The sequence below is a fragment of the Nerophis lumbriciformis genome, linkage group LG13, assembly GCF_033978685.3.
Source record: "Nerophis lumbriciformis linkage group LG13, RoL_Nlum_v2.1, whole genome shotgun sequence".
In the NCBI taxonomy this organism is placed as follows: Eukaryota; Metazoa; Chordata; class Actinopteri; order Syngnathiformes; family Syngnathidae; genus Nerophis; species Nerophis lumbriciformis.
In genome coordinates, this window is record NC_084560.2 from 7,577,671 (window position 1) to 7,707,920 (window position 130,250).

The window sequence follows — 130,250 nt, forward strand, 5'->3', positions numbered from 1 at the left end:
CATAATAGTGTGAGAGTCCAGTCCATAGTGGATCTAACATAATAGTGTGAGAGTCCAGTCCATAGTGGATCTAACATAATAGTGTGAGAGGCCAGTCCATAGTGGATCTAACATAATAGTGTGAGAGTCCAGTCCATAGTGGATCCAACATAATAGTGAGAGTCCAGTCCATAGTGGATCCAACATAATAGTGTGAGAGTCCAGTCCATAGTGGATCTAACATAATAGTGAAAGTCCAGTCCATAGTTGATCTAACATAATAGTGTGAGAGTCTAGTCCATAGTGGATCTAACATAATAGTGAGAGTCCAGTCCATAGTGGATCTAACAATAATAGTGTGAGAGTCCAGTCCATAGTGGATCTAACATAATAGTGAGAGTCCAGTCCATAGTGGATCTAACATAATAGTGAGAGGCCAGTCCATAGTGGATCCAACATAATAGTGAGAGTCCAGTCCATAGTGGATCAAACATAATAGTGAGAGTCCAGTCCATAGTGGATTTAACATAATAGTGTGAGAGTCCAGTTCATAGCGGATCTAACATAATAGTGAGAGTCCAGTCTGTAGTGGATCTAACATAATAGTCCATAGTGGATCTAACATAATAGTGTGAGAGTATAGTCCATAGTGGATCTAACATAATAGTGAGAGTCCAGTCCAAAGTGGATCTAACATAATAGTGAGAGTCCAGTCCATAGTGGATCTAACATAATAGTGAGAGAGTCCAGTCCATAGTGGATCTAACATAATAGTGAGAGAGTCCAGTCCATAGTGGATCTAACATAATAGTGTGAGAGTCCAGTCCATAGTGGATCTAACATAATAGTGAGAGTCCAGTCCATAGTGGATCTAACATAATAGTGTGAGAGTCCAGTCCATAGTGGATCTAACATAATAGTGTGACAGTCCAGTCCATAGTGGATCTAACATAATAGTGAGAGTTCAGTCCATAGTAGATCTAACATAATATTGTGAGAGTCCAGTCCATAGTGGATCTAACATAATAGTGTGAGAGTCCAGTCCATAGTGGATCTAACATAATAGTGTGAGAGTCCAGTCCATAGTGGATCTAACATAATAGTGAGAGTCCAGTCCAAAGTGGATCTAACATAATAGTGAGAGTCCAGTCCATAGTGGATCTAACACAATAGTGTGAGAGTCCAGTCCATAGTGGATCTAACATAATAGTGTGAGAGTCCAGTCCATAGTGGATCTAACATAATAGTGAGAGTCCAGTCCAAAGTGGATCTAACATAATAGTGAGAGTCCAGTCCATAGTGGATCTAACATAATAGTGAGAGTCCAGTCCATAGTGGATCTAACATAATAGTGTGAGAGTCCAGTTCATAGTGGATCTAACATAATAGTGTGAGAGTCCAGTCTATAGTGGATCTAACATAATAGTGTGAGAGTCCAGTCCATAGTGGATCTAACATAATAGTGTGACAGTCTAGTCCATAGTGGATCTAACATAATAGTGAGAGTCCAGTCCAAAGTGGATCTAACATAATAGTGAGAGTCCAGTCCATAGTGGATCTAACATAATAGTGTGAGAGTCCAGTCCATAGTGGATCTAACATAATAGTGAGGGTCCCGTCCATAGTGGATCTAACATAATAGTGAGAGTCCAGTCCATAGTGGATCTAACATAATAGTGTGAGAGTAAAGTCCATAGCGGATTTAACATAATAGTGTGAGAGTCCAGTTCATAGTGGATCTAACATAATAGTGAGAGTCCAGTCTGTAGTGGATCCAACATAATAGTGAGAGTCCAGTCCATAGTGGATCTAACATAAAAGTGAGAGTCCAGTCCATAGTGGATCTAACATAATAGTGAGAGTCCAGTCCATAGTGGATCTAACATAATAGTGTGAGAGTCCAGTCCATAGTGGATCTAACATAATAGTGTGAGAGTCCAGTCCATAGTGGATCTAACATAATAGTGTGAGAGTCCAGTCCATAGTGGATCTAACATAATAGTGTGAGAGGCCAGTCCATAGTGGATCTAACATAATAGTGTGAGAGTCCAGTCCATAGTGGATCCAACATAATAGTGAGAGTCCAGTCCATAGTGGATCTAACATAATAGTGTGAGAGTCCAGTCCATAGTGGATCTAACATAATAGTGAAAGTCCAGTCCATAGTTGATCTAACATAATAGTGTGAGAGTCTAGTCCATAGTGGATCTAACATAATAGTGAGAGTCCAGTCCATAGTGGATCTAACAATAATAGTGTGAGAGTCCAGTCCATAGTGGATCTAACATAATAGTGAGAGTCCAGTCCATAGTGGATCTAACATAATAGTGAGAGTCCAGTCCATAGTGGATCTAACATAATAGTGAGAGTCCAGTCCATAGTGAATTTAACATAATAGTGTGAGAGTCCAGTTCATAGCGGATCTAACATAATAGTGAGAGTCCAGTCTGTAGTGGATCTAACATAATAGTCCATAGTGGATCTAACATAATAGTGTGAGAGTCTAGTCCATAGTGGATCTAACATAATAGTGAGAGTCCAGTCCAAAGTGGATCTAACATAATAGTGAGAGTCCAGTCCATAGTGGATCTAACATAATAGTGAGAGAGTCCAGTCCATAGTGGATCTAACATAATAGTGAGAGAGTCCAGTCCATAGTGGATCTAACATAATAGTGTGAGAGTCCAGTCCATAGTGGATCTAACATAATAGTGAGAGTCCAGTCCATAGTGGATCTAACATAATAGTGTGAGAGTCCAGTCCATAGTGGATCTAACATAATAGTGTGACAGTCCAGTCCATAGTGGATCTAACATAATAGTGAGAGTTCAGTCCATAGTGGATCTAACATAATAGTGAGAGTCCAGTCCATAGTGGATCAAACATAATAGTGAGAGTCCAGTCCATAGTGAATTTAACATAATAGTGTGAGAGTCCAGTTCATAGCGGATCTAACATAATAGTGAGAGTCCAGTCTGTAGTGGATCTAACATAATAGTCCATAGTGGATCTAACATAATAGTGTGAGAGTCTAGTCCATAGTGGATCTAACATAATAGTGAGAGTCCAGTCCAAAGTGGATCTAACATAATAGTGAGAGTCCAGTCCATAGTGGATCTAACATAATAGTGAGAGAGTCCAGTCCATAGTGGATCTAACATAATAGTGAGAGAGTCCAGTCCATAGTGGATCTAACATAATAGTGTGAGAGTCCAGTCCATAGTGGATCTAACATAATAGTGAGAGTCCAGTCCATAGTGGATCTAACATAATAGTGTGAGAGTCCAGTCCATAGTGGATCTAACATAATAGTGTGACAGTCCAGTCCATAGTGGATCTAACATAATAGTGAGAGTTCAGTCCATAGTAGATCTAACATAATATTGTGAGAGTCCAGTCCATAGTGGATCTAACATAATAGTGTGAGAGTCCAGTCCATAGTGGATCTAACATAATAGTGTGAGAGTCCAGTCCATAGTGGATCTAACATAATAGTGAGAGTCCAGTCCAAAGTGGATCTAACATAATAGTGAGAGTCCAGTCCATAGTGGATCTAACATAATAGTGTGAGAGTCCAGTCCATAGTGGATCTAACATAATAGTGTGAGAGTCCAGTCCATAGTGGATCTAACATAATAGTGAGAGTCCAGTCCAAAGTGGATCTAACATAATAGTGAGAGTCCAGTCCATAGTGGCTCTAACATAATAGTGTAAGAGTCCAGTCCATAGTGGATCTAGTTAAATAGTGTGAGAGTCCAGTACATAGTGGATCTAACATAATAGTGTGAGAGTCCAGTCCATAGAGGATCTAACATAATAGTGAGAGTCTAGTCCAAAGTGGATCTAACATAATAGTGAGAGTCCAGTCCATAGTGGATCTAACATAATAGTGTGAGAGTCCAGTCCATAGTGGATCTAACATAATAGTGAGTGTCCAGTCCATAGTGGATCTAACATAATAGTGTGAGAGTCCAGTCCATAGTGGATCTAACATAATAGTGAGGGTCCAGTCCATAGTGGATCTAACATAATAGTGAGAGTCCAGTCCATAGTGGATCTAACATAATAGTGAGAGTCCAGTCCATAGTGGATCTAACATAATAGTGTGACAGTCCAGTCCATAGTGGATCTAACATAATAGTGAGAGTCCAGTCCATGGTGGATCTAACATAATAGTGAGAGTCCAGTCCATAGTGGATCTAACATAATAGTGTGAGAGTCCAGTCCATAGTGGATCTAACATAATAGTGTGACAGTCCAGTCCATAGTGGATCTAACATAATAGTGAGAGTTCAGTCCATAGTAGATCTAACATAATATTGTGAGAGTCCAGTCCATAGTGGATCTAACATAATAGTGTGAGAGTCCAGTCCATAGTGGATCTAACATAATAGTGTGAGAGTCCAGTCCATAGTGGATCTAACATAATAGTGAGAGTCCAGTCCAAAGTGGATCTAACATAATAGTGAGAGTCCAGTCCATAGTGGATCTAACATAATAGTGTGAGAGTCCAGTCCATAGTGGATCTAACATAATAGTGTGAGAGTCCAGTCCATAGTGGATCTAACATAATAGTGAGAGTCCAGTCCAAAGTGGATCTAACATAATAGTGAGAGTCCAGTCCATAGTGGATCTAACATAATAGTGAGAGTCCAGTCCATAGTGGATCTAACATAATAGTGTGAGAGTCCAGTTCATAGTGGATCTAACATAATATTGTGAGAGTCCAGTCTATAGTGGATCTAACATAATAGTGTGAGAGTCCAGTCCATAGTGGATCTAACATAATAGTGAGAGTCCAGTCCATAGTGGATCTAACATAATAGTGAGAGTCCAGTCCATAGTAGATCTAACATAATAGTGTGAGAGTCCAGTCCATAGTGGATCTAACATAATAGTGTGAGATAGTCCAGTCCATAGTGGATCTAACATAATAGTGTGAGAGTCCAGTCCATAGTGGATCTAACATAATAGTGTGAGAGTCCAGTCCATAGTGGATCTAACATAATAGTGTGAGAGTCCAGTCCATAGTGGATCTAACATAATAGTGAGAGAGTCCAGTCCATAGTGGATCTAACATAATAGTGTGAGAGTCCAGTCCATAGAGGATCTAACATAATAGTGAGAGTCTAGTCCAAAGTGGATCTAACATAATAGTGAGAGTCCAGTCCATAGTGGATCTAACATAATAGTGTGAGAGTCCAGTCCATAGTAGATCCAACATAATAGTGAGAGTCCAGTCCATAGTGGATCTAACATAATAGTGAGAGTCCAGTCCATAGTGGATCTAACATAATAGTGTGACAGTCCAGTCCATAGTGGATCTAACATAATAGTGAGAGTCCAGTCCATGGTGGATCTAACATAATAGTGAGAGTCCAGTCCATAGTGGATCTAACATAATAGTGTGAGAGTCCAGTCCATAGTGGATCTAACATAATAGTGAGTGTCCAGTCCATAGTGGATCTAACATAATAGTGTGAGAGTCCAGTCCATAGTGGATCTAACATAATAGTGAGGGTCCAGTCCATAGTGGATCTAACATAATAGTGAGAGTCCAGTCCATAGTGGATCTAACATAATAGTGAGAGTCCAGTCCATAGTGGATCTAACATAATAGTGTGACAGTCCAGTCCATAGTGGATCTAACATAATAGTGAGAGTCCAGTCCATGGTGGATCTAACATAATAGTGAGAGTCCAGTCCATAGTGGATCTAACATAATAGTGTGAGAGTCCAGTCCATAGTGGATCTAACATAATAGTGTGACAGTCCAGTCCATAGTGGATCTAACATAATAGTGAGAGTTCAGTCCATAGTAGATCTAACATAATATTGTGAGAGTCCAGTCCATAGTGGATCTAACATAATAGTGTGAGAGTCCAGTCCATAGTGGATCTAACATAATAGTGTGAGAGTCCAGTCCATAGTGGATCTAACATAATAGTGAGAGTCCAGTCCAAAGTGGATCTAACATAATAGTGAGAGTCAAGTCCATAGTGGATCTAACATAATAGTGTGAGAGTCCAGTCCATAGTGGATCTAACATAATAGTGTGAGAGTCCAGTCCATAGTGGATCTAACATAATAGTGAGAGTCCAGTCCAAAGTGGATCTAACATAATAGTGAGAGTCCAGTCCATAGTGGATCTAACATAATAGTGTGACAGTCCAGTCCATAGTGGATCTAACATAATAGTGAGAGTCCAGTCCATGGTGGATCTAACATAATAGTGAGAGTCCAGTCCATAGTGGATCTAACATAATAGTGTGAGAGTCCAGTCCATAGTGGATCTAACATAATAGTGTGACAGTCCAGTCCATAGTGGATCTAACATAATAGTGAGAGTTCAGTCCATAGTAGATCTAACATAATATTGTGAGAGTCCAGTCCATAGTGGATCTAACATAATAGTGTGAGAGTCCAGTCCATAGTGGATCTAACATAATAGTGTGAGAGTCCAGTCCATAGTGGATCTAACATAATAGTGAGAGTCCAGTCCAAAGTGGATCTAACATAATAGTGAGAGTCCAGTCCATAGTGGATCTAACATAATAGTGTGAGAGTCCAGTCCATAGTGGATCTAACATAATAGTGTGAGAGCCCAGTCCATAGTGGATCTAACATAATAGTGAGAGTCCAGTCCAAAGTGGATCTAACATAATAGTGAGAGTCCAGTCCATAGTGGATCTAACATAATAGTGAGAGTCCAGTCCATAGTGGATCTAACATAATAGTGTGAGAGTCCAGTTCATAGTGGATCTAACATAATATTGTGAGAGTCCAGTCTATAGTGGATCTAACATAATAGTGTGAGAGTCCAGTCCATAGTGGATCTAACATAATAGTGAGAGTCCAGTCCATAGTGGATCTAACATAATAGTGAGAGTCCAGTCCATAGTAGATCTAACATAATAGTGTGAGAGTCCAGTCCATAGTGGATCTAACATAATAGTGTGAGATAGTCCAGTCCATAGTGGATCTAACATAATAGTGTGAGAGTCCAGTCCATAGTGGATCTAACATAATAGTGTGAGAGTCCAGTCCATAGTGGATCTAACATAATAGTGTGAGAGTCCAGTCCATAGTGGATCTAACATAATAGTGAGAGAGTCCAGTCCATAGTGGATCTAACATAATAGTGTGAGAGTCCAGTCCATAGAGGATCTAACATAATAGTGAGAGTCTAGTCCAAAGTGGATCTAACATAATAGTGAGAGTCCAGTCCATAGTGGATCTAACATAATAGTGTGAGAGTCCAGTCCATAGTAGATCCAACATAATAGTGAGAGTCCAGTCCATAGTGGATCTAACATAATAGTGTGAGAGTCCAGTCCATAGTGGATCTAACATAATAGTGAGGGTCCCGTCCATAGTGGATCTAACATAATAGTGAGAGTCCAGTCCATAGTGGATCTAACATAATAGTGTGAGAGTAAAGTCCATAGCGGATTTAACATAATAGTGTGAGAGTCCAGTTCATAGTGGATCTAACATAATAGTGAGAGTCCAGTCTGTAGTGGATCCAACATAATAGTGAGAGTCCAGTCCATAGTGGATCTAACATAAAAGTGAGAGTCCAGTCCATAGTGGATCTAACATAATAGTGAGAGTCCAGTCCATAGTGGATCTAACATAATAGTGTGAGAGTCCAGTCCATAGTGGATCTAACATAATAGTGTGAGAGTCCAGTCCATAGTGGATCTAACATAATAGTGTGAGAGTCCAGTCCATAGTGGATCTAACATAATAGTGTGAGAGGCCAGTCCATAGTGGATCTAACATAATAGTGTGAGAGTCCAGTCCATAGTGGATCCAACATAATAGTGAGAGTCCAGTCCATAGTGGATCTAACATAATAGTGTGAGAGTCCAGTCCATAGTGGATCTAACATAATAGTGAAAGTCCAGTCCATAGTTGATCTAACATAATAGTGTGAGAGTCTAGTCCATAGTGGATCTAACATAATAGTGAGAGTCCAGTCCATAGTGGATCTAACAATAATAGTGTGAGAGTCCAGTCCATAGTGGATCTAACATAATAGTGAGAGTCCAGTCCATAGTGGATCTAACATAATAGTGAGAGGCCAGTCCATAGTGGATCCAACATAATAGTGAGAGTCCAGTCCATAGTGGATCAAACATAATAGTGAGAGTCCAGTCCATAGTGGATTTAACATAATAGTGTGAGAGTCCAGTTCATAGCGGATCTAACATAATAGTGAGAGTCCAGTCTGTAGTGGATCTAACATAATAGTCCATAGTGGATCTAACATAATAGTGTGAGAGTCCAGTCCATAGTGGATCTAACATAATAGTGAGAGTCCAGTCCAAAGTGGATCTAACATAATAGTGAGAGTCCAGTCCATAGTGGATCTAACATAATAGTGAGAGAGTCCAGTCCATAGTGGATCTAACATAATAGTGAGAGAGTCCAGTCCATAGTGGATCTAACATAATAGTGTGAGAGTCCAGTCCATAGTGGATCTAACATAATAGTGAGAGTCCAGTCCATAGTGGATCTAACATAATAGTGAGAGTCCAGTCCATAGTAGATCTAACATAATAGTGTGAGAGTCCAGTCCATAGTGGATCTAACATAATAGTGTGAGATAGTCCAGTCCATAGTGGATCTAACATAATAGTGTGAGAGTCCAGTCCATAGTGGATCTAACATAATAGTGTGAGAGTCCAGTCCATAGTGGATCTAACATAATAGTGTGAGAGTCCAGTCCATAGTGGATCTAACATAATAGTGTGAGAGTCCAGTCCATAGTGGATCTTACATAATAGTGAGAGAGTCCAGTCCATAGTGGATCTAACATAATAGTGTGAGAGTCCAGTCCATAGAGGATCTAACATAATAGTGAGAGTCTAGTCCAAAGTGGATCTAACATAATAGTGAGAGTCCAGTCCATAGTGGATCTAACATAATAGTGTGAGAGTCCAGTCCATAGTAGATCTAACATAATAGTGAGAGTCCAGTCCATAGTGGATCTAACATAATAGTGTGAGAGTCCAGTCCATAGTGGATCTAACATAATAGTGAGGGTCCCGTCCATAGTGGATCTAACATAATAGTGAGAGTCCAGTCCATAGTGGATTTAACATAATAGTGTGAGAGTAAAGTCCATAGCGGATTTAACATAATAGTGTGAGAGTCCAGTTCATAGTGGATCTAACATAATAGTGAGAGTCCAGTCTGTAGTGGATCCAACATAATAGTGAGAGTCCAGTCCATAGTGGATCTAACATAAAAGTGAGAGTCCAGTCCATAGTGGATCTAACATAATAGTGAGAGTCCAGTCCATAGTAGATCTAACATAATAGTGTGAGAGTCCAGTCCATAGTGGATCTAACATAATAGTGTGAGAGTCCAGTCCATAGTGGATCTAACATAATAGTGTGAGAGTCCAGTCCATAGTGGATCTAACATAATAGTGTGAGAGGCCAGTCCATAGTGGATCTAACATAATAGTGTGAGAGTCCAGTCCATAGTGGATCCAACATAATAGTGAGAGTCCAGTCCATAGTGGATCTAACATAATAGTGAAAGTCCAGTCCATAGTTGATCTAACATAATAGTGTGAGAGTCTAGTCCATAGTGGATCTAACATAATAGTGAGAGTCCAGTCCATAGTGGATCTAACAATAATAGTGTGAGAGTCCAGTCCATAGTGGATCTAACATAATAGTGAGAGTCCAGTCCATAGTGGATCTAACATAATAGTGAGAGGCCAGTCCATAGTGGATCTAACATAATAGTGAGAGTCCAGTCCATAGTGGATCAAACATAATAGTGAGAGTCCAGTCCATAGTGGATTTAACATAATAGTGTGAGAGTCCAGTTCATAGTGGATCTAACATAATAGTGAGAGTCCAGTCCATAGTGGATCTAACAATAATAGTGTGAGAGTCCAGTCCATAGTGGATCTAACATAATAGTGAGAGTCCAGTCCATAGTGGATCTAACATAATAGTGAGAGTCCAGTCCATAGTGGATCTAACATAATAGTGAGAGTCCAGTCCATAGTGGATCTAACATAATAGTGAGGGTCCAGTCCAAAGTGGATCTAACATAATAGTGAGAGTCCAGTCCATAGTGGATCTAGTTAAATAGTGTGAGAGTCCAGTCCATAGTGGATCTAACATAATAGTGTGAGAGTCCAGTCCATAGTGGATCTAACAATAGTGTGAGAGTCCAGTCCATAGTGGATCTAACATAATAGTGAGAGTCCAGTCCATAGTGGATCTAACATAATAGTGAGAGTCCAGTCCATAGTGGATCTAACATAATAGTGAGAGTCCAGTCCATAGTGGATCAAACATAATAGTGAGAGTCCAGTCCATAGTGGATTTAACATAATAGTGTGAGAGTCCAGTCCATAGTGGATCTAACATAATAGTGAAAGTCCAGTCCATAGTTGATCTAACATAATAGTGTGAGAGTCTAGTCCATAGTGGATCTAACATAATAGTGAGAGTCCAGTCCATAGTGGATCTAACATAATAGTGAGAGTCGAGTCCATAGTGGATCTAACTTAATAGTGTGAGTCCAGTCCATAGTGGATCTAACATAATAGTGAGAGTCCAGTCCATAGTGGATCTAACATAATAGTGTGAGAGTCCAGTCCATAGTGGATCTAACATAATAGTGAGAGTCCAGTCCATAGTGGATCTAACATAATAGTGTGAGAGTCCAGTCCATAGTGGATCTAACATAATAGTGAGGGTCCAGTCCATAGTGGATCTAACATAATAGTGAGAGTCCAGTCCATAGTGGATCTAACATAATAGTGTGAGAGTAAAGTCCATAGCGGATTTAACATAATAGTGTGAGAGTCCAGTTCATAGTGGATCTAACATAATAGTGAGAGTCCAGTCTGTAGTGGATCCAACATAATAGTGAGAGTCCAGTCCATAGTGGATCTAACATAATAGTGAGAGTCCAGTCCATAGTGGATCTAACATAATAGTGAGAGTCCAGTCCATAGTGGATCTAACATAATAGTGTGAGAGTCCAGTCCATAGTGGATCTAACATAATAGTGTGAGAGTCCAGTCCATAGTGGATCTAACATAATAGTGTGAGAGTCCAGTCCATAGTGGATCTAACATAATAGTGTGAGAGTCCAGTCCATAGTGGATCTAACATAATAGTGTGAGAGTCCAGTCCATAGTGGATCCAACATAATAGTGAGAGTCCAGTCCATAGTGGATCTAACATAATAGTGTGAGAGTCCAGTCCATAGTGGATCTAACATAATAGTGAAAGTTCAGTCCATAGTTGATCTAACATAATAGTGTGAGAGTCTAGTCCATAGTGGATCTAACATAATAGTGAGAGTCCAGTCCATAGTGGATCTAACAATAATAGTGTGAGAGTCCAGTCCATAGTGGATCTAACATAATAGTGAGAGTCCAGTCCATAGTGGATCCAACATAATAGTGAGAGTCCAGTCCATAGTGGATCTAACATAATAGTGAGAGTCCAGTCCATAGTGGATCAAACATTATAGTGAGAGTCCAGTCCATAGTGGATTTAACATAATAGTGTGAGAGTCCAGTTCATAGTGGATCTAACATAATAGTGAGAGTCCAGTCTGTAGTGGATCTAACATAATAGTCCATAGTGGATCTAACATAATAGTGTGAGAGTCCAGTCCATAGTGGATTTACCATAATAGCGTGAGAGTCCAGTTCATAGCGGATCTAACATAATAGTGAGAGTTCAGTCTGTAGTGGATCTAACATAATAGTGAGAGTCCAGTCCATAGTGGATCTAACAATAGTGTCAGAGTCCAGTCCATAGTGGATTTAAAGGCTAGAGTATACAAATGAGTTTTAAGATGGGACTTAAATGCTTCTACTGAGGTAGCATCTATAACTGTTACCTGTAGAACATTCCATAGTACTGGAGCCCCAATAGAAAACGCTCTATAGCTCGTAGACTTTTGTTTGGGCTCTGGGAATCACTAATAAGCCAGAGTTCTTTGAACGCAGCTTTCTTGCCGGGACATATGGTACAATACAATCGGCAAGATGGAGCTAGACTGTGTAGTATTTTATACGTTAGTAGTAAAACCTTAAAGTCACATCTTAAGTGTGGTGAGCCAGTGCAGGTGAGCCAGTATAGGCGTAATATGATCAAACTTTCTTAGTCTTTATATGGTCCGGAAAATAAGGTAGTCCCTCTAAAGTGGTCTACACAGGAGTTGCACTGCATTCTTCCTCATTACTTCTCTTGTCTTAAGGCCTTTTAAGATGACAGCCAGTCAACCACGGACATGTTCTTCAAGTGTTTTTATGGAGGTTTCCTGTGCATGGCATCCTATTTGTCTTATTGTAAAGCAAGCTACCAAGAAAGCCGGACTTGACAGCTTCATGGAGACCTGTAAATAAACCCCAGGGTGAAGTCCCCCCACCCAACAAGTATTTGACATTTAAGCGGCGAACAGAGAGATCGCAATCTGCCAGAGATGAAGAAGACCGGCATTTTGGGAGCTGCTCCGGTTCCCTGCGACGGACGCTTAACCTTTGCCATCGGAGTTGGGGGGGTTGAATATGCTGATGAAATTAGTGGCGTGCTACGTGTTTGTGCGGCAGCGCCCAGCAGATGGTCGTGTGCACCAGGTACGCTTGATATTCATCAGGAGAGCAGACCCTGGCCAGGATGCGCCTCGGTCCCAGCTCACCCCGAACACCATCAATAAACATGCTGGAGGCTGACAACAAGCCATTGTTGGGGGAAAACAGGCCAACCAACATTTTAGCTGTACGTTTAAAGCCCTAACTTACATTAAACTCTACATTTAAAGCCCTAACTTACATTAAACTCTACATTTAAAGCCCTAACTTACATTAAACTCTACATTTAAAGCCCTAACTTACATTTTATCTCTGCATTTAAAGCTAATTAACATTTTAACTCTACATTTAAAGCTTACCAACAATATAACTCTACTTTTAAAGCTAACCAGCATTTTAACTCTACATTTAAATTCCTAACCAACATGTTAACTCTACATTTAAAGCCCTAACCAACATTTTACATATACATTTAAAGCCTTAACCAAAATTTGAACTCTACATTTAAAGCTAACCAACAGTTTAACTACATTTAAGCCCTACCCAACATTTTAACTCTACATTTACAGCCCTAACCAACATTTTAACTTTACATTTAAATCATTAACCAACATTTGAACTCTACATTTAAAGCAAACCAACATGTTAACTCTACATTTAAAGCCTTAACCAACAGTTTAACTCTACATTTAAAGCTAGCCAACATGTTAACTATACATTTAAAGCCCTAACCAACATGTTAACTCTACATTTAAAGCCTTAACCAAAATTTTAACTCTACATTTAAAGCCTTAACCAAAATTTGAACTCTACATTTAAAGCCCTACCCAACATTTTAACTCTACATGTAAAGTCCTAACCAACATTTTAACTCTACATTTAAAGCTAACCAACATGTTAACTCTAGATTTAAAGCCCTAACCAACATTTTAACTCTACATTTAAAGTCTTAACCAACATTTTAACTCTATATTTACAGCGCTAACCAACATGTTAACTCTACAATTAAAGCCCTAACCAAAATTATAACTCTACCTTTAAAGCTAACCAACATTTAAACTCTAAATTTAAAGCTAACCATGTTAACTCTACATTTAAAGCCCTAACCAACATTTGAACTCTACATTTAAAGCCTTAACCAAAATTTGAACTCTACATTTAAAGCCCTAACCAACATTTGAACTCTACATTTAGAGCTAACCAACAGTTTAACTACATTTAAACCCTACCCAACATTTTAACTCTACATGTAAAGTCCTACCCAACATTTTAACTCTACATTTAAAGCTAACCAACATGTTAACTCTACATTCAAAGCCCTAACCAACATTTTAACTCTACATTTAAAGTCTTAACCAACATTTTAACTCTATATTTACAGCGCTAACCAACATGTTAACTCTACAATTAAAGCCCTAACCAAAATTGTAACTCTACCTTTAAAGCTAACCAACATTTAAACTCTAAATTTAAAGCTAACCATGTTAACTCTACATTTAAAGCCCTAACCAACATTTTAACTCTACATTTAAAGCCTTAACCAAAATTTGAACTCTACATTTAAAGCCTTAACCAAAATTTGAACTCTACATTTAAAGCCCTAACCAACATTTGAACTCTACATTTAGAGCTAACCAACAGTTTAACTACATTTAAACCCTACCCAACATTTTAACTCTACATGTAAAGTCCTACCCAACATTTTAACTCTACATTTAAAGCTAACCAACATGTTAACTCTACATTCAAAGCCCTAACCAACATTTTAACTCTACATTTAAAGTCCTAACCAACATTTTAACTCTACATTTACAGCGCTAACCAGCATGTTAACTCTACAATTAAAGCCCTAACCAAAATTGTAACTCTACATTTAAAGCAAACCAACATTTAAACTCTAAATTTAAAGCTAACCAACATTTTAACTCTACATTTACAGCCCAAACTAACATTTTAACTCTACATTGAAAGCCCTAACCAACATTTTAACTCTACATTTAGAGTTAAAATGTTGAGTTTATGTGAGTCTTTTGTTTATTTCTCACTACGTTTGAGTGCATCTTTTGTTTATTTTCCACTACATTTGAGTGCGTCTTTTGTTTATTTCCCACTCCGTTTGATTGAGTCTTTTATTTCCCACTCCGTTTGAGTGTGTCTTTTGTTTATTTCTCACTACGTTTGAGTGTGTCTTTGGTTTATTTCCCACTCCATTTGAGTGCGTCTTTTGTTTATTTTCCATTCCGTTTGAGTGTGTTTTTTGTTTATTTCCCACTCTGGTTGACTGTGTCTTTTGTTTATTTCTCACTCCATTGGAGTGCTTCTTTTGTTTATTTCCCACTACGTTTGAGTGCATCTTTTGTTTATTTCTCACTCCGTTTGAGTGTGTCTTTTGTTCATTTCCCACTCCATATGAGTGTTTTTTGTTTATTTCTCACTCCGTTTGAGTGCGTCTTTTGTTTATTTCCCACTACGTTTGAGTGCAACTTGTGTTTATTTCCCTCTCCATTTGAGTGCGTCTTTTATTTATTTCTCACTCCATTTGAGTGCGTCTTTTGTTTATTTCCCACTCCGTTTGAGTGCAACTTGTGTTTATTTCCCTCTACGTTTGAGTGCGTCTTTTATTTATTTCTCACTCCGTTTGAGTGCGTCTTTTGTTTATTTCCCACTACGTTTCAGTGCAACATGTGTTTATTTCCCTCTCCCTTTGAGTGTGTCTTTTGTTTATTTCCCACTCCGTTTGAGTGCAACTTGTGTTTATTTCCCACTTCGTTTGAGTGTGTCTTTTGTTTATTTCCCACTCCGTTTGAGTGCAACTTGTGTTTATTTCCCTCTCCATTTGAGTGTGTCTTTTATTTATTTCTCACTCCGTTTGAGTGCGTCTTTTGTTTATTTCCCACTCCGTTTGAGTGCAACTTGTGTTTATTTTCCTCTACGTTTGAGTGCGTCTTTTATTTATTTCTCACTCTGTTTGAGTGCGTCTTTTGTTTATTTCCACTCCGTTTGAGTGCAACTTGTGGTTATTTCCCACTCCGTTTGAGTGTGTCTTTTGTTTATTTACCACTCTGTTTGTTTGTGTCTTTTGTTTATTTCTCACTCCATTTGAGTGTCTTTTGTTTATTTCTCACTCCGTTTGATTGTGTCTTTGGTTTATTTCTCACTCCATTTGAGTGTGTCTTATATTTATTTCTCACTCCGTTTGAGTGCGTCTTTTGTTTATTTCCACTCCGTTTGATTGTGTCTTTTGTTTATTTACCACTCCGTTTGTTTGTGTCTTTTGTTTATTTCTCACTCCATTTGAGTGTCTTTTGTTTATTTCTCACTCCGTTTGATTGTGTCTTTGGTTTATTTCTCACTCCATTTGAGTGTGTCTTATATTTATTTCTCACTCCGTTTGAGTGTGTCTTTTGTTTATTTCCACTCCGTTTGAGTGCAACTTGTGTTTATTTCCCACTCCGTTTGAGTGTGTCTTTTGTTTATTTACCACTCCGTTTGTTTGTGTCTTTTGTTTATTTCTCACTCATTTGAGTGTCTTTTGTTTATTTCTCACTTCGTTTGAGTGTGTCTTTTGTTTATTTCTCACTCCGTTTGAGTGCATCTTTTGTTTATTTCTCACTACGTTTGAGTGCGTCTTTTGTTTAATATTCCACTCCATTTGAGTGTCTTTTGTTTATTTCTCACTCCGTTTGAGTGTGTCTTTTGTTTATTTCTCACTCCGTTTGAGTGCGTCTTTTGTTTATTTCTCACTACGTTTGAGTGCGTCTTTTGTTTATTTCCCACTCCGTTTGAGTGCGTCTTTTGTTTATTTCCCACTCCGTTTGAGTGCGTCTTTTGTTTATTTCCCACTCCATTTGAGTGGTCTTTTGTTTTTTTCTCACTCCATTTGAGTGTGTCTTTTGTTTATTTCCAACTCCATTTGAGTGTGTCTTTCGTGTATTTCTCACTCCGTTTGAGTGTCTTTTGTTTATTTCTTACTCCGTTTGAGTGTCTTTTGTTTATTTCTCACAACATAAATGTAGGTGCGGCTTATATATGTAAAATATTTATTTCTTCTAAAATGTGGAGAGTGCGGCTTATATACTCTACAGTCTGGAATATGTTGTAAGGGAGTGGAAAATAAAGAAAAGAAGCACTCAAACAAAGTGTGTTTGTTTTTCACTCCTGGTGAGCGTTTTTTTATTTATGTAAATGTTATTAATTTTTTCTTACGAGTCCATCTCATTTTTGAGTTGAATTCCGACTTAAGTCGTTCCTAACAACAACATTGTGTGCGATCTGATAATTAGCATATATGTTGCATATTCATTCAGACAATTGCTAATTATATCCTAATTATGTTTTGGTCCGCTTGCTTTGTGGCAGCTAATCCTGGAGCATTGCGACACACTGGACTTCCCAATATTCCCTGGAAGATGTTCCACATGATGGACATCCCAATATTCCCTGGAAGATGTTCCACATGATGCTTTTTGTCTTGTGGGGGATTTCCTTTTCACAGAAAAAGCTAAACAGTCCAGGGTCGGCTCATTAAAAGCAGGTCGCATTTAAATGAGGGAGCAATTCAGTGCACTCCAGGGCTTTGTTTAGCACACATGGCACTGCTGTAAGAAGTCATTTAATTCAAACACACACACACACACACAAACACACACACACACACACACACACACACACACACACACACACACACACACACACACAATGATACATCAAGATGAAGCTCGACCGTCTCATTTTCATCCAGCTCCCTTGTTCCCATTTCACACACACACACACACACACACACACACACACACACACACACACACACACACACACACACACACACACACACACACACACACACACACACACAGCGTCCACCTGGTACACTGTGTGTACGGATATGATACCGGTGAGAATGTGTGACCATGCTGTGTTCCCAACACATTCATGGACAAGTGAGTGGACTTAAGTGAGTTAAGCAGGTAAAGGTAAGCAGGTAACGGTAGGTAGGTGAAGGTAAGAAGGTAAAGGTAAGCAGGTAAAGGTAGGTAGGTAAAGATAAGAAAGTAAATGTAAGCAGGTAGAGGTAAGCAGGTAAAGGTAGGTAGGTAGGTAAAGGTAAGAAAGTAAATGTAAGCAGGTAAAGGCATGCAGGTAAAGGTAAGCAGGTAGAGATAAGCAGGTAAAGGTAAGAAGGTAAAAGTAGGCAGGTAAAGGTAAGCAGGTAGAGGAAAGCAGGTACAGGTTGGCAGGTACAGGCAAGCAGATAGAGGTAAGCAGGTAAAGGCATGCAGGTAAAGGTAAGCAGGTAGAGGTAAGCAGGTAAATGTATGCGGGTAGAGCTAAGCAGGTAAAGGTAGCTAGGTAAAGGTAAGAAAGTAAATGTAAGCAGGTAGAGATAAGCAGGTAAAGGTAAGCAGGTAAAGGTAAGCAGGTAGAGGTAAGCAGGTAGAGGAAAGCAGGTAAAGGAAAGCAGGTAAAGGTATGCAGGTAGAGGTAAGCAGGTTAAGGTATGCAGGTAGAGGTAAGCCGGTAGAGGTATGCAGGTAGAGGTATGAAGGTAGCGGTAAGCAGGTTGAGGTTTGCAGGTAGAGGTAAAAAGGTAGAGGTAAAAAGGTAGAGGTATGCAGGTCGAAGTATAAAGGTAGAGGTATAAAGGTAGAGGTATGCAGGTAGAGGTATGCAGGTGAATGTATAAAGGTAGAGGTAATCAGGTAGAGGTAAGCAGGTAAAGGTATGCAGGTAGAGGTAAGCTGGTAATGGCAAGCAGGGAGAGGTAAGCAGGTGGAGTTAAACCGGTAAAGGTAAGCAGGGAGAGGTAAGCAGGTGGCGTTAAATTGGTAAAGGTATGCAGGTAGAGGTAAGCAGGTAAAGGTAAGCAGATAGAAGTAAGCAGGTAGAGGTAAGCAGGGAGAGGTAAGCAGGTGGAGTTAAACCGGTAAAAGTATGCAGGTAGAGGTAAGCAGGTAAAGGTAAGCAGATAGAAGTAAGCAGGTAGAGCAGTGTTTCCCCCAGAAAATGTGTTAGTTAAGGTGGTGACTCTCCAGGGGGAGGGGACCGGGGAAGGGGGTGGGTGGGTGTAAGGATCGGTGTAACTCGGCCTGTCGTCATCACGTCTCCACCTCGTCGCTGCCACCACAGCCTGGGGGGGGCAATAGACTACCGACTGTGGTGAAGTAGGCCGGCTTCATCGCATGAAGAAACCTACAACTTTTGGTTGTGTTTTCCGCTACATTTGCTGAATGGCGATATACGATATATATCTCAATATTTTTTCGGTAAAGTAAAAACAAAACAGTCCTAGTTACCTGAGATATGAAGTACGTCATTATTATGACTTAATAATTTACTAAGTCAAAATAATGACAAAATAATGGCTTTCTAGGTCAAAATAATGACTTAAAAAGTCAAATTAATAACTTACTGTAAGTGAGCGTTTGCAATAAGCGTTTGAAAAAAAGAGTTAAAAGTGGGTCCACGTGCTGACATATGTTCAACTCATCATGCTTCATTTATTACAGCATTTGGGAAGCCTGTAGTTATTATTATTATGTAAATGTTATTTTTTTATCAACATGTGATAGCAGGGACCCTGCCATTCAAAACTAGGCTGCTGCATTACTAATGATTAATGTAACTATAGCTGAAAAAATAGTATAATAGCAATAGGAGAGACTATTCATCCCTGAACACCATGGAGTTCATGTCGGCTTAATGATGCACTTACATTATTATATCAACTATCAGAGACAGAAACTCTTCATTTAACATAATGTCCTTTTTTGCTGCTTCAACACAGAAAAAGGTCAAGTGAAATAACTTAGTTGTTAACTGTAGGTCGATAATGTCTGTCTTTCTCTCAGACAGACAGGGCTTTGCTGTCTGTAAAGACTTTAGTTTAGGCGGTGGCTTCGTTTTTAAGGCGGCCGCCTTAACTACGAAGCACTGCGGGAAACCTTGTAGAGGTATGCAGGGAAAGGTAAGCAGGTAGAGGTAAGCAGGTAAAGGTAAGCAGGTAGAGGTAAACAGGTAAAAGTAAGCAGGTAAAGGTAAACAGGTAAAAATAAACAGGTAAAGGTAAACAGGTAAAAGTAAACAGGTAAAGGTAAGCAGGTAAAGGTATGCAGGTAGAAGTAAGTAGGTAGAGGTTTGCACGTGGAGTTAAGCAGGTAAAGGTATGCAAGTAGAGGTAAGCAGGGAGAGGTAAGTAGATGGAGTTAAACTGGTAAATGTAAGCAGGTAGAGGTATGCAGGTAGAGGTATGCAGGTAAAGGTAAGCAGGTAGAGGTAACAAGATAAAGGTAAGCAGTAAAGGAAAGCAGGTAGAGGTAAGCAGGTAAATGTAAGCAGGTAAAGATAAGCAGGTAAAGGTAAGCAGGTAGAGGTAAGCAGATAGAAGTAAGCAGGTAAAGGTAAGCAGGTGGAGTTAAACCGGTAAAGGTAAGCGGGTAGAGATATGCAGGTAGAGGTAAGCAGGTAGAGGTATGCAGGTAGAGGTATGCAGGTAGAGGTAAGCAGGTAGAGGTAAGCAGGTAAAGGTAAGCAGGTAATGGTAAGCAGGTAGAGGTAAGCAGGTAAAGGTCAGCAGGTAGAGGTCAGCAGGTAAAGGTAAGCAGGTAAAGGTAAGCAGGTAAAGATAAGCAGGTAGAGGAAAGCAGGTAAATGTAAGCAGGTAAAGATAAGCAGGTAAAGGTAAGCAGGTAGAGGTAAGCAGGTATAGGTAAGCAGATAGAAATAAGCAGCTAAAGGTAAGCAGATAGAGTTAAGCAGGTAGAGGTAAGCAAGTAGAGGTAAGCAGTGAGAGTTAAGCAGGTAGAGGTAAGCAGGTAGAGGTAAGCAGGTAAAGATAAGCAGGTAGAGGAAAGCAGGTAAATGTAAGCAGGTAAAGGTAAGCAGGTAGAGGCCAGCAGGTAAAGATAAGCAGGTGGAGTTAAACCGGTAAAGGTAAGCAGGTAGAGGTATGCAGGTAGAGGTAAGCAGGTAGAGGTAAGCAGGTGGAGGTATGCAGGTAGAGGTAAGCAGGTAAAGGTAAGCAGGTTGAGGTCAGCAGGTAAAGGTAAGCAGGTAGAGGTAAGCAGGTAAAGGTAAGCAGGTGGAGGTAAGCAGGTGGAGGTAAACAGGTAAAGGTATGCAAGTAAAGGTGTGTGTGCTGATCAAGAAGATGCTGCGGACCTTCTTACTCTAGGCTGTAAGAAATGTGCTACAATATTAGTGTTTCCTATGAATGCTGTGTTTCTCTGGGGTTTTAGATTGGTGTGTGTGTGTGTGTGTGTGTGTGTGTGTGTGTGTGTGTGTGTGTGTGTGTGTGTGTGTGTGTGTGTGTGTGTGTGTGTGTGTGTGTGTGTGTGTGTGTGTGTGTGTGTGTACTTCAGTAAATAGAATATAATTTCCCTTTGAATAAATGTTTTGTCTTCAAGTTGTGTCGTCCTTCATTACTCCAAACTTCTAATTTGTTATAGAAAAAGAAAGTTTGTCCAGAAAATAAAAAGGAAAGTAGTTTAAAGAAGCAGTTTGAGTGAAAGGCGGCCATGAAAGAGAGTGTTTGATTGGAATGTGTGGCCAAACGTTGCATGTGATGATCAATAAATCAGCAATCACCTTTTTACACACACTTTGTCATCTTGTAACTGACTCACACACTCATATTCTGTACTACACCGCCTCTAAAAAGTACACCCCCAACCCCCCCTGTCGTCGTCACGTCATGACGTTGCTGGTTTTACGAGCAGAGGAGCATGTTCGGCAGCGCACACACACAGAGTACTTACAAGCAGACACGGTGTGTAGACAGAAAAGGGAGAACGGACGCATTTTGGTGCAAAAAGTAAAGATGAAGGTGAATTTATAACACTTAAACACCCTCAGGAAGAGGTCGGCAGTGTTTTAGCTACTTCTAAAATCACAAATAAAAAACGTTTCTTACAAGTAGCATTATCACTGGAGGACGAGGAATAGCTAAACATGCTTCACTACACACCGTAGGAGGATACAATAGCTCACCGGCGTCACAATGTAAACAAATGCCATGGATGGATCTACACCTGACATCCACTGTAAAGATACCAAGGACAAGAGTGTATCTCGTCGATACTACTATGATTACATCGATATTTTTTAGCATCACAAAATCTTTTTTTGTTTATTTTTAAATTTATGTTATGTTTATAAATTCAGGAAATATGTCCCTGGACACATGAGGACTTTGAATATGACCAATGTATGATCCTGTAACTACTTGGTATCGGGTCGATACCTAAATGTGTGGTATCATCCAAAACTAATCAAAGAAGAGAAAAATAAGTGATTATTACATTTTAACAGAAGTGTAGATAGAACACGTTAAAACAGAAAATAAGCAGATGTTAACAGTAAATAAGCAAGTAGATTACTAATCCATTTTTACAGTTTGTCCCTCATAATGTGTACTAAATAATAGGTGTATAAATGACACGATATGTTACTGCATACGTCAGCAGACTAATTAGGAGTCTTTGTTTGTTTACTTACTACTAAAAGACAAGTTGTCTAGTACGTTCACTATTTTATTTAAGGACTAAATGACAATAATAAAATATGTTTCATGTACCTTAAGATTTTTTTGTTCAAATAAAGACAATAATGACATTTTCTGTGGTCCCCTCTATTTAAAAAAGATCAAAAAGTATCAAAATACATGTTGGTACTGGTACCAAAATATTGGTATCGGGATAACACTAATATATATATATGTATGTGTGGGGGAAAAAATCACAAGACTATTTCATCTCTACAGGCCTGTTTCATGAGGGGGGGTACCCTCAATCATCAGGAGATTTTAATGGGAGCATTCGCATACCATGGTTTATATAGGGCACAGAGTGGGTGGGTACAGGCTGGCGTAGGGGCGTGGTGATTGGCTCATGTGTTACCTAGGAGGTGTTTCCGTCTATGGCGGCATGCTGTTACAATTTCGCTGCGCTTGTTGAGGGATGACAGGTCTGGACGGTAAATAATAAACAGTTTCTCTTTCAAGCATAGGTTGCATCTTTTATTACCACTATTGTAAGGTGTGCTGGATGCAAGAATTTGCCATGTTATTGAATATTCAACATTATTGTCTTTGAGGTCCCAAATGTGTTTGCTGAGTTCTGTGGTATTCCGCAGGTTTTGGTTCCTGAAAGAAGCCTTGTGATTGTTCCATCTGGTTTTGAACTCTCCCTCGGTTTATCCTACATATGTGTCGGATGTGTTAATGTCCTTGCGTATTACCTTAGATTGGTAGACAACTGATGTTTGTAAGTTGTCTACCAATCTAAGAAGCCTTGTGATTGTTCCATCTGGTTTTGAATTCTCCCTCGGTTAATCCTACATATGTGTCGGATGTGTTAATGTCCTTGCGTATTACCTTAGATTGGTAGACAACTGATGTTTGTAAGTTGTCTACCAATCTAAGGTAATACGCAAGGACATTAACACATCCGACACATATGTAGGATTAACCGAGGGAGAATTCAAAACCAGATGGAACAATCACAAGGCTTCTTTTAGGAACAAAAACCTGCGAAATACCACAGAACTCAGCAAACACATTTGGGACCTCAAAGACAATAATGTTGAATATTCAATAACATGGCAAATTCTTGCATCCAGCACACCTTACAATAGTGGTAATAAAAGATGCAACCTATGCTTGAAAGAGAAACTGTTTATTATTTACCGTCCAGACCTGTCATCCCTCAACAAGCGCAGCGAAATTGTAACAGCATGCCGCCATAGACGGAAACACCTCCTAGGTAACACATGAGCCAATCACCACGCCCCTACGCCAGCCTGTACCCACCCACTCTGTGCCCTATATAATCCATGGTATGTGAATGCTCCCATTAAAATCTCCTGATGATTGAGGGTACCCCCCCCTCATGAAACAGGCCTGTAGAGATGAAATAGTCTTGTGATTTTTTCCCACACATACATATATTGCGCTCTACTACGGTATCGAGCACTATTTTTTGTTTTTGGATAACCTTATTAAGACATATATATATATATATATATATATATATATATATATATATATATATATATATATATATATATATATATATATATATATATACTGTATATACTAAATATATATATATATATATATATACTGTATATACTAAATATATATATATATATATATATATACTGTATATACTATATATATATATATATATATATATATATATATATATATATATATTTATATATATATATATATATATATATATATATATATATATATATATATATTTATATATATATTTATATATATATATATATATATATATATATATATATATATATATATATATATATATATATATATATATATATATATATATATATATGTTGGGTTATGTCGTCTTAAGACCGGCTTTTATTCTTTGGCTTTTAACACTACGTGAGTTGTGTGGTCCTCTGTTGTCCTCTGTGTTTTTAAATGTTTATTTCTATTTACTGTTTTAATTGGTTTTACCCTTTAAAATCATTTGTAATCATATTTATTTTATATTGTTATGTTTTGTTTTTTTCTTGTTTTTTTTTGTTTGTTTTTATATATTGGTTTTATATGTATTTATTTATTGTTTTCATTCAGTCATAGGTGGAGCTAAGGACAATATTTGAATATTGTTTTTAATATTGTTGTGTAGCACTTTGGAAACATTTTGTTGTTTAAATTTGCTGTAGGAATAAAGTGGATTGGATTGGGTTATATATATATATATATATATATATATATATATATATATATATATATATATATATATATATATATATATATATATATGTATATATTTATATATATTTATATATATATATATATATATATATATATATGTATATATTTATATATATTTATATATATATATATATATATATATATATATATATATATATATATATATATATATATATATATATATATATATATATATATATATGTTGGGTTATATATATATTTGTGTATGTATATATATATATATATATATATATATATATATATATATATATATGTATATATATATATATATATATATATATATATATGTATATATATATATATATATATATATATATATATATATATATATATATATATATATATATATATATATATATATATATATATATATATATATATTTATATATATATAGATATATATCATACCAATTTAGAGGGGCACCATTTAAAATGTTGGATCCCTGATGTAAATGAACAATGGGTTAACATTACAATATTTAATATTTAACATCATTGTGTCCTACAAGAGTTACATGTTATAATTACAAATTAGAACCAAGGTAAAAAAAAAAAAAAAAAAAAAAAAAGTATTATATTTATATGTGTGCTCGCTTGCATCATTTTAATTTACAGTATAAATCAAAATGTATTGGATCAACTTGATCTCCATCCAACAATGCACATTATAATCAAATAGCACATAATCCTGCTTAGAAACTAGGCAGTAATTGGGTATGTAATTATTATTTTTACTATAAATATCTCATTAGTCACTGTAATGAACTTCAATATATTGTACCACCTTGTGAAGTGCAATACAAATAACATCTATTGTTATTTTTTTTTATTGTATACCACCGTTTTTATACATGTTGTCCAATCTTGTGTAGTGGAGTGGAGCGTGGACAGAAAAGATGATACCTGTGAGAAGGTGCGAGCCAGCTCTGTTCCCACTGGATTAGTCTCCCTGTCAACGTGTGTTTGCAGAAAAGGTAACACACCATGTACACAATCACGTGACTGCATGAACCCAAACATCACACCACCCATTCCATCCATCCATCCATCCATCTATCCATCCATCCATGTTTGTTGGAACGCTACTTATGATGTGGTTTTTTGTCAAGTTCAACGTAGGAAGTCACTTTTTACTCATGAGGTTAAGGCCCGCCTTACGTTGCTTCTGATTGGTTGATACCGCGTGCTGCCTTCCGTGGTTGGCTGGATTTCAAAGTATATAAGTGTGAGGAAATGTCGAAATGTGCTGACAAATGTTTTGTTTGACAACTTGATACCAAACAGAGGAAGGCAACATCACACAGCAAACACACACACGCATACTGGTTATCATTTGGAATGGGGACCAAGTGTTTGATCATGACTTGTGAGCACCACCCTTTCTACAGGTTGTGGAGGCATAAAAAGGTAAAAAGGTGTAAAATGTCCACTGCCCAGTTAGCTCATACACGTCTTTAAATCTCTGGATTGATGAAGTAATGTGCTGATCATTCTTACTGGGGACCCTGGGGAAAAAGACCTAATATGGTTCATGGGGACCACATTTAAACAATTGTGCATAATTCACACAAATTTGTACGAGTTAGGGTTAAATCTAACCCTACATGTTTTATGGGCCAACGCTTAAAAAATGACTAAGCCATCTTTAGAATGGATCTGACTATCATTTAAAAAGGTTTGTTTTTTTGTCCCCATACCATCATAAGTCCCCTAAAGGTGACTGTGTAAACCAGACCTGGGTACATTAAGGCCCGAGGGCCACATGCGGCCCGTTAAGCTATTCAATCTGGCCCGCCGGACATTCCCAAATAATTATTTAGATGTTTAAGATGTAAAGTGTATTTCAAATATGTTGTCAATATTCAGTGTTTTATCGTTCGTAGTTAATATTGTAAATCCCACATTCTCTATTTTCATGTACATTCTGGGTCTCTCATTCAGTAAAAAAAATAAAATTCCATTCCCTTTTTTCAGGCGGTCTGTCATAACGTTTTTAGCATTCAATCAGACATTAATAATAATAATAATAATAATAATAATATATTTTATTTGTAAAAAGCACTTTACATTGAGCAAACAACCTCAAAGTGCTACAGTGTATTAAAAAATAAACAATTAAAAGATAATAAAAATAAATAAAAATAAAAACTAGAATAGCCTAATAGCTAGAACTAGTATGCATATATCTAAAAGAAGGGTTTTTAAGCCTTTTTTAAAAATATCCACAGTCTGTGGTACCCTCAGGGGGTCAGGGAGAGCGTTCCACAGACTGGGAGCGGCGGAGCAGAAAGCCCCTCACATTATTGTGAGTTTTTGTATTAGTGTTCCTAAAAATAGATATACTGGCCCCCAAACACATTTATTTCTCTAAATTTGGCCCCCTGAGTCAAAAAAATTGCCCAGGCCTGGTGTAAACAGAGCAATGTCTCCATTAAGTAAGCACACACACACACACTTACACACACACACACATACACACACTCCGACTGCTACTACGAGGGAATAATGAACTAGGCTACACACTAAAAACTGCTGGGTTATTTTGACAACCCAATTTATGACTTGGAAGTGTTGGGTTATATTTTGAAGTTATTTTTATGAAGATATATTCATATATATATATATATATATATATATATATATATATATATATATATATATTAGGGCTGCAACTAACAACTAATTTCATAATTGATTAATCTGTCGAGTATTACTTCGATTAATTGATTAATAATCGGATAAAAGAGACAAACTATATTTTTATCCTTTCCAGTATTTTATTGGAAAAAAAAACAGCATACTGGCACAATACTTATTTTGATTATTGTTTCTCAGCTGTTTGTAAATGTTGCAGTTTATTAAAAAAAAAAAAAATATGTATATATATATATATATATATATATATATATATATATATATATATATATATATATATATATATATGTATGTGTGGGAAAAAAATCACAAGACTATTTCATCTCTACAGGCCTGTTTCATGAGGGGGGGTACCCTCAATCATCAGGAGATTTTAATGGGAGCATTCGCATACCATGGTTTATATAGGGCACAGAGTGGGTGGGTACAGGCTGGCCTAGGGGCGTGGTGATTGGCTCATGTGTTACCTAGGAGGTGTTTCCGTCTATGGCGGCATGTTGTTACAATTTCTCTGCGCTTGTTGAGGGATGACAGGTCTGGACGGTAAATAATAAACAGTTTCTCTTTCAAGCATAGGTTGCATCTTTTATTACCACTATTGTAAGGTGTGCTGGATGCAAGAATTCTTGCAGGCCTGTAGAGATGAAATAGTCTTGTGATTTTCTTCCCACACAGACATATATTGTGCTCTACTACGGTATCGAGCACTATTTTTTGGATAACCTTATTAAGACATATATATATGTCTTAATAAGGTTATCCAAAAAATAGTGCTCGATACCATAGTAGAGCGCAATATATGTCTGTGTGGGAAAAAAATCACAAGACTATTTCATCCAGCACACACTATTGTAAGGTGTGCACACCTTACAATAGTGGTAATAAAAGATGCAACCTATGCTTGAAAGAGAAACTGTTTATTATTTACCGTCCAGACCTGTCATCCCTCAACAAGCGCAGCGAAATTGTAACAACATGCCGCCATAGACGGAAACACCTCCTAGGTAACACATGAGCCAATCACCACGCCCCTAGGCCAGCCTGTACCCACCCACTCTGTGCCCTATATAAACCATGGTATGCGAATGCTCCCATTAAAATCTCCTGATGATTGAGGGTACCCCCCCTCATGAAACAGGCCTGTAGAGATGAAATAGTCTTGTGATTTTTTTCCCACACATACATATATTGCGCTCTACTACTGTATCGAGCACTATTTTTTGGATAACCTTATTAAGACATATATATATATATATATATATATATATATATATATATATACACACATATACACAAGGGAATGAAGTGTAACTAATCCGGAATACGTGTAGTGTGCAACTATGTGTGGAAATCAACTGTAGAGTGTTACCAGTAGTGTTGAGCTAGAGGTGGAAGTCCAAGAGGGGCATGCTTGCCAACCTTGAGACCTCCAAATTCGGGAGATTGGGGTGGGGGGTGGGGAGGTTGAGGTGGGCGGGGTTGGTGGTAGCGGGGGTGTATATTGTAGCCCGGAAGAGTTAGTGCTGCAAGGGGTTCTGGGTATTTGTTCTGTTGTGTTACGGTGCGGATGTTCTCCCGAAATGTGTTTGTCATTCTTGTTTGCTGTGGGTTCACAATGTGGCGCATATTTGTAACAGTGTTAAAGTTGTTTATACGGCCACCCTCAGTGTGACCTGTATGGCTGTTGATCAAGTATGTCTTGCAGTCACTTACGTGTGTCTGCAGAAGCCGCATACAACATGTGACTGGGCCGACACTCTGTTTGTATGGTGAAAAAGCGGAAGCGCCGACAGGTTGTAGAGGATGCTAAAGGTAGTGCCATCATGGCACGCCCTTCATATTATATTCTGGGTGAAAATCGGGAGAGATTCGGAAGAATGATTGCCCCGGGAGGTTTTCGGGAGGGGCACTGAAATTCAGGAGTCTCCCGGTAAAATCGGGAGGGTTGGCAAGTATGAAGAGGGGCAAGGCTGGCTCGGCGGTCCGTGAGCAGGCAGGAAGTCGGGGGCAATAGAGAGGCGTCAAAGTCCGTGTCCAGGCGGGAGGTCGAGATCCAAGAGGCAGCCAGAGAACCAGAGGGGAACACAGGGTGACGAGACACACGGCTCGTAACGTGGGAACGGAGGAATGCTGCTGGAAGACGACGAGGGGGATACGAGACCCACCAACACGGAGGTGGAGAAACACACAGAGAAAGAGTATGCATATAGCTTGGAGAATTTTGGCATACTGTTCAGGAACAGGTCGCTACGTTCTGGCACAGGATAGGCAGGAGAGCTCATCCGCGACAGGTGTGTAGATTGCTGATTGGCGATTGAATGCAGCCGCTTGCCGCAGCCGGAGTGGCGCCCGCCGGCGCACTCTTGGAGGTGCGCCCAGCACAGATGAATGCGCACTGGGGTGCACTCAGGCCGTGACAAATTCCTGGGTTCTCAAAACTGTGAACCATTTTGGGGTTGTTTTTCAATGAGTAACGCATTTTTGGGGTAAAAGGCTTTTTTTTAATTAAAATGGTACTTTGTAGGGCGCAACAGACTGGATTCACCTGACCGGGTGGCGGGGCTCTCCCTTAGAGATAGGGTGAGAAGCTCTGCCATCCGGGGTGGAGCTCAAAGTAAAGCCGCTGCTCCTCCACATGGAGAGGAGCCAGATGAGGTGGTTCGGGCATTTGGGGGGAGACCGGATGCAATGGACGTCCAGTTGGTCTGACAAAATATTGTGAAAGTCCAGTCCATAGTGGATCTAACATAATATTGTGAGAGTCCAGTCCATAGTGGATCTAACATAATATTGTGAGAGTCCAGTCCATAGTGGATCTAACATAATAGTGAGAGCCCAATCCATAGTGGATCTAACATAATAGTGTGAGAGTCCAGTCCACAGTGGATCTAACATAATAGTGAGAGTCCAGTCCATAGTGGATCTAACATAATAGTGTGAGAGTCCAGTCCATAGTGGATCTAACATAATAGTGAGAGTCCAATCCATAGTGGATCTAACATAATAGTGTGAGAGTCCAGTCCACAGTGGATCTAACATAATAGTGAGAGTCCAGTCCATAGTGGATCTAACATAATAGTGTGAGAGTCCAGTCCATAGTGGATCTAACATAATAGTGAGAGTCCAGTCCATAGTGGTTCTAACATAATAGTGTGATAGTCCAGTCCATAGTGGATCTAACATAATATTGTGAGAGTCCACTCCATAGTGGATCTAACATAATAGTGAGAGTCCAGTCCATAGTGGATCTAACATAATAGTGAGAGTCCAGTCCATAGTGGATCTAACATAATAGTGTGAGAGTCCAGTCCATAGTGGATCTAACATAATAGTGAGAGTCCAATCCATAGTGGATCTAACATAATAGTGTGAGAGTCCAGTCCACAGTGGATATAGCATAATATTGAGAGTCCAGTCCATAGTGGATCTAACATAATAGTGTGAGAGTCCAGTCCATAGTGGATCCAACATAATAGTGAGAGTCCAGTCCATAGTGGATCTAACATAATATTGTGAGAGTCCAGTCCATAGTGGATCTAACATAATAGTGAGAGTCCAGTCCATAGTGGATCTAACATAATATTGTGAGAGTCCAGTCCATAGTGGATCTAACATAATAGTGAGACTCTAGGCCATAGTGGGGCCAGCAGAAGACCATCCCGAGCGGAGACGGGTTAGCAGTCCCAAACGATGCACAGGCGAACGGTCCACCCCGGGTCCCAACTCTGGACAGCCAGCACTTCATCCATGGCCATCGGACCTGTGTCCCACCCCCTCCACAAGGGAGAGGGGGGCAGAGGGTAATCCGTGCGTTGGCATCTTTCATGCGGTGGAGCCACTGGAGGGGTTTGTGGTCCAAGCAGAGACTGAATGAGCGCCCCAGGAGGTGGTACCGGAGGGCCTCGACCGCCCACCGAATGGCGAGGCGCTCCCTCTCCACGGCACAACTACACACCAAATGGGCAAGGCCCACCTGGGCCATCCACGCACCTGTCGCTGACTTCGAGACCGGTCCTGGCACACCCTGTTCCGCTGCAGGCCCGCAGGCCACGCCCCCTCCACAGTGTGCTTTTGAATCGACCTGGCATGGAAAAACTAGCAAAGATTCAGAGGAAGAGACCGGGCGGCAGAATTCAATGAGCATGTATCGGACTTTTCTGTCTCCCTGGACGGATTCTCGCTCATCTGGTCGGACTTTGACCGAGAGCTAGTGGGCAGCCTAGGACAGAGTTGGCTCACTCGGTTATTTTGTTGGGTCTGTTCTGTGCACGATATGTATTAATTAATGTTCTGTTTTTTTTTTTATTGTGTTTTACTTTTGTAGCTGTACGTAGACATGGCGCCGCTGAACTGGCAGATGTTTGTATCTGTTCTGTGCTCTTGCACGTCCTTTGTGTTCCTAATTAAAAGTCTCCCTCTTGTATTCATGCGTTTTACCCTGTTTCTGTGTCGTTTCTGTCCACTGTGGGATGAATCAAGTCTGAAAAAAAAAAAGTCCATCCTCTCCTCCGAGACGTCTTGAAGGCCAGCAGGAGAGAAAAAAGCAGCAAACAAGTGAAAGAGATGATTGATTTTTCACATGTTTGCTGCTCATAGACAGATTCTAGGGAAACATAATCCTGTTAGAAAGTCCATTTTGTGCTATCAGGGACCTGTTAGAGGATTTGCATATGCAAATGATTTAAAAGAAGCTCCATGCAGAGGAATTAATTACTCTGATTTGAAATATGTGTGTGTTTTTCTTTCTGTATTTAACTACTAAGTCTTTCTTATATTTTTCTTTGTGCATTTTGCAGAACCAAGACAGAAATAAGGCAGAAGAATTCATCTCATCCTGCAGGGAAATACTTTGTGTTTTGGCCAAAATATGCATCCAAGTGTAAAAATATACAGCAGACTGCAAAAAACCATGAGGCTCTGAAGTCTGCAGCCAGAAAAGTTGACCTGCGACCTGAGTGGGAGCGGTTGGCTGAAATAAAATGACGACTTGGACGTATTTCAAGTATCCGTCTGATACTGTATCTATTTTTATGTATGTAATTATAATAAGAGTAATGTAACATGAGAGGCGCTTACTTTGGTGAAGTACATGTTTCGACTCAAATGAGGTGTTTTCATGCAGTATGTAAAGGAGCAGAGTAATGATGATATCAGATATCAGCTAAAAAAAACAGTATCGGATGATATCGGCTTGCATCTAAAAATACTTTACATGAGCTTCAGACAGTCTAAAAGTCACAATGTTTCTTCTATTTTACTCAAATTATTTACAAAAGGTAAATACTAGGAGTGAATAGCTGCACAACAGCTAGGCACAAAATAGCACACAAGCTATGAGGGTTGTCCCGATACCAATATTTAGCGGTATCAAAATGTATTTCGATACTTTTCTAAATAAAGGGGATCACAAAAAATTTAATTATTGTATTTATTTAAACAAAACATCTTAGTGTACATGAAAAATATGTTTATTATTGTAATTTAGTCCTTAAATAAAATAGTGAACATACGAGACAACTTGTCTTTTAGTAGTAAGTAAACAAACAAAGACTCCTGCAGTAACATATTGTGTCATTTACACCTATTATTTTGTACACATTATGAGGGACAAACTGTACAAATTCATTATTAATCTATATGTTCATTTACTGTTAATATCTGCTTGTGTTCAGTTCTAACATGTTCTATCTCAGTGACGTGCAGTGAGGTTTGAGGTTGACCCACAAGTGGTGTTTACAAAGGTGCAGTATGATGCTAAGTTAAGTCACTGACCCACAAGTCATGTTTACAAACATGACAGTGGCACCGGCTCAAAATCACAAAAACACACATAGTATGATTCTAGAATAAAAATTGTCAACACACTTAGTACACAATTAACAGCACCACAGACAACTTTTTGACTTGGGGGCCGTATTGGGTAAAAACAATTTGGCCAGGCTATATATATATATTTATATATATATATATATATATATATATATATATATATATATATATATATATATATGTATGTGTGGGAAAAAATCACAAGACTACTTCATCTCTACAGGCCTGTTTCATGAGGGGGTACCCTCAATCGTCAGGAGATTTTAATGGGAGCATTCGCATCCCATGGTTTATATAGGGCACAGAGTGGGTGGGTACAGGCTGGCCTAGGGGCGTGGTGATTGGCTCATGTGTTACCTAGGAGGTGTTTCCGTCTATGGCGGCATGTTGTTACAATTTCGCTGCGCTTGTTGAGGGATGACAGGTCTGGACGGTAAATAATAAACAGTTTCTCTTTCAAGCATAGGTTGCATCTTTTATTACCACTATTGCAAGGTGTGCTGGATGCAAGAATTTGCCATGTTATTGAATATTCAACATTATTGTCTTTGAGGTCCCAAATGTGTTTGCTGAGTTCTGTGGTATTTCGCAGGTTTTGGTTCCTGAAAGAAGCCTTGTGATTGTTCCATCTGGTTTTGAATTCTCCCTCGGTTAATCCTACATATGTGTCGGATGTGTTAATGTCCTTGCGTATTACCTTAGATTGGTAGACAACTGATGTTTGTAAGCACCCCCCGTTGAGGGGGCAATCAGGTTTCTTTCGACAATTACATCCTTTGTTGGTTTTGGAGTCGCTCTGTCTGAGGGCCGACGGCTCATTTGCAATTGTTTTGTTGTGGTTTGAGATGATTTGTCGTATATTGTTCATGCAGCTGTAGCTCAATTTAATGTTGTTCTTGTTGAATACTTTTCTTAGGATGTTGTCTTTGGGAAAGTGTTTGTCAATCAGATTGAGGAATTTGTGTCCAATGTTCGTTGAGACGTTTTTGCTGTATGGGGGGTTGTACCAGATGATGTCGTTCCGTTTTCTGTTCTTTTTTGGCTGGTTTCCTGGCGTGGGTTCATAGGTGAGGGTGAAATTGTATCCGCTTTCATCAAGGGCTTTTTGGTACGGGGGGGTTGCTTGGTCAAATTCAGCTTTGCTAGATGACAGCATCGAAATACCACAGAACTCAGCAAACACATTTGGGACCTCAAAGACAATAATGTTGAATATTCAATAACATGGCAAATTCTTGCATCCAGCACACCTTACAATAGTGGTAATAAAAGATGCAACCTATGCTTGAAAGAGAAACTGTTTATTATTTACCGTCCAGACCTGTCATCCCTCAACAAGCGCAGCGAAATTGTAACAACATGCCGCCATAGACGGAAACACCTCCTAGGTAACACATGAACCAATCACCACGCCCCTAGGCCAGCCTGTACCCACCCACTCTGTGCCCTATATAAACCATGGTATGCGAATGCTCCCATTAAAATCTCCTGACGATTGAGGGTACCCCCCCTCATGAAACAGGCCTGTAGAGATGAAATAGTCTTGTGATTTTTTTCCCACACATACATATATATATATATATATATATATATATATATATATATATATATATATATATACACATACATACATATATATATATATATATATATATATATATTTATATATTTATATATATTCCTCGCGCACTAACTGACCGAAAGAGCATGCACGAGTGCAATGTTGTCATGTTATAGATGGGAAAATGCATTTTTAGACAATATTAATATGCCTGAGCGGCTAGGAAACCCCGAGAGTAACAAGCGGTGAAAAATGGATTAGAAAAGACAGATTAAAAAAAATAATAGTAATTAAAAATAACAAATATTAATCCAGCCCGCGGCCCGTAGTTTGGGGACTCCTGCACTAGACAATACATATATCTTACCTTTACTTGTAAGTGAAGTCCATTCACCTTTCCTTCTGGACCAACATCTCTATGACTTTGTTGTGGAAGTTCTCCTTTTTCTCTTTTTCTTTGCCACCAAATGCAAGCTCCTGTTTCCCCAACAAGCAAATGGTGTTTATCAGCTCTTTAAATATCTCACCATGTTCCTTTACCTCGTCACCATGTTCCTTCACATCGTCACCATGTTCCTTTACATCGTCACCCTGTTCCTTTACATCGTCACCATGTTCCTTCACATCGTCACCGTGTTCCTTTACATCGTCACCATGTTCCTTCACATCGTCACCGTGTTCCTTTACATCGTCACCATGTTCCTTTACATCGTCACCATGTTCCTTCACATCGTCACCGTGTTCCTTTACATCGTCACCATGTTCCTTTACATCGTCACCATGTTCCTTCACATCGTCACCGTGTTCCTTCACATCGTCACCACGTTCCTTTACATCGTCACCACGTTCCTTTACATCGTCACCGTGTTCCTTTACATCGTCACCGTGTTCCTTTACATCGTCACCTTGTTCCTTTACATCGTCACCGCGTTCCTTTACATCGTCACCGCGTTCCTTTACATCGTCACCGCGTTCCTTTACATCGTCACCGCGTTCCTTTACATCGTCACCGCGTTCCTTTACATCGTCACCGCGTTCCTTTACATCGTCACCGCGTTCCTTTACATCGTCACCGCGTTCCTTTACATCGTCACCGCGTTCCTTTACATCGTCACCGCGTTCTTTTACATCGTCACCGCGTTCCTTTACATCGTCACCGTGTTCCTTTACATCGTCACCGTGTTCCTTTACATCGTCACCACGTTCCTTCACATCGTCACCACGTTCCTTTACATCGTCACCGTGTTCCTTTACATCGTCACCGTGTTCCTTTACATCGTCACCCTGTTCCTTTACATCGTCACCCTGTTCCTTTACATCGTCACCGTGTTCCTTTACATCGTCACCACGTTCCTTTACATCGTCACCATGTTCCTTTACATCATGTTCCTTTACATCGTCACCATGTTCCTTTACATCATCATTGTGGATGCTGATCTAACTTACAGCCAGATCGATACAGGATATTGCAAACGCTTTGAAATAAATCTGACCTTGAATGTAGGCGGATGAGCTTTCATGTTTGTCAAGGCTTCTCAGCAGCTTTTTCAGATCCATCTCATTCCATCCATTTCCTACCGCTTGTCCCTCTCAGGGTTGCGCGGGGAAGACAAGTTATTTTCTGTCCTCGGACCACACACATTTGAATCAAATCCGGCAGTTCTGGCGTTGCTCTCCCAGTATTAATCACTTCTTGCTTTGTTTCAAAGTCCACTCTTGAAAAATTCCTTATTTTAGATATTAAATCCTCCATTTTTCTAGTAAAAAAACGTTTGCGGGAAGCCGAGCAGTTATTGTCTTGTTGTTTTCTTCTTCTACTTCTTACAGGTCAACAGGTGTTGACAGTTCATGAACTTTTGATATAACGCCCCCTTACTGTGAAACAGAGGTACTTGCAGCCTCATGGCCTGCCTTCCCCCCGTGGTTATTGTCATCAGGAAACACGGAATTTCCACGATTTTCACTATTTCCATTATCAAAATATACACACCAAAATCACATTAAAAGCATAGCATATTTCAACTGATTTTTTTATTGTATTACTTTGTTTTTTGTGACAGCACGTCACTGTTCTATACACACTTCTGTTAAAATGTGATAATCACTTATTCTTGGATGATATCACAAATTATTATTAATAATGCATTATTATTTATTTTTTCTTTATTTAATTGATGTATTTGCAAATACTATTTTGTTTTTCTGCTGTTTCTTTCTTTTTTGGAGGTGGGGCGGGGGCTGGTATGGTTTGGAGATATATATATATACACACAGGTAAAAGCCAGTAAATTAGAATATTTTGAAAAACTTGATTTATTTCAGTAATTGCATTCAAAAGGTGTAACTTGTACATTATATTTATTCATTGCACACAGACTGATGCATTCAAATGTTTATTTCATTTAATTTTGATGATTTGAAGTGGCAACAAATGAAAATCCAAAATTCCGTGTGTCACAAAATTAGAATATTACTTAAGGCTAATACAAAAAAGGGATTTTTCGAAATGTTGGCCAACTGAAAAGTATGAAAATGAAAAATATGAGCATGTACAATACTCAATACTTGGTTGGAGCTCCTTTTGCCTCAATTACTGCGTTAATGCGGCGTGGCATGGAGTCGATGAGTTTCTGGCACTGCTCAGGTGTTATGAGAGCCCAGGTTGCTCTGATAGTGGCCTTCAACTCTTCTGCGTTTTTGGGTCTGGCATTCTGCATCTTCCTTTTCACAATACCCCACAGATTTTCTATGGGGCTAAGGTCAGGGGAGTTGGCGGGCCAATTTAGAACAGAAATACCATGGTCCGTAAACCAGGCACGGGTAGATTTTGCGCTGTGTGCAGGCGCCAAGTCCTGTTGGAACTTGAAATCTCCATCTCCATAGAGCAGGTCAGCAGCAGGAAGCATGAAGTGCTCTAAAACTTGCTGGTAGACGGCTGCGTTGACCCTGGATCTCAGGAAACAGAGTGGACCGACACCAGCAGATGACATGGCACCCCAAACCATCACTGATGGTGGAAACTTTACACTAGACTTCAGGCAACGTAGATCCTGTGCCTCTCCTGTCTTCCTCCAGACTCTGGGACCTGGATTTCCAAAGGAAATGCAAAATTTGCATGGTTGGGTGATGGTTTGGGGTGCCATGTCATCTGCTGGTGTCGGTCCACTCTGTTTCCTGAGATCCAGGGTCAACGCAGCCGTCTACCAGCAAGTTTTGGAGCACTTCATGCTTCCTGCTGCTGACCTGCTCTATGGAGATGGAGATTTCAAGTTCCAACAGGACATGGCGCCTGCACACAGCGCAAAATCTACCCGTGCCTGGTTTACGGACCATGGTATTTCTGTTCTAAATTGGCCCGCCAACTCCCCTGACCTTAGCCCCATAGAAAATCTGTGGGGTATTGTGAAAAGGAAGATGCAGAATGCCAGACCCAAAAACGCAGAAGAGTTGAAGGCCACTATCAGAGCAACCTGGGCTCTCATAACACCTGAGCAGTGCCAGAAACTCATCGACTCCATGCCACGACGCATTAACGCAGTAATTGAGGCAAAAGGAGCTCCAACCAAGTATTGAGTATTGTACATGCTCATATTTTTCATTTTCATACTTTTCAGTTGGCCAACATTTCTAAAAATCCCTTTTTTGTATTAGCCTTAAGTAATATTCTAATTTTGTGACACACGGAATTTTGGATTTTCATTTGTTGCCACTTCAAATCATCAACATTAAATGAAATAAACATTTGAATGCATCAGTCTGTGTGCAATGAATAAATATAATGTACAAGTTACACCTTTTGAATGCAATTACTGAAATAAATCAAGTTTTTCAAAATATTCTAATTTACTGGCTTTTACCTGTATATATATATATATATATATATATATATATATATACATAAACACATATATATATATATATATACATAAACACATATATATATATATACATATATATATATATATATATATATATATATATATATATATATATATATATATATATATATATATATCTATCTATCTATCTATCTATCTATCTATCTATCTATCTATCTATATATCTATATATATATATATATATACATATATATATCTAATATATATATAAATATATATTAGCGTTCTCCCGATACCAATATGTTGGTACCGGTACCAGTACCAAAATGTATTTAGATACTTTTCGGTACTTTTCAATACTTTTCTAAATAAAGTGGTCCACAAAAAATGTCATTATTGTCTTTATTTGAACAAAAAATCTTAGTGTACATGAAACATATGTTTATTATTGTCATTTAGTCCTTAAATAAAATAGGGAACTTGTCTTTTAGTAGTAAGTAAACAAACAAAGACTCCTAATTAGTCTGCTGACGTATGCAGTAACATATTGTGTCATTTATACACCTATTATTTTGTACACATTATGAGGGACAAACTGTAAAAATGGATTATTAATCTACTTGTTTATTAACTGTTAACATCTGCTTCGTTCTCTTTTCAAATATTCTATCTACACTTCTGTGAAAACGTAATAATCACTTATTCTTCTCTTCTTTGATACTTTACATCAGTTTTGGATGATACCACACATTTAGGTATGGATCCGATACCAAGTAGTTACAGGATCATACATTGGTCTATTCAAAGTCCTCATGTGTCCAGGGACGTATCTCATGACTTTATAAACATAATATACATTTTTTAAAAAGGAAAAAATATTTTTCAGTCGATGTAATCATAGTAGTATCGACTCGATACGCTCTTGTACCTGGTATCATTACAGTGGATGTCAGGTATAGATCTACCCATGGTGTTTTTTTACATTCAGGGGTGCTAGCTTTTGTTAGCGGTGAGCTATTGCATCCTCCTACGTCCTCCAGTGATAATGCTACTTGTATGAAACTTACTTTATTTTTCTGAGGGCATTTCAGTGTTATAATTTCACCTTTATCTTTACTTTTTACACCAAAATGCGTCCGTTCTCCCTTTTCTGTCTACACACTGTGTCTGCTTGTAAGTACTCTGTGTGTGTGCGCTGCCGAACATGCTCCTCTGCTCCTTAAACCAGCAATGTCATGATGTGACGACGCGACGCCATGCCCTTTAAAAAAAATAAAAAAATAAAACAAAATGGGGAACCGGTACTTTTCAAACAGAGTATAGTATTCTTTTGTTTCATTAGTACCGCAATACTATACCAATACTGTACTACTACCGTACAACCCTACAAACTGTAGGTTATAATCATTGAACTCCAAGGTGGAAGCGTATTAGAACTTATCCAGTAACAAACGTGTCCGCATCATTCATAATACTGCGTCATGAGCTGAATTTAATAAATCATTGTAATCACAAGGTGTCGCCGATAGTACGAATTACCCCTCCAGTTCAACTTAAAGACAGCATAAGTCTATTTCAGACGGTTAATAATGAATTTGTTAGTGTTTTTCATTGTTCTCTGTCTGACTCATTCCACTTGATTAAACCTTTTCCTAACATTCCACACTACTAAATAATACAAGTGTGTACTATGATATCGTATAGGATAGGATAGGACTTTATTCTCATTGCACAAGTACAAACCCCATTTCCATATGAGTTGGGAAATTGTGTTAAATGTAAATACAAACGGAATACAATGATTTGCAAATCATTTTCAACCCATATTCAGTTGAATATGCTACAAAGACAACATATTTGATGTTCAAACTGATAAACATTATTTTTTTGCAAATAATCATTAACTTTAGAATTTGATGCCAGCAACACGTGACAAAGAAGTTGGGAAAGGTGGCAATAAATACTGATAAAGTTGAGGAATGCTCATCAAACACTTATTTGGAACATCCCACAGGTGAACAGGCAAATTGGGAACAGGTGGGTGCCATGATTGGGTATAAAAGTAGATTCCATGAAATGCTCAGTCATTCACAAACAAGGATGGGGCGAGCTATTGCAAGGAATTTAGGGATTTCACCATCTACGCTCCGTAATATCATCAAAGGGTTCAGAGAATCTGGAGAAATCACAGCACGTAAGCAGCTAAGCCCGTGACCTTCCATCCCTCAGGCTGTACTGCATCAACAAGCGACATCAGTGTGTAAAGGACATCACCACATGGGCTCAGGAACACTTCAGAAACCCACTGTCAGTAACTACAGTTGGTCGCTACATCTGTAAGTGCAAGTTAAAACTCTCCTATGCAAGGCGAAAACCGTTTATCAACAACACCCAGAAACGCCGTCGGCTTCGCTGGGCCTGAGCTCATCTAAGATGGACTGATGCAAAGTGGAAAAGTGTTCTGTGGTCTGACGAGTCCACATTTCAAATTGTTTTTGGAAACTGTGGACGTCGTGTCCTCCGGACCAAAGAGGAAAAGAACCATCCGGATTGTTCTAGGCGCAAAGTGTAAAAGGCAGCATGTGTGATGGTATGGGGGTGCATTAGTGCCCAAGACATGGGTAACTTACACATCTGTGAAGGCGCCATTAATGCTGAAAGGTACATACAGGTTTTGGAGCAACATATGTTGCCATCCAAGCAACGTTACCATGGACGCCCCTGCTTATTTCAGCAAGACAATGCCAAGTCACGTGTTACATCAACGTGGCTTCATAGTAAAAGAGTGTGGGTACTAGACTGGCCTGCCTGTAGTCGAGACCTGTCTCCCATTGACAATGTGTGGCGCATTATGAAGCCTAAAATAGCACAAGGGAGACCCCCGGACTGTTGAACAACTTAAGCTGTACATCAAGCAAGAATGGGAAAGAATTCCACCTGAGAAGCTTCAAAAATGTGTCTCCTCAGTTCCCAAACGTTTACTGAGTGTTGTTAAAAGGAAAGGCCATGTAACACAGTGGTGAACATGCCCTTTCCCAACTACTTTGGCACGTGTTTCAGCCATGAAATTCTAAGTTAATTATTATTTCCCCCAAAAATATATAGTTCATGAGTTTGAACATCAAATATGTTGTCTTTGTAGTGCATTCAACTGAATATGGGTTGAAAAGGATTTGCAAATCATTGTATTCCGTTTATATTTACATCTAACACAATTTCCCAACTCATATGGAAATGAGGTTTGTACAATGAAACTATGTTTTCAGCACAAACTCGTTCAAGATGAGACAAACAAACAGTGTACAGAACAGGAACGCTGATGGGTCGCCACGAGGCGCCCTGTGAAAGATAAGAAAAAGGTAAAAAAGCTGGGGAAGAAGATGAGTAAAAAAATACAATCTACACTGGGCTCCTAAGGGCCTAGTCTGGAGTGGGAAAAAAACCTCCATGCAATGCACACATAAACATGTTACATTTAATAACGACGACTCGCAACAGAGGGGGTGGGGAGTTGGATCCCTGGAGGTCAACTGCTGCTATGAAGCGCTGCCAGCCGTCCATCACCCCGAAGGGAAACAAGCGGTGGGGAAGGCGTGGGTGGGGGAGGGGGGGGGTGTATGTGCCTGTGGAGAGGCGGGGCCGGCGGACCCGCGTCCAAATGGACTACAGGTGCGTGGGTCGGGCAGCTGGGCACAATCAGATAATCTGTCCGTGTATAAAAGGGTGACAGCCGAGAGAGACGAGAGGAGACGGAGAAAAGGTGCTGCTGAAAAGCAGACGGCGAACGACGGCGACGTGCTGCTGGAAAGCAGACGGCGGACGGAAGGAAACCATTCGTGTGCTCACGTAAGAAAAGGCAGCGGCTGAAAATCACGCCAAAGACTCTGTTCCCGAAAAAAATAAAGAAGTCTAAACCATCAAAAAAAAAAAAAATAAATAAATAAAATTTTTTGATGGTTTAGACATCTTTATTTTTTTCGGGAACAGAGTCTTTGGCGTGATTTTCAGCCGCTGCCTTTTCTTACGTGAGCACACGAATGGTTTCCTTCCGTCCGCCGTCTGCTTTTCAGCAGCACGTCGCCGTCGTTCGCCGTCTACTTTTCAGCAGCGCGTCGCCGCCGTTCGCGTGGTAGCAGAGGATGGTTCCCTCCCGTCCGCCGTCTGCTTTTCAGCAGCACCTTTTCTCCGTCTCCTCTCGTCTCTCTCGGCTGTCACCCTTCTATACACGGACAGATTATCTGATTGTGCCCAGCTGCCCGACCCACGCACCTGTAGTCCATTTGGACGCGGGTCCGCAAGCCACGCCCCCTCGCCACCATCTTGGAGCGAGCCCCGGTGTCCGACCGCCGGCCCCGCCTCTCCACAGTGCCCATTGTCTTGGGTGTGATGATGTAATGTTCATAGGCCTGGGGCCGCTCTGCATGCAAGCAAAAGTTTGACTCCAGGTGTCGTTGAGGAGATCATCAGATGGACCAATACTCAACGCTCCATAATCAGGGTCTTTCATGACAATATTTATTCATTTCTGGTATTTTGTGTGGTTTCCTTTGCAGCACTTTTACTTTGGTGTCCATTTCCTGTGTGCCTCCTTTATGCCAACACTATCCCTTGTTGGCAATCAGGACACGCCTGATCCAGGTTGCCAATCAGGATGCTTTTCGGACCATTGTACCTCCATGCAGTTACCCCAATGCTTGTTGTATCTTTGGCCTTTTTTTCCCACACACATCTGCGGTCCTTTCCAAGGTTTCTCATAGTCCCACTGGGTTGTGAGTTTCCCCTTGCCCTTATGTGGGCTCTGAACCGAGGATGTGGTTGTGGCTTGTGCAGCCCTTTGAGACACCTGTGATTTAGGGCTATATAAGTAAACATTGATTGATTGATTGATGTGTACCTCCCGTAAGTGCAACTTGCATGTCTGCGCTTGGTCGGTTGTACGGACAAAACTCCTCCGTGCGTTTCGGGTGCAATGACAACAAAGATCTATTCTGTGGTAATCCGACGCTAATGACATTCGGCGGAAGGAGAAAGAACCGCTGAGCGGTCTCAGAAGATGCAAGAGGAGCTCGCGGTCCAGATTAGCGCGAGTTGAGTCATGCTCGCCGCCCACACACGCTCTCTCTCTCTCACCTGCCGCCCACCTTGAGCAACAATGTGCAGCAGAGATGAAGACCAACACACAAACAATGGTGGCCGCGCTCCTCGGCTTAGCCTCCGACCCCCCCAGGTGAGGCGCAGTGTTTCAGCACAGGATGGACACCGGACGGAAACAATGCCTTCCTCCTTTTCCGCTAATTGGATCACCTGGGAGGAGCTTGGCGCACAAAAAACGCCGCTTTGTTGCCCCGTGCGAGCGAAGGCAACATTTGCCGACTGGACACTTTTTTTGGAGTCCACCAGTGCGGCGGCTGATGAGGACCTCAGCGGGTACCCGGGTCTCACTCACATCAGTCCTCTTATTTTCGTCCGCCCGAAAAAATGTAACAATCCAAGTGTCATGCACATTTTTTGGAAAAAGAATATCTCGTTTCATTCCACTTCTCCAAGTAGAGGAGTTCAAGTCTTTGTTCACGAGTGAGGGAAGAGTGGATCGTGAGATTGACAGGCGGATCGGTTGTCAGGTTCAAACACTGATGAATTCTATTAATCAGACAAGAAGCAAGGAACCATGCAGAGACAGAGTTCAATTTAGCTCATGAGGAGAACGCATGGAGCTGCGCACTATACCAGGGGTCGGCAACCCGCGGCTCCGGAGCCGCATGCGGCTCTTTGATCACTCTGATGCGGCTCAGCAGCTTACTTGCTGAACCCCCCAATTTTCCCGTGAAACTTCCGGATTTCAGTGCCTCTCGCAGAAAGCTCCCGGGATTAATATTCACCGATTTTCACCCTTACGGCTATAATAAGGGCCTATTATAAGGGCGTGCCATGATGGTACAACATTTGGCGCCCCCTACAATCTGCATTAACAGCGTGCCAGCCTATCATTTTAATACAATATACATCTTCTGCTTGCACACGTAGGCAACAGCAATGCATACTTGGTCAACAGCCACACAGGTTACACTGACGGTGGTCATATAAATTAACTTTAACACTCTTACTAATAATGCGCCACACTTTGAACCAAAACCAAACAAGAATGACAAACACATTTCGGGAGAACATCTGCACCTTAACACAACATAAACACAACAGAACAAACACCCAGAATCCCATGCAGCCCTGACTCTTCCCCCCCCCCCCCCCCCCCCTCTCTGTGCGTCGGTTGAGGTGGGCGGGGTTTGGTAGCGGAAGAGTTAGGGCTGCATGGGATTCTGGGTATTTGTCCTGTTGTGTTTATGTTGTGTTACGGTGCAGATGTTCTCCCGAAATTTGTTTGTCATTCTTGTTTGGTGTGGGTTCACAGTGTGGCGCATTATTAGTAAGAGTGTTAAAGTTTTGTTTTTTTTATACCGCCACCGTCAGTGTGACCTGTGTGGTTGTTGACCAAGTATGCCTTGCTGTTGCCTACGTGAATAAGCGGAAACCCCATACAATGTGTGGCTAATCGGGCACGCTGACAGTAGTGTGTGCTATATGCTGTACCATCACAGCACGCATGACGCTGACAAGCGCCATTCATTTAAAACCCGTGTGCCGCACCAGCTTTCAAATTCCACATAAAGGTGTGGGTAGCGTGTCTGAGACCCCTGGTTATACATAGCACAAAGCAAAAAAAAACTTAGTATACAGTGTTAGTTCATTTAAAATTACAAAAACATTTTGCGGCTCCCATTGTTTACTATAATTTGTGAAACTGGTCAAAATGGCTCTTTGACTGGTAAAGGTTGCCGACCCCTGCTCTATACATTCAGGAGTTCCACAGTCAACATCACTGAGGCCGCCTCTAAGAGAAGTGGTCACATATATCATGCAAAGCAGCTCCAGGACGCACAATACGTGACGGAATGTGCTGGGGAGGGGCCTTGTGATTTCGCCTTGTCTCCGCTTCGTCTGCGTGCTGTCGTCTTATCTTCGTTGAGATCCTTGAAGTCTTTGGCTGTTAGATAACATCTGCGGCTGAGGCCTCCCCTCAGACAAGAAGTTTCGTCCTTGCACAGATAGAAAAGTCTAACTTAAGCACAATAGCTAATAATTATAGCAACGGACTTTAAGCATACTAAAGTTGTGTGATAATATATATACATGATTATTCTAACATTTGTGCGGCGTCTTCAGTAATGTATCGATCCGTTGTGGTGAAGAAGGAGCTGAGCCGGAAGGCAAAGCTCTCAATTTACCGGTCGATCTACGTTCCCATCCTCACCTATGGTCATGAGCTTTGGGTTATGACCGAAAGGACAAGATCACGGGTAAATGAGTTTCCTCCGCCGGGTGGCGGGTCTCTCCCTTAGAGATAGGGTAGAGGAGCTCAAAGTAAAGCCGCTGCTCCTCCACATTGAGAGGCATCCAGATGAGGTGGTTTGGGCATCTGGTCAGGATGCCACCCGAACGCCTCCCTAGGGAGGTGTTTAGGGCACATCCGACCAGTAGGAGGCCACGGGGAAGACCCAGGACACGTTGGGAAGACTATGTCTCCTGGCTGGCCTGGGAACGCCTCAGTATCCCTTGGGAGGAGCCGGACCAAGTGGCTGGGGAGAGGGAAGTCTGGGCTTCCCTACTTAGGCTGCTGCCCCCGCGACCCGACCTCGGATAAGCGGAAGAAGATGGATGGATGGATGGATGGATGGATGGATGGATGGATTTCACTCCTTCAAAGATGCCATTTTTTTCCTGACATATTTGTGTAACTTAATTCATACACCAAACATGCATTCATTCATACATCAATTATTCATTCATTCATACACCAAAAATGCATTCATATGCATACACCAAACATTCATTCACATTCATACACCTACCATTCATTCATTCACCAAACATTCATTCATATTCATACAACAAACTTTCATTCATATTTGTACACCAAATATCCATTCAATCTTACACCATTCTTACATTCATATTCATACACCAAACATGTATTCATTCATACACCAAACATTCATTCACCCACACACCAAACATTCATTCATATTCCTACACCAAACTTTCGTTTAAATTTGTACACCAAACATACATTCATGTATACACCAAACATTCATTCATATTCATACACCAACATTTATTCAAATTCATACACAAAACATTCATTCATAGTCATACACCAAATATTCATTCATTCATACACCAAACATGCATTCATATTCATACACCAACATTTATTCATATTCATCCACAAAACATTCATTCATAGTCATACACCAAATATTAATTCATTCATACACCAAACATTCATTTATATTCATAAACCTTACATTCATTCATATTCACACACCAAACACACATTCATTCATACACCAAACATTAATTCATATTCATACTTCAACATTTATTCATACTCATACACAAAACATGAATTCATAGTCATACACCAAATATTCATTCATTCATACACCAACCATTTGTTCATATTCACAAACCTTACATTCATTCATATTCACACACCAAACACTCATTCATTCATACACCAAACATTAATTAATATTCATACACCAACATTTATTCATATTCATACACAAAACATTCATTCATAGTCATACACCAAATATTCATTCATTCATACACCAACCATTCATTTATATTCGTAAAACCTTACATTCATTCATATTCACACACCAAACACTCATTCATTCATACGTCAACCATTCATTCATATTCATACACCTTACATTCATTCATATTCACACACCAAACACTCATTCATTCATACACCAAACATTCATTCATAGTCATACACCAAAATGTATTCATATTCATACACAAAACATTCATTCAAAGTCATAAACTAAACATTCATTCATACACCAACCATTCATTCATATTCATAAACCCTACATTCATTCATATTCACACACCAAACACTCATTCATTCATACACCAAATATTCATTCATTCATGCACCAACCATTCATTTATATTCATAAACCTTACATTCATTCATATTCACACACCAAACACTCATTCATTCATACACCAAACATTAATTAATATTCATACACCAACATTTATTCATATTCATACACAAAACATTAATTCATAGTCATACACCAAATATTCATTCATTCATACACCAACCATTCATTCATATTCATAAACCTTACATTCATTCATATTCACACACCAAACACTCATTCATTCATACACCAAACATTCATGCATAATCATACACCAAACATTCATTCATATCCATACACCTAACATTCATTCATTCATAAACCAAACAGTCATTCAGTCACACACACCAAACATTCATTCATTCACACACCTAACATTCTTTCATATTCATACACCAAACTTTCATTCATTCGTACACCAAACAGTCATTCAGTCACACACACACCAAACATTCATTCATTCACACACCTAACATTCATTCATATTCATACACCAAATTTCCATTCATATCTGTACACCAAACATTCATTCATTCATACACCAACATTCATTCACATGCATGCACCAAATATTCATTTATGCATGCACCAAATATTAATTCATTCATACACCAACATTCATTCATATTCATACACCAAACCTTCACTCATTCATACACCAAACATGCATTCATAGTCATACACCAACATTTATTCATATTCATACACAAAACATTCATTCAAAGTCATACACCAAACATTCATTCATACACCAACCATTCATTTATATTCATAAACCCTACATTCATTCATATTCACACACCAAACACTCATTCATTCATACACCAAACATTCATTCATAATCATACGCCAACCATTCATTCATATTCATACACCTTACATTCATTCATATTCACACACCAAACACTCATTCATTCATACACCAAACATTAATTTTCATACACACAACATTCATTCATAGTCATACACCAAATATTAATTCATTCATACACCAACCATTCATTCATATTCATAAACCTTACATTCATTCATATGCACACACCAAACACTCATTCATTCATACACCAAACATTCATTTATAACCATACACCAAACATTCATTCATATCCATACACCTAACATTCATTCATTCATAAACCAAACAGTCATTTAGTCACACACACCAAACATTCATTCATTCACACACCTAACATCCTTTCATATTCATACACCAAACTTTCATTCATTCGTACACCAAACAGTCATTCAGTCACACACACACACCAAACATTCATTCATTCACACACCTAACATTCATTCATATTCATACACCAAATTTCCATTCATATATGTACACCAAACATTCTTTCATTCATATGCCAACATTCATTCATATGCATGCACCAAATATTCATTTATGCATGCACCAAATATTCATTCATTCATACACCAACATTCATTCATCTTCATACACCAAACCTTCATTCATTCATACACCAAACATGCATTCATAGTCATACACCAACATTTATTCATATTCATACACAAAACATTCATTCATAGTCATACACCAAATATTCATTCATTCATACACCAACCATTCATTTATATTCATAAACCTTACATTCTTTCATATTCACACACCAAACACTCATTCATTCATACACCAAACATTCATTCATAATCATACGCCAACCATTCATTCATATTCACACACCTTACATTCATTCATATTCACACACCAAACACTCATTCATTCATACACCAAACATTAATTCATATTCATACTTCAACATTCATTCATATTCATACACAAAACATTCATTCATAGTCACACACCAACATTTATTCATATTCTTACACAAAACATTAAGTCATAGTCATACATCAAATATTCATTCATTCATACACCAACCATTCATTCATATTCATAAACCTTACATTCATTCATATTCACACACCAAACACTCATTCATGTTCATACACCAACATTTATTCATATTCATACACAAAACATTAATTCAAAGTCATACACCATACATTCATTCATACACCAACCATTCATTCATATTCATAAACCCTACATTCATTCATATTCACACACCAAACACTCATTCATTCATACATAAAACATTCATTCATAATCATACGCCAACCATTCATTCATATTCATACACCTTACATTCATTCAAATTCACACACCAAACACTCATTCATTCATACACCAAACATTAATTCATATTCATACACCAACATTTATTCATATTCATACACAAGATATTCATTCATAGTCATACACCAAATATTCATTCGTTCATACACCAACCATTCATTCATATTCATAAACCTTACATTCATTCATATTCACACACCAAACACTCATTCATTCATACACCAAACATTCATTCATAATCATACACCAAACATTCATTCATATCCATACACCTAACATTAATTCATTCATAAATCAAACAGTCATTCAGTCACACACACCAAACATTCATTCATTCACACACCTAACATTCTTTCATATTCATACACCAAACTTTCATGCATTCGTACACCAAACAGTCATTCAGTCACGCACACACACACACCAAACATTCATTCATTCACACACCTAACATTCATTCATATTCATACACCAAACTTCCATTCATATCTGTACACCAAACATTCATTCATTCATACACCAACATTCATTCACATGCATGCACCAATTACTCATTTATGCATGCACCAAATATTCATTCATTCATACACCAACATTCATTCATATTCATACACCAAACACTCATTCATTCATACACCAAACATTCATTCATAATCATACGCCAACCATTCATTCATATTCACACACCAAACACTCATTCATTCATACACCAAACATTAATTAATATTCATACACCAACATGTATTCATTTTCATACACAAAACATTCATTCATAGTCATACACCAAATATTCATTCATTCATACACCAACCATTCATTCATATTCATAAACCTTACATTCATTCATATTCACACACCAAACACTCATTCATTCATACACCAAACATTAATTAATATTCATACACCAACATGTATTCATTTTCATACACAAAACATTCATTCATAGTCATACACCAAATATTCATTCATTCATACACCAACCATTCATTCATATTCATAAACCTTACATTCATTCATATTCACACACCAAACACTCATTCATTCATACACCAAACATTCATTTATAATCATACACCAAACACTCATTCATTCATACACCAAACATTCATTCATAATCATACACCAAACATTCATTCATATCCATACACCTAACATTCATTCATTCATAAACCAAACAGTCATTCAGTCACACACACCAAACATTCATTCATTCACACACCTAACATTCTTTCATATTCATACACCAAACTTTCATTCATTCGTACACCAAACAGTCATTCAGTCACACGCACACACACCAAACATTCATTCATTCACACACCTAACATTTATTCATATTCATACACCAAACTTCCATTCATATCTGTACACCAAACATTCTTTCATTCATACGCCAACATTCATTCATATGCATGCACCAAATATTCATTTATGCATGCACCAAATATTCATTCATTCATACACCAACATTCATTCATATTCATACACCAAACCTTCATTCATTCATACACCAAACATGCATTCATAGTCATACACCAACATTTATTCATATTCATACACAAAACATTCATTCAAAGTCATACACCAAACATTCATTTATACACCAACCATTCATTCATATTCATAAACCCTACATTCATTCATATTCACACACCAAACACTCATTCATTCATACACCAAACATTCATTCATAATCATACGCCAACCATTCATTCATATTCATACACCTTACATTCATTCATATTCACACACCAAACCCTCATTCATTCATACACCAAACATTAATTAATATTCATACACCAACATTTATTCATATTCATACACAAAACATTCATTCATAGTCATACACCAAATATTCATTCATTCATACACCAACCATTCATTCATATTCATAAACCTTACATTCATTCATATTCACACACCAAACACTCATTCATTCATACACCAAACATTCATTCATAATCATACACCAAACATTCATTCATATCCATACACCTAACATTAATTCATTCATAAATCAAACAGTCATTCAGTCACACACACCAAACATTCATTCATTCACACACCTAACATTCTTTCATATTCATACACCAAACTTTCATGCATTCGTACACCAAACAGTCATTCAGTCATGCACACACACACCAAACATTCATTCATTCATTCACACACCTAACATTCATTCATATTCATACACCAAACTTCCATTCATATCTGTACACCAAGCATTCATTCATTCATACACCAACATTCATTCACATGCATACACCAAATACTCATTTATGCATGCACCAAATATTAATTCATTCATACACCAACATTCATTCATATTCATACACCAAACATTCATTCATTCATACACCAAACATGCATTCATAGTCATACACCAACATTTATTCATATTCATACACAAAACATTCATTCAAAGTCATACACCAAACATTCATTCATACACCAACCATTCATTCATATTCATACACCTTACATTCATTCATATTCACACACCAAACACTCATTCATTCATACACCAAACATTAATTTTCATACACAAAAAATGCATTCATAGTCATACACCAAATATTCATTCATTCATACACCAACCATTCATTCATATTCATAAACCTTACATTCATTCATAATCACACACCAAACACTCATTCATTCATACACCAAACATTCATTCATAACCATACACCAAACATTCATTCATATCCATACACCTAACATTCATTCATTCATTCATTCATAAACCAAACAGTCATTCAGTCACACAAACCAAACATTCATTCATTCACACACCTAACATTCATTCATATTCATACACCAAACTTCCATTCATATCTGTACACCAAACATTCATTCATTCATACACCAACATTCATTCATATGCATGCACCAAATATTCATTCATTCATACACCAAACTTCCATTCATATCTGTACACCAAACATTCATTCATTCATACACCAACATTCATTCATATGCATGCACCAAATATTCATTCATTCATACACCAACATTCATTCATATTCATACACCAAACATTCATTCATTCATACACCAAACATGCATTCACTTTTAAGTTGAAGATCAACTTTACGTGCACTACCAAGTCTGCACGTACTTTTTATATGACCATATAGATCAGGCCCATAGTGTGTTAGACTCTACCCACGTTCTTGGTGTGAACAGTCAGAGGCCAGGTCTCATATCTGAGACTTTGAACAACGTTTATTCAACATAGGTTCCACGTGGACATTACAGCGTTGGTCTCAATCACAAAATACTCGGCTCTATTTACAGCCCAAGCCAGGAAGTTGTTCAACAGTCCGGGGGTCTCCGTTGTGCTATTTTAGGCTTCATAATGCGCCACACATTTTCAATGGGAGACAGGTCTGGACTACAGGCAGGCCAGTCTAGTACCTGCACTCTTTTATTGTATCACGTGGCTTGGCATTGTCTTGCTGAAATAAGCAGGGGCGTCCATGATAGCGTTGCTTGGATGGCAACATATGTTGCTCCAAAACCTGTATGTACCTTTCAGCATTAATGGTGCCTTCACAGATGTGTAAGTTACCCATGTCTTGGGCACTAATACACCCCCATACCATCACACATGCTGCCTTTTACACTTTGTGCCTAGAACAATCCGGATGGTTCTTTTCCTCTTCGGTCCAGAGGACACGACGTCCACAGTTTCCAAAAACAATTTGAAATGTGGACTCGTCAGACCACAGAACACTTTTCCACTTTACATCAGTCCATCTTAGATGAGCTCGGGCCCGGCGAAGCCGGCGAAGCGTTTCTGGGTGTTGTTGATAAATGGCTTTGGCTTTGCATAGTAGAGTTTTAACTTGCACTTACAGATGTAGCGACCAACTGTAGTTACTGACAGTGGGTTTCTGAAGTGTTACTGAGCCCATGTGGTGATATCCTTTACACACATCGCTTACGTGCAGTGATTTCTCCAGATTCTCTAAACATTCTGATGATATTACAGACCGTAGATGGTGAAATTCCTTGCAATAGCTGGTTGAGAAATGTTGTTCTTAAACTGTTGGACAATTTGCTCACACGTTACACTTCATCTCAGCTGGGATTTGAGACTAGTGGTTTCCCCGCCCAGCCATGACTTACTTACTTCCCCTCCTGGTGCAGAGATGTGGTCCATCCCAGGGTGAAGGTCCTGAGGGAACATGAGCACTGACTCACGTGTCCTGTGCTGCAGCACATAATGAAGCTGCACGCTGATAATAGCCTCCCAGAAGAGGTGTTTGAACAAGGAATGAAATGGAATCTAACGCGTGTGTGGTCACACTTTTGCTTTTTTTCTTTGCTCCTGAGATACTCCTACACCAATAAAACATGTCGGTGTTGCAGCAGCATTTTAGTCAGACTTTGGGAACACCTCCCACTGCTCTATGGACTCTGTCAATAACAAGACTGCAACATACTCACTATTAATAATAATAATAATAATAATAATTATAATGATAATAATAATACTAATAATAATAATAATATTAATAATAACAATAACAATAATAATAATAATAATAATAATAATAATAATAATAATAATAATAATAATAATAATAATAATAATAATAAAGCACTTCACATTCACACATTGATGGTGAAATATATTTGGAGCCACACCACCACCAAACGTTTTATTCACATTCCTACACCAAACATTCTTCAATTCATTTTCTTGCAACATTCATTCATTCATTCATTTTCATACATTGGACATTCATTCATTCATATTCTTGCAACATTCATTCATTCATGTTCATACACTAAACATTCATTCATTCATAATCTTACAACAAACGTTCATTGATATTCATGCACCAAATGTTCATTCATATTCATACATTTACAATTGATTCATTCATACACCAAACATTCACTCATTCACACACCATATATTCATTCAAATTCATCCACCAAACAATCATTCATTCAAACACCAAACATTCATTCATTCATACACCAAACTTTCATTCATATTCATACACCAAGACATCCATTCATATTCTTACAACATTCATTCATTCATATTCACACACCAAACATTCATTCATTCATACACCAAGCATTCATTAATTCATATTCTTACAACATTCATTCATGCATATGCATACACTAAACATTCATTCATTCATATTCTTACAACAAACATTAATTCATATTCATGCACCAAATATTCATTAGTATTTGTATATTTAAAATTAATTAATTCATACACCTAACATTCATTCATTCATACACCATAGATTCATTCATATTCATCCACCAAAAATTCATTAATTCGTATACCAAACATTCATTCATTCATACACCAAACTTTCATTCATTATCATACACAAAACATTCATTCATATTCATACACCAAACATTCATGCATTCATACACCAAAACATTCATTTATATTTTTACAACATTCATTCATTCATATTCATACACCAACTATTCATTCATTCATATTCATGCACCAAATTTTCATTCATTCATACACCAACATTAATTCATTCATATTCTTGCAACATTCATTCATTCATGTTCGTACACTAACCATTCATTCATTCATAATATTACAACAAACGTTCATTAATATTCATGCACCAAATATTCATTCATATTCATACATTTAAAATTGATTCATTCATACACCAAACATTAATTCATTCATACACCATAGATTAATTCAAATTCATACAACAAACATTCCTTAATTCATATTCTTGCAACATTCATTCATTCATATTCATACATTAAACATTCACTCAATCATATTCTTACAACATCAATTCATTCATATTCATACACCAAACATGCATTCATTCATACACCAAACATTCATTCATTCATACACCAAACATTCATTCATTCATATTATTGCAAAATTCATTCATTCATATTCTTACAACAAACATTCATTCATATTCATGCACTAACTATTCATTCATATTCATACATTTAAAATTAATTCATAGATACACCAAACATTAATTCATTCATACAGCGTGGATTCATTCATATGCATCCACCAAACATTAATTCAATCATACACCAAACATTAATTCACTCATAAACCAAACGTTCATTCATTATCACATACCAAACATTCATTCATATTCATACACCAAACATTCATTCATTCATACACCAAAACATTCATTCATATTCTTACAACATTCATTCATGCATAGTCATACACCAAATATCCATTCATTCATACACCAAACATTCATTCATTCATAATCTTACAACAAACGTTCATTGATATTCATGCACCAAATATTCATTCATATTCATACATTTACAATTGATTCATTCATACACCAAACATTCACTCATTCACACACCATATATTCATTCAAATTCATCCACCAAACAATCATTCATTCAAACACCAAACATTAATTCATTCATACACCAAACTTTCATTCATATTCATACACCAAGACATCCATTCATATTCTTACAACATTCATTCATTCATATTCACACACCAAACATTCATTCATTCATACACCAAGCATTCATTAATTCATATTCTTACAACATTCATTCATGCATATGCATACACTAAACATTCATTCATTCATATTCTTACAACAAACATTAATTCATATTCATGCACCAAATATTCATTAGTATTTGTACATTTAAAATTAATTAATTCATACACCAAACATTCATTCATTCATACACCATAGATTCATTCATATTCATCCACCAAAAATTCATTAATTCATATACCAAACATTCATTCATTCATACACCAAACTTTCATTCATTATCATACACAAAACATTCATTCATATTCATACACCAAACATTCATGCATTCATACACCAAAACATTCATTTATATTTTTACAACATTCATTCATTCATATTCATACACCAACTATTCATTCATTCATATTCATGCACCAAATTTTCATTCATTCATACACCAACATTAATTCATTCATATTCTTGCAACATCCATTCATTCATGTTCATACACTAACCAATCATTCATTCATAATAATACAACAAACGTTCATTAATATTCATGCACCAAATATTAATTCATAGTCATACATTTAAAATTGATTCATTCATACACCAAACATTAATTCATTCATACACCATAGATTAATTCAAATTCATACAACAAACATTCCTTAATTCATATTCTTGCAACATTCATTCATTCATATTCATACATTAAACATTCATTCAATCATATTCTTAAAACATCAATTCATTCATATTCATACACCAAACATGCATTCATTCATACACCAAACATTCATTCATTCATACACAAAACATTCATTCATTCATATTATTGCAAAATTCATTCATTCATATTCATACACTAAACATTCATTAATTCATATTCTTACAACAAACATTCATTCATATTCATGCACTAACTATTCATTCATATTCATACATTTAAATTTAATTCATAAATACACCAAACATTAATTCATTCATACAGCGTGGATTCATTCATATGCATCCACCAAACATTAATTCAATCATACACCAAACATTCATTCACTCATAAACCAAACGTTCATTCATTATCACATACCAAACATTCATTCATATTCATACACCAAACATTCATTCATTCATACACCAAAACATTCATTCATATTCTTACAACATTCATTCATGCATAGTCATACACCAAATATCCATTCATTCATACACCAAACATTCATTCATTCATATTCTTACAACAATAATTCATTCATATTCATGCACTAAACATTCATTCATTCATATTCTTACAACAAACATTCATTCATATTCATGCACCAAATATTCATTAGTATTTGTACATTTAAAATTAATTAATTCATACACCTAACATTCATTCATTCATACACCATAGATTCATTCATATTCATCCACCAAAAATTCATTAATTCATATACCAAACATTCATTCATTCATACACCAAACTTTCATTCATTATCATACACAAAACATTCATTCATATTCATACACCAAACATTCATGCATTCATACACCAAAACATTCATTTATATTTTTACAACATTCATTCATTCATATTCATACACCAACTATTCATTCATTCATATTCATGCACCAAATTTTCATTCATTCATACACCAACATTAATTCATTCATATTCTTGCAACATCCATTCATTCATGTTCATACACTAACCAATCATTCATTCATAATAATACAACAAACGTTCATTAATATTCATGCACCAAATATTAATTCATAGTCATACATTTAAAATTGATTCATTCATACACCAAACATTAATTCATTCATACACCATAGATTAATTCAAATTCATACAACAAACATTCCTTAATTCATATTCTTGCAACATTCATTCATTCATATTCATACATTAAACATTCACTCAATCATATTCTTACAACATCAATTCATTCATATTCATACACCAAACATGCATTCATTCATACACCAAACATTCATTCATTCATACACCAAACAATCATTCATTCATATTATTGCAAAATTCATTCATTCATATTCTTACAACAAACATTCATTCATATTCATGCACTAACTATTCATTCATATTCATACATTTAAAATTAATTCATAAATACACCAAACATTAATTCATTCATACAGCGTGGATTCATTCATATGCATCCACCAAACATTAATTCAATCATACACCAAACATTCATTCACTCATAAACCAAACGTTCATTCATTATCACATACCAAACATTCATTCATATTCATACACCAAACATTCATTCATTCATACACCAAAACATTCATTCATATTCTTACAACATTCATTCATGCATAGTCATACACCAAATATCCATTCATTCATACACCAAACATTCATTCATTCATATTCTTGCAACATTCATTCATTCATGTTCATACACTAAACATTCATTCATTCATAATCTTACAACAAACGTTCATTGATATTCATGCACCAAATATTCATTCATATTCATACATTTAAAATTGATTCATTCATACACCAAACATTCACTCATTCACACACCATATATTCATTCAAATTCATCCACCAAACAATCATTCATTCAAACACCAAACATTAATTCATTCATACACCAAACTTTCATTCATATTCATACACCAAGACATCCATTCATATTCTTACAACATTCATTCATTCATATTCACACACCAAACATTCATTCATTCATACACCAAGCATTCATTAATTCATATTCTTACAACATTCATTCATGCATATGCATACACTAAACATTCATTCATTCATATTCTTACAACAAACATTAATTCATATTCATGCACCAAATATTCATTAGTATTTGTACATTTAAAATTTATTAATTCATACACCTAACATTCATTCATTCATACACCATAGATTCATTCATATTCATCCACCAAAAATTCATTAATTCATATACCAAACATTCATTCATTCATACACCAAACTTTCATTCATTATCATACACAAAACATTCATTCATATTCATACACCAAACATTCATGCATTCATACACCAAAACATTCATTTATATTTTTACAACATTCATTCATTCATATTCATACACCAACTATTCATTCATTCATATTCATGCACCAAATTTTCATTCATTCATACACCATATATTCATTCAAATTCATCCACCAAACAATCATTCATTCAAACACCAAACATTAATTCATTCATACACCAAACTTTCATTCATATTCATACACCAAGACATCCATTCATATTCTTACAACATTCATTCATTCATATTCACACACCAAACATTCATTCATTCATACACCAAGCATTCATTAATTCATATTCTTACAACATTCATTCATGCATATGCATACACTAAACATTCATTCATTCATATTCTTACAACAAACATTAATTCATATTCATGCACCAAATATTCATTAGTATTTGTACATTTAAAATTAATTAATTCATACACCAAACATTCATTCATTCATACACCATAGATTCATTCATATTCATCCACCAAAAATTCATTAATTCATATACCAAACATTCATTCATTCATACACCAAACTTTCATTCATTATCATACACAAAACATTCATTCATATTCATACACCAAACATTCATGCATTCATACACCAAAACATTCATTTATATTTTTACAACATTCATTCATTCATATTCATACACCAACTATTCATTCATTCATATTCATGCACCAAATTTTCATTCATTCATACACCAACATTAATTCATTCATATTCTTGCAACATCCATTCATTCATGTTCATACACTAACCAATCATTCATTCATAATAATACAACAAACGTTCATTAATATTCATGCACCAAATATTAATTCATAGTCATACATTTAAAATTGATTCATTCATACACCAAACATTAATTCATTCATACACCATAGATTAATTCAAATTCATACAACAAACATTCCTTAATTCATATTCTTGCAACATTCATTCATTCATATTCATACATTAAACATTCATTCAATCATATTCTTAAAACATCAATTCATTCATATTCATACACCAAACATGCATTCATTCATACACCAAACATTCATTCATTCATACACAAAACATTCATTCATTCATATTATTGCAAAATTCATTCATTCATATTCATACACTAAACATTCATTAATTCATATTCTTACAACAAACATTCATTCATATTCATGCACTAACTATTCATTCATATTCATACATTTAAATTTAATTCATAAATACACCAAACATTAATTCATTCATACAGCGTGGATTCATTCATATGCATCCACCAAACATTAATTCAATCATACACCAAACATTCATTCACTCATAAACCAAACGTTCATTCATTATCACATACCAAACATTCATTCATATTCATACACCAAACATTCATTCATTCATACACCAAAACATTCATTCATATTCTTACAACATTCATTCATGCATAGTCATACACCAAATATCCATTCATTCATACACCAAACATTCATTCATTCATATTCTTACAACATTAATTCATTCATATTCATGCACTAAACATTCATTCATTCATATTCTTACAACAAACATTCATTCATATTCATGCACCAAATATTCATTAGTATTTGTACATTTAAAATTAATTAATTCATACACCTAACATTCATTCATTCATACACCATAGATTCATTCATATTCATCCACCAAAAATTCATTAATTCATATACCAAACATTCATTCATTCATACACCAAACTTTCATTCATTATCATACACAAAACATTCATTCATATTCATACACCAAACATTCATGCATTCATACACCAAAACATTCATTTATATTTTTACAACATTCATTCATTCATATTCATACACCAACTATTCATTCATTCATATTCATGCACCAAATTTTCATTCATTCATACACCAACATTAATTCATTCATATTCTTGCAACATTCATTCATTCATGTTTGTACACTAACCATTCATTCATTCATAATATTACAACAAACGTTCATTAATATTCATGCACCAAATATTCATTCATATTCATACATTTAAAATTAATTAATTCATACACCAAACATTCATTCATTCATACACCATATATTAATTCATATTCATACAACAAACATTCCTTAATTCATATTCTTGCAACATTCATTCATTCATATTCATACATTAAACATTCACTCAATCATATTCTTACAACATCAATTCATTCATATTCATACACCAAACATGCATTCATTCATACACCAAACATTCATTCATTCATACACCAAATATTCATTCATTCATATTATTGCAAAATTCATTCATTCATATTCATACACTAAACATTCATTAATTCATATTCTTACAACAAACATTCATTCATATTCATGCACTAACTATTCATTCATATTCATACATTTAAAATTAATTCATAAATACACCAAACATTCATTCATTCATACAGCGTAGATTCATTCATATGCATCCACCAAACATTAATTCAATCATACACCAAACATTCATTCATTCATAAACCAAACGTTCATTCATTATCACATACCAAACATGCATTCATATTCATACACCAAACATTCATTCATTCATACATACACCAAAACATTCATTCATATTCTTACAACATTCATTCATGCATAGTCATACACCAAATATCCATTCATTCATACACCAAACATTCATTCATTCATATTCTTACAATATTAATTCATTCATATTCATGCACTCAACATTCATTCATTCATATTCTTACAACAAACATTCATTCATATTCATGCACCAAATATTCATTCATATTCATACATTTAAAATTAATTAATTCAAACACCAAACATTCATTCATTCATACACCATAGATTCATTCAAATTCATCCACCAAACAATCATTTATTCAAACACCAAACATTCATTCATTCATACACCAAACTTTAATTCATTATCATACACCAAACATGCATTCATATTCATACACCAAACATTCATTCATTCATACACCAGAAAATTCATTCATATTCTTACAGCATTCATCCATTCATATTCACACTACAAATATCCATTCATTCATACACCAAACATTCATTCATTCATATTCTTACAACATTCATTCATTCATATTCATGCACTAAACATTCATTCATTCATATTCTTACAACAAACATTCATTCATATTCATGCACCAAATATTCATTCATATTCATACATTTAAAATTAATTCATTCATACACCAAACATTGATTCATTCATACACCAAACTTTCATTCATTATCATACACCAAACATGCATTCATATTCATACACCAAACATTCATTCATTCAGACACCAGAAAATTCATTCATATTCTTACAGCATTCATCCATTCATATTCACACTACAAATATCCATTCATTCATACACCAAACATTCATTCATTCATTCATATTCTTACAACATTCATTCATTCATATTCATGCACTAAACATTCATTCATTCATATTCTTACAACAAACATTCATTCATATTCATGCACCAAATATTCATTCATATTCATACATTTAAAATTAATTCATTCATACACCAAACATTGATTCATTCATACACCATAGATTCATTCATATTCATCCACCAAATAATCATTCATTCAAACACCAAACATTAATTCATTCATACACCAAACGTTCATTCATTATCATACACCAAACATTCATTCATATTCATACACCAAACATTCATTCATACATACACCAAACAGTCATTTATATTCATACACCAACCATGCATTCATTCATACACCAAACATTCATTTATATGTAAACACCAAACATTCATTAATTCAAACACCACACATGTATTCATATCATACACAAAACATTCATTCATATTCATAAACCAAACATTAATTCATATTCATAAACCAAACATTAATTCATTCATATTCTTACAACAAACATTCATTCATATTCATGCACCAAATATTCATTAATATTCATACATATAAAATTAATTCATTCATTTACCAAACATTCATTCATTCATACACCATAAATTCATTCAAATTCATCCACCAAACAATCATTCATTCAAACACCAAACATTCATTCATACACCAAACATTCATTCATATTCATACACCAAACATTCATTCATTCACACACCAAAACATTCATTCATATTCTTACAACATTCATGTATTCATATCCATACACCAAATATTCATTCATTCATACACCAAACATTCATTCATTCATATTCTTACAACATTCATTCATTCATATTCATGCACTAAACATTCATTCATTCATATTCTTACAACAAACATTCATTGATATTCATGCACCAAATATTCATTCATATCCATACATTTAAAATTAATTCATTCATACACCAAACATTGATTCATTCATACACCATAGATTCATTCATATTCATCCACCAAACAATCATTCATTCAAACACCAAACATTAATTCATTCATACACCAAACTTTCATTCATTATCATACACCAAACATTCATTCATTCATACACCAAACAGTCATTTATATTCATACACCAACCATGCATTTATTCATACACCAAACATTCATTTATATATATACACCAAACATTCATTCATTCAAACACCACACATGTATTCATATCCATACACCAAAAATTCATTCATATTCATAAATCAAACATTAATTCATATTCATGCACCAAACATTCATTCATTCTTATTCTTACAACAAACATTCATTCATATTCATGCACCAAATATTCAAACATGTAAAATTAATTAATTCATACACCTAACATTCATTCATTCATACACCATGGATTCATTCATATTCATCCACCAAACATTCATTCATTCTTACACCAAATATTCATTCATTCATACACCAAACTTTCATTCATTACACACCAAAAATTCATTCATATTCATACACTAAACATCCATTCATTCATACACCAAAACATTAATTCATATTCTTACAACATTCATTCATTCATGTTCATACACTAAACATTCATTCATTCATAATCTTACAACAAACGTTCATTCATATGCATGCACCAAATATTCATTCATATTCATACATTTAAAATTAATTCATTCATACACCAAACATTGATTCATTCATACACCATAGATTCATTCATATTCATCCACCAAACAATCATTCATTCAAACACCAAACATTAATTCATTCATACACCAAACTTTCATTCATTATCATACACCAAACATTCATTCATATTCATACACCAAACATTCATTCATTCAGACACCAGAAAATTCATTCATATTCTTACAGCATTCATCCATTCATATTCACACTACAAATATCCATTCATTCATACACCAAACATTCATTCATTCATTCATATTCTTACAACATTCATTCATTCATATTCATGCACTAAACATTCATTCATTCATATTCTTACAACAAACATTCATTCATATTCATGCACCAAATATTCATTCATATTCATACATTTAAAATTAATTCATTCATACACCAAACATTGATTCATTCATACACCATAGATTCATTCATATTCATCCACCAAACAATCATTCATTCAAACACCAAACATTAATTCATTCATACACCAAACGTTCATTCATTATCATACACCAAACATTCATTCATATTCATACACCAAACATTCATTCATACATACACCAAACAGTCATTTATATTCATACACCAACCATGCATTCATTCATACACCAAACATTCATTTATATGTAAACACCAAACATTCATTAATTCAAACACCACACATGTATTCATATCCATACACAAAACATTCATTCATATTCATAAACCAAACATTAATTCATATTCATAAACCAAACATTAATTCATTCATATTCTTACAACAAACATTCATTCATATTCATGCACCAAATATTCATTAATATTCATACATATAAAATTAATTCATTCATTTACCAAACATTCATCCATTCATACACCATAAATTCATTCAAATTCATCCACCAAACAATCATTCATTCAAACACCAAACATTCATTCATACACCAAACTTTCATTCATTATCATACACCAAACATTCATTCATATTCATACACCAAACATTCATTCATTCACACACCAAAACATTCATTCATATTCTTACAACATTCATGTATTCATATCCATACACCAAATATTCATTCATTCATACACCAAACATTCATTCATTCATATTCTTACAACATTCATTCATTCATATTCATGCACTAAACATTCATTCATTCATATTCTTACAACAAACATTCATTGATATTCATGCACCAAATATTCATTCATATCCATACATTTAAAATTAATTCATTCATACACCAAACATTGATTCATTCATACACCATAGATTCATTCATATTCATCCACCAAACAATCATTCATTCAAACACCAAACATTAATTCATTCATACACCAAACTTTCATTCATTATCATACACCAAACATTCATTCATTCATACACCAAACAGTCATTTATATTCATACACCAACCATGCATTTATTCATACACCAAACATTCATTTATATATATACACCAAACATTCATTCATTCAAACACCACACATGTATTCATATCCATACACCAAAAATTCATTCATATTCATAAATCAAACATTAATTCATATTCATGCACCAAACATTCATTCATTCTTATTCTTACAACAAACATTCATTCATATTCATGCACCAAATATTCAAACATGTAAAATTAATTAATTCATACACCTAACATTCATTCATTCATACACCATGGATTCATTCATATTCATCCACCAAACATTCATTCATTCTTACACCAAATATTCATTCATTCATACACCAAACTTTCATTCATTACACACCAAAAATTCATTCATATTCATACACTAAACATCCATTCATTCATACACCAAAACATTAATTCATATTCTTACAACATTCATTCATTCATGTTCATACACTAAACATTCATTCATTCATAATCTTACAACAAACGTTCATTCATATGCATGCACCAAATATTCATTCATATTCATACATTTAAAATTAATTCATTCATACACCAAACATTGATTCATTCATACACCATAGATTCATTGATATTCATCCACCAAACAATCATTCATTCAAACACCAAACATTAATTCATTCATACACCAAACTTTCATTCATTATCATACACCAAACATTCATTCATATTCATACACCAAACATTCATTCATTCATACACCAAACAGTCATTTATATTCATACACCAACCATGCATTCATTCATACACCAAACATTCATTTATATGTATACACCAAACATTCATTCATTCAAACACCACACATGTATTCATATCCATACACCAAACATTCATTCATTTCCATACACCAAACATGAATTTATATTCATAAACCAAACATTCATTCATATTCATGCAACAAACATTCATTCATCCATATTCTTACAACAAACATGCATTCATATTCATGCACCAAATATTCATTAATATTCATACACCTAACTTTCATTTATTCATACACCATATATTCATTCATTCATACACCATAGATTCATTCATATTCATCCACTAAACATTCATTCATTCATACACCAAACATTCAATCATTCATACACCAAACTTTCATTCATTATCATACAACAAACATTCATTCATTCATACACCAAAACATGTATTCATATTCTTACAACATTTACTCATTCATATTCATACACCAAATATTCATTCATTCATACACCAAACAGTCATTTATATTCATACACCAGTCATTTATATTCATACACCAAACATGCATTCATTCATACACCAAACATTCATTTATATGTGTACACCAAACATTCATTCATTCAAACACCGCACATGTATTCATATCCATACACCGCACATGTATTCATATCCATACACCAAACATGTATTCATATCCATACACCAAACATTCATTCATATTCATAAACCAAACATTAATTCATATTCATGCACCAAACATTAATTTATAATCATACACAAAACATGCATCATTCATACACCAAACATTCATTTATATGTATACATCAAACATTCATTCATTCAAACACCACATATATATATATATATATATATATATATATATATATATATATATATATATATATATATATATGTGTGTGTGTGTGTGTGTCTGTGAATGTGTGCGTGTGTGTCTGTGCGTGTGTGTCTGTGAATATGTGTGTGTGTGTGTGTGTGTGTGTGTGTGTGTGTCTGTGAATGTGTGTGTGTGTGTGTGTAAAATGTGTATGTGTGTGTGTCTGTGTGTGTGAATGTGTGTGTGTGTGCGTGTGTGTGTGTCTGTGAATGTGTGTGTGTGTGTAAAATGTGTGTGTGAATGTGTGTGTGTGTCTGTCTGTAAAATGTGTGTGTTTGTGTGTGTGTGTGTGTCTGTAAAATGTGTGCGTGTGTGTATGTGTGAAAGTGTGTGTTGTGTGTGTATGTGTTTGTCTGTAAAATGTGTGTGTTTGTGTGTGTGTGTAAAATGTGTGTGTTTGAGAATGTTTGAATGTGTGTGCGTGTGTGTGTGTGTATGTGTGTGTGTGTGTGTGAGTGTGTCTGTAAAATGTGTTTGTAAAATGTGTGTGAGTGTTTGTGTGAATGTGTGTGTGTGTGTGTGTGTGTGTGTGTGTGAGTGTGTCTGTAAAATGTGTTTGTAAAATGTGTGTGAGTGTTTGTGTGAATGTGTGTGTGTGTGTGCTTGTGTCCGTAAAATGTGTGTGTGTCTGTAAAATGTGTGTGTGTGTCTGTAAAATGTGTTTGTGTATGTGTGTGTGTGTGTGTGTGTCTGTAAAATGTGTGTGTGTGTGTGTGTGTAAAATGTGTTTGTGCATGTGTATGTGTGTATGTGTGTGTGTGTGTGTGTGTGGTGTGTGTGTCTGTAAAATGTGTGCGTGTGTACGTGTGAATGTGTGTGTATGTGTGTCTGTAAAATGTGTGTGTGTGTGTGTGTGTGTCTGTAAAGTGTGTGTGTGTTCGTGTGTGTGCGTGTGTGTGCGTGTGTGTGTGTGTGTGTGTGTGTGTGTGTGTGTGTGTGTGTGTGTGTGTGTGTGTGCATTTGAAAGTTTCACAGTCACTAACCCAGACTTTGGGTTGGTTCCTGGTTCCAGACTGGACTGTCAAAGTGTGCTGACTCAGCTTTTTACAACGGTTTTTCTATTTTATTTAAAAATGTTTACTGAGATGGGTCAAAACACATCTTGGGCCTGATCTACTAAAAGTGTGCAATATGCATTTTCTTTCAAGTGGATCATTGCAGCACATGCCAGCGTCTTATATGAGCATGCTAAAAAAGTACATACCTTTGTAGACGCAAGAAAGTGTTGTGTGTCTGCTGCACGTTTGTCAACACAACACAACAGCACAGGTGTTGCAACAGCATGCTAACATGAATACAAAATAGTAAATGAGTGTCTCCATGGTGAAATCACCTCATTTGAAGCTTTGATATTTTAACACACGTAGAACACTTCCATGGAGGGACAGCGAGAGGAAAGGGGAGGAGCTTATTGACTACAACCACAAATTGTGCACATTCCAAACGGCTCGTTGAGAGGACGTATGAAGGAAGGCAAGATTATTTTCTAAACGTCTCCGCCATGCCTTGAGTTCACCTTCTGTGGTGCACCAGGGACCACCACACGGAAAGGTGTGCAGGTCAACGAGTGTTTTACGCTCCAAAGTCCAAAAGAACAGAGTGCAGGAGGGGAAAGCACAGAAAAAAAACCCAAAACTGTGCAGGAAAATGCAAGCTTCAGGGATGAAAGATGCAAGATGAAAGGCAAAACAAGACTCTCCAAAACACCACTCAGTGTGTTCGTACTCGCCACATGAAACCATCCTACAAATCAGGGAGGTGGGTTTAATTAGTCCTCCGGCGCTCGTTAACCGCAGGTGAGAACAAATAACACTAAGCACCATGGGGTGAGAAGTGAAGCCATTAAGCTACTGCAAGTAAATACAAACATAAAAGGAAGACTTGGTGTCACAAGTGGTAACATTGTGGGACGTATGCAGAAAACATTGTGGGACGTATGCAGAACAAGAATACACAAATGCAGGTAACAATAGTTGCTTTTACAAGAGAGGTCTCTTAAATGTGCTGCGTTCAAGTGACCTGGGAGCTGGGAATGACCACCAAAGCTATGGTGGCAGCTTGGTGCACTGTCGGCCAGCTGCTGACCTTGTGTGTCAGCATGTCTGTGATCTTCGTTTTATTTTTTTTATATATATATTTTATTGTATTTCTTAATCATTATTATTAGTATTATTATTAGTATTATTATTAGTATTATTATTATTATTATTATTATTAACAACAATAATAATAATAATAATAATTTGACATCTACATCAACAATATGATGTGTATCATCTACATCAACAATATGATGTGTATCATCTACATCAACAATATGATGTGTATCATCTACATCAACAATATGATGTGTATCATCTACATCAACAATATGATGTGTATCATCTACATCAACAATATGATGTGTATCATCTACATCAACAATATGATGTTTATCATCTACATCAACAATATGATGTGTATCATCTACATCAACAATATGATGTGTATCATCTACATCAACAATATGATGTGTATCATCTACATCAACAACACGATGTGTATCATCTACATCAACAATATGATGTGTATCATCTACTTCAACAATATGATATGTATCATCTACATCAACAATATGATGTGTATCATCTAAATCAACAATATGATGTGTATCATCTACATCAACAATATGATTTGTATCATCTACATCAACAACATGTGTATCATCTACATCAACAATATGATGTGTATCATTTACATCAACAATATGATTTGTATCATCTACATCAACAATATGATGTGTATCATCTACATCAACAATATGATGTGTATCATCTACATCAACAATATGATGTGTATCATCTACATCAACAATATGATGTGTATCATCTACATCAACAATATGATGTGTATCATCTACATCAACAATATGATGTGTATCATCTACATCAACAATATGGTTTGTATCATCTACATCAACAATATGATGTGTATCATCTACATCAACAACATGATGTGTATCATCTACATCAACAATATGATTTGTATCATCTACATCAACAATATGATTTGTATCATCTACATCAACAATATGATGTGTATCATCTACATCAACAATATGATGTGTATCATCTACATCAACAATATGGTTTGTATCATCTACATCAACAATATGATGTGTATCATCTACATCAACAATATGATGTGTATCATCTACATCAACAATATGATGTGTATCATCTACATCAACAATATGATGTGTATCATCTACATCAACAATATGATGTGTATAATCTACATCAACAATATGGTTTGTATCATCTACATCAACAATATGATGTGTATCATCTACATCAACAATATGATGTGTATCATCTACATCAACAATATGATGTGTATCATCTACATCAACAATATGGTTTGTATCATCTACATCAACAATATGATGTGTATCATCTACATCAACAACATGATGTGTATCATCTACATCAACAATGTGATGTGTATCATCTACATCAACAATATGATGTGTATCATCTACATCAACAATATGATTTGTATCATCTACATCAACAATATGATGTGTATCATCTACATCAACAATATGATGTGTATCATCTACATCAACAATATGATTTGTATCATCTACATCAACAATATGATGTGTATCATCTACATCAACAATATGATATGTATCATCTACATCAACAATATGATGTGTATCATCTACATCAACAACATGTGTATCATCTACATCAACAATATGATTTGTATCATCTACATCAACAATATGATGTGTATCATCTACATCAACAATATGATGTGTATCATCTACATCAACAATATGATGTGTATCATCTACATCAACAATATGATGTGTATCATCTACATCAACAATATGATGTGTATCATCTACATCAACAATATGATGTGTATCATCTACATCAACAATATGATTTGTATCATCTACATCCACAATATGATTTGTATCATCTACATCAACAATATGATGTGTATCATCTACATCAACAATATGATGTGTATCATCTACATCAACAATATGATGTATATCATCTACATCAACAATACGATGTGTATCATCTACATCAACAATATGATCTGTATCATCTACATCAACAACATGATGTGTATCATCTACATCAACAATATGATGTGTATCATCTACATCAACAATATGATGTGTATCATCTACATCAACAACATGATGTGTATCATCTACATCAACAATATGATTTGTATCATCTACATCCACAATATGATGTGTATCATCTACATCAACAATATGATGTGTATCATCTACATCAACAACATGATGTGTATCATCTACATCAACAATATGATGTGTATCATCTACATCAACAACATGATGTGTATCATCTACATCAACAATATGATGTGTATCATCTACATCAACAACATGTGTATCATCTACATCAACAATATGATTTGTATCATCTACATCAACAATATGATGTGTATCATCTACATCAACAATATGATTTGTATCATCTACATCAACAATACGATGTGTATCATCTACATCAACAATATGATGTGTATCATCTACATCAACAATATGATTTGTATCATCTACATCAACAATATGATGTGTATCATCTACATCAACAATATGATATGTATCATCTACATCAACAATATGATGTGTATCATCTACATCAACAATATGATTTGTATCATCTACATCCACAATATGATTTGTATCATCTACATCAACAATATGATGTGTATCATCTACATCAACAATATGATGTGTATCATCTACATCAACAATATGATGTGTATCATCTACATCAACAATATGATGTGTATCATCTACATCAACAATATGATTTGTATCATCTACATCAACAATATGATTTGTATCATCTACATCAACAATATGATGTGTATCATCTACATCAACAATATGATGTGTATCATTTACATCAACAATATGATGTGTATCATCTACATCAACAACATGATGTGTATCATCTACATCAACAATATGATATGTATCATCTACATCAACAATATGATGTGTATCATCTACATCAACAATATGATGTGTATCATCTACATCAACAATATGATGTGTATCATCTACATCAACAATATGATGTGTATCATCTACATCAACAATATGATGTGTATCATCTACATAAACAATATGATGTGTATCATCTACATCAACAACATGATGTGTATCATCTACATCAACAATATGATTTGTATCATCTACATCAACAATATGATGTGTATCATCTACATCAACAATATGATGTGTATCATCTACATCAACAATATGATTTGTATCATCTACATCAACAATATGATTTGTATCATCTACATCAACAATATGATGTGTATCATCTACATCAACAATATGATGTGTATCATCTACATCAACAATATGATGTGTATCATCTACATCAACAACATGATGTGTATAATCTACATCAACAATGTGATGTGTATCATCTACATCAACAACATGATGTGTATCATCTACATCAACAATATGATGTGTATCATCTACATCAACAACATGATGTGTATCATCTACATCAACAATATGATGTGTATCATCTAAATCAACAATATGATGTGTATCATCTACATCAACAATATGATGTGTATAATCTACATCAACAATATGGTTTGTATCATCTACATCAACAATATGTGTATCATCTACATCAACAACATGATGTGTATCATCTACATCAACAATATGATGTGTATAATCTACATCAACAATATGATGTGTATCATCTACATCAACAATATGATGTGTATCATCTACATCAACAATATGATGTGTATCATCTAAATCAACAATATGATGTGTATCATCTACATAAACAATATGATGTGTATCATCTACATCAACAACATGATGTGTATCATCTACATCAACAATATGATGTGTATCATCTACATCAACAATATGTGTATCATCTACATCAACAACATGATGTGTATCATCTACATCAACAATATGATGTGTATCATCTACATCAACAACATGATGTGTATCATCTACATCAACAATATGATGTGTATCATCTACATCAACAATATGATGTGTATCATCTAAATCAACAATATGATGTGTATCATCTACATCAACAATATGATGTGTATAATCTACATCAACAATATGGTTTGTATCATCTACATCAACAATATGATATGTATCATCTACATCAACAATATGATGTGTATCATCTACATCAACAATATGATGTGTATCATCTACATCAACAACATGATGTGTATCATCTACATCAACAATATTATGTGTATCATCTACATCAACAATATGATGTGTATCATCTACATCAACAATATGATTTGTATCATCTACATCAACAATATGATGTGTATCATCTACATCAACAATATGATTTGTATCATCTACATCAACAATATGATTTGTATCATCTACATCAACAATATGATTTGTATCATCTACATCAACAATATGATGTGTATCATCTACATCAACAATATGATTTGTATCTTCTACATCAACAAAATGATGTGTATCATCTACATCAACAATATGATGTGTATCATCTACATCAACAATATTATGTGTATCATCTACATCAACAATATGATGTGTATCATCTACATCAACAATATGATTTGTATCATCTACATCCACAATATGATGTGTATCATCTACATCAACAATATGATGTGTATCATCTACATCAACAATATGATGTGTATCATCTACATCAACAATATGATGTGTATCATCTACATCAACAATATGATTTGTATCATCTACATCAACAATATGATTTGTATCATCTACATCAACAATATGATGTGTATCATCTACATCAACAATATGATGTGTATCATTTACATCAATAATATGATGTGTATCATCTACATCAACAACATGATGTGTATCATCTACATCAACAATATGATATGTATCATCTACATCAACAATATGATGTGTATCATCTACATCAACAATATGATGTGTATCATCTACATCAACAATATGATGTGTATCATCTACATCAACAATATGATGTGTATCATCTACATCAACAATATGATGTGTATCATCTACATCAACAATATGATGTGTATCATCTACATCAACAATATGATGTGTATCATCTACATCAACAATATGATGTGTATCATCTACATCAACAATATGGTTTGTATCATCTACATCAACAATATGATGTGTATCATCTACATCAACAATATGATGTGTATCATCTACATCAACAATATGATGTGTATCATCTACATCAACAATATGATGTGTATAATCTACATCAACAATATGGTTTGTATCATCTACATCAACAATATGATGTGTATCATCTACATCAACAATATGATGTGCATCATCTACATCAACAATATGTGTATCATCTACATCAACAACATGATGTGTATCATCTACATCAACAATATGATGTGTATCATCTACATCAACAACATGATGTGTATCATCTACATCAACAATATGATGTGTATCATCTACATCAACAATATGATGTGTATCATCTACCCCAACACCATGATGTGTATCATCTACATCAACAATATGATGTGTATCATCTACATCAACAATATGATGTGTATCATCTACATCAACAATATGATGTGTATCATCTACATCAACAACATGATGTGTATCATCTACATCAACAATATGATGTGTATCATCTACATCAACAATCTGATGTGTATCATCTACATCAACAATATCATGTGTATCATCTACATCAACAACATGATGTGTATCATCTACATCAACAATATGATATGTATCATCTACATCAACAATATGATGTGTATCATCTACATCAACAATATGATGTGTATCATCTACATCAACAACATGATGTGTATCATTTACATCAACAATATGATTTGTATCATCTACATCAACAATATGATGTGTATCATCTACATCAACAATATGATGTTTATCATCTACATCAACAATATGATGTGTATCATCTACATCAACAATATGATGTGTATCATCTACATCAACAATATAATGTGTATCATCTACATCAACAATATGATGTGTATCATCTAAATCAAAAATATGATTTCTATCATCTACATCAACAATATGATATGTATCATCTACATCAACAATATGATGTGTATCATCTACATCAACAATATGATGTGTATCATCTACATCAACAACATGATGTGTATCATCTACATCAACAATATGATGTGTATCATCTACATCAACAACACGATGTGTATCATCTACATCAACAATATGATGTGTATCATCTACATCAACAATATGATGTGTATCATCTACATCAACAATATGATGTGTATCATCTACATCAACAATATGATGGTATCATCGACAAGAACTCACCAGAAGTGATGATAACAGAAGATGATATCAGAGCAGCCATTTTTGAGGAGAAAGTCTGACCTTGAGAGGCGTTCCAGTTGAAACGTCCCGACGAGGAAATCGAAAATTCCGACTCTCCCGTAGAACTTGAACGCACCAAGGCAGTTAGTTATCCATTGTAGCCAGTCTTGGTAGATCACACGCCTCAGGTCCACTCACGTGAATACAAGGTTATAATTTGCACACACTGTGGATGTTTTCTCAGCATTAGTGTGGAAGGAAAAGTGAGTTTTCACACTTTCACACCTTCTTGTATCCTCAGCAGACTTGTGAAGGTCACTCGGTCACAAGATGAAAAAAGGTTCACACTTGAGTTGGTCTCCATCGTCTGACAAGGTGAGCCTGGCAAGTCCAAGCTGAGGGCAAAGTGATAGCAGACATTTAAATCATGCACAAGGAAGAAAGTAAACATCGGAGCACATTTTCTGTTATGAGACGAAAATACTTATTTTACTCGCGCCTAGCTCGGTGGCCTAGTGGTTAGAGTGTCCGCCCTGAGATGGGTAGGTCGTGAGTTCAAACCCCGGCCGAGTCATACCGAAGACTATAAAAACTGGAGCCATTACCCCCCTGCTTGGCACTCAGCATCAAGGGGTTGTAAATGGGGGTTAAATCACCAAAAAATGTTCCCCGGGCGCGGCCACCGCTGCTGCTCACTGCTCCCCTCACCTCCCAGGGGGGGGGGGGGGGGTGATCAAGGGTAATGGGTCAAATGCAGAGAATAATTTCACCACACCTAGTGTGTGTGTGACAATCATTGCTACTTTAACTTTTTAACTTCTCCTATTCAGATTCACCCGGTCACAACAACAGGTACACCTGCACACTCTCAGATCGATTGAAGTGTGTGTAAATAAACATGTATTAAATATTTCTGTGTAAATAACTCGTATATACTGTATCTAATAATATATGGAATAAATATATATTTTTTCTTCTAAAATTTAGTGGGTGTGGCTTATATACTGGTGGGCTCTATATACGGTTTTAATCTTGTTTAATAGAATTTAATCACATCATTGTTCTGATTCTAAAGGAGATGTATGATCGAATTCATCTTTTTTGACTTATAAATGGTAGAAAAGTTGGATAATTGTGTCAAAAATAATAGTTTTGGCAGTCTGGATGCGTTGTGATGTCATAACGAGGCGGACGTACTTATATGGTCATGAAGTCAAGCTCCTCCCCCTCTGCTTTGGGCTATGAGGGACCATAAAAACACAACAACACATTAGCACAACACATTAGCACAACACATTAGCACAACACATTAACACAACACATTAGCACAACACATTAGCACAACACGTTAGCACAACACATTAGCACAACACATTAGCACAACACAATAACACAACACATTAGCACAACACAATAGCACAACACAATAGCACAACACATTAGCACATTCCAATAGCACAACACATTAGCACAACACAATAGCACAACACATTAGCACATTCCAATAGCACAACACATTAGCACAACACAATAGCACAACACATTAGCACAACACATTAGCACAACACAATAGCACAACACTTTAGCACAACACATTAGCACAACACATTAACACAACACATTAACACAACACATTAGCACAATACATTAACACAACACAATAGCACAACACATTAACACAACACATTAGCACAACACATTAGCACAACACATTAGCACAACACGTTAGCACAACACGTTAGCACAACACTTTAGCACAACAGATTAGCACAACACAATAACACAACACATTAGCACAACACAATAGCACAACACATTAGCACAACCCAATAGCACAACACGTTAGCACAACACAATAGCACAACACATTAGCACAACATGTTAGCACAACACATTAGCACAACACAATAGCACAACACTTTAGCACAACACATTAGCACAACACATTAACACAACACATTAACACAACACATTAGCACAATAATTAGCACAACACATTAGCACAACACATTAACACAACACAATAGCACAACACATTAACACAACACATTAGCACAACACGTTAGCACAACACGTTAGCACAACACTTTAGCACAACAGATTAGCACAACACAATAACACAACACATTAGCACAACACAATAGCACAACACCATAGCACAACACATTAGCACAACCCAATAGCACAACACGTTAGCACAACACAATAGCACAACACATTAGCACATCATGTTAGCACAACACATTAGCACAACACATTAGCACAACACATTAACACATTAGCACAACACATTAGCACAACAAAATAGCACAACACTTTTTGCACAACACAATAGCACAACACATTAGCACAACACAATAACACAACACATTAGCACAACACAATAGCACAACACATTAGCACAACCCAATAGCACAACACGTTAGCACAACACAATAGCACAACACATTAGCACAACATGTTAGCACAACACATTAGCACAACACAATAGCACAACACTTTAGCACAACACATTAGCACAACACATTAACACAACACATTAACACAACACATTAGCACAATAATTAGCACAACACATTAGCACAACACATTAACACAACACAATAGCACAACACATTAACACAACACATTAGCACAACACGTTAGCACAACACGTTAGCACAACACTTTAGCACAACAGATTAGCACAACACAATAACACAACACATTAGCACAACACAATAGCACAACACCATAGCACAACACATTAGCACAACCCAATAGCACAACACGTTAGCACAACACAATAGCACAACACATTAGCACATCATGTTAGCACAACACATTAGCACAACACATTAGCACAACACATTAACACATTAGCACAACACATTAGCACAACAAAATAGCACAACACTTTTTGCACAACACAATAGCACAACACATTAGCACAACACAATAGCACAACACTTTAGCACAACACATTAGCACAACACATTAGCACAACACAATAGCACAACACATTAGCACATTCCAATAGCACAACACATTAGCACAACACATTAGCACAACACGTTAGCACAACACATTAGCACAACACAATAGCACAACACTTTAGCACAACACATTAGCACAACACATTAACACAATACATTAGCACAACACATTAGCACAACACATTAACACAACACAATAGCACAACACATTAACACAACACATTAGCACAACACGTTAGCACAACACGTTAGCACAACACTTTAGCACAACAGATTAGCACAACACAATAACACAACACATTAGCACAACACAATAGCACAACACCATAGCACAACACATTAGCACAACCCAATAGCACAACACGTTAGCACAACACAATAGCACAACACATTAGCACAACATGTTAGCACAACACATTAGCACAACACATTAGCACAACACATTAACACATTAGCACAACATATTAGCACAACACATTAGCACAACAAAATAGCACAACACTTTTTCCACAACACAATAGCACAACACATTAGCACAACACAATAGCACAACACTTTAGCACAACACATTAGCACAATACATTAGCACAACACATTAACACAACACATTAGCACAACACATTAGCACAACACATTAACACAACACAACACATTAGCACAACACAATAGCACAACACACTAGCACAACACATTAACACAACACAACACATTAGCACAACACATTAGCACGTGCAAACCCAAATGATGAGTTCCCATGTTTTGCACTGTCTGTCCATGTGAATCTTTTAATCCTGTCCAGAGACTGGACCGGCCGGCTCAGGTTCCCCAGGCGCTCCTCGCCTTAATCCTGGACTTAGACAGCAAAGAAGAGCGGCAGCGTGGGACTGGTGGGCGTGGCCTGGGGGGCGGAGCTTAAATACCTGCAGGAGGCCAGGATGTTGACACTCACCTGAGGCAGCGCAGATGTGGCTGACAGTCTGAGGAGAAGAAGAAGAGAGAAGTGTTAGTGTGGAGGAGACAAGAGGAGAGGAGAGGAGAGGATGCAAGGAAAGACCCAGTGAAAGATCACCTGGAGGACCTGGAACGTTCTAGTCAGGTTCTAGTCAGGTTCTAGTCAGGTTCTAGTCAGGTTCTACTCAGGTTCTAGTCAGAATCTAGACAGGTTGTAGTCAGGTTCCAGTCAGAATCTAGACAGGTTGTAGTCAGGTTCCAGTCAGGTTCTAGTCTGGTTGTAGTCAGGTTGTAGTCAGTTCTAGTCAGGTTGTAGGGTTAGGGTTAGTCAGGTTGTAGTCAGGACTTGAGATGTCTTGTCAGGCCTTCTGTGGCGACTCCTACCCTCCTCTGTCAGCAGACGTGTCTTCTCTGCCCGTCTTCATGCAGCACACTTCTGCAAGCCACGACTGCCTGCCAGCCTCCTCACACGCTCACAGCATGGTGTCGGCAGGTAAGCACACCTGACTCTCTGCAGGTAAGCACACCTGACTGCTGAGTCCTGATGGCTCTCCTCCACACTTGTGTGTTATTAAGACAATAACACACAATTGTGTTGTTAAGGCAGTAACATAGAATTGTGTTGTTAAGAAAGAAACACACAATTGTGTGTTATTTTAGTTGTGTGTTATCAAAACAATAACTTACAATTGTGTTATTAAAACAATCTCACACTATTGTGTTGTTAGAACAATAACACATAATTGTGTTATTAAAACAGTAACACATAATTGTGTTGTTAAGACAGTAACACACAATTGTGTGTTATTTTAATTGTGTGTTATTAAAACAATTACTTACAATTGTGTTACGAAAACAATAACACTCAATTATGTTGTTAAGACAATAACACACAATTACATGCATATGTATGTAATAGTGTGTTATTGTGTGTTATTGTCTTAACAACATAATTGTGTGTTATTGTCTCAACAACACAATTGTGTTATTGAGACAATAACACACAATTATGTTGTTAAGACAATAACACACAGTTGTGTTGTTAAGACAATAACACACAATAACACACTATTACATACATATGCATGTAATTGTGTGTTGTTTTAATCGTGTGTTATCAAAACAATAACTTACAATTGTGTTACTAAAACAATAACACTCAATTATGTTATTAAGACAATAACACACAATTACATGCATATGTATGTAATTGTGTGTTATTGTGTGTTATAATTTTAACAACTTAATTGTGTGTTATTGTCTTAACAATACAATTGTGTTTTTGAGACAATAACACACAATTATGTTGTTAAGACAATAACACACAATTGTGTCATTAAGACAGTAACACACAATTGTGTTACTAAGACAATAACACACAATTGTGTCATTAAGACAGTAACACACAATTGTGTTATTAAGACAATAACACACAATTGTGTCATTAAGACAGTAACACACAATTGTGTCGTTAAGACAAAAACACACAATTGTGTTGTTAAGACAATAACACAAAATTCTGTTGTTAAGACAATAACACACAATTGTGTTTTATTAAGACAATAACACACAATTGTGTTATTAAGACAATAACAAACAAGTGTGTTTTATTAAGACAATAACACATAATTGTGTTATTAAGACAATAACAAACAAGTGTGTTTTATTAAGACAATAACGCACAACTGTGTTGTTAAGACATTAACACACAATTGTGTTGTTAGGACAATGACACACAATTGTGTGTTATTTTAGTTGTGTGTTATCAGAACAATAACTTACAATTGTGTTATTAAAACAATCTCACACTGTTGTGTTTTTAGAACAATAACACATAATTGTGTTATTAAGACAGTAACACACAATTGTGTTGTTAAGACAGTAACACACAATTGTGTGTTATTTTAATTGTGTGTTATTAAAACAATTACTTACAATTGTGTTACGAAAACAATAACACTCAATTATGTTGTTAAGACAATAACACACAATTACATGCATATGTATGTAATAGTGTGTTATTGTGTGTTATTGTCTTAACAACATAATTGTGTGTTATTGTCTCAACAACACAATTGTGTTATTGAGACAATAACACACAATTATGTTGTTAAGACAATAACACACAATTGTGTCATTAAGACAATAACAAACAAGTGTGTGTTGTTAAGACAATAACACACCGTTGTGTTGTTAAGACAAGGATATAGAATTGTGTTATTAAGACAGTAACACACAATTGTGTGTTGTTTTAATCGTGTGTTATCAAAACAATAACTTACAATTGTGTTATTAAAACAATAACACACAATTATGTTGTTAAGACAAAAACACACAATTACATGCATATGTATGTAATTGTGTGTTATTGTCTTTACAACTTAATTGTGTGTTATTGTCTCAACAACACAATTGTGTGTTATCGTTTTAACAACTTAATTGTGTGTTATTGTCTTAACAATACAATTGTGTTTTTGAGACAATAACACACAATTATGTTGTTAAGACAATAACACACAATTGTGTCATTAAGACAGTAACACACAATTGTGTTACTAAGACAATAACACACAATTGTGTCATTAAGACAGTAACACACAATTGTGTCGTTAAGACAGAAACACACAATTGTGTTGTTAAGACAATAACACACAATTGTGTTTTATTAAGACAATAACACACAATTGTGTTATTAAGACAATAACAAACAAGTGTGTTTTATTAAGACAATAACACACAATTGTGTTTTATTAAGACAATAACACACAATTGTGTTATTAAGACAATAATTTACAATTGTGTGTTGTTTTAATTGTGTGTTATCAAAACAATAATTTACAATTGTGTTATTAAAACAATACCAAACTATTGTGTTGTTAAAACAATAACACCGAATTGTGTTATTAAGACAGTAACACACATTTGTGTTATTAAAACAGTAACACACAATTGTATTGTTAAGACAGTAACACACGATTGTGTGTTATTTTAAATGTGTGTTATTAAAACATTTACTTACAATTGTGTTACGACAAAAATAACACACAATTATGTTGTTAAGACAATAACACACAATTGCATGCATATGTATGTAATAGTGTGTTATTGTGTGTTATTGTCTTAACAACATAATTGTGTGTTATTGTCTCAACAACACAATTGTGTGTTATCGTTTTAACAACTTAATTGTGTGTTATTGTCTTAACGATACAATTGTGTTATTGAGACAATAACACACAATTACGTTGTAAAGACAATAACACACAATTGTGTCGTTAAGACAGTAACACACAATTGTGTTAAGACAATAACACATGATTGTGTCATTAAGACAGTAACACACAATTGTGTTATTAAGACAGTAACACACAATTGTGTTATTAAGACAGTAACACACAATTGTGTTGTTAAGACAATAACACACAATTGTGTTGTTAAGACAATAACACACACTTGTGTTTTATTAAGACAATAACACACAATTGTGTTATTAAGACAATAACAAACAAGTGTGTTTTATTAAGACAATAACACACAATTGTGTTTTATTAAGACAATAACACACAATTGTGTTATTAAGACAATAATTTACAATTGTGTGTTGTTTTAATTGTGTGTTATCAAAACAATAATTTACAATTGTGTTATTAAAACAATACCAAACTATTGTGTTGTTAAAACAATAACACCGAATTGTGTTATTAAGACAGTAACACACAATTGTGTTATTAAAACAGTAACACACAATTGTATTGTTAAGACAGTAACACACGATTGTGTGTTATTTTAAATGTGTGTTATTAAAACATTTACTTACAATTGTGTTACGACAAAAATAACACACAATTTTGTTGTTAAGACAATAACACACAATTGCATGCATATGTATGTAATAGTGTGTTATTGTGTGTTATTGTCTTAACAACCTAATTGTGTGTTATTGTCTCAACAACACAATTGTGTGTTATCGTTTTAACAACTTAATTGTGTGTTATTGTCTTAACAATACAATTGTGTTTTTGAGACAATAACACACAATTATGTTGTTAAGACAATAACACACAATTACGTTGTTAAGACAATAACACACAATTGTGTCGTTAAGACAGTAACACACAATTGTGTTAAGACAATAACACACGATTGTGTCATTAAGACAGTAACACACAATTGTGTTAAGACAGTAACACACAATTGTGTCGTTAAGACAGAAACACACAATTGTGTTGTTAAGACAATAACACACAATTGTGTTGTTAAGACAATTACACACAATTGTGTTTTATTAAGACAATAACACACAATTGTGTTATTAAGACAATAACAAACAAGTGTGTTTTATTAAGACAATAACACACAATTGTGTTTTATTAAGGCAATAACACACAATTGTGTTATTAAGACAATAACACACAATTGTGTTATTAAGACAATAACAAACAAGTGTGTTTTATTAAGACAATAACACACAAGTGTGTTTTATTAAGACAGTAACACACAATTGTGTTATTAAAACAGTAACACACAATTATGTTGTTAAGACGGTAACACACGATTGTGTGTTATTTTAATTGTGTGTTATTAAAACAATAACACACAATTATGTTGTTAAAACAATAACACAGAATTACATACATATGTATGTAATTGTGTGTTATTGTGTGTTATTGTCTTAACAACACAATTGTGTGTTGTTGTCTCAACAACACAATTGTGTGTTATCGTTTTAACAACTTAATTGTGTGTTATTGTCTTAACAACACAATTTGTTATTGAGACAATAACACACAAATATGTTGTTAAGACAATAACACACAATTACATGCATATGTATGTAATTGTGTGTTATTGTCTTTACAACTTAATTGTGTGTTATTGTCTCAACAACACAATTGTGTGTTATCGTTTTAACAACTTAATAGTGTGTTATTGTCTAAACAATACAATTGTGTTTTTGAGACAATAACACACAATTATGTTGTTAAGACAATAACACACAATTGTGTCATTAAGACAGTAACACACAATTGTGTTACTAAGACAATAACACACAATTGTGTCATTAAGACAGTAACACACAATTGTGTCGTTAAGACAGAAACACACAATTGTGTTGTTAAGACAATAACACACAATTGTGTTTTATTAAGACAATAACACACAATTGTGTTATTAAGACAATAACAAACAAGTGTGTTTTATTAAGACAATAACACACAATTGTGTTTTATTAAGACAATAACACACAATTGTGTTATTAAGACAATAATTTACAATTGTGTGTTGTTTTAATTGTGTGTTATCAAAACAATAATTTACAATTGTGTTATTAAAACAATACCAAACTATTGTGTTGTTAAAACAATAACACCGAATTGTGTTATTAAGACAGTAACACACATTTGTGTTATTAAAACAGTAACACACAATTGTATTGTTAAGACAGTAACACACGATTGTGTGTTATTTTAAATGTGTGTTATTAAAACATTTACTTACAATTGTGTTACGACAAAAATAACACACAATTATGTTGTTAAGACAATAACACACAATTGCATGCATATGTATGTAATAGTGTGTTATTGTGTGTTATTGTCTTAACAACCTAATTGTGTGTTATTGTCTCAACAACACAATTGTGTGTTATCGTTTTAACAACTTAATTGTGTGTTATTGTCTTAACAATACAATTGTGTTTTTGAGACAACACACAATTACGTTGTTAAGACAATAACACACAATTGTGTCATTAAGACAGTAACACACAATTGTGTTATTAAGACAGTAACACACAATTGTGTCGTTAAGACAGTAACACAATTGTGTTATTAAGACAGTAACACACAATTGTGTCGTTAAGACAGAAACACACAATTGTGTTGTTAAGACAATAACACACAATTGTGTTGTTAAGACAATAACATACAATTGTGTTTTATTAAGACAATAACACACAATTGTGTTATTAAGACAATAACAAACAAGTGTGTTTTATTAAGACAATAACACACAATTGTGGTTTATTAAGGCAATAACACACAATTGTGTTATTAAGACAGTAACACACAATTGTGTCGTTAAGACAGTAACACAATTGTGTTATTAAGACAGTAACACACAATTGTGTCGTTAAGACAGTAACACACAATTGTGTTGTTAAGACAATAACACACAATTGTGTTGTTAAGACAATAACATACAATTGTGTTTTATTAAGACAAAAACACACAATTGTGTTATTAAGACAATAACAAACAAGTGTGTTTTATTAAGACAATAACACACAATTGTGGTTTATTAAGGCAATAACACACAATTGTGTTATTCAGACAATAACACACAAGTGTGTTATTAAGATAATAACACACAATTGTGTTTTATTAAGACAATAACACACAATTGTTTTATTAAGACAATAACACAATTGTGTTGTTAAGAAAATAACACACAGTTGTGTTATTAAGACAATAACACACAGTTGTGTTATTAAGACAATAACACACAATTGTGTTTTATTAAGACAATAACACACAATTGTGTTAAGACAATAACACACAATTGAGTTGTTAAGACAATAACACACAATTGTGTCATTAAGACAGTAACACACAATTGTGTTATTAAGACAGTAACACACAATTGTGTCGTTAAGACAGTAACACAATTGTGTTATTAAGACAGTAACACACAATTGTGTCGTTAAGACAGAAACATACAATTGTGTTGTTAAGACAATAACACACAATTGTGTTGTTAAGACAATAACATACAATTGTGTTTTATTAAGACAATAACACACAATTGTGTTATTAAGACAATAACAAACAAGTGTGTTTTATTAAGACAATAACACACAATTGTGGTTTATTAAGGCAATAACACACAATTGTGTTATTCAGACAATAACACACAAGTGTGTTATTAAGATAATAACACACAATTGTGTTTTATTAAGACAATAACACACAATTGTTTTATTAAGACAATAACACAATTGTGTTGTTAAGAAAATAACACACAGTTGTGTTATTAAGACAATAACACACAGTTGTGTTATTAAGACAATAACACACAATTGTGTTAAGACAATAACACACAATTGAGTTGTTAAGACAATAACAAACAAGTGTGTTTTATTAAGACAATAACACACAATTGTGTTTTATTAAGACAATAACACACAATTGTGTTTTATTAAGACAATAACACACAATTGTGCTATTAACACAATAACACACAATTGTGTTATTAAGACAATTACAAACAAGTGTGTTTTATTAAGACAATAACACACAATTGTGTTTTATTAAGACAATAACGCACAATTGTGTTATTAAGACAATAACAAACAAGTGTGTTTTATTAAGACAATAACACACAATTGTGTTGTTAAGGCAACAACATATAATTGTGTCATTGATACAGTAACACACAATTGTGTGTTATTTTAATTGTGTGTTATCAAAACCATAACTTACAATTGTGTTATTCAAACAATACCACACTATTGTGTTGTTAAAACAATAACACAGAAATGTGTTAAGACAGTAACACACAATTGTGTGTTATTAAAACAGCAACACACAATTGTGTTGTTAAGACAGTAACACACGAGTGTGTGTTATTTTAATTGTGTGTTATTAAAACAATAACACACGATTATGTTGTTAAGACAATAACACAATTGTGTGTTGTTGTCTCAACAACACAATTGTGTGTTATCGTTTTAACAACTTAATTGTGTGTTATTGTCTTAACAATACAATTGTGTTATTGAGACAATAACACACAATTATGTTGTTAAGACAATAACACACAATTACATACATATGTATGTAATTGTGTGTTATTGTCTTAACAACACAATTGTATGTTACTGTCTTAATGACATAATTGTGTGTTATTGTCCTAACAATACAATTGTGTTATTGAGAAAATAACACACAATTGTGTTATTAAGACAATAACACACAATTGTGCTATTAAGACAGTAACACACAATTATGTCATTAAGACAGTAACACACAATTGTGTTATTAAGACAGTAACATACAATTGTGTCATTAAGACAGTAACACACAATTGTTTTGTTAAGAAAATAACACACAATTGTGTTGTTAAGACAATAATACATAATTGTGTCATTAAGAAAATAACACAACATTGTGTTGTTAAGACAATAACACAATTGTGTCATTAAGACAGTAACACACAATTGTGTCATTAAGACAGTAACACACAATTGTGTTGTTAAGACAATAACACACAATTGTGTTGTTAAGACAATAACAAATAATTGTGTCATTAAGACAATAGCACACAATTGTGTCATTAAGACAGTAACACACAATTGTGTCGTTAAGACAGTAACACACAATTGTGTCATTAACACAATAACACACAATTGTGTCATTAAGACAGTAACACACAATTGTGTCATTAAGACAGTAACACACAATTGTGTCATTGAGACAGTAACACACAATTGTGTTATTGAGACAATAACACACAATTGTGTCATTAAGACAGTAGCACACAATTGTGTCATTAAGACAGTAACACACAATTGTGTCATTGAGACAGTAACACACAATTGTGTTATTGAGACAATAACACACAATTGTGTCATTAAGACAGTAGCACACAATTGTGTCATTAAGACAGTAACACACAATTGTGTCATTAAGACAGTAACACACAATTGTGTCGTTAAGACAATAGCACACAATTGTGTCATTAAGACAGTAACACACAATTGTGTCATTAAGACAGTAACACACAATTGTGTCATTAAGACAGTAACACACAATTGTGTCGTTAAGACAATAACACACAATTGTTTTGTTAAGACAATAACACACAATTGTGTCATTAAGACAATAACACACAATTGTGTCATTAAGACAGTAACACACCATTGTGTGTTATTTTAATTGTGTGTTATTAAAACAATAACTTACAATTGTGGTATGAAAACAATAACACGCAATTGTGTTGTTAAGACAATAACACACAATCGTGTTGTTAAGACAATAACACACAATCGTGTTGTTAAGACAATAACACACAATTATGTCATTAAGTCAATAACACACAATTGTGTCATTAAGACAGTAACACACAATTGTGTTGTTAGGACAATAACACACAATTATGTTGTTAAGACAATAACACAAAGTTGTGTTGTTAAGACAATAACACACAATTTGGTTGATAAGACAATAACACACAATCGTGTTGTTACGACGATAACACACAAATGTGTTGTTAGGACAATAAAACACAACTGTGTCATTTAGACAGTAACACACAATTGTGTCATTACGACAGTAACACACAATTGTGTCATTAAGACAGTAACACAATTGTGTCGTTAAGACAGTAACACACAATTGTGTCGTTAAGACAGTAACACACAATTGTGTCATTAAGACAATAACACAATTGTGTCATTAAGACAATAACACAATTGTGTCATTAAGACAGTAACACACAATTGTGTCATTAAGACAATAACACAATTGTGTCATTAAGACAGTAACACACAATTGTGTCGTTAAGACAGTAACACAAAATTGTGTCGTTAAGACAGTAACACACAATTGTGTCATTAAGACAGTAACACAATCGTGTCGTTAAGACAGTAACACACAATTGTGTCATTAAGACAGTAACACAATTGTGTCATTAAGACAGTAACACACAATTGTGTCATTAAGACAGTAACACACAATTGTGTTGTTAAGACAATAACACACAATTATGTCATTAAGACAGTAACACACAATTGTGTCATTAAGACAGTAACACACAATTGTGTTGTTAAGACAATAACACACAATTATGTCATTAAGACAGTAACACACAATTGTGTCATTAAGACAGTAACACAATTGTGTCGTTAAGACAGTAACACACAATTGTGTCATTAAGACAGTAACACACAATTGTGTCATTAAGACAATAACACACAATTGTGTCATTAAGACAATAACACACAATTCTGTCATTAAGACAGTAACACACAATTGTGTCGTTAAGACAATAGCACACAATTGTGTCATTAAGACAGTAACACACAATTGTGTCATTAACACAATAACACACAATTGTGTCATTAAGACAGTAACACACAATTGTGTCATTAACACAGTAACACACAATTGTGTCATTAAGACAGTAACACACAATTGTGTCGTTAAGACAATAGCACACAATTGTGTCATTAAGACAGTAACACACAATTGTGTCATTAACACAATAACACACAATTGTGTCATTAAGACAGTAACACACAATTGTGTCATTAACACAGTAACACACAATTGTGTCATTAAGACAGTAACACACAATTGTGTTATTGAGACAATAACACACAATTGTGTCATTAAGACAGTAACACACAATTGTGTCATTAAGACAGTAACACACAATTGTGTCATTAAGACATTAACACACAATTGTGTCATTAACACAATAACACACAATTGTGTCATTAAGACAGTAACACACAATTGTGTCATTAATACAGTAACACACAATTGTGTCATTAATACAGTAACACACAATTGTGTCATTAATACAGTAACATACAATAAGGTCCCAAAGAACCTGAGCTGAGTGCTGATGCATTGTGGGATATGTCGTTTATAGGAAAAGACGAACATCGCACACTTTTAGCGAAGATGTGGATAAATAGTGATGACAACGTGTGTGTGTGTGTGTGTGTGTGTGTGTGTGTGTGTGTGTGTGTGTGTGTGTGTGTGTGTGTGTGTGTGTGTGTCTTGCAGTATCTTCTGGGCTGTCCCTCAGTCAGTCTGCCAAACGTCCTCAGATGCAACTGGCCTCCTCGTCCTTGGCAAACAGTCTAGGCTCCGCCCCCCACAGCCTGCACTACCCCGTCACACCGTGTCACTATAGCAACCAGCAGACCGCCTACGGTATCATGGCAGGTACCGTATCACACTCACTTCATACTTGCAGTATACTCAGTGTATTGTCACTTCATACTTGTAGTATACTCAGTGTATTGTCACTTCACACTTGTAGTATACTCAGTGTATTGTCACTTCATACTTGTAGTATACTCAGTGTATTGTCACGTCATACTTGTAGTATACTCAGTGTATTGTCACTTCATACTTGTAGTATACTCAGTGTATTGTCACTTCATACTTGTAGTATACTCAGTGTAATGTCACTTCATACTTGTAGTATACTCAGTGTATTGTCACTTCATACTTGTAGTATACTCAGTGTAATGTTACTTCATACTTGTAGTATACTCAGTATATTGTCACTTCATACTTGTAGTATACTCAGTGTATTGTCACTTCATACTTGTAGTATACTCAGCGTATAGTCACTTCATACTTGTAGTATACTCAGTGTATCGTCACTTCATACTTGTAGTATACTCAGTGTATTGTCACTTCATACTTGTAGTATACTCAGTGTATTGTCGCTTCATACTTGCAGTATACTCAGTGTATTGTCACGTCATACTTGTAGTATACTCAGTGTATTGTCACTTCATACTTGTAGTATACTCAGTGTATTGTCACGTCATACTTGTAGTATACTCAGTGTATTGTCACTTCATACTTGTAGTATACTCAGTGTATTGTCACGTCATACTTGTAGTATACTCAGTGTATTGTCACTTCATACTTGTAGTATACTCAGTGTATTGTCACTTCACACTTGTAGTATACTCAGTGCATTGTCACTTCATACTTGTAGTATACTCAGTGTATTGTCACTTCACACTTGTAGTATACTCAGTGTATTGTCACTTCATACTTGTAGTATACTCAGTGTATTGTCACTTCATACTTGTAGTATACTCAGTGTATTGTCACTTCACACTTGTAGTATACTCAGTGTATTGTCACTTCACACTTGTAGTATACTCAGTGTATTGTCACTTCATACTTGTAGTATACTCAGTGTATTGTCACTTCACACTTGTAGTATACTCAGTGTGTTGTCACTTCATACTTGTAGTATACTCAGTGTATTGTCACTTCATACTTGTAGTATACTCAGTGTATTGTCACTTCACACTTGTAGTATACTCAGTGTATTGTCACTTCATACTTGTAGTATACTCAGTGTATTGTCACTTCATACTTGTAGTATACTCAGTGTATTGTCACTTCATACTTGTAGTATACTCAGTGTATTGTCACGTCATACTTGTAGTATACTCAGTGTATTGTCACTTCATACTTGTAGTATACTCAGTGTATTGTCACTTCATACTTGTAGTATACTCAGTGTATTGTCACTTCATACTTGTAGTATACTCAGTGTATTGTCACGTCATACTTGTAGTATACTCAGTGTATTGTCACGTCATACTTGTAGTATACTCAGTGTATTGTCACTTCACACTTGTAGTATACTCAGTGTATTGTCACTTCATACTTGTAGTATACTCAGTGTATTGTCACTTCACACTTGTAGTATACTCAGTGTATTGTCACTTCATACTTGTAGTATACTCAGTGTATTGTCACTTCATACTTGTAGTATACTCAGTGTATTGTCACGTCATACTTGTAGTATACTCAGTGTATTGTCACTTCACACTTGTAGTATACTCAGTGTATTGTCACTTCATACTTGTAGTATACTCAGTGTATTGTCACTTCATACTTGTAGTATACTCAGTGTAATGTCACTTCATAATTGTAGTATACTCAGTGTATTGTCACGTCATACTTGTAGTATACTCAGTGTATTGTCACTTCACACTTGTAGTGTACTAGAATATTTTAAGTGTATAAGGGTTAGAATTGTGCAATTCAATACATTTTTTTTAATTCTATATTAATTATTATTATTTTGTAAATATAAATAAATTATATAAAATATATGATTATTGTGATAAAACAATTGTGTATTTATTGTTTGAAAACAATATTCATCATTGTTACATTTTGTAAACATAAATGCATTTCAAATTTACAACTTTTAAAATTTAATAAATTGTGCAATTAATTTTTCAAAAAGGTTATATCCATCTTTATTTTTTAAAATAGAAATACGTAAAATATAATTAAATTCAAAACATGTCATTAGTGTGATAATACATTTATGTAAATATTGTTTTAAAGGCAATAATCATCATTGTTACATTTTCTAAAACTAAATGCATGAAATAAAAATTAATTTAAAAAAATATTGTCGTGATAATAAAATTGTGCAATTAAATAAATTTAAAATGTTTTTTAATTATCATTGTTATTTAAATATTTATTTAAATATATTTAAATATAAATACATTAAATTATATTACATGAAAATACAATTGTCCAATTCATTACATTTTCAAAAAGGTGTTACCCATCATTGCTCATTTTAAAGAAATACATAAAATAAAGTTTGATTATTAAAATATTTTAAGTGTAAAATGGTTAGAATTGTGCAATTAAATACACTTTTAAAAAAGGCTATAAGTAGTTATCTTTATCTAAATACTTCAATTGGAATTCAATGCATGCAATTAGTTATTTAGTGTAAAATGATGAAGCAATTCCTGAAGGAATTGTGTGTGAATGCTCCAATGCTGAAGTTGAACCGAAATCCTGGAATTTTTTTTTAGAATTGTTGAAGTAGAGCACAGAATTCCCTAAACAGGCTTAATATTTTGAAGTTGGAACGGTTTGAATCAGATGAAAAATGTTGGAGTTGTGGAAGTTTGAAGAATGTCTCATTCATTTCAATGGCAATTGCCCCAAAATGTGGGAATTTCGGGAAAAGCTGGAATTTTTTTGAAAATGGTAAAAAAAAAGCCTTGAATGTTCTGAATGAGTTGAAATGGTTGCTGTTGGAATTTTTCAAATCGGTCAAGAAATGTTGAAGTAGTACCATGTTGAATTAAGAAATGGTATTACGGAATTCCTGGAATTTCGGGAAAACCGAGAATGTTTCCAGTTCAAAAAACAACTTTGTTTTTTGTCCTGTTTAAGAGGAATGTTTTGACAGTAAGACGGTTGAAGTGGGTTGAAAAATGTGGAAGGAGTAGTCAACAGAAAAAAGGGTTTTGGAAAACCAGGAATCCTGGAAAATTCTGGAATTTTTCTTTACTTGGAAAAATGATAGTTTGAATGTCCAGGGTGAGTGGAATATGTTGAAGATGGAATGGTTTGGATCGGTAGAAAAATGTGGAAATGATGGAAGTTTGAAAAATGGCCAATTCATTTTGAATGGGAAAAATGTCCCGGAAAACCTGGAATTCTGGGAAATGTAGGAATTTTTTGAATTTGTCAAGGGAAAGCCCGCCATTCCCGAATAGGCTGAGCAGTTTAAAGTTTGAATTGGGTGAAAAATGTGGGAGTTGTGGAAGTTTGAAGAATGTCCCATTGTTTTCAATGGGAATTTCCCCAAAATGTGGGAATGTCAGGAAAAGCTGGAATTTTTTTTTAAATGGCAACAAACGTGAATGTTCTGAATGAGTTGAAATGGTTGCTGTTGGAATTTTTCAAATCGGTCAATAAATGTTGAAGTAGTAACATGTTGAATTGAGAAATTGTATTACGAGATTCCTGGAATTTCGGGAAAACCGGGAATTTTTTCAGTTCAAAAAACAACCTTGTTTTTTGTCCTGTTTAAGAGGAATGTTTTGACAGTAGAACGGTTGAAGTGGGTTGGAAAATGTGAAAGGAGTAATCGCCAGAAAAAAGGGTGGAAATAGGGCTTTGGAAAACTAGGAATCCTGGAAAATCCTGGAAAAATTTTTTAACTTGTAAAAATTATAGTTTGAATTTCCAGGATGAGTGGAATATTTTGAAGGTGGAATGGTTTGATAGGTTAAAAATGTGGAAATGGTGGAAGTTTGAAAAATGGCCAATTTATTTTGAATGGGAAAAAATGTCCCGGAAAAATCTGGAATTCTGGGAAATCTGGGAATTTTTGGAATTTTTCAAGGGAAAGCCAGCCATTCCCGAATAGGATAAACAGTTGGAAGTTGGAACACTTTGAATCGGGTGAAAAATGTGGGAGTTGTGGAAGTTTGAAGAATGTCCTATTGATTTCAATGGGAATTTCCCCAAATTGTGGAAATTTCGGGAAAAACTGGAATTTTTTTAAAAATGGCAACAAACTTGAATTGTCTGAATGAGTTGAAATGGTTGCTGTTGGAATTTTTCAAATCAGTAAAGAAATGTTGAAGTAGTAACATGTTGAATTGAGAAATGGTATTATGGAATTCGTGGAATTTCGGGAAAACCGGGAATTTTTCCAGTTCAAAAAACAACTTTGTTTTTGTGTCCTGTTTAAGAGGAATGTTTTGACAGTAGAACAGTTGAAGTGGGTTGAAAAACGTGGAAGGAGTAGTCGCCAGAAAAAAGGGTGGAAATAGGGCTTTGGAAAACCAGGAATCCTGGAAAATCCTGGGATTTTTTTAACTTGAAAAAATTATAGTTTGAATTTCCAGGATAAGTGGAATATGTTGAAGGTGGAATAGTTTGAATCGGTAGAAAAATGTGGAAATGGTGTAAGTTTGAAAAATGGCCAATTCATTTTGAATGGGAAAAATGTCCCGGAAAACTTGAAATTCTGGGAAAACTGGGAATTTTTCCAGTTCAAAAAACAACTTTGTTTTTTGTCCTGTTTAAGAGGAATGTTTTGACAGTAGAACAGTTAAAGTGGGTTGAAAAATGTGGAAGGAGTAGTCGCCAGAAAAAAAGGTGGAAATAGCGCTTTGGAAAACCAGGAATCCTGGAAAATCCTGGGATTTTTTTAACTTGGAAAAATTATAGTTTTAATTTTCAGAATAAGTGGAATATGTTGAAGGTGGAATGGCTTGAATCGGTAGAAAAATGTGGAAATGGTGGAAGTTTGAAAAATGGCCAATTCATTTTGAATGGGAAAAATGTCCCGGAAAACTTGAAATTCTGGGAAAACTGGGAATTTTTCCAGTTCAAAAAACAACTTTGTTTTTTGTCCTGTTTAAGAGGAATGTTTTGACAGTAGAACAGTTAAAGTGGGTTGAAAAATGTGGAAGGAGTAGTCACCAGAAAAAAAGGTGGAAATAGCGCTTTGGAAAACCAGGAATCCTGGAAAATCCTGGGATTTTTTTTAACTTGGAAAAATTATAGTTTGAATTTCCAGGGTGAGTGGAATATGTTGAAGGTGAAATGATTTAAATAGGTTGAAAAATGTGGAAATGGTGGAAGTTTTAAAAATGGCCAACTCATTTTGAATGGGAAAAAATGTCCCGGAAAAATCTGGAATTCTGGGAAATCTGGGAATTTTTGGAATTTTTCAAGGGAAAGCCCGCCATTCCCGAATAGGATGAACAGTTGGAAGTTGGAACACTTTGAATCGGGTGAAAAATGTGGGAGTTGTGGAAGTTTGAAGAATGTCCTATTGATTTCAATGGGAATTTCCCCAAAATGTGGCAATTTCGGGAAAAACTGGAATTTTTTTTAAAATGGCAACAAACTTGAATTGTCTGTATGAGTTGAAAAGGTTGCTGTTGGAATTTTTCAAGTCAGTCGAGAAATGTTGAAGTAGTGACATGTTGAATTGAGAAATGGAATTCCTGGAATTTCGGGAAAACCGGGAATTTTTCCAGTTCAAAAAAATAATTGTTTGACCTGTTTAAGAGGAATGTTTTGACAGTAGAACGGTTGAAGTGGGTTGAAAAATGTGGAAGGAGTAGTCGACAGAAAAAAGGGTTTTGGAAAACCAGGAATTCTGGAAAATCCTGGATTTTTTTTTCACTTGGAAAAACGATAGTTTGAATTTCCAGGGTGAGTGGAATATGTTGAAGGTGGAATGGTTTGGATCTGTAGAACAATGTGGAAATGGTGTAAGTTTGAAAAATGGCCAATTCATTTTGAATGGGAAAAATTGTCCCGGCAAACCTGGAATTTTGGGAAATCTGGGAATTTTTGGAATTTTTCAAGGGAAAACCCGCCATTCCCGAATAGGTTGAACAGTTTGAAGTTGGAACGCTTTGAATCGGGTGAAAATGTGGGAGTTGTGGAAGTTTGAAGAATGTCCCATTGATTTCAATGGGAATTTCCCCAAAATGTGGGAATTTTTGAAAAAACTGGAAAAAAATTTGAAATGGCAACAAACTTGAATGGTCTGAATAAGTTGAAATGGTTGGTGTTGGAATTTTTCAAATCGGTCGAGAAATGTTGAAGTAGTAACATGTTGAATTGAGAAATGGTATTACGGAATTCCTAAAATTTCTGGAAAACCGGGAACTTTTCCAGTTCAAAAAACAACTTTGTTTTTTGTCCTGATTAAGAGGAATGTTTTGACAGTAGAACGGTTGAAGTGGGTTGAAAAATGGGAACGAAGTAGTCGACAGAAAAAAGGGTTTTGGAAAACCAGGTATTCTGGAAAATCCTGGAATTTGTTTTAACTTGGAAAAATTATAGTTTGAATTTCCAGGATGAGTGGAATGCGTTGAAGGTAGAATGGTTTAAATAGGTTAAAAAACGTGGAAATGGTGGAAGTTTTAAAAATGGCCAATTAATTTTGAATGGGAAAAAATGACCCCGGAAAACCTGGAGTTCTGGGAAATCTGGGAATTTGGGGAATTTTTCAAGGGAAATCCCGCCATTCCCGAATAGGCTGAACAGTTTGAAGTTGGAATGCTTTGAATCGGGTGAAAAATGTGGGAGTTGTGGAAGTTTGAAGATTGTCCCATTGATTTCAATGGGAATTTCCCAAAAATGTGGGAATTTCGGGAAAAGCTGGATTTTTTTAAAAATGGAAACAAACTTGAATGTTCTGAATGAGTTGAAATGGTTGGTGTTGGAATTTTTCCAAATCGGACGAGAAATGTTGAAGTAGTAACATGTTGAATTGAGAAATGGTATTACGGAATTCCTGGAATTTCGGGAAAACCGGGATTTTTTCTAGTTCAAAAAACAACTTCGTTTTTTGTCCTGATTAAGAGGAATGTTTTGACAGTAGAACGGTTGAAGTGGGTTGAAAAATGGGAAAGAAGTAGTCGACAGAAAAAAGGGTTTTGGAAAACCAGGTATTCTGGAAAATCCTGGAATTCTTTTTAACTTGGAAAAATTATAGTTTGAATTTCCAGGATGAGTGGAATGCGTTGAAGGTAGAATGGTTTAAATAGGTTAAAAAACGTGGAAATGGTGGAAGTTTTAAAAATGGCCAATTCATTTTGAATGGGAAAAAATGACCCCGGAAAACCTGGAGTTCTGGGAAAGCTGGGAATTTGGGGAATTTTTCAAGGGAAAACCCGCCATTCCCGAATAGGCTGAACAGTTTAAAGTTGGAATGCTTTGAATCGGGTGAAAAATGTGGGAGTTGTGGAAGTTTGAAGATTGTCCCATTGATTTCAATGGGAATTTCCCACAAATGTGGGAATTTCGGGAAAAGCTGGATTTTTTTTTTAAATGGAAACAAACTTGAATGTTCTGAATGAGTTGAAATGGTTGGTGTTGGAATTTTTCCAAATCGGTCGAGAAATGTTGAAGTAGTAACATGTTGAATTGAGAAATGGTATTACGGAATTCCTGGAATTTCGGGAAAACCGGGATTTTTTCTAGTTCAAAAAACAACTTTGTTTTTTGTCCTGATTAAGAGGAATGTTTTGACAGTAGAACGGTTGAAGTGGGTTGAAAAATGGGAAAGGAGTAGTCGACAGAAAAAAGGGTTTTGGAAAACCAGGTATTCTGGAAAATCCTGGAATTTTTTTGAACTTGGAAAAATGATAGTTTGAATTTCCAGAGTGAGTGGTATATGTTGAAGGTGGAATGGTTTGGATCAGTCGAAAAATTTGAAAATGGTGGAAGTTTGAAAAATGGCCAATTCATTTTGAATGGGAAAAATTGTCCCAGGAAACCTGGAATTCTGGGAAATTTAGGTATTTTTGGAATTTGTCAAAGGAAAGCCTGCCTTTCCCGAATAGGTTGAACAGTTTGAAGTTGAAACAGTTTTAATCTGATGAAAAATGTGGGAGTTGTGGAAGTTTGAAGAATGTCTTATTGATTTAAATGAGAATTTCCCCAAAAATGTGGGAATTTCGGGAAAATCTGGAATTTGTTTTTGAAATGGCAACAAACTTGAATGGTCTGAATGAGTTGAAATGGTTGCTGTTGGAATTTTTCAAATTGGTCGAGAAATGTTGAAGTAGTAACATGTTGAATTGAGAAATGGTATTACGCAATTCCTGGAATTTCGGGAAAACCGGGTATTTTTTTCAGTTCAAAAAACAACTTTTTTTTTTTCTTGTTTAAGAGGAATGTTTTGAAGGTGGAACGGTTGAAGTGGGTTGAAAAATGTGGAAGGAGTAATCGCCAGAAAAAAGGGTGGAAATAGCGCTTTGGAAAACCAGGAATCCTGGAAAATCCTGGAAATTATTTTAACTTGTAAAAATGATAGTTTGAATTTCCAGGATGAGTGGAATATTTTGAATGTGGGATGGTTTGAATAGGTTAAAAATGTGGAAATGGTGGAAGTTTGAAAAATGGCCAATTCATTTTGAATGGGAAAAATGTCCCGGAAAACCTGGAGTTCTGGGAAATCTGGGAATTTTTAGAATTTTTCAAAAGAAAGCCCACCATTCCCGAAAAGGCTGAACAGTTTAAAGTTAGAACGCTTTGAATCGGGTGAAAAATGTGGAAGGTGGAGCGCGCCAAAATCTGGAGAAGAAGAAGAAAGAGAAACCATATGTCTGTGAATGTTTTGGAGCATTCAGAATTATTTCATTGAAGTTATTTCATGATTTAATTAATGACGTATTTAAATAATTACTGGTGTCATGATTGGAATAAATCATGTTCACAATTTATTTGTTGACTTAATTATTTCACGAGTTAATGATTTATTTTTGATTTAATCAACATATTTAAATAATTACGTTTTTGTCATTAATCATGACATCAAAAAATTATCAAATAAATCTAATATTTATTTCATGATTTCGTCAATGACATCGTTAAATATTTAAATGTGTTGATAAATGAATAATAAAATCATGAAATCAATAATTAGTTCACAATTTAATTATTATCTATGATTGTTTGTTTTTTTTGTAAATATAAATACCTTAACTATAAATACATTCTATAAAATATTATTAGTGTGCTAATGAAATTGTGCAATTATTGTTTAAAGGCAATATTCATCATTGTTACATTTTTTTAAACATCAACGCATGAAATACAATTATAATAAAAAACATATTAGTGTGATAATATAATTGTGCAATCAAATACATTTTCAAAAAGGCTATTTCTATCTTTGTTTTTTGTTTTTAAATATAATTACATTAAATATTACATAAAAATAGTTATTTCAAAAAGGTCATCTCCACATTTTGTAGTTTTTTTTAAATATAAATACATGAAATATAATTAAATTCCCAACATATTTTATAAATAAATAAATCAATATTTTTAAAGGCAATATTCATCAGTGTTGCATTCTCTGAACATAAATGCATGAAATACAATTTAATTTAAAAATACATGAAATAAAATTAAATTCACAACATTTCATTTGTGTGAATATTTTTTGGAAAAATATATATTTGTCATACATTTCTTAAAATATTAATACATGAAATTAAATCAAAACATAATGTGCAACTCAAATCAGCTATATGCATCATCGTTTCTGGGTGTTGTTGATAAATGACTTTGGCTTTGCATAGTAGAGTTTTACGTTGCACTTGCAGATGTAGCGACCGACTGTAGTCACTGACAGTGGTTTTTCTGAAGTGTTCCTGAGCCCATGTGGTGATATCCTTTACACACTTATGTCGCTTTTTGATGCAGTACCGCCTGAGGGATCGGAGGTCCGTAATATCATCGCTTACGTGCAGTGATTTCTCCAGATTCTCTGAACCTTTTGATATATAAATACATGACATATAATTAAATTCCCAACATAATTTATAAATAAATAAATCAATATTTAAAAAAAAAAATTAAATTAAATTTACATCGTTTCATTTGTGTGAATATTTTTTGGAAAAAAAGGTATATTTGTCATACATTTCTTAAAATATAAATACATGAAATTAAATCAAAACATATAATGTGCAACTCAAAACAGCTATATGCATCATTGTTTCTGGGTGTTGTTGATAAATGACTGTGGCTTTGCATCGTAGAGTTTTACATTGCACTTGCAGATGTAGCGACCGACTGTAGTCACTGACAGTGGCTTTTCTGAAGTGTTCCTGAGCCCATGTGGTGACATCCTTTACACACGGATGTCGCTTTTTGATGCAGTACCGCCTGAGGGATCGGAGGTCCGTAATATCATCGCTTACGTGCAGTGATTTCTCCAGATTCTCTGAACCTTTTGATATATAAATACATGACATATAATTAAATTCCCAACATATTTTATAAATAAATCAATCAATATTTTTAAAATTTTTAAAATTAAATTCACAACATTTCATTTGTGTGAATATTTTTTGGAAAAAATATATATTTGTCATACATTTCTTAAAATATAAATACATGAAATTAAATCAAAACATATAATGTGCAACTCAAAACAGCTATATGCGTCATTGTTTCTGGGTGTTGTTGATAAATGACTTTGGCTTTGCATCGTAGAGTTTTACGTTGCACTTACAGATGTAGCGACCGACTGTAGTCACTGACAGTGGTTTTTTCTGAAGTGTTCCTGAGCCCATGTGGTGATATCCTTTACACACGGATGTCGCTTTTTGATGCAGTACCGCCTGAGGGATCGGAGGTCCGTAATATCATCGCTTACGTGCAGTGATTTCTCCAGATTCTCTGAACCTTTTGATATATAAATACATGACATATAATTAAATTCCCAACATAATTTATAAATAAATAAATCAATATTTTTAAAATTTTTAAAATTAAATTCACAACATTTCATTTGTGTGAATATTTTTTGGAAAAAAGGTATATTTGTCACACATTTCTTAAAATATAAATACATGAAATTAAATCAAAACATATAATGTGCAACTCAAAACAGCTATATGCATCATTGTTTCTGGGTGTTGTTGATAAATGGCTGTGGCTTTGCATCGTAGAGTTTTACGTTGCACTTGCAGATGTAGCGACCGACTGTAGTCACTGACAGTGTTTTTTCTGAAGTGTTCCTGAGCCCATGTGGTGATATCCTTTACACACGGATGTCGCTTTTTGATGCGGTACCGCCCGAGGGATCGGAGGTCCGTAATATCATCGCTTACGTGCAGTGATTTCTCCAGATTCTCTGAACCTTTTGATATATAAATACATGACATATAATTAAATTCCCAACATATTTTATAAATAAATAAATCAATATTTTCAAATTTTTTTAAATTAAATTCACAACATTTCATTAGTGTGAATATTTTTTGGAAAAAATATATATTTGTCATACATTTCTTAAAATATAAATACATGAAATTAAATCAAAACATAATGTGCAACTCAAATCAGCTATATGCATCATTGTTTCTGGGTGTTGTTGATAAATGACTGTGGCTTTGCATCGTAGAGTTTTACGTTGCACTTGCAGATGTAGCGACCGACTGTAGTCACTGACAGTGTTTTTTTCTGAAGTGTTCCTGAGCCCATGTGGTGATATCCTTTACACACTGATGTCGCTTTTTGATGCAGTACCGCCCGAGGGATCGGAGGTCCGTAATATCATCGCTTACGTGCAGTGATTTCTCCAGATTCTCTGAACCTTTTGATATATAAATACATGACATATAATTAAATTCCCAACATAATTTATAAATAAATAAATCAATATTTAAAAAGAAAAATTAAATTAAATTTACATCGTTTCATTTGTGTGAATATTTTTTGGAAAAAAAGGTATATTTGTCATACATTTCTTAAAATATAAATACATGAAATTAAATCAAAACATATAATGTGCAACTCAAAACAGCTATATGCATCATTGTTTCTGGGTGTTGTTGATAAATGACTGTGGCTTTGCATCGTAGAGTTTTACATTGCACTTGCAGATGTAGCGACCGACTGTAGTCACTGACAGTGGCTTTTCTGAAGTGTTCCTGAGCCCATGTGGTGATATCCTTTACACACGGATGTCGCTTTTTGATGCAGTACCGCCTGAGGGATCGGAGGTCCGTAATATCATCGCTTACGTGCAGTGATTTCTCCAGATTCTCTGAAACTTTTGATATATAAATACATGACATATAATTAAATTCCCAACATATTTTATAAATAAATAAATCAATATTTTAAATTTTTTTTAAATTAAATTCACAACATTTCATTTGTGTGAATATTTTTTGGAAAAAATAAATAAATCAATATTTTTAAAGGCAATATTCATCAGTGTTACATTCTCTGAACATAAATGCATGAAATACAATTTAATTTAAAATTACATGAAATAAAATTAAATTCACAACATTTCATTTGTGTGAATATTTTTTGGAAAAAATATATATTTTTCATACATTTCTTAAAATATAAATACATGAAATTAAATCAAAACATAATGTGCAACTCAAAACAGCTATATGCGTCATTGTTTCTGGGTGTTGTTGATAAATGGCTGTGGCTTTGCATAGTAGAGTTTTACGTTGCACTTGCAGATGTAGCGACCGACTGTAGTCACTGACAGTGGTTTTTCTGAAGTGTTCCTGAGCCCATGTGGTGATATCCTTTACACACTGATGTCGCTTTTTGATGCAGTACCGCCCGAGGGATCGGAGGTCCGTAATATCATCGCTTACGTGCAGTGATTTCTCCAGATTCTCTGAACCTTTTGATGATATTAGCTGGCTGAGAAATGTTGTTCTTAAACAATTTGCTCAGGCATTTGTTGACAAAGTGGTGACCCTCGCCCCCGTCCTTGTTTGTGAACGACTGAGCATTTCATTAAAAGCTGCTTTTATACCCAATCATGGCACCCACCTGTTCCCAATTCGCCCGTTCACCTGTGGGATGTTCCAAATAAGTGTTTGATGAGCATTCCTCAACTTTCTCAGTCTTTTTTGCCACTCGTGCCAGCTTTTTTGAACAAATTCCAAATGAGCTAATATTTGCCAGAAATAACAAGGTTTTCCGGTTCAAATGTTAAATATCTTGTCTTTGCAGTCTATTCAATGGAATATAAGTTGAAAGGGATTTGTTGTATTCTCTTTTTATTTACCATAAAAGGTGACAACTTCACTAATCAAATGTTGTGTTGCAGCTCAGGAGATGTTGTCAGCAAGTATTTCCCAGACGTGCATCCTGCAAACATGCGGCGTTCCTCCGCCCAACATGGTGAGCGCTGCCAACCCGCTGCAAGGTAACTATATATATATTTATTTTATTATTATATATATATATATAAATAAAATAAATACTTGAATTTCAGTGTTCATTTACTTACACATATACACACACACATAACACTCATCTACTCATTGTTGAGTTAAGGGTTGAATTGTCCATCCTTGTTCTATTCTCTGTCACTATTTTTCTAACCATGCTGAACACCCTTTCGCAGGTACCCGGAAAGGTTTCGAGTACCACCAAAAAAACTGAATCTCTGAAGACCGTATAAAAATCTGTGTTAAAGGTGTACAAATACTGTTTGTATAATAAGCATGTTATTTTTTTTTTTACAAATGAGGGTTAAGAGTTCAGTACTAAAAATAAATAAAAAATAATGTGGCTTAAGTACAGTTTTTTAATTGAGCTGCTGCATTTTTTGGTTGGTTTGTTTATTTATTTTGAGTAACTTCTATACATTTCTAAAAGGGGAATAATGTAATAGAGTGATCTATGTTTGTCTGTTGCCATCTCCTGGTGAATGTTGGCTATAGCGTACTGGGGTTACTTTTTGGTTGGCCAACGATTTACGTGGTGTTGCGCACCTGACGTCACTCAGGTCCGCATGGAGCTGGAGGGGGCGTGGCTTCCAGCTTCCGCCTGAATTTCGGGAGATTTTCGAAGAGAAAATTTGTCCCGGGAGGTTTTCGGGAGAGGCGCTGAATTTCGGGAGTCTCCCGGAAAATCCGGGAGGGTTGGCAAGTATGCTGATGGCATTATTTGCGTGACCCACATAGGAGATATAAACACTTGTGCTTCTTTAAGAGGACACAACAAGTTAAGTGTTGGAGTGAAATGGTCGGCTTAGGTCTAGGTTCTGCTTGAAGAAGGTCAACACAATGAACACAGAAACATATTTATTATTATCATTAATATTATTATTAACATTATTATAATATTATATATATATATATATATATATATATTTATATCCTATTTCTGGGGCTGAGGTTGCTGAGGTAGTTAAAAAGCTCCTCAGTGGCAAGGCCCCGGGGTTGGATGAGATCCGCCCGGAGTTCCTTAAAGGGGAACATTATCACCAGACCTATGTAAGCGTCAATATATACCTTGATGTTGCAGAAAAAAAGACCTTATATTTTTTTAACCGATTTCCGAACTCTAAATGGGTGAATTTTGGCGAATTAAACGCCTTTCTATTATTCGCTCTCGGAGCGGGAAGCAATCCGCCATTTTCTCAAACACCGAGTCAAATCAGCTCTGTTATTTTCCGTTTTTTTCGACTGTTTTCCGTACCTTGGAGACATCATGCCTCGTCGGTGTGTTGTCGGAGGGTGTAACAACACGAACAGGGACGGATTCAAGTTGCACCAGTGGCCCAAAGATGCGAAAGTGGCAAGAAATTGGACGTTTGTTCCGCACACTTTACCGACGAAAGCTATGCTACGACAGAGATGGCAAGAATGTGTGGATATCCCGCGACACTCAAAGCAGATGCATTTCCAACCATAAAGTCAAAGAAATCTGCCGCCAGACCCCCATTGAATCTGCCGGAGTGTGTGAGCTATTCAGGGACAAAGGACCTCGGTAGCACGGCAAGCAATGGCGGCAGTTTGTTCCCGCAGACGAGCGAGCTAAACCCCCCTGGATGTCTTGGCTCACACCGTCCCTTATGCCACCGTAGATGATCAAGAGAAGAATATCGACCCTAGCATCCCTGGCCTGCTGACATGAGGGTATGTCTACAGAATATACTAATTGATGAAAATTGGGCTGGATAGGCTTTCGAATATTCTTCACGGAATGACTGCAGTTTTTTTTTTTTTCGGTTTAAGACTCGTTTGCGATTTTTCTCCGGCTGATTCCATGATCGTTCGCTCGTTTGGAAACAATGGGCAACTAGTGCCTCGCGCTTGGCATTCGGAATGGCTCGATAGGAAGTTACGGGAAGCAGTGTCGATTGTCATTGTTGTTACACAATTTCGTGAATAAAACTTTAAAAACAATTTTTTTTTTTTAATGAATGAAAAACCGTATTTTTTTATCACTGCAACCATAACCCGGAATAGGTTGATGAAAACCGTACTAATTACGGGAAAACCGGAGTAGTTGGCAGGTATGACGTTTGTTCCGCACACTTTACCGACGAAAGCTATGCTACGACAGAGATGGCAAGAATGTGTGGATATCCTGCGACACTCAAAGCAGATGCATTTCCAACCATAAAGTCAAAGAAATCTGCCGCCAGACCCCCATTGAATCTGCCGGAGTGTGTGAGCAATTCAGGGACAAAGGACCTCGGTAGCACGGCAAGCAATGGCGGCAGTTTGTTCCCGCAGACGAGCGAGCTAAACCCCCCTGGATGTCTTGGCTCACATCGTCCCTTATGCCACCGTAGATGATCAAGAGAAGAATATCGACCCTAGCATCCCTGGCCTGCTGACATGAGGGTATGTCTACAGAATATATTAATTGATGAAAATTGGGCTGTCTGCACTCTCAAAGTGCATGTTGTTGCCAAATGTATTTCATATGCTGTAAACCTAGTTCATAGTTGTTAGTTTCCTTTAATGCCAAACAAACACATACCAATCGTTGGTTAGAAGGCGATCGCCGAATTTGTCCTCGCTTTCTCCCGTGTCGCTGGCTGTCGTGTCGTTTTCGTCGGTTTCGCTTGCATACGGTTCAAACCGATATGGCTCAATAGCTTCAGTTTCTTCTTCAATTTCGTTTTCGCTACCTGCCTCCACACTACAACCATCCGTTTCAATACATGCCTAATCTGTTGAATCGCTTAAACCGCTGAAATCCGAGTCTGAATCCGAGCTAATGTCGCTATAGCTTGCTGTTCTTTCCGCCATGTTTGTTTGTGTTGGCATCACTATGTGACGTCACAGGAAAATGGACGGGTGTTAAAATCAGGCACTTTGAAGCTTTTTTTAGGGATATTGCGTGATGGGTAAAATTTTGAAAAAGACTTCGAAAAATATAATAAGCCACTGGGAACTGATTTTTAATGGTTTTAACCATTCTGAAATTGTGATAATGTTCCCCTTTAAGGATGTTGTGGGGCTGTCTTGGTTGACAAGACTCTGCAACATCGCGTGGACATCGGGGCCGGTACCTCTGGATTGGCAGACCGGGGTGGTGGTTCCTCTCTTTAAGAAGGGGAACCGGAGGGTGTGTTCCAACTATCGTGGGATCACACTCCTCAGCCTTCCCGGTAAGGTCTATTCAGGTGTACTGGAGAGGAGGCTACGCCGGATAGTCGAACCTCGGATTCAGGAGGAACAGTGTGGTTTTCGTCCTGGTCGTGGAACTGTGGACCAGCTCTATACTCTCGGCAGGGTCCTTGAGGTTGCATGGGAGTTTGCCCAACCAGTCTACATGTGCTTTGTGGACTTGGAGAAGGCATTCGACCGTGTCCCTCGGGAAGTCCTGTGGGGAGTGCTCAGAGAGTATGGGGTATCGGACTGTCTGATCGTGGCGGTTCGCTCCCTGTAGGATCAGTGTCAGAGCTTGGTCCGCATTGCCGGCAGTAAGTCGGACACGTTTCCAGTGAGGGTTGGACTCCGTCAAGGCTGCCCTTTGTCACCCATTCTGTTCATAACTTTTATGGACAGAATTTTAAGGCGCAGTCAAGGCGTTGAGGGGATCTGGTTTGGTGGGTGCAGGATTAGGTCTCTGCTTTTTGCAGATGACGTGGTCCTGATGGCTTCATCTGGCCAGGATCTTCAGCTCTCACTGGATCGGTTCGCAGCCGAGTGTGAAGTGACTGGGATGAGAATCAGCACCTCCAAGTCAGAGTCCATGGTTCTCGCCCGGAAAAGGGTGGAGTGCCATCTCCGGGTTGAGGAGGAGATCTTGCCCCAAGTGGAGGAGTTCAAGTACCTCGAAGACTTGTTCACGAGTGAGGGAAGAGTGAATCGTGAGATTGACAGGCGGATCGGAGCGGCGTCTTCAGTAATGCGGACGCTGTATCAATCCGTTGTGGTGAAGAAGGAGCTGAGCCGGAAGGCAAAGCTCTCAATTTACCGGTCGATCTACGTTCCCATCCTCACCTATGGTCATGAGCTTTGGGTTATGGCTGAAAGGACAAGATCACGGGTACAAGCGGCCGAAATGAGTTTCCTCCGCCGGGTGGCGGGGCTCTCCCTTAGAGATAGGGTGAGAAGCTCTGTCATCCGGGGGGAGCTCAAAGTAAAGCCGTTGCTCCTCCACATGGAGAGGAGCCAGATGAGGTGGTTCGGGCATCTGGTCAGGATGCCACCCGAACGCCTCCCTAGGGAGGTGTTTCGGGCATGTCCGACCGGTAGGAGGCCACGGGGAAGACCCAGGACACGTTGGGAAGACTATGTCTCCCGGCTGGCCTGGGAACGCCTCGGGATCCCCCGGGAGGAGCTGGACGAAATGGCTGGGGAGAGGGAAGTCTGGGCTTCCCTACTTAGGCTGCTGCCCCCGCGACCCGACCTCGGATAAGCGGAAGAAGATGGATGGATGGATGGATGGATGTATATATATCAAAGTTTCTGTGGTTTATTCGTTATACAGTGCTCAAGACCGGGGTAGAGCGGAATATACGTTAGGTCAGGAAAAAACACAGAGGCTATATCATCCCTACAAGCCTGTTTCGCAGGTTTCCCTGCTCGTCAGGGGATTTTATTATAAAATCTCCTGACGAGCAGGGAAACCTGGTATTATTCCATCTCATGTGACGTGTTGAACAAATCATGAACACCACTGAAATAAGTTCCAATATAGACGAGTCATTGTAAATAACAATAATGTTGAGACTAGAGATGTATTTATTTCATAACAGAACAATTTGAGTGCGTCAAACTGAGAACTATTTCTCACAAATGATTGTATTAGTGTAGATTGGCAACATGCTGCAGTACCGCTTGATCACCACATGAGGGCAACATTGTGTACTACAGTAAAGTACACCACTCGGTCCTTGGGACACATTTGGACTAATAATCGATTGTCATGTTATTTTTTTATTTTCCTTTTTCTGGATTAATTTTGCCCCGCCATGGATTTACAGAAACCATCAATCTCTTTTAACACTTTAATGGCCTAAAATACTGTAAATAAATATTTAAATCTTCAATTGGAATTTAATACATGCTTGTGTTAATTAAATGTGTCAATTAATTCTTCAATATAAAATGACGTTGAATTATTTAATTGTTTTATTTTTTTAATTATTTGATTTATGACATATTTAAATAATTACTGGTGTCATCAATTGAATAAATCATTAAATAAATACTTATTTCACAATTTATTTGTTGACTTAATTAATTCCCAAAATAATGATTTTTTAAATTCATTATTTAATCGACATATTTAAATAATTACTTGTTTTTGTCATGAATTGAATAAATCATGACATCAAAATATTCATCTAGTAAGTAAGTGATTCATTTCATGATTTAATCAATGGCATCTTTAAAAACTTACATGAATAATAAAATAATCAAATAATGAAATCAATAATTTGTTCACAATTTAATTAATTATTGACTTATTTAATGATTTATTTCATGATTTAATCAATGGCATCTTTAAATAATGACTTCTATCTGTTACTTAAATTAATAAATAAATCATAAATGATTTAAATACATAAAAGTAGTATTACTTTTTACACATTTAATTACATATATGTATTTAATTCAAACTATAACTTTTGTTTTAATTAATTACACATTTTAATAATTACTTAAGTGTCGATAATTAAGACATTCATGACATAATGAACTCAATAATTATTTAACTCATTAAATAAATCATGAAATAAATCATAAAATCAACCATTAATAAAACTAATAAATGTTTAAATGTAATTTTACATTAAATGAATAAATGACATGTAATTACCCATCCATGCATTTCATGCAAATTCTAATTTAAGGTTTATAAAATTATTCGAATAATGACATTTAAATAATTAAGTGTCAATAATTAATTAAATCATTGAATAAATAATTCAATAAATAAATGACTAAATATAATCATTTAATTTTACATTTAATAAAGTAATGGCCCATGCATGAATTTAATGTCAGTTATAATTAATTACATATTTAAATAATTAAGTGTCAATAAATAATTAAATAATTGAATAAATGATTCAATAGTCATTTAAATATAGTCATTCAATTTTAAAGTTAATAAATTAATGACAAATGTATGTATTTAATTCCAGTTAATAAATTAATGACAAATGTATGTATTTCATTCCAGTCATAATTAATGACATATTTAAGTAATTAAGTGTCAATAATAAAAAAATAATTGAATAAATAGTTCAATAATTAAATTATTAAATATATACATTTAATTTAAAAATAGATACATTAATGACACATGCATGTATTTAATATCAGTAATAAATAATGACATATTTAAGTAATTAAGTGTCAATAATTAATTAAATCATTGAATAAATAATTCAATGATTATATTATAAAATATAGTCATTTAATTTTACAACTAATACATTAATGACACATGCATGCATTTAATTCCAGTTATAATTAATGACATACTTAAATAATTAAGTGTCAATAATTTATTATATCATTGAATAAATAATGTTATAATTAAATGATTTAATACATGAATGTGATTTCACAAGTAATAAAATAATGACACATGTATTTAATTCCAGTTATAATTAATTACATATTTAAGTAATTGTCAATCATTTTTAAATCATTGAATACGTCATTTAAATCATTCAATAATTAAATTATTAAAAACATATATTTAATTTCACAACTAATACATTAATGACACATGTATTTAATTCCAGTTATAATTAATGACACATTTAAGTAAATAAGTCTCAATAATTATTAAATCAGAATAAATAATTCCATAATTAAAATTTTAAATAGTCATTTAATTTTACAATTAATAAATTAATGACACGTGCATGAATTTAATTCCAGTTATAATTAATTCCATATTTAATTAATTAAGTATCAATAATTAATTAAATCATTGAATAAATAATTCAATAAATAAAATATTACATAGTCATTTATTTGACTATTAATAAATGAATGACACATGTATGTATTTAATTCCAGTTATAATTAATGACGTATTTAAATAACTGTCAATAATTAATTAAATTGTTGAGTAAATAATTCAATATTTAAATTATTAAATATAGTCATTTAATCTGACAATTAATAAATTAATGACACATGCATGTATTTAATTCCAATTATAATTAATAACGAGTTTAAATAATTAAGTGTCAATAATTATTTAAATCATTGAATAAATAACAAATATAAAATGTTTAAATACATACATTTAATCTTACAATTAATACATTATTGACACAAGTATTTAATTCCAGTTATAATTAATGACATATTTAAGTAATTACGTATCACTAGATAATTAATTGAATAAATCATTCAATAATTAAATTATTAATTATAGTCATTTAATTTGACAATTAATAAATTAAGGACACATGTATTTAATTCCAGTTATAATTAAATACATGTTTAATTAAGTCTCAATATTAATTAAATAATTAAATAAATATATCCATAATCAAAATATTAGTCATTTAATTTGAGTATTAATAAATTAATGACACATGGATGTATTTAATTCCAGTTATAATTTATGACATATTTAAATAACTGTCAATAATTAATTAAATTGTTGAATAAATCATTCAATAATTAAATTATTAAATATAGTCATTTAATTTGACCATTAATAAATTAATGACACATGCATGTATTTAATTCCAGTTATAATTAATGACATATTTAAATAATCAAGTGTCAATAATTAATTAAATCATTGAATAAATAATTCAACTTTGAAGTTATTAAATACATACATTTCATCTTACAATTAATAAATTATTGCCACGTGCATTTAATGCCAGTTATAATTTACATATTTAAATAACTGTCTATAATTAATTAAATGGTTGAATAAATCATTAAATAATTAAATGATTAAATATGGTCATTTATTTTGACAATTAATACATTAATGACACATGCATATATTTAATTCCAGCTATAATTAATGACATATTTAAATAATTAAGTGTCAATAATTAATTAAATCATTGAATAAACAATTCAAATATCAAATTGTTAAATACATACATTTAATCTTACAATTAATACATTGACTCATGTATTTAATTCCGGTTATAATTAATGACATATTTAAGTAATTAAGTATCAACAGATAATTAATTAATTGAATAAATCATTAAATAATTAAATTATTAATTATAGTCATTTAATTTGAGAATTAATAAATTAATTACACATGTATTTAATTCCAGTTATAATAAATGACATATTTAAATAATTAAGTGTCAATAATTAATTAAATTATTGAATACATCATTTAATAATTATTAAATACCTACATTAAATTTCACAACTGATAAAATAATGACATGTATTTAATTGTAGTTATAATTAATGACATATTTAAGTAATTAAATATCAATAGGTGATTAATTAATTGAATAAAAATTCAATAATTAAATTATTAACTATAGTCATTTAGATTGACAATTAATAAATTAATGACACATGTATATCATTCCAGTTATAATTAATGACATATTTAAATAATTAAGTCTCAATAATTAATTAAATCATTGAATAAATAATTCAATAATTATAATTAATGTCATTAATTTGACAATCAATACATTTATGACACATGCATGTATTTATTTCCAGTTATAAATAATGACGTATAAATCATTCAATAATTAAATGATTAGTCATTTAATTTGAGAATTAATAAATGAATGACACATGCATGTTATTAATTCCAGTTATAACGAATGACATCTGAATAATTGTCAATAATTAATAAATCATTATAATAATTAAAATATTAAATACATACAGTTAATCTTGCAAATAATAAATTATTGCCACATGTATTTAATTCCAGTTATAATTAATGACATATTTAAATAATTAAGTGTCAATAATGTATTAAATCATTGAATAAATAATTTAACAATTAAATTATTAAATACACTAATTTAATTTCACAACTAATACAATAATGACACATGTATTTAATTCCACTTATAATTAATGACATATTTAAGTAATTGTCAATAATTAATTAAATCATTGAATACATCATTTAAATCATTCAATAATTAAATTAAAAACATATATTTAATTTCACAACTAATACATTAATGACACATTTGAATAATTGTCAATAGTTAATAAATCATTATAATAAATAATTAAAATATTAAATACATAGTTAATCTTACCATTAATACATTATTGCCACATGTATTTATTTCCAGTTATAATTAATGACATATTTAAATAATTAAATGGGTTATACTTTTTACAATTAAGTGTCAATAATGTATTAAATCATTGAATAAATAATTTAACAATTAAATGATTAAATACACTAAGTTAATTTCACAACTAATACAATAATAACACATGTATTTAATTCCAGTAATAATTAATTAAATAATTGAATATATAATTTAAATCATTCAATAATTCAATTAAAAACATAGATTTAATTTCACAACTAATACATTAATGACACATGTATTTAATTCCAGTTATAATTAATGACATATTTAAGTAATTAAGTCTCAATAATTTATTAAACAATTTAATACATAATTCAATAATTAAGATATTAAATATAGTCATTTAATTTGACAATTAATAAATTAATGACACATGCATGTATTTAATTCCAGTTATAATTAATGACATATTTAAATAATTAAGTAAATCATTGAATAAATGATTCAAATATTAAATTATTAAATACATACATTTAATCTTACAATAATTAAATATATCTCTTCTGTGCCCACATTCTCCGCCCTGGTCCAGGTTCCCTGACCCCCTGCTTGTACAAGTTCCCAGACCCCGGTCTGAACAGCAGCTCCTGCGCTTTGAGTCACGGTTTCTCCTCGCTGCCCTCTGCCCTCCTGATGAGTGACGAGGGCCCCGGGCCCCCCAGTGTGTGCGAGATGAGAGCCAACGCGCAGCGGAAGAGCATACGGGAGCTGGAGGACACGCCCGCCATGGACTCCCCGCAGATCCAGGAGCTGGAGATGTTTGCCAACGACTTCAAAATACGCAGGATCAAACTTGGTGAGGAACTTTTCTGTGCTACTTCACAATAAAAGCCTAATAGACACATGTTCACTGCATTTAGGGCTCTAATGTGTGCAAATGTACACCGTTTTCTTCCCGGGCCGATACTGATACCGATTATTAGCAGTCAAAGAGGCTGATAACTGATATTAATTTGCAGTAAAAGTTATTTAAAGATGAATATTATATGTCAGTAAACATCTGGACAAGACTAAGTTGTCGCCGTTTTGTCCGACTAATTTCGGCGGTCCGTGAAATCCCCGTACGTTGTTTACATGTACAACTTTCTCCGATGCTGCCACAGAAAAGATGTGTTTTATGCCTCTCCTTCTTTGTTACATTTTGATAGTAGGCTAATATAGACACTTATATCTTGCGTTGCCTTCATTATAACACTTATTTAAGACTTTTAAAGTAATTTTGATAGTAGGCTAATATAGCTAATATACACACTTACGTCATGTGTTGCCTTCATTATAACACTTATATCCATCCATCCATCCATCCATCTTCTTCCGCTTATCCGAGGTCGGGTCGCGGGGGCAGCAGCTTAAGCAGGGAAGCCCAGACTTCCCTCTCCCCAGCCACTTCGTCCAGCTCCTCCCGGGGGATCCCGAGGCGTTCCCAGGCCAGCCGGGAGAGATAGTCTTCCCAGCGTGTCCTGGGTCTTCCCCGTGGCCTCCTACCGGTCGGACGTGCCCGAAACACCTTCCTTGGGAGGCGTTCGGGTGGCATCCTGACCAGATGCCCGAACCACCTCATCTGGGTCCTCTCGATGTGGAGGAGCAGCGGCTTTACTTTGAGCTCCCCCTGAATGACAGAGCTTCTCACCCTATCTCTAAGGGAGAGCCCCGCCACTTGGCGGAGGAAACTCATTTCGGCCGCTTGTACCCGTGATCTTGTCCTTTCGGTCATGACCCAAAGCTCATGACCATAGGTGAGGATGGGAACGTAGATCGACCGGTAAATCGAGAGCTTTGCCTTCCGGCTCAGCTCCTTCTTCACCACAACGGATCGATACAGCGTCCGCATTACTGAAGACGCCGCACCGATCCGCCTGTCGATCTCACGATCCACTCTTCCCCCACTCGTGAACAAGACTCCGAGGTACTTGAACTCCTCCACTTGGGGCAAGATCTCCTCCCCAACCCGGAGATGGCACTCTACCCTTTTCCGGGAGAAAACCATGGACTCGGACTTGGAGGTGCTGATTCCCATCCCAGTCGCTTCACACTCGGCTGCGAACCGATCCAGTGAGAGCTGAAGATCTTGGCCGGAGGAAGCCATCAGGACCACATCATCTGCAGTGACCTAATCCTGCAGCCACCAAACCAGATCCCCTCAACGCCCTGACTGCGCCTAGAAATTCTGTCCATAAAGGTTATGAACAGAATCGGTGACAAAGGGCAGCCTTGGCGGAGTCCAACCCTCACTGGAAACGTGTCCGACTTACTGCCAGCAATGCGGACCAAGCTGTGACACTGATTATACAGGGAGCGAACTGCCACAATAAGACAGTCCGTTACCCCATACTCTCTGAGCACTCCCCACAGGACTTCCCGGGGTACACGGTCGAATGCCTTCTCCAAGTCCACAAAGCACATGTAGACTGGTTGGGCAAACTCCCATGCACCCTCAAGGACCCTGCCGAGAGTATAGAGCTGGTCCACAGTTCCACGACCAGGACGAAAACCACACTGTTCCTCCTGAATCCGAGGTTCGACTATCCGGCGTAGCCTCCTCTCCAGTACACCTGAATAGACCTTACCGGGAAGGCTGAGGAGTGTGATCCCACAATAGTTGGAACACACCCTCCGGTTCCCCTTCTTAAAGAGAGGAACCACCACCCCGGTCTGCCAATCCAGAGGTACCGCCCCCAATGTCCACGCGATGTTGCAGAGTCTTGTCAACCAAGACAGCCCCACAACATCCAGAGCCTTAAGGAACTCCGGGCGGATCTCATCCACCCCCGGGGCCTTGCCACCGAGGGGCTTTTTAACTACCTCGGCAACCTCAGCCCCAGAAATAGGAGAGCACACCACAGATTCCCCAGGCCCTGCTTCCTCATAGGAAGACGTGCTGGTAGGATTGAGGAGGTCTTCGAAGTATTCCCTCCACCGATCCACAACATCCGCAGTCGAGGTCAGCAGAACACCATCCTCACCATACACAGTGTTGACACTGCACTGCTTCCCCTTCCTGAGGCGGCGGATGGTGGTCCAGAATTGCTTCGAAGCCGTCCGGAAGTCTTTTTCCATGGCCTCCCCGAACTCCTCCCATGTCCGAGTTTTTGCCTCCGCGACCGCTGAAGCCGCACACCGCTTGGCCTGTCGGTACCTGTCTGCTGCCTCAGGAGTCCCATGAGCCAAAAGAACCCGATAGGACTCCTTCTTCAGCCTGACGGCATCCCTCACCGCCGGTGTCCACCAACGGGTTCTAGGATTACTGCCACGACAGGCACCAACTACCTTGCGGCCGCAGCTCCAATCGGCCGCCTCGACAATAGAGGTACGGAACATTGTCCACTCGGACTCAATGTCCAGCACCTCCCTCGTGACATGTTCAAAGTTCTTCCGGAGGTGGGAATTGAAACTCTCTCTGACAGGAGACTCTGCCAGGCGTTCCCAGCAAACCCTCACAATGCGTTTGGGCCTGCCAGGTCTGTCCGGCATCCTCCCCCACCATCGCAGCCAACTCACCACCAGGTGGTGATCGGTAGAAAGCTCCGCCCCTCTCTTCACCCGAGTGTCCAAAACATGAGGCCGCAAATCCGATGACACAACTACAAAGTCGATCATGGAACTGCGGCCTAGGGTGTCCTGGTGCCAAGTGCACATATGGACACCCTTATGTTTGAACATGGTGTTCGTTATGGACAATCTGTGACGGGCACAAAAGTCCAATAACAGAACACCACTCGGGTTCAGATCCGGGCGGCCATTCTTCCCAATCACACCTCTCCAGGTTTCACTGTCGCTGCCAACATGAGCGTTGAAGTCCCCCAGTAGAACGAGGGAATCACCCGGGGGAGCACTCTCAAGTACTCCCTCGAGTGAATCCAAAAAGGGTGGGTACTCTGAGCTGCCGTTTGGCGCGTAAACGCAAACAACAGTCAGGACCCGTCCCCCCACCCGAAGGCGGAGGGAAGCTACCCTCTCGTCCACCGGGTTGAACTCCAACGTGCAGGCTTTGAGCCGAGGGGCAACAAGAATTGCCACCCCAGCCCGTCGCCTCTCACTGCTGGCAACACCAGAGTGGAAGAGAGTCCAGCCCCTCTCAAGAGAACTGGTTCCAGAGCCCTTGCTGTGCGTCGAAGTGAGTCCGACTATGTCTAGCCGGAACTTCTCCACCTCACGCACTAGCTCAGGCTCCTTCCCCCCCAGGGAAGTGACGTTCCACGTCCCAAGAGCCAGCTTATGTAGCCGAGGATCGGACCGCCAAGTCCAACACTTATATAAGACTTTTAAAGTAATTTTGATAGTAGGCTAATATAGCTAATATAGACACTTACATTGTGTGTTGCCTTCATTATAACACTTATATAAGACTTTTAAAGTCATTTTGATAGTAGGCTAATATAGACACTTACATCATGTGTTGCCTTCATTATAACACTTATATAAGACTTTTAAAGTCATTTTGATAGTAGGCTATTATAGCTAATATAGACACTTACATTATGTGTTGCCTTCATTATAACACTTATATAAGACTTTTAAAGTCATTTTGATAGTAGGCTAATATAGACACTTACATCATGTGTTGCCTTCATTATAACACTTATATAAGACTTTTAAAGTCATTTTGATAGTAGGCTATTATAGCTAATATAGACACTTACATTATGTGTTGCCTTCATTATAACACTTATATAAGACTTTTAAAGTCATTTTGATAGTAGGCTAATATAGACACTTACATCATGTGTTGCCTTCATTATAACACTCATATAAGACTTTTGAAGTCATTTTGATAGTAGGCTAATATAGTTAATATAGACACTTACGTCATGTGTTGTCTTCATTATAACACTCATATAAAACTTTTAAAGTCATTTTGATAGTAGGCTAATATAGACACTTACATCATGTGTTGCCTTCATTATAACACTCATAAGACTTTTAAAGTCATTTTGATAGTAGGCTAATATAGCTAATATAGACACTTGCATTGTGTGTTGCCTTCATTATAACACTTATATAAGACTTTTAAAGTCATTTTGATAGTAGGCTAATATAGACACTTACATCATGTGTTGCCTTCATTATAACACTCATATAAGACTTTTGAAGTCATTTTGATAGTAGGCTAATATAGTTAATATAGACACTTACGTCATGTGTTGCCTTCAGTATAACACTTATATAAGACTTTTAAAGTCATTTTGATAGTAGGCTATTATAGCTAATATACACACATCATTTGTTGCCTTCATTATAACACTTATATAAGGCTTTTAAAGTAATTTTGATAGTAGGCTAATATAGCTAATATAGACACTTACATCGTGTGTTGCCTTCAGTATAACACTTATATAAGCCTTTGAAAGTCATTTTGATAGTAGGCTATTATAGCTAATATACACACATCATTTGTTGCCTTCATTATAACACTTATATAAGGCTTTTAAAGTCATTTTGATAGTAGGCTAATATAGCTAATATAGACACTTACATCAAGTGTTGCCTTCATTATAACACGTATATAAGACTTTTAAAGTCATTTTGATAGTAGGCTATTATAGCTAATACAGACACTTACATGATGTGTTGCCTTCATTATAACACTCATAAGACTTTTAAAGTCATTTTGATAGTAGGCTAATATAGCTAATATAGACACTTACATTGTGTGTTGCCTTCATTATAACACTTATATAAGACTTTTAAAGTCATTTTGATAGTAGGCTAATATAGACACTTACATCATGTGTTGCCTTCATTATAACACTCATATAAGACTTTTGAAGTCATTTTGATAGTAAGCTAATATAGTTAATATAGACACGTCATGTGTTGTCTTCATTATAACACTCATATAAGACTTTTAAAGTAATTATGATAGTAGGCTAATATAGCTAATATAGACACTTATATCATGTGTTGCCATCATTATAAGACTTATATAAGACTTTTAAAGTCATTTTGATAGTAGGCTAATAAAGACACTTACATCATGTGTTGACTTCATTATAACACTTATATAAGACTTCTAAAGTAATTTTGATAGTAGGCTAACATAGCTAATATAGACACATCATGTGTTGTCTTCATTATAACACTTATATATGACGTTTAAAGTCATTTTGATAGTAGGCTAATAAAGACACTTACATTGTGTGTTGCCTTCATTATAACACTTATATAAGACTTCTGATTTTTTATGTCTCCAAACTGATTAGTTCTTTGTATTTTTGGTTGAATGTGGCTCTTTTGACATGTTGGGTTACCCCTGATCTAAGAGGAACATCAACATTTTATTCCAAAATATGAAAAATCTCCTAGGAAATTTGTCAAAATATGACATTTCTCTACGTCACAATAACTCATCTACTCCATTTTATACCACTTTATGGATGTAACACATTGTAAAGATTCCTCCTGAAACATTGTCAACATTTCAATAAAAACAACTCTATATTATAGTTGAGACATTTCTTCCTGGGTGTTACAGAAAGTACGAGAATGTGTGAGCTGCTGCCTCACCTTCTTTACTTACATAATCACCACATACTTGTCAAGATATTTACGCAAAGTTTGCTGACGGAGCGACTCCACCGCTGCCGTAGCCAAAACAAACAAAACGGTACCCGGAAGGCCCCGGAAACGAAGGACAAAAACTGGATTTTGTGGTCAAATTGGGAGTTTTGACGGATAAGCAAAGAAGACGCACTGTTGGCCAGGGGGTTTCCTAACCATTCTACTACAGAAGGGCCCGGGGGCTACTCAAATCCATCCGTCCATCCATTTTCTACTGCTTGTCCTACTCAAATATTAACACTAAATTAGTAATCTTACTCTTCATTTTAAACATATTGAAGAGTATTTATAATAATTATATCTAACCTACTTACAGTATACAACTGTGGGGGCAGGTGTAAGTCACCGCCGCTGCCAATGGTACTGAGGACGAGCACCAGCGGGCAGGGGGCGGGGCATGTGCTGACGGCGAGACACAGCTGGCAGGTGATTAGATTTCACAGGTGGTACGTGTTAATCTAATCACCTGTCGTCTTTAACAGTAAGCGGCCGGGAGAAGAGGGAGAGAGAGGATTGGGAGTGACGGCAACGTCACGACATGCCGAAAAACATTTCTGAAAAACCTTGTTAAAACATTAAAACTTTGTTAAACCTGCACGCTTGGCTCTTGTGCCGTGTCTACAGTGGAGCTGCTCGGAAGCGACTTCCACAACAACCTTGTCAAATGATATCATCATAAAGATGATTATTTATTTAACCCCTAAACTTTAGGCTTTGGTCAGGCTGATTAGAAAATAAATATACTGCCTACGGAGGAATTCTTAAATAACGACACACATTTACATACAATTATGTTGTGCTAATATAAATCAACTAAATGATTTAAAATTATGTTTCTTTATTAGACGCCAATAAAATTAAAGTGCAAATAAAATTACAGCTTCACCACTTTAGTCATCATTTTTGCGCTTGAGGGAATTTTCTATGACTTAAGCTCCAGACTTCTTCTGTTTGATATTGTCATTACTGCCACAAGTGGTGGACAAGTGTATTACAACTGAGTACTGTTGCGTCGGACCAGTTCTTCCTCCCAGGGATTCTAAGTTACTGGTCAATCCCAAGTTCTTTCGATGACATATACGCTGAGTAAGAAGGACCACCAAGACGGAATTGGAATATTTTCAAGTTTTACTAAAGCTTTAAGAGATCAGTTTAACCAATACATTCATTTCGGCTACTCTCGTTGATCTGACATTCAAACGGAAAAGCCAACTTCTTGCACACAAAGAAAGACCCCCTCGCAACACTGAAAAGGAAGATTTGGGGGTTTGGTTTCACATTCCTGATGGTTTAAGACACTAAACAGACAGTCTGAAGACAAAGAGAGACTGGTAGAATATACAAAGGAAAAGTACTAGATACTCTAAACATGGCTATGTAAAAAGAAAAAACTCTTAAACACATATGCATCCTCCACAGTACCCATACCTACCACAGGTGAGACTGATATTCAGTATGTGGGTGGCTCTCTCACACTTGACGTCTTATTTGGATGCATTGTGTTTTTGTGACCTCCAGGCTACACTCAGACCAACGTGGGCGAGGCTCTCGCTGCCGTGCACGGCTCGGAGTTCAGCCAGACCACAATCTGCCGCTTCGAGAACCTGCAGCTGAGCTTCAAGAACGCCTGCAAACTGAAGGCCATCCTGGCCAAGTGGTTGGACGAAGCCGAGCTGGCTCGCGGTCAGTCTCGCTTTCAGTCTCCGTCTCATAATAAAAATAATAATAATAATAATAATAATAACTTCCTCCGCCTTCAGCCCTGAACAACGACAAGATTGGACTAAATGAGCGCAAGAGGAAAAGGAGAACGACGATCAGGTAAAATGCCGACCGATTATTCAACTACTGTCTCGGTGCCGTCAACGTTCTCCGCTTGATCCCTGAATGCAGCCTGGGCGCTAAGGAGGCCCTGGAGCACAGCTTTGTGGAGAAAAGCAAGCCATCTTCCCAGGAGATCGCCCGCATCGCTAAAGGCCTCCACCTGGAGAAGGAGGTGGTCCGAGTCTGGTTCTGTAACCGGCGCCAGAGGGAGAAGCGAGTCAAAACCAGTCTGAGCTCCTGCTTCGCCAAAATGAGCTCAAACTGTATAGCCCACTTGAATAAAACGCGGCAGTTAACATAAAAGCTATTTAAACACAGCAATTCCTTTTATATGAATGATTTTACACATTTAATTTACTTAATATTCTGGTTTCAATGGCACCCTAGGCAAGACCTCCCAAAGTAACCATTTCCTGTGCGACACAAGCTTGCGACAATTTGTTGACATGAGCTAGCAGTAAGAAAGACGTCTTTATGATACAGAATAAATATTCCTCTTTTTCTGCCTTATCCTGAAAGGGAATTTTGCCTATCATTTACAATCTTTATGTAAGACAATATGTTTATTTCTTTTTTTATGCTTTATGCGTAAATAACTGCTCTATTTCGCCTATAAAGCACTCAAAAAAACATCTAAAAACCTCCATCAAGGTGTTATAAGTATATATGTAGTATCTAGTAACATTCATGATAACATGTAATATTTACATATTTTGATCAGGCTGTAAGTATATATGTAGTATCTAGTAGCACTCATAATAACATGTCATATTTACATATTTTGATCATTTTAAACATAAGGCGACGTATTAATTAATCCCAACGTTCACTTTCCCCTTCAACAACAACAAGATCCATATGAGTAGAAACGCTAGAAGACCAAACGGCACTGCTACTTCCGGTTCTAAACACGAGATGGAAGGACACTGCATCACTTACAGTGAGCAAGCTCGTATCTTAACTCACGCTCTAAAAAAACATCCATCAAGGTTTTATATACACACAGTAAGTATATATGTAGTATCTAGTAACATTCATAATAACATGTAATATTTACATATTTTGATCATGCTGTAAGTATATATGTAGTATCTAGTAACACTCATAATAACATGTCATATTTACATATTTTGATCATTTTAAACATAAGGGGACGTATTAATTAATCCCAACGTTCACTTTCCCCTTCAACAACAACAACAAGATCCATATGAGTAGAAACGCTAGAAGACTAAACGGCACTGCTACTTCCGGTTCTAAACACCAGATGGAAGGACACTGCATCACTTACAGTGAGCAAACTCGTCTCTTAACTCACGCTCTAAAAAACAATCTAAAAACCCCAGTCAAGGCTTTATATACACACTGTAAGTATATATGTAGTATCTAGTAACATTCATAATAACATGTAATATTTACATATTTTGATCAGGCTGTAAGTATATATGTAGTATCTAGTAACACTCATAATAACATGTCATATTTACATATTTTGATCATTTTAAACATAAGGCGACGTATTAATTAATCCCAACGTTCACTTTCCCCTTCAACAACAACAAGATCCATTTAAGTAGAAACGCTAGAAGACCAAACGGCACTGCTACTTTCGGTTCTAAACACGAGATGGAAGGACACTGCATCACTTACAGTGAGCAAGCTCGTATCTTAACTCACGCTCTAAAAAAACATCCATCAAGGTTGTATATACACACAGTAAGTATATATGTAGTATCTAGTAACATTCATAATAACATGTAATATTTACATATTTTGATCAGGCTGTAAGTATATATGTAGTATCTAGTAACACTCATAACAACATGTCATATTTACATATTTTGATTATTTTAAACATAAGGCGACGTATTAATTAATCCCAACATTCACTTTCCCTTCAACAACAACAAAATCCATACGAGTAGAAACGCTAGAAGACCAAACGGCACTACTACTTCCGGTTCTAAACACTAGATGGAAGGACACTGCATCACTTGCAGTGAGCAAACTCGTCTCTTAACTCACGCTCTAAAAAAACCTCTAAAAACATCCATCAAGGTTTTATATACATACTGTAAGTATATATGTAGTATCTAGTAACATTCATAATAACATGTAATATTTACATATTTTGATCAGGCTGTAAGTATATATGTAGTATCTCGTAACACTCATAATAACATGTCACATTTACATATTTTGATCATTTTAAACATAAGGCGACGTATTAATTAATCCCAACGTTCACTTTCCCCTTCAACAACAACAAGATCCATACGAGTAGAAACGCTAGAAGACCAAACGGCACTGCTACTTCCGGTTCTAAACACCAGATGGAAGGACACTGCATCACTTGCAGTGAGCAAACTCGTCTATTAACTCACGCTCTAAAAAAACATCTAAAACCATCCATCACGGTTTTATATACGCACTGTAAGTATATATGTAGTATCTAGTAACACTCATAATAACATGTCATATTTACATATTTTGATCATTTTAAACATAAGGCGACGTATTAATTAATCCCAACGTTCACTTTCCAATTCAACAACAACAAGATCCATTTAAGTAGAAACGCTAGAAGACCAAACGGCACTGCTACTTCCGGTTCTAAACACGAGATGGAAGGACACTGCATCACTTACAGTGAGCAAACTCGTCTCTTAACTCACGCTCTAAAAAAACCTCTAAAAACATCCATCAAGGTTTTATATACACACTGTAAGTATATATGTAGTATCTAGTAACATTCATAATAACATGTAATATTTACATATTTTGATCAGGCTGTAAGTATAAATGTAGTATCTAGTAACACTCATAATAACATGTCATATTTACATATTTTGATCATTTTAAACATAAGGCGACGTATTAATTAATCCCAACGTTCACTTTCCCCTTCAACAACAACAAGATCCATTTAAGTAGAAACACTAGAAGACCAAACGGCACTGCTACTTCCGGTTCTAAACACAAAATATAAGGACACTGCATTACTTACAGTGAGCAAACTCGTCTCTTAACTCACGCTCTAAAAAACAATCTAAAAACCCCAGTCAAGGCTTTATATACACACTGTAAGTATATATGTAGTATCTAGTAACATTCATAATAACATGTAATATTTACATATTTTGATCAGGCTGTAAGTATATATGTAGTATCTAGTAACACTCATAACAACATGTCATATTTACATATTTTGATTATTTTAAACATAAGGCGACGTATTAATTAATCCCAACGTTCACTTTCCCCTTCAACAACAACAAGATCCATATGAGTAGAAACGCTAGAAGACCAAACGGCACTGCTACTTCCGGTTCTAAACACCAGATGGAAGGACACTGCATCAGTTGCAGTGAGCAAACTCGTCTCTTAACTCACGCTCTAAAAAACATCTAAAAACATCCATCACGGTTTTATATACACACTGTAAGTATATATGTAGTATCTAGTAACATTCATAATAACATGTAATATTTACATATTTTGATCATGCTGTACGTATATGTAGTATCTAGTAACACTCATAATAACATGTAATATTCACATATTTTGATAATTTTAAACATAAGGCGACGTATAAATTAATCCCAACGTTCACTTTCCCCTTTAACAACAAGAAGATCCATTTAAGTAAAAACGCTAGAAGACTAAACGGCACTGCTACTTCCGGTTCTAAACACCAGATGGAAGGACACTGCATGACTTGCAGTGAGCAAACTCGTCTCTTAACTCACGCTCTAAAAAAACCTCTAAAAACATCCATCAAGGTTTTATATACACACTACATATATATATATGTAGTATCTAGTAACATTCATAATAACATGTAATATTTACATATTTTGATCATGCTGTACGTATATGTAGTATCTAGTAACACTCATAATAACATGTAATATTCACATATTTTGATAATTTTAAACATAAGGCGACGTATAAATTAATCCCAACGTTCACTTTCCCCTTCAACAACAAGAAGATCCATTTAAGTAAAAACGCTAGAAGACTAAACGGCACTGCTACTTCCGGTTCTAAACACCAGATGGAAGGACACTGCATGACTTGCAGTGAGCAAACTCGTCTCTTAACTCACGCTCTAAAAAAACATCTAAAAACATCCATCAAGGTTTTATATACACACTACATATATATATGTAGTATCTAGTAACATTCATAATAACATGTAATATTTACATATTTTGATCATGCTGTAAGTATATATGTAGTATCTAGTAACACTCATAATAACATGTCATATTTACATATTTTGATCATTTTAAACATAAGGGGACGTATTAATTAATCCCAACGTTCACTTTCCCCTTCAACAACAACAACAAGATCCATATGAGTAGAAACGCTAGAAGACTAAACGGCACTGCTACTTCCGGTTCTAAACACCAGATTGAAGGACACTGCATCACTTGCAGTGAGCAAACTCGTCTCTTAACTCACGCTCTAAAAAAACATCTAAAAACATCAAGATTTTATATACACACTGTAAGTATATATGTAGTATCTAGTAACATTCATAATAACATGTAATACTTACATATTTTGATCATGCTGTACGTATACGTATATGTACTATCTAGTAACACTCATAATAACATGTGATATTCACATATTTGGATCAATTTAAACATAAGGCGACGTATTAATTAATCCCAACGTTCACGTTCCCTTCAACAACAACAAGATCCATATGAGTAGAAACGCTAGAAGACCAAACGGCACTGCTACTTCCGGTTCTAAACACCAGATGGAAGGACACTGCATCAGTTGCAGTGAGCAAACTCGTCTCTTAACTCAAGCTCTAAAAAACATCTAAAAACATCCATCACGGTTTTATATACACACTGTAAGTATATATGTAGTATCTAGTAACATTCATAATAACATGTAATATTTACATATTTTGATCAGGCTGTAAGTATATATGTAGTATCTAGTAACACTCATAACAACATGTCATATTTACATATTTTGATTATTTTAAACATAAGGCGACGTATTAATTAATCCCAACGTTCACTTTCCCCTTCAACAACAACAAGATCCATATGAGTAGAAACGCTAATAGACCAAACGGCACTGCTACTTCCGGTTCTAAACACCAGATGGAAGGACACTGCATCAGTTGCAGTGAGCAAACTCGTCTCTTAACTCAAGCTCTAAAAAACATCTAAAAACATCCATCACGGTTTTATATACACACTGTAAGTATATATGTAGTATCTAGTAACATTCATAATAACATGTAATATTTACATATTTTGATCATGCTGTACGTATACGTATATGCAGTATCTAGTAACACTCATAATAACATGTAATATTCACATATTTTGATCATTTTAAACATAAGGCGACGTATTAATTAATCCCAACATTCACTTTCCCTTCAACAACAACAAAATTCATACGAGTAGAAACCCTAGAAGACCAAACGGCACTGCTACTTCCGGTTCTAAACACAAAATAGAAGGACACTGCATCACTTACAGTGAGCAAACTCGTCTCTTAACTCACGCTCTAAAAAACTATTAAAAAAAAACCCGTCAAGGCTTTATATACACACTGTAAGTATATATGTAGTATCTAGTAACATTCATAATAACATGTACTATTTACCTATTTTGATCATTTTACGTATTAATTTCACAGACGCATCACAACGTTCGCTTTCCCTTCAACAACAACAAGACTACTAATCATGGCAGACTTGATGAGAGGCAACAAAGACCACTTTGGGACAAATGATGATCCGGAAACTTCTATTTTTGAGCCTGAATATAAGGAGGCCGATCTACAAGTTTTAGAAGCTGTGCGCTAAACAGATGCAGCTTTAGTCAAACACTAAGCATCATGTAGCAGTATTGCTAAGTGCTAAACAAGATATACAAAGATAATAAAACAATCACTTACTGTACAATGTCTGCTCTCACTGGGATAATGACTGATGGGATGTTTATATCTTCCCCTTTGCATCAACAACTCAACATAATCCTCACGTTTCGTGTCTTTCTTGCCATCTCCGGGTCTAAATTGGTTGTCAAAGTTGACCAACTTGTCAGATTATGTCCACAACCTTCTACTATCCAGGTGAGAGGCATGATTTATAATCTAGACTTAACTTTCACCAACTCGGAGGCGATGCAGCAGCTCTATATGTCAATGTAGCAGCATACTTTAGTTAGGTCTGTGATCACGGCGCCGCTAAAAGTAGTTCCTCTGTGTTAGCGCTTATAAAAACAATATTGCCAATACTTGGTTAATATTAAAAGTTTTTGGATGTCTTTTAGAGGTCTTTGTGTATTCCTATTATCTCCATTGTTAGCCACCTTGTACTTGCCATATTTTACGACTTAGAATGCATTAAAAAAAACAAAAACATATTTCTTACATAAGGATTGTGAATGATATGCAAACTCTAAAGTTCTCCTTTAAGATGTCCCCAAAGGCAGGAATATTCATGTTCTATAAACCATTTTGGAGGCCACATTTCCAGAAAGCTAAAGGACTGGGGACTTTACTATTAATCCTAGTTTTGATATTTCGGAGAATCGACGTCCAGAATCATCAAAGAATCAGGTCTATTTATTTTGTAAATGATCATCTCTATGACAACACTCTAGTTTTTAGGAATCTGCTGCAAACATGTGAGTCTCTCACAAGTTCTTAGAACTGAACTCCCGAACCACCAGTTGAATAGTCCAAGTAATGAACAGGAGAGGACCTAAGGTGGAACCTTGAGGAACACCACCAGTCGAATACTCCGAATGATGAACAGGAGAGGACCTAAGGTGGAACCTTGAGGAACACCACCAGTCGAATAGTCCAAATGATGAAAAGGAGAGGACCTAAGGTGGAACCTTGAGGAACACCACCAGTTGAATAGTCCAAATGACGAACAGGAGAGGACCTAAGGTGGAACCTTGAGGAGCACCACCAGTCGAATAGTCCAAATGATGAACAGGAGAGGACTTAAGCTGGAACCTTGAGGAACACCACCAGTCGAATAGTCCAAATGATGAACAGGTGAGGACCAAAAGTGGAACCTTGAGGAACACCACCAGTCGAATAGTCCAAATGATGAACAGGAGAGGACCTAAGGTGGAACCTTGAGGAACACCACCAGTCGAATAGCCCGAATGATGAACAGGAGAGGACCTAAGGTGGAACCTTGAGGAACACCACCAGTCAAATAGTCCGAATGATGAACAAGAGAGGACCTAAGGTGGAACCTTGAGGAACACCACCAGTTGAATAGTCCGAATGATGAACAGGAGAGGACCTAAGGTGGAACCTTGAGGAACACCACTAGTCGAATAGTCCGAATGATGAACAGGAGAGGACCTAAGGTGGAACCTTGAGGAACACCACTAGTAGAACTAAAGAAGTGCATGTTAAGTAAACAAAGTACATCAACACCGTACTGACATAAATCACATTATGGAAAAATGAGAGGACTTAAAGTGGAACCTTGAGGAACACCACCAGTTGAATAGTCCGAATGATGAACAGACGAAGACCTAAGGTGGAACCTTGAGGAACACCATCATTTGAATAATCCAAATGATGAACAAGAGAATACCTAAGGTGGAACCTTGAGGAACACCACCAGTCGAATAGCCCGAATGATGAACAGGAGAGGACCTAAGGTGGAACCTTGAGGAACACCACCAGTCGAATAGCCCAAATGATGAACAGGAGAGGACCTAAGGTGGAACCTTGAGGAACAGCGCCTGTCGAATAGTCCAAATGATGAGCAGGAGAGGACCTAAAGTGGAACCTTGAGGAACACCACCAGTTGAATAGTCCTAATGATGAACAGGTGAGGACCTAAGGTGGAACCTTGAGGAACACCACCAGTTGAATAGTCCTAATGATGAACAGGAGAGGACCTGAGGTGGAACCTTGAGGAACACTACGAGTCGAATAGTCCAAATGATGAACAGGAGAGGACCTAAAGTGGAACCTTGCGGAACACCACCAGTTGAATAGTCCAAATGATGAACAGGAGAGGACCTAAGGTTGAACCTTGAGGAACACCACTAGTAGAATTAAAGAAGTTGACTGCATGTTAAGTAAACAAAGTACATCAACACCTTACTGACATAAATCACATTATGGAAAAATGAGAGAACTTAAAGGGGAACCTTGAGGAACACCACCAGTTGAATAGTCCGAATGATGAACAGGAGAGGACCGAAGGTGGAACCTTGAGGAACACCACCAGTTGAATAGTCCAAATGATGAACAGGAGAGGACCTAAGGTGGAACCTTGAGGAACACCACCAGTCGAATAGTCAGAATGATGAACTGGAGAGGACCTAAGGTAGAACCTTGAGGAACACCACCAGTCGAATAGTCCAAATGATGAACAGGAGAGGACTTAAGGTGGAACCTTGAGGAACACCACCAGTCGAATAGTCCAAATGATGAACAGGAGAGGACCAAAGGTGGAACCTTGAGGAACACCACCAGTCGAATAGTCCAAATGATGAACAGGAGAGGACCTAAGGTGGAACCTTGAGGAACACCACCAGTCGAATAGCCCGAATGATGAACAGGAGAGGACCTAAGGTGGAACCTTGAGGAACACCACCAGTCAAATAGTCCGAATGATGAACAAGAGAGGACCAAAGGTGGAACCTTGAGGAACACCACTAGTAGAACTTAAGAAGTGCATGCTAAGTAAACAAAGTACATCAACACCGTATTGACATAAATCACATTATGGAAAAATGAGAGGACTTAAAGTGGAACCTTGAGGACCACCACCAGTCGAATAGTTCGAATGATGAACATGAGAGGACCTAAGGTGGAACCTTGAGGAACACCACCAGTCGAATAGTCCAAATGATGAACAGGAGAGGACCAAAGGTGGAACCTTGAGGAACACC

General features: G+C 35.8%; 1 protein-coding gene across 1 annotated transcript; it reads left to right on the forward strand.

Moving 5' to 3' along the window:
• Nucleotides 1-79,665: 79,665 nt before the first annotated feature.
• pou1f1 (POU class 1 homeobox 1) lies at nt 79,666-121,627 on the forward strand. The gene is made up of 7 exons (XM_061970641.1): nt 79,666-79,807; nt 90,108-90,269; nt 103,486-103,584; nt 113,477-113,740; nt 121,021-121,185; nt 121,263-121,323; nt 121,396-121,627. Exons 1-7 carry the CDS (start codon nt 79,666-79,668, stop codon nt 121,625-121,627), a joined length of 1,125 nt encoding a protein of 374 aa, XP_061826625.1.
• Nucleotides 121,628-130,250: the final 8,623 nt, after the last annotated feature.

Coding starts and splice junctions, on each gene's coding strand:
- pou1f1 (XM_061970641.1), top strand. CDS start 79,666: ATGTCTTGTCAGGCCTTCTGTGGCGACTCCTACCCTCCTCTGTCAGCA. Junction 79,808..90,107: donor TCACAGCATGGTGTCGGCAG/GTAAGCACACCT, acceptor TGTGTCTTGCAG/TATCTTCTGGGCTGTCCCTC. Junction 113,741..121,020: donor AATACGCAGGATCAAACTTG/GTGAGGAACTTT, acceptor TGTGACCTCCAG/GCTACACTCAGACCAACGTG.